At 42.8% G+C, this 128,614-nt stretch overlaps 4 protein-coding genes across 5 annotated transcripts; all 4 read right to left on the bottom strand.

The window, feature by feature from the left end:
- Positions 1 to 7,117: 7,117 nt before the first annotated feature.
- On the bottom strand, positions 7,118 to 12,118 carry Kgd4 (alpha-ketoglutarate dehydrogenase subunit 4). Of its 2 annotated transcripts, none has more exons than XM_070031282.1 (4): positions 11,915 to 12,118; positions 9,238 to 9,301; positions 8,018 to 8,202; positions 7,118 to 7,371 (listed from the first exon to the last, which is right to left on the bottom strand). In XM_070031282.1, the coding sequence occupies exons 1-4, from the start codon at positions 11,954 to 11,956 to the stop codon at positions 7,354 to 7,356; spliced, it is 309 nt and encodes a 102-aa protein (XP_069887383.1). In that variant the 5' UTR covers positions 11,957 to 12,118; the 3' UTR covers positions 7,118 to 7,353. The 2 variants fall into 2 exon arrangements, with proteins under 2 accessions (XP_069887383.1, XP_069887384.1); XM_070031283.1 differs by lacking the exon at positions 11,915 to 12,118 and adding an exon at positions 11,683 to 11,868.
- An 8,186-nt stretch (positions 12,119 to 20,304) lies between these two features.
- Positions 20,305 to 38,298, bottom strand: Cenph (centromere protein H). Its single transcript, XM_070031281.1, has 9 exons — positions 38,075 to 38,298; positions 37,200 to 37,255; positions 34,909 to 34,957; positions 32,956 to 33,030; positions 31,452 to 31,508; positions 29,297 to 29,360; positions 28,671 to 28,722; positions 22,305 to 22,468; positions 20,305 to 20,544 (listed from the first exon to the last, which is right to left on the bottom strand). The coding sequence occupies exons 1-9, from the start codon at positions 38,197 to 38,199 to the stop codon at positions 20,452 to 20,454; spliced, it is 735 nt and encodes a 244-aa protein (XP_069887382.1). The 5' UTR covers positions 38,200 to 38,298; the 3' UTR covers positions 20,305 to 20,451.
- Positions 38,299 to 41,736: 3,438 nt separating this feature from the next.
- Positions 41,737 to 53,159, bottom strand: Ccnb1 (cyclin B1). The gene is made up of 9 exons (XM_070031279.1): positions 53,012 to 53,159; positions 52,462 to 52,632; positions 52,169 to 52,348; positions 50,801 to 50,983; positions 46,792 to 46,950; positions 46,181 to 46,417; positions 45,383 to 45,523; positions 44,638 to 44,748; positions 41,737 to 43,428 (listed from the first exon to the last, which is right to left on the bottom strand). The coding sequence occupies exons 1-9, from the start codon at positions 53,030 to 53,032 to the stop codon at positions 43,321 to 43,323; spliced, it is 1,311 nt and encodes a 436-aa protein (XP_069887380.1). The 5' UTR covers positions 53,033 to 53,159; the 3' UTR covers positions 41,737 to 43,320.
- An 8,641-nt stretch (positions 53,160 to 61,800) lies between these two features.
- Positions 61,801 to 95,165, bottom strand: Slc30a5 (solute carrier family 30 member 5). Its single transcript, XM_070031280.1, has 16 exons — positions 94,859 to 95,165; positions 91,736 to 91,858; positions 89,399 to 89,465; positions 87,269 to 87,354; positions 83,599 to 83,686; positions 80,712 to 80,799; positions 77,708 to 77,784; positions 75,789 to 75,959; positions 72,925 to 73,213; positions 72,530 to 72,738; positions 70,950 to 71,107; positions 69,585 to 69,714; positions 67,397 to 67,595; positions 65,906 to 66,132; positions 64,118 to 64,246; positions 61,801 to 62,593 (listed from the first exon to the last, which is right to left on the bottom strand). Exons 1-16 carry the CDS (start codon positions 94,945 to 94,947, stop codon positions 62,423 to 62,425), a joined length of 2,301 nt encoding a protein of 766 aa, XP_069887381.1. The 5' UTR covers positions 94,948 to 95,165; the 3' UTR covers positions 61,801 to 62,422.
- Positions 95,166 to 128,614: the final 33,449 nt, after the last annotated feature.

The raw sequence follows: 128,614 nt of genomic DNA, 5'->3' as shown, positions 1-128,614 counted from the left end.
CTTTAATGAAGAAACATTGTCCCAGGAAACGGGATCCACCGCCGCTCAACGGTGTCGGGCGTGACATAAGCTGTTCTGTAAAATGGGAACACATTGCAACGTGTGTGTGTGTGTGTGCTCGCGCGTGTGTAGCGGGGTGGGCATGGGGGCGGGGCGGGCCCTGGGGCCCTGGGCTTGAAATTGCTGTCCCTGATCATTTTCTCCTTAAGGCTAGAGACCTATACCATTTGAGCCACAGCTCCACGCCAGCTTTTTTGATGGTGAAGAGGCTCACAGACTTTCCTGCCAAGCTGGCTTTGAACCACGATCCTCAAACCTCAGCCTCCCAGGATTACAGGTCGAGCCACTGCAATTTAGTTTAGTCTTTAGGAGGATTAAATGAAACGTACTATGTTTAGACGTAGTAACTACTGCATTAAATATTGGCTGTGCAATTACTAGTCATGCTTTTAAATATTCCAACCAGTTAACTGGCCCAGCAATGGCTTCGGCTTGCAAGCCGTGATTTTTTTCTTTTTTCTTTTTTTTTTGATCCGGTCGTGGGGCCTGAACTCTGGGCCTGGGCGCTGTCCCTCAGCTCTTCAGCTCAAGGCTAGCACTCTTACCACTTTGAGCCACAGCGCCACTTCCGGCTTTTGTTTTTCTGCTTATGTGGTGCTGAGGAATCAAACCCAGGGTCTCATGCATGCAAAGCAAGCGCTCTACCACTGAGCCACCTTCCCAGCCCTCTCCCCAGTTTTGAGGGGAGAGAGGTAATGGCTTTGCCCTGAGACCCCAGTTCCCCAGCGGGTTTAAGGAATGTCCAGATTCTATACCTTTGTGGGATTTTTTGTTGTTTTATTTTTGGGGTCCAGTCGTGGGGCCTGAACTCTGGGCCTGGGTGCTGTCCCTCAGCTCTTCAGCTCAAGAATAGTGCTCTACCACTTGAGCCACAGCACCACTTCTGGCTTTTTTTTGCTTATGTGGTGCTGAGGAATCGAACCCAGGGTCTCATGCATGCAAGGCAAGCGCTCTACCACTGAGCCACTGAGCCACCTTCCCAGCCCCTTCCATTGTGTTTTCTTTTTTTGTTTTTCCTCATGGAGAAACCAGAGATGACGCCCAAATACTTTAGTTATCTGAATGGAACTAGAAGTTTTATCACCTATGTTAAATCTGTAGAAGGTTTAGACTGAGCTCCACCACTGTTTATTCAACAGACTAAACCAAAATGGAGCCATTCTTACTGAAGTTGCACATCAAGCAGAAAATTGTTTACCTGACATTCCAAAAAGTCAGAGAGAAAGGCAGGCAATAGCGAAATCCCCACAGAGGCTAGGTCTAGCTGACATTATAAAGGTCCTCTCTGCTTTAACTATTACAAATAATAATAATAATAATAATAATAATAACCTGAGTCAAGGGATCCTATAGATATATGTAATAATAATAAATTATATATATATATATATTTGGTCATTATCTCCATCTTTAAATCCCTTTGTTTGGTCAGGAGCTTGTGGCTCACACCTGTAATCCTAGCTACTCAGAAGGCTGAGGTCTGAGGGTCATGGTTCAAAGCCAGCCTGGGCAGGAAAGTCTGTGAAACTCTTATCTCCAATAAACTACTAGAAAACCTGGAATGGTGGCTGTGGCTCAAATGGTAGAGCGCTTACCTTGAGCTGAAGAGCTGAGGGACAGCGTCCAGGCTCCAGAGTTCAAGCCCCAGGACCAAAAAATAAAAAAATAATCCCATGGTTCTTTAGGACACAGTGACAAACACCTGAAATCCCTGCACTCAAAAGGCTGAGGAAGTGGGCTGGGAAGGTGCTCAGTGGTAGAGAGCTTGCCTTGCCTGCCAGAGGCCCTGGGTTCGATTCCTCAGTACCACATAAGCAAAAAGAAAAAAGCCAGAAGTGGCACTGTGGCTCAAGTGGTAGAGCGCTAGCCTTGAGCTGAAGAGCTGAGGGACAGCGCCCAGGCCCAGAGTTTAGGCCCCATGACTGGACCCAAAAAAAAACAAAAAAACAAACAAAAGGCTGAGGAAGGAGGTCAACCAGGGCTATGCAGTGAGACCCTATCACAAAACAAACATTGTTCTGCTATTTTGCAGAATGCTATTAAACTGAATCACAAAAGTCAGTCTGCTAGCACAGCGCCAATGGCTCACTCTGGTAATTCCAGCTACTCAGGAGGCTTAGACCTAAAAGAATAAGGTTGGAAGCCAACATGGACAGAAAAGTCTTTGAGATGCCATCTGCAAAATAATCAGCAAAGAACTGGACTGGAGGCATGGATGAAGTGGTAGATGACCTGTCTTGGTAAACTTTCACACACTGCAGAAAACATAGCTGCTTTACTCAGCATCTTCCTTGTGGCAAACCAGGCTTAGTGATGCAGGGTGTCACAGATGAATGTACCTTCTGAAAGACTTCACTGTAGCAGCTTGTAGAAACAAGCTGGCAAGCTAGTGTGATGATATATCTGTGAGGCTTGTGGTTTCTAAGTATAGGATATAAGCTGCTGTTTACAACATTGTATAATGCTGCTGACAAGTGTACCTATTGGAGGCCATTTTTATTTAGTGTACAGAGAGTGTGTGTGTGTGTGTGTGTGTGTGTGTGTGTGTGTGTGTGTGTGTGTGTGTGCTTGTGTGCTAGGGATAAAAACAAGGCCTTGGGGCTGGGAAGATGGCTCGGGGGTAGTGATTGCTTTGCATGCACAAGGCATTGGGTTCAATTCCTCAGCACCACATAAGCAGAAAAGCCAGAAGTGGTGCTGTGGCTCAAGTGGGAGAGTGCTAGCCTTAAGCTGAAGAGCTGAAAGACAGTGCCCAGGCCCGAGTTCAGGCCCCACGACCAACAAAAAAAAACAAACCAAAACTGAGGCCTTCTGCAGGATAACCATGGACTGCACTAAGCTACTTCCTTAACCCAGAACATTTAAAATAAGGTAATAAAAGTTATGTTTAGATATTCTTAGGCAAAGAGGTCATTCCGTGAAAGGTATTACATATCTGCATAGCATTTATAGTTTATAAAGCACTTATCTGTATTAACCAGCTTTCAAAGGCTGTAACAATCTCTGCTTTCTGGTCTTAATGCACTGGGTAGACATTCACACAAGTGAACAGGTCATTTTGTGTAATGGCAGAAACTGCTGGAGCAATGTTGTAAACTTGTATCCCCAGCACTCAAAAATCTGAGGCAGAAGGAGCAGGAATTCAAGGCTAGCCTTAAAGAAAAAGAAGGCTGGGATATAGCTCAGTGGCAAAGTGCTTGCCTATCAAGTGCATCATGTTGGGTTCAATCCTCAATACCAAAAAAGAAAAGACAAAAAAATACACTTAAAGAAAAAAAAGAAAATTATACATGATTCGACCTATGGGCCTGAACTCTGGGCCTGGGTGCTGTCCCTCAGCTTCAGCTCAAGGCTAGTGCTCTACCACTTAAGCCACAGTGCCACTTCCAGCTTTTTCTCCTTATGTGGCGCTGAGGAATTGAACCCAGGGCCTTATGCATGCAAGGCAAGCGCTCTAACACTGAGCCACCTTCCCAGCCCCTACCATAGTTTTGTCTTTTTTAAACGTCTTTTTCAGAAGTTGCCCTCTGTAATTCAAGCTGGCCTCAAAGTATTGATCCTCCTGCCTTAACCTCCTGAGTGCAGGAATACAAATGTACACTACCATGCTCAGCCATGATGTGTGATTTCTGAGTAGTAGATCATAAAAGACATTCTACACTTGACTTATGTGTTCTTCTCACATACATGCATATTAGCTCTGGGGAAAATTCCATGTCATTAATTTACTTTGGAGTCCCTGTGGAGAGGCCTGCAGGAGAGGAGGTAGGCCTCCTCCTGACAGCCAGCCTGTGAGTGAGGAGCCCTAAAGATGATCATGCAAGTCCCAACCAAGCTCTCCAATGACCAGCACCAGCTGACCCCAATTACAGGCATGAGACGCCAGTGCCAAGCTACATGTACTTTAATAAGTGAAACAAAGCCCAAAATAAAAACACAGGGGCTGGGAAGGTAGCTCAGTGGTAGAGTGCTTGCCTTGCATGCATGAGGCCCTGGGTTCAATTTCTCAGCACCACATAAAGCAGAAAAAGCCGGAAGTGGTGCTGTGGCTCAAGTGGTAGAGCACTAGCACTGAGCTGAAGAACTGAGGAACAGCGCCCAGGCCGAGTTCAGGCCCAACGACTGCCCCCACCCCACCCAAAAAGAAAGAAAGAAAAAAAAAAGACAGGCAATTTGCCAGGCACCTCTGGCTCATGCCTGTAATTTAGCCACTCAGGAGGCTGAGATCTGAGGATTGCAGTTCGAAGCCATCCCAGGCAGGAAGGTCCATGAGACTCTTATCTTCCATTAACCACCAAAAAGCCAGGGAAATAAGGTCGTGGCTGTGGCTCAAGTATAGACTGTGGTAGAGCGTGCTACATTTGAGATTATACACACATCTAGTTACACGACTGTTTTTTTTCTTTTCCTTTCTTCCTTCTCTTTTTTTCTTCTCTTCTTCCCTTTCCCTTTCCTTCTTTTTCTTTATTTCTATAGTACTAGAGTTGAATTCAGGGCCTTGTGCTTGCTAGTTAAGCACTCTACAACTTGAGTTACACCATTAGCCTCACACTTCCTTTTACTATAATGAAAAGACTAAGAGGAGGGGGATCTTTTTTTCTTTTTTTCTTTTTTTTTGCCAATTATGGGACTTGAACTCAGGGCTTGGGCACTGTCCCTGAGCTTCTTTTGCTCAAGGTTAGTACTCTGCCACTTGAGAGTCACAGTGCCACTTCTGGCTTTTTCTGTTTATGTGGTACTGAGGAATCAAACCAGGGTTTCATGCATGCTAGGCAAACACTCTACAACTAAGCCACATTCCCAGCCCACAAAAATCATTTTTTAAATAAAAGATTCCTGGAAAGTATCTTTTTTTTTTTTTGTGCCTCACACCTAGCTACTCAGAGGTCTCAGCCTGGGCAAAAAAAAAAAAATCCCTTCAAATGCCATCTCCAAATTAAGCAGCAAAATGCCAAACTGGAGATGTGACTCAAGTGGTAGATTCCAGTGGTGAGCAGGAAGGCTCAGAGTGCCAGGCCAAGTCCAAACCTGAGTTCAGGCCCTGAGAGCACCAGTCCCTAGTTAAATAAGATGCACCATTTATTTTTTATTAGTTACCAGAATAGCTTATTGCTAATATCAACCCCCTACTGCCTGTTTTTGTGGGGAAACATACTAGTATACAGCATAGAATTGACACAAAAAGTATGTAAAGGTTTAATGCAAAGTTAATTGGGCAAAAATAAAAACTCCACAGTCCTGATATTAATAGCTATGCTTAAATACTTCTTTACAGCATGTTCTAGAAATTACAGGTATGAAAGAATTTAGTTTTGTCAGGATTTACTCTCCCAATATGCATACAATCTTGGCATGAGAAGACGCTGTTATATTTTAATGGGTTGCCTTAGAAGACTTAGAAATTAAGGTAGATAGCTGGGCATGGTGGCTCATGCCTATAATCCTAGCTACTCAGGAGGCTAAGATCTAAGGATCACCATTCAAAGCCAGCCCAGGCAGGAAAGGCTGCAAGACTCTTATCTCCAATAAACCACTCAGCAAACCAGAAGTGGCACTGTGGCCCAAGTGGTAGAGCACTAGCCTTGAGCTGAAGAGCTGAGGGACAGCGCCCAGGCCGAGGGTTCAAGCCCTAGGAGTAAAAAAAAAAAAAAGTAAAAAAAAAAAAAAAAATTAAGGTGGAAAGTTAACGGTTGCCAGGATTTTCAAATATAATAGCTATCAAAACATTAAATCAAACCAAAAAACAAGATTTTCTTTCTCTTTTTTTTTTTTGGTCAGTTGTGGTGCTTGAACTCTGGGCCTGGGCGCTGTCCCTCAGCTCTTCTGCTCAAGGTGAGCACTCTACCGCTTGAGCCACAACACTACTTCTGGTTTTCTAGTGGTTTATTGGAAATAAGAGTCTCACAGACTTTCCTGCTTGGGCTGGCTTTGAACCTTGATCCTCAGATCTCAGCCTCCTGAGTAGCTAGGATTACAGGCATGAGCCACCGGCGCCGGGCTCTTTTGTTGTTGTTGTTGGTCTTGGGGCCTGAACTCTGGACCTGGGCACTGTCCCTCAGCTCTTCAGCTCAAAGTTAGTACTCTACCACTTGAGACACAGCACTACTTCTGGCTTTTTCTGCTTATGTGCTAAGGAATTGAACCCAGGGCCTTGTACATGCAAGGCGAGCACTCTACCACTGATCCACCTTCCCAGCCCCTCAAGATTTTCTTTTTTGTTGGGTCTGGTCATGGGGCCTGAACTCTGGGCCTGAGCGCTGTCTCTCAAGGCTAGCGCTCTACCACTTGAGCCACAGTGCCACTTCCGGCTTCTTTTTGCTTATGTGGTGCTGAGGAATTGAACCCAGGGCCTCAAGCATGCAAGGCAAGTGCTCTACCACTGAGCCACCTTCCCAGCCCTTAAGATTTTTTTTTTTTTTTTTTGCCAGTCATGGGGCCTGAACTCTGGGCCTGGGCGCTGTCCCTCAACTCTTCAGCTCAAGGCTAGCGCTCTACCACTTGAGCCACAGCGCCACTTCTGGCTTTTTAGGTTTATGTGGTGCTGAGGAATCGAACCCAGGGCCTCATGCTTGCAAGGCATGTGCTCTACCACTGAGCTACTTTCCCAGCCCCTCAAGATTTTCTTAATATCACCTCTTGACTACATTTTTTTGGTCAGTCCTGGGGCTTGAACTCAAGGCCTGAGCACTGTCCCTGAGCTTCTTTTGCTCAAGGCTAGCACTCTATCACTTGAGCCACAGTGCCACTTCTGGATTTTTCTGTTTATGTGGTACTGAAGAAACAAACCCAAGGCTTCATGAATTCTAGGTAAGCACTCCTACCACTAAGCCACATTCCCAGCCCTCTTGACTACGTTTTTATAATTTAAAATTGAATATGCTTTATCAAACCAGTTATGTTCCAATAACTGTGTGATATTTCACTAGACCTAATTTCAGTGAAATTACTTCCATAAAGCAGTTCTTCCCATGTATAACACAAAGAAAAGTGAAATTATAGATGCCTGTGATAGTTTACGAGATATATGTGCTTGATAATCAAGAGCAAATTAATAAGCTAACATTTAAAAATGTATACTTTAATAAGTATAAAATACATAAACAACTTGGTAAGCTTGTGGAGAAGCTGACCAAGATACATAAATTAGGAGATACAAGTATTCATCTATATTTTCTATATTTCATTTTCTCAGGATATTTATTAAGGTTGTTTAATATACAATTTTGTACTTGTCATTTTGGAAGTCCTTTATTATTAAGATAATTCTTTGATGATAAACAGCAGCCTCAGTGATTATTCTGGACCTCCACGCTGAAAAGAAAAACAAAGCAATGAGATTAGATGATAAAATGACGCAGGATAAATGACTCAGGCCAGGAGAACAGTACAGATTACATAAGTGAGGAAGCAGAATTATGGCTCAAGTGGTAGAGCGCCAGCCTTGAGTGAAAAAGCTAAAGGGATAGCACCTAGGCCCTGAGTTCAAGCCTAAGTACGAGCACCAAAAAAAAAAAAAGGAAAAAAAATCAAATTAAAACCAAAGCTGTACAAGTAAAAACTTGTCTCTTTTTACAATTTTGGTAGATGGTCTCTGGTTTGCTGGAAACAATTTCAGGTTTTTCAGTTTTGGTGCAGTCATATTTATGGCCATAAACATCACTGAGCTGTATCAGCAGTCAAGTTTCTTTGTCTTGGAAGCCCTCTACATTCTAAAAAACTGAGAATACCCGGGAGCTGTTTATCATGTGGCTTTATTTGTTCACACAAAGTGGTATTTTACTGAGGGCTCTGATGAGGGATTGTTTTTCACAGTGCTGGCCTTCTTTATCTCTCTCTCTCAACTCTGACTATACTTGACCAGACAGTGGGAAGAGCATGAATAGCAACAAAAATGTACACCAAATCCAAAATGTTAATGGTACACCACACAATCCTGTAATAAAGAACAATCACATACTTGGATAAATTCCATTTCTTCTTGAGATATAAGTTTCCTTCTGTACTTCTGAGGTAATGTTTTTAATATTGCTGCAGTGTCTGGTGGACCCTGATGCATCACGTCTGGTGATTTACTTCCTTTAGCATGCTGGGAGACCAAAGAAGAGTGAGGTGGGAGCCCTGCAGACCTCAAAGCTTCTGATGCTGGAATTGAAAAAAAAAAAAAAGCTAAATTAGGGGAATCACTCAGGTGTCTTAAAAATGTTATTTTGAGCTGGGCACTGGTGGCTCACGCCTGTCCTAGCTACTCAGGAGGTTGATATTTGAGGATCACAGTTTGAAGGCAGCGGAAGCAGGAAAGTCTCTGAGATTCTTATCTCCAGTAAAAAAAAAAAAGCCAGAATGGTGCTATGGCTCAAGTGGTGAAGCTCTAGCCTTGAGCAAAAAGAAGCTCAGGGATGACATCCAGGTCCTGAGTTCAAGTCCTTGGACCCTCCCCCCCCCAAAAAAGAAAGTTATTTCAGTTTATCTAATACTGACTCAATTCATTCTTGAAATCAGATCAACTCATTCATAAAATACTCTCTTTGTGTATATGTGTCAGTACTGGGGTTTGAACTGGGTCTGGGCACTGTTCTTGAGCTTTTTTGCTCAAGGATGGTCCTGTACCACTTGAACCAGAGTTTTACTTCTGGCTTTTGGTAATTGGAGGTAACTCTCATGGACTTTTCCTGCCCGGGCTTGAACTACATTCCTCAGATCTATTTTTGTTTTGTTTTATTATATGGAAGTCCTGGGCTTGACACTGTCCCAGAGCTTTTGGGTTCAAGACTAGCATTCTACCACTTGAGGCACAGCTTCACTTCCAGCTTTTTGGTGGTTAACTGGAGATGAGTATCACAGACTTTCCTCCCCATGCTGGCTTCAAACCACAGACTTCAGATCTCAGCCTCCTGAGAGCTAGGATTATAGCCATGGGCCACTGGTACCCAGCCTGCATGTTTAACAAAATTACTTTTAGGGCTGGGAAGGTGGCTCAGTGGTAGTGCTTGCCTTGCATGCATGAGACTCTGGGTTCGATTCCTCAGTAAGCTGAAAAAGATGGAAGTGGCGATGTGGCTCTAATGGTAAGAGTGTTAGCCTTGAAGAGATGAGGGATAGCACCCAGGCCCAGAGTTCAGGCCCCACGACCAACCAAAAAAGAGAAAAAAATATTTTTTTAAATAAATGACAACTTACCACTGAGTTTAGGATTGTCTCTTCTGTTAGGGAATCTTATTAATGGAGTATGTGGCTTGACTACCTAAAGGAAAATAAAATGTGTGAAAAAAAAAAACCCAAAAACCTTAATACGCAACTGCAAAAGCAATGGTCTACTAATACTCAAAATATACCTTTAGCTATAAAGGAATGTAATACCTAAAGGTGACAACAAGTTTAAATTGTAATCTCCCCAACAAGGGAAGCTGATCTATGCTATGTTTTTTTTTCTTTTTTTTTTTTTTTGCCTGTCATGGGGCTTAAACTCAGTGCCTTGGCATTGTCTCTTAGCATCTTTTGCTCATGGCTAGTGCCCTACCACTTGAACCACAGTGCCACTTCAGGCTTTTTTTCTGATAATGTGGTATTGAGGAATCGTAACTGGGGCTTCTTGCATACTAGGCAAGCACTCTACCTACACTAAGTCACATTCCCAGCCCTGCATTGTAAACTTACCTGTTACTTATTCATAACTTTGGACTGTATACATCGTTTTACTGAGTCATCAACATATGTCAAAGCAACCCAATAAAAAGGATGACTTGGATTCTGTGTTGCATGAATAACACATTAATAAGAAAAGAACAGGAAAGCTGGGCACTGGTGGTTCACGCCTGTAATCTTAGCTACTCAGGAGGCTGAGATATCAGGAGCATGGTTCAAAGCCAGCCCACGCAAGAAAGGCCATGAGGCTCTTATCTCCAATAAAGCACTCAGAAAACTGGAAGTGGTGCTGTGGCTCAAATGGTAGAGTGTTATCCTTGAGCTGGGTTGAGAAGGTGGCTCAGAGATACTGTGCTTGCCTTGCATGCATGAGGCCCTGGGTTCAATTCCTCAGCACCACATAAGCAGAAAAAGCTGGAAGTGACACTGTGGCTCAAGTGGTAGAGCGCTAGCCTTGCATGCTCGAGGCCCTGGGTTCGATTCCTCAGCACCACATAAGAAAAAAGCCGGAAGTGGCAGACAAATCAGACTCATCTCCAATTAACCACAAAAGGACTGTGCATAGCTGGGATAGCATGTACAAAAAGTCAGCAACAACAAAAAAATAAATTTTAGTCATTTTGGTGGATATGTAGTACCTTCTGGTTTTAACTATTTTTCTAGCAAGTAAGGACTGTTGAACTTGCGTATCTTTCTATACTGCATCAATGACACATTTTAAGATTATATATGATTTGGTGATCCATCGTATCAATTGATATTGGTACATATGGTTATATATATTACAGACACCAGGCCTTTATCAGTTGTTTTCTGTCCCTACAGAATTTTCAATAAGGACTTTTAAGAAATGTAGCCCGGGGCTGGGAAGGTGGCTCAGTGGTAGAGCACTTGCCTTGCATGCTCGAGGCCCTGGGTTCGATTCCTCAGCACCACATAAGAAAAAAGAAAAAAAGCCGGAAGTGGTGCTGTGGCTTAAGTGGTAGAGCGCTAACCTTGAGCTGAATTGCTGAGGGACAGCGCCCAGGCCCAGAGTTCAGGCCCACGACCGGACCCCAAAAAAAAAAAAAAAAAAACAACGAAATGTAGCCTGGCCAGGTAGGTGCTGGTGGCTCAAGCCTGTAATCCTAGCTATTCAGAAGGCCGAGATCTGAGGATCATGGTTCAAAGCCAGCCCAGGCAGGAAAGTCCGTGAGACTATTATCTCCATTAAAAATCACCAGAAAACCTGAAGTGGCGCTGTGGCTCAAGTGGTAGAGTGCTTGACTTGAGCTGAAAAGGTGAGGGACAGTGCCCAGGCCCAGAGTTCAAGCCCCACGACCGACAAAAACAAACAAACAAAAAACCCCAAACAAAAAAAAAATGTGCTAGTGAAGAGGAAAATGCACTTCTGGTATGGCAGGGAAAAACGAACCGGTAACTAAAATGCTTGCAAAATTGCAAAAGACGACATAAACCAGTTGCAAAAGGTTGTGTCCATGTACCTATCAACTTTACTACTCCTTTTTCATCTGGCTACCATAACTGGAGAAGCAAAAAAAACTAAAAAGCGAAAAACTGTCAGGAGTCACCCGGGGACGTGTGAATTAACAATATTACCCTACTTGCCCATCAAGCAGGGGGATGAGGCTTGCGAGACCAGCACTGAAAAATATGCAACCAAATAATCAAGTCTCATGGTATCTTTTTCTTCCCACCATTCGGCCCGCGGCCCGAGTGCGGAGGCTGAGTCGACGACCCGGCCTCCGGCGAGCACGCAGCCCGGGAACCAGTTATCCCGCCATTCCTGAGACCTTGAAGGGACACCGGGTCAGACCCAAGGTTTGCTTCCTTTCACGTCTTCCTCCGGATTGGCCGACGGGGGACGTGGCCGGCGAAAGTAGACGCCGATTGGCCGCGCCAGGAGGGGGCTGCAGAGCCCGCGGACTGCAGAAGCTGGGGTCCCGACGCAGGGGGCCCGGGGGCCTCGAACCTACCTACCTGCCCAGTGGGATGCCGCATCGCCCCTGCAGGGCTCGGACCCTCCGCTGCGGACTGCCTCACTCCCGGCGCAACAAACTCAAGGTCCCAATGTCAGACACACAACCCGACGGCCCCGCTCAGGGCCGCGCTCACCGCGCATCCTCGGCCCCGCGTCTCCTCTCCAGCGCCGCGGCCACACCTGCACCAGCCCCACCGCCCCAGGTGCGGAAGAGCAGCTGAATGCCTTTACCTGAACGACCCTGCTGGCAGACGCCATCTTGCTGCCCATCATGACCCCAGGAAGGGGCAGCTTCCGGGGCGCGAGCGAGCCGAGCCGCACTGCTGCTCCACAGAGTGGTCCGTGGAGGCGGGGCCTGATTGTGATGTCACGGGGCGGGGCGGGGCTCCGCCTCGGCGGGGTGGCCCCGCCCCTTCCCTCCTGGGCACTCAACCTAGAGTTGTCTATTGTTTGGTTTATGCCCCGAAGTTTAGATTGTTTGCTTCATCAGCCTTTTATTTATGCAGGGTTACTGCTTTCCCAGGTAGCCTGTTACTCATTTCAGTGGACTTTGAACTTTGATCTGGAGCCCCATAAAATAATACAGGCTCGAATGCCAGGGTTGTTCGTGGTGTTGTGTTTTCATTTTCTGCTTCTTGGGGAGCGCAAAAAGGGAAGGAGAGAGGAAGGGTGAACAAAGTATTCAGTATATACTGTGTGGAAAATGAACTATGTAACTTGTGGGCAGGGACGGAAGGAGGAAACTGGGAGAAACAAAGGGTGACATCGTCCAAAAGAGAAATGTTCACATTACCTGAATGTGAAATGGTAACCCCTCTGTACAGCACCTTAATAATATTAACTACAATAAAAGCTCTGCGGCTTCCTACAATGGAAAAACTTTATTTAAACCATCAATTCTGGTTTAATGAGTGCTGGTTGGCTTTGATTTCTACTTGTTTAATCTTCAACTTTGAGAGAACTAAAAAATTCAGATGTTTTAGAGTTTTGGACTCAGAGCTTTATGCTTAGCAAGCACTCTACCACTTAACACCAGACCCACCCTACCCCCTCCCCCATCCATTCTGCTAGTTTATTTTTCAAATAGGGTCTTTTTGTTGGAACTGACCTTGTGATCCATGCAGCCACATAGCTAAGGTTTACTTTTTTAATATAATTTTATTGTTCTTAAGGTGTTGTACAGAGGGGTTACCATTTCCTAAGTCAGATAATTGTATTTTGGGGGGGGGATGTCAACTCTTCCTTTGCTTCCTTCCAGTTTCCCCCGCCCATCCCTGCCCATAAGTTATGTAAGTCATTTTCCACATGGTGTATACTGAATAGCATAATTGCATCTGTTCACCCTCCTTTCTCCCTCCCTTTCTTTATCCATCCTGTACCCTTCCTAAAAGCGAACGAGAGCAAAAACAAGCCACTACCACTACCACCACCACCAACAACAACAAAAAGATGGACGCTGGTGGCTCCTGCTTGTAATCCTAGCTACTCAGGAGGCTGAGATCTGAGAATGGCAGTTTTAAACCAGCTGGGGCAGGAAAGGCTGGGCAAGACTATTTCCAATTAACCACTAGAAAACTGGAAGTGGAGCTGTGGCTCAAAGCAGAAAGTGGTAGAGCCATAGCTGCTAGCAAAAGAGCTCAGAGAGAATGCCCAGACCCTGAGTTCGAGCCCCACAACTGACAAAAAAAAATGTTTCCATTTCCTGAAGTTTGTTTGGATAAATTTTTTTTTTTGGGGGGGTCCGGTCATGGGGCCTGAACTCTGGGCCTGGGCGCTGTCCCTCAGCTCTTCAGCTCAAGGCTAGCGCTCTACCACTTGAGCCACAGCGCCACTTCCGGCTTTTTTCTTTTTGCTTATGTGGTGCTGAGGAATCAAACCCAGGGCCTCATGCATGCAAGGCAAGCGCTCTACCACTGAGCCACCTTCCCAGCCCTAATGGAATATTTTTAATGCTTAAGACCGTGTTAGAAGGATTATAAGCTCAAGATTATGTGGGCAATTTAGAAGAACAGTATGTTGTGGGGATTGTAACTCAATGGTAATTCCTTGTATAACAAGTACATGGCCCCTGGTTCAATTCCCAGTAAGCACACAAATAAAATCATAACTTTTTAAAAAAAGTTTTTTGGTCAGTCCTGGGGCTTGAACTCTGGGCTTAGGCGCTCTCCCTAAGGAGAGTGCTCAAGGAGAGTGCTCTACCGCTTGAGCCACAGCACCACTTCTGGTTTTCTAGTGGTTTTTATTAAAGATAAGAGTCTCACGGACTTTCCTGCCTGGGCTGGCTTTGAACCTCGGTCCTCAGATCTCAGCCTCCTGAGTAGCTAGGATTACAGGCATGAGCCACCGGCACCTGGCTTAAAAAAAGTTTTAGCAAAATTTTATTTTTACTATATCAGGATAAAAAATGAAAAAAAGAAAAGTGGAGAAACATTACCTACTTCCCACACAAGAAATGTAAATGAAGAGTCTCACTAATGTAATTTTTAATATGCTTGTTATGGAATTTAACATAGTTTCGTAGATGATTATAGCCTTAAGCTATAGTAACTAGATTGACCAGTTTGGTTTGCTGATAAAACAATGATACTCAGCTTCAGCAGCCCATAAACTATAATTGAAGAATACAGGGAAGGGGAGAGATTGACAAGGATACTAACTATACAAGGACACACAGAAATTCATAAAGTGTCTTTGTCTTTATTAATTTTTGCCAGCCCTGGGGCTTGAACTCAGGGCCTGGGCATTGTCACTTACTTGCTTTTGCTCAAGGCTCTACCACTTGAGCAACAACACCACTTCTAGCTTTTTCTGCTTATGTGATGCTGAGGAATTGAACCCAGGGCCTCATGCATACAAGGCAAACACTCTACCACTGAGCCACCTTCCCAGCCCGAGACTACCAAGTTTTTTCCTTTTTTTTTTTTGTTGGTCATAGGCCTTAAACTCTGGGCCTGAGCGCTGTCTCTCAGCTCTTCAGCTCAAGGCTGGTGCTCTACCACTTGAGCTATAGGGCCACTTCCGGTTTTCTGGTGATTTATTGGAGATAAGAATTTCACGGACTTTCCTGCCCAGGCTGGCTTTGAACCTCCTCAGTCCTCAGCTCTCAGCTTCTTGAGTAGCTAGGATTACAGGTGTGAGCCACTGGTGTCCGGCCCAAGGGCTACCAATTTTGAAGCAGATGAAAGATATCTAGAAGAGGGCTGACAGTAAGCAATGAAGACTGAGTTAGAAGATTAATTGACTAAAATGATGTGTCTTGGGTTTGGGGGCTTTTAACTCAGGGCCTGGGCACTGTCTCCAAGCTTCTTTTGCTCAAAGCTAGTGCTCAGCTCTACCACTTGAGCCACTGCGCCACTTCCAGCTTTTTTTTTGTTTATGTGGTATTGAAGAATCAAACCCAGGGCTTCATGCATGTTAGGCAAGTACTCTACCATGGAGCCACATTCCCAGCCCGTGTCTTGGGTTTTTTAAAGAAAAAAGGCTAGAATTCAACAGACCTCCTTTAAGCAGGAGACTTTGGAGAGGTGTTAACAATTAGGTCTAAAGGTATTTTGTAAGTTACATAAGAGGGCAAAAACTTTGTTTTTAAAGCAGAGCTAAGCCTGGGATTGATACACTGAAAGACACTCAACCTTGGGCCCAGACTTGGACTTTGGCCCAAGCCTGTTAGAAAAACTGTTTCTCAAAGTCATAAAGATTTGATACTGTGTGGCCACTTCTTCCATCTCTCATCTTTCCTCCTTCCTCAAAGCTTTCATTCACAACAGCTGGCACTGTATTACTTGAGCCAGGCCTCTACCTCTCAGGGGCAGAACAGCTGTTAAGTTTATAATCTCTGTGGTTGGTGGGTGCAACTATGAGGAGGGCAAACAAACAGGCAGTTATGACTTTGGCACTTTGGATCTAGATTTGCTGGTTTTTGTTTTGTTTTGTTGCCAGTCCTGGGGCTTGAATTCAGGCCCTGGGCACCATCCCTAAGCTTTTATGCTCATGGCTAGTGCTCTACCACTTGAGCCACAGCCCTAATTTTGGCTTTTGGTGATTAAGGAGATAAGAGTTTTGTGTACGGCTGGGACTGGCTTCAAATCGGGATCCTCAGATCTCAGCCTCCTGAGTAATTACGATTATAGGTATGAGCCACCAGCACCCAGCTGCATTTTTATTTATAGTATGACACCAACTGTTTATGAAAGAAAATGTTTTAATTCATCCATTTAGTTGATACCTGGAGTTGAAGGGCTACCTTTTTACTGGTACCAGAATGATTTGCAGAACTTGTTAAAGCTCCAAAATTCCTCACCTCCAAAGTCCTGAGAAGCTGAGGGTGCACAGTCATGTTGAGATAAAATGGGAATGGGAAGAACTGATAGATTTAGAGCTCAAAAGAAGTTGGTGGGTGTCCATGGGCATATATATGAAAGACATAAAATAATAAAGCTGGGTGGAGTGGTATATGACTACAATTCCAGTTACTTGGGAGGCTGAGGCAGGATTGTGAGTTCAACACCAGTCTAACCATGATGAAGTTCTGCAAAAAATAAATATATATGCATACACACATGTATATGTGTACACACATGTACACACATATGGAATGACAGGGAAATGGTGAATTTCTGCAAAAAATAAAAAACATATATATGCACATGTGTATATACACACATACACACACGTAGAATGACAGATGGAAGGAATACAAGATAGAGCCATAATAAGCATGACTGTTAGATTGGGCAGAATCCAAAAACAGTATGGGGCTGGGAATGTGGCTTAATGGTAAAGTGCTTGCCTAGCATGCATGAAGCCCTGGGTTCCATTCTTCAGTACCACATAAACAGAAAAAGCTGAAAGTGGAGCTGTGGCTCAAGTGGTAGAGCACTAGCTTTAAGTAAAAGAAGCTCAGGGACAGCATCCAGGCCTGAGTCAATCCCCAGGACTGGCAAAGAACAAAAAGCAAAACAAAAACAAGCAAGCAAAAAAAAGTATGTTATCACAAAACTATTAACCTAGGCTCTATAGAGTCTCTGATTCTAGAATATCAAATTATTTTGACAAAATTATCAAAAAAATTCAAGAATTACAAGCTGGAAAAACAGGCCAAGATACAAGAAAGGGAGGTAGGCCAAAGATAGTGCTGTAATAATCTTGTGTAGCAGCTCTGAGTTTCTCAAGCTAACAGACTAGTCTGGTACCCTTTAAACTGGTGTTGGAAGTGGCGCTGTAGCTCAAGTGGTAGAGCGCTCGCCTTGAGCTGAAGAGCTGAGGGACAGCACCCAGGCTCAGAGTTCAAGCCCCATGACCGACAAAAAAAAAAAAAAAAAAAAAAAAAAAAAAAAAAAAAAGACTAAACTGGTGTTGAGCTATCTGGGCCAAAGTCTTCCTAATTTAATGAATCCAACTTGGAGAGTGACTTCAAGCTGGTTGGTGTCAGTTCTGGCCTTCTGTAAAGGTTACTCCCATTGGCAAATAGAGGCTCTTTTGCTTGTATACATTCCCACATGGAGAAGCTTAACATTGTGCAACATTGGCTGAAAAAAACCTAAAGGGCTTGAAGATTGCTCTAGAAGAAGTGATCCATGTGGTCTTCTTCACTTCCTCAATCACTCTTCCTAGGTGATTATCCAGACACAGGTTAACAGATGTGACATGTCTGTAGCCTGGTGATTGACTGACAGATGGCTTAGAGCACCACTACTGCTTTCACCTGATTCCTCATAGTTTGAGTTGCCTGTGATAAGAGAAGAATTCTGATGTCTCAAGTTAAAGGCTAAAGCCGGGTGCTGATGGCTCACACCTATAATCCTAGCTACTCAGGAGGCTGAGATCTGAGGATCATGGTTCAAAGCCTGGCCCGGCAGGAAAATCTGTAAGACTCTTATTTCCAATAAACCACCAGAAAACCCAAAGTGGCCCTGTGGCTCAAGTGGTAGAGCACTCTCCTTGAGCTGAAGAGCGCCAGGGACAGTGCCTAATCCCTAAGTTCAAGCCCCACGACTGACTAAAACAATTAAGAAATTAAAGGCTAAAGATTAGAGACTGCATTAAGGAAAGGAATGTGGAATTTTTTTTTCCTCCTTTGTTGATTTAGCTTGAAACTATGAGCTAAAATAAGTCTTCTGTTCTAAGGGTTTTGTCATTTTAAAATCGAACTCATGGAAAATGTCTCTAACATACCAATAGTGACCCGAACAATGTTTTTGAGATCCTGGAAAATTGATTACCTACAGAGCAGACAAAATTAAACTTAAAAAAAAAAAAAGGATGCCAAGGTAAGCTCAGGGACTGCCTTCATGTGAATCTCTTACTTGCTTAAAATTGGCTAATAGGGGGCTGGGAAGGTGGCTCCGTGGTAGAGCACTTGCCTTGCATGCATGAGACCCTGGGTTCAATTCCCCAGCACCACATAAACAAAAAGGAAAAAAGCCAGAAGTGGCGCTGTGGCTCAAGTGGTAGAGCGCTAGCCTTGAGCTGAAGAGCTGAGGGACAGCGCCCAGGCCCAGAGTTTAGGCCCATGACTGGACCCCCCCCAAAAAAAAAAAAAATTGGCTAATAGGGATTTTAGTACACTAATTCTCAGCCTGTCACTTCCTCTTTCTCCCAATCAGTAATTTCATACAGGGAACCTCAATCTGGCAATGAGGAAAAATTTCCAGTTCAGGAAGAATTAAGGATATAAACATGGAGCCCCTACTAGGGAGCTACCCCTCCAGGAAGTTTTGAATCAGTAACTCCCATTTCCTGCACGGGGAACAGGAAATGTTTCTCCTTTCTCCTTTTCTTCCTACTTAACTCCTGGAACTAGAAGTCCTAAAATATTGTACTTAAACACATTGTAGCATGCTAATATTCTACACTGTAGCAAACTAGCAGACCTATTTCCCTAAGCCTTTTAATTTCTTCTTCCACTACCTGCTACAATGGAGTTAGCTCATTTTGGGATACTTTTTTCTAGACTTGTGGAAGCCACAAGTGAGTCTGCATCATTTCTTAAGAGGCTTTGGCAAAAGGTCAAATCTTGAATTACAAGGTAGAAACTCATACCAATCTCCACTTTTGACCAATCTTTTAATGGCACCTTAAAAATAATCCTTAAAATCTAGTCCTATAAGCACCTTCTGGCTCTTGCCTATTGCTGCGTCTCCTTTTCTCCCTCGTCTGGTCTGTGAAGTAGCTAAAGCCTTTTTATCAGACTGGCGGCAGGGAGGGGAGGAAGCAGGGCAGTTCTTGAAGGCCCAGCCCTATTACCTTACTGGGGAAGCCTAACAAGTGGCCTCTAGTAGGCTGTCTTCTAGTTAAATATTCTAAGAGTAGGGACAAGGAGAATACATTGGCTTTTTTTTCCTTTTTCTTCTGTACATTGGCTTTTAAAGAGGAAGGCTACTTCTGCAGGCAATGAGGGTTCAGCAGTGAAAATCTTCAGAGGTATCCACTCACATGTCCTAGCTCATGTCCATGTATCAAGACTCAGGTTTTCCCAATCAGAGCCCTGACTTTGGCGTGACAGATCTCATCAGAGCATTCTGCAACTTTGTGTGTGTGTGTGTGTGTGTGTGTGTGTGTGTGTTTGTCCATCGTGGAGCCTGAACTCTGGGTCTGGGTGCTGTCTGTCCATGAGCTCTTCAGCTCAAGGCTAGTGCTCTACCTCTTGAGCCACAGCACCACTTCCGGCTTTTTCTGCTTATGTAGTGCTGAGGAATCGAACCCAGGGCCTCATACATGCAAGGCAAGCACTCTACCACTGAGCCACCTTCCCAGCCCCGATTCTACAACTTTCTTGGGTCCTGCCAAGTGTACTCAATCCTGAGTGCAGTCCTCAGTGTTTTCTACTCTGCTGCTGCAGGACATAAGGCCTTTCAGTAAACTCTTTTTTTTGTTTTTTTTTGTCGGTCATGGGGCTTGAACTCTGGGCCTGGGTGCTGTCACTCAGCTCTTCAGCTCAAGGTGAGTGCTCTACCACTTGAGCTACAGCGCCACTTCCGGTTTTCTGGTGGTTTATTGGAGATAGGAGTCTCAGGGTCTCTCCTGCCCAGGCTGGCTTTGAACCTCGATCCTCAGATCTCAGCCTCCTGAGTAGCTAGGATTACAGGCGTGAGCCACCAGCACCCGGCTCAGTAAACTCTTGATAGAGGCCCTCTGACCTTCCTTCTTAGTTTTCCGTTATTCTTCCATAACCTCAGCTTTGGGGCTGGGAAGGTGGATCCGTGGTAGAGTGCTTGCCTTGCATGCATGAGGCCCTGGGTTCAATTCCTCAGAAAAAGCCAGAAGTGGTGCTATGGCTCAAGTGGTAGAGCGCTAGCCTTGAGCTGAAGAGTTCAGGGACAGCGCCCAGGCCTAGAGTTCAGGCCCCATGACCGACAACAAAACAAAACAAAACATAACCTCAGCTTTTTAATTTTCCTTCCATTGGTATCAGTGCCACTTAGTCACAGATGAGCCAATTCCACTGCTGTGACATCCACGCTTTCTTTTTCACATTCCTCAGTCACATTGGCTGGATATCATTCTCCACTACAATGTTCTCTGAAGTTACTATTAGTGAAAGTTTAACAGCATACTAACTTGTGCCAATGATTATCTGTACTCAATAAATAGGGAAGGGGTAGAATCTGAAACCAGATAGATTAATGCCAGTCACTTTTATTGCTATACTAAAACAACAGATTACACTCTATTACACTAAGTATTATGCTAAAAATACAACATACATTTCACTTGAAATTTGCTAAATGATATACAAAGACAAAAAAATACCAAAAATAGAATTCTTATTACATCATGGTAAGATTCTTCTCAAACTGCAGAATGAGTTTCCTGAGGTTAGAATCCTTGGCCCAGTTGGCTTTACTCCCCACAATGAGGCTCTGTAATTAAGACAAAAATTTTGTCATATTTAAAAAAAAATCAACAATTTAAAATAATTATTTCACTAATCTTTTCTAATATATATTGACCTAGTATTTACTAGTAGGTAGCTCTGTAACAGAACACATACACATTTCACACACCTACCTTCACCCCCCACAATGCTGGGGGATTGAGCCCAGGACCTTATGCACGCTAGCCAAGTGCTCTAGCACTGAGCCACATCCTCAGTCCAAAGAAATATTTTCTAGTATTAGTTGATGCTCGTGGGAAAGGAACTATAATCCAAAAAAGGAACTATAATCCAAAATCTTGGGAAATACTACATAATGACTTTCAATCACTATTTCCCTTGTAAACTAGATGGCCAACAGTTAATTTTCTAGCTAAGTGCTAGGGCTCATGCCTGTAATCCTAGCTACTCAGGAAGCTGTGATGAGACCTGAGGATTGAGGTTTTTGAATCCAGCCAGGAAAGAAAAGTCTTATCTCCAATTAAGCAGAAAAAATCCAGAAGTGGAAGTGTAGCTCAAGTGGCAGATCAACAGCTTTGGGCAAAAAGCCAAGTCAGAGCTTGAGGCACTGGAGTTCAAACTCCAGTAGCAGAATATGCATGTATGAATATACACACAACACAGACACAGACACACAGACACATACACAGACACACACACACAAATGACATAAAACAAGTGTGAATGAATATGGCTGATGTAGTTCATTTGCATGTATGAAAAAAATGTAATCCTGGGAAGGGATGTGAAGGGTAAACAAAGGAGGAGGCTGCAATGCTTGATAAGAAATGTACTCATTATCTTGCCCATGTAATTATAACCCCTCTGTACAGTATGTTCACAATTAAAAAAAAAAAGAAAAAGAAAAAAATGTAATCTCTGGAAAAAAATTTTTTTTGGCCCCAGTCTTGGGTCTTGAATTCAAGGCCTGGGCATTGTCCCTGAGCATTTGTGTTCTACCATGTGAACCACAGCTCTACTTCTTTTCGTTGGTTAATTAGTGATAACAATCGCGTGGACTTTTCTGCTAAGGCTGGCTTCTTTCTGTTCCCACAGGGTAAGAGAGCAAAGTGGCACAGAAGTGGAGGGAGAAAGGATAAAAAAATGCAGCAGGGCTGGGAAGGTGGCTCAGTGGTAGAGTGCTTGCCTTGCATGCATGAGGCCCTGGGTTCGATTCCTCAGCACCACATAAGCAAAAAAGAAAAAAAAAAGCAGGAAGTGGTGCTGTGGCTCAAGTGGTAGAGTGCTAGCCTTGAGCTGAAGAGCTGAAGGACAGCGCCCAGGCCCAGAGTTCAGGCCCCACAACCGGACCAAAAAAAAAAAAAAAAATGCAGCAGTGGTATTTACTAGACATTATATTGAAAATGAACTATACAACTTGTGGGTGAGTATAGGAGGGAAAAACTGGGAGAGCAAGGGAAGGGGTGACACTGTCTAAAAAGAAATGTATTCTTTACCTGACTTACGTAACTGTAATCCCTTTGTATATCCCCTTTACAATAAAAAAATAAATAAAAGCCAAGCACAAACGCAAGGCCAGCCTAGTGTTGGTACTAAATCACTATTTTTTTAAAAATTTTTATTGTTATTATAAAAGTGATGTACAGGATAGTTACACTTCAGGGTTTGAACTCAAGGTATTATGGTTGCCAGGCTCTACTACTTGAACCACACACCTCCGAACCACACACCTCTAGCCCTTGTTTTTTAAATTCTTTACCTCTCCCTTCTAAAGTTATATATTACCTGAAATACATTTTGAATAACAGTGGTAATCTCTATCTCTTTGGTTAAAGTTTGTTGCATAGTCATTATCTTCTCCAACTTCTCCATACTGTCCAAATCCTTTTGCTGTTTGTCATGTTCAGTCTGTATTTCTAAAAGCTTCTTTTCTGAAGCTTGTTTCAGTTCTGTTAGGGTAAAAACAAAACATATAGGAAATCTCTATAAACAAGCACCATGAAAAACAAAACAGAGTATTTCTTTGCTATCTTAGCAAAAATTTTAAGCTGGGACCAGTGGCTCACACCAATAACCTGAGCTACTTAGGAGGCTGAGATCTGAGAATCAGGATTCCAAACTAGTCTGAGCAGGAAAATCTGTGAGATTTTTTTTCCCCTCCCTTTTGCTGGTTCTAGGGCTTGAACTTAGGGCCTGGGCACTCTTCCAGAGCTTTTGTGCTCAAGGCTCAAGCATATCACTTGAGTCACAGTTCTACTTTCAGATTTTTGGTGGTTAACTGAAAATAAGAGTCTCAAGCCAGGTGCCGGTGGCTCATGCCTATAATCCTAGCTACTCAGGAGGCTCAGATCTGAGGATCACGGTTCAAAGCCAGCCTGGGCAGGAAAGTCCGTGAGACTCTTACCTCCAATAAACCGCTAGAAAACCAGAAGTCTCATACTTTTTTTTTTTGTTGGTCGTGGGGCTTGAACTCAGTGACTTGACACTGTCCCTGAGCTTTTTCGCTCAAGGCTAGTGCTCTATCATATTTTTATTTATTTATTGCCAGTCCTGGGCCTTGAACTCAGGGCTTGGTCACTGTCCCTAAGCTTCTTTTGCTCAAGGCTAGCATCTACCATGTGAGCCATAGTGCTACTTCTGGCCTTTTCTGCTTATGTTATACTGAGGGGTTTGAGGGCTTTATGCATACTAGGCAAGCACTCTACCACTAAGCCACTGCTCTACCATTTTGAGCTACAGTGCCACTTCCAGTTTTCTGGTGGTTATTTGGAGATAAGAGTCTTATGGACTTTCTTGCCCAGTCTGGCTTTGAACCATGATCTTCAGATCTCAGCCTCCTGAGAAGCTAAGATTATAAGCTTAAGCCACTGTCACCTGGCATCAGTGAGATATTTTTTTTCCTGGTTCTGGAGCTTGTCCTTAGGGCCTAGGCACTGTCCTTGAGCCTCTCTGTGCTCAAGGCTAGTGCTCTACCACTTGAGCCACTGTGCCATTTTGGGCTTTTTTGTTTATGTGGTACTGAGGAGTCAAACCCAGGACTTCATGCATGCTAGGTAAGTACTCTACTGCTTAGCCACATTCCCAGCCCAGTGAGATTCTTATTTCCAACTAACCATCAAAACCCTGGAAGTGGAACTGTGTATTAAATATCAGTAATCATTTTTCCTATTTCCAAAAATGTTCTGGGAATTAAACCACAACTTTGAATGTACAGATGGGCATGTCACAAGGGCTTGTTTCTGATATTAACATATTAACAGGATGGAATTCGGTAGAAAATAATGTAACCTCAAAAGAACAATCAGAGGGCTCGGAAGGTAGCTCAGTGGTAGTGTGCTTCCCTTGCATGCCTGAGGCCCTGGGTTCGATTCCTCAGCACCGCATAAGCAAAATGAAAAAAGCCGGAACTGGCGCTGTGGCTCAAGTGGTAGAGCGCTAGCCTTGAGCTGAAGAGCTGAGGGACAGCGCCCAGGCCCAGAGTTCAGGCCCCACGACCGGACCCAAAAAAAAAAAAAAAAAAGAACAATCAGAATAGATAGCCAAGGCTTGGTGTATACCTGTAATCCTAGCACTTAAGAGAGTGGAGCAGGACTATCTTCAGCTGGAGACCAGCCTGGGCTATATATAAAGACTCTTTGTCTTTGCTGGGCAACAGTGGCTCATGCCTATAATCCAAGCTATTCAGGAGGCTGAGGATTGGCAGCTCAAAGCCAGCCTAGGCAAGAAAGACTCATCTCCAATTAACTACTAAAAATCGCTGGAAATAGAGCTGTGGCTCATGTAGTAGAGCACTTGTCTTGAGTAAAAATGCTCAGGGACAGCGCCAAGAGCCTAACATCAGCACCAAAAAAAAAAAAAAAAGATTGTCTCAAAAACTAACACTAGGGGCTGGAAAGATGGCTCAGTGGTAGACTGCTTGTCTTGCATGCATGAGGCCCCGGGTTTGATTCCTCAGTAACACATAAACATAAAAAGCTGAAGTGGCACTATGGCTCAAGTGGTAGAGTGTTAGCCTTGAGCTGAATAGCTGAGAGACAGCACACAGGCCCAGAGTTCAGGCTCCATGACTGACAAAAAAACAAAAACAAAAACAAAAAAAACCCCAAACCAGTAATCTGTGTAACTAATATAAGCTAATAGCTTAATGAATAGATGGATGACAACAACAACAACAAAAAACCAAAAAGCAATTGCAACAAAACTAACTAAAACTATTTATACAATGTTTAAAAATAACAAATTAAGGGCTAGGAAGTTGGTTCAGTGGTAGAGTGCTTGTCTTGCATGCATGAGACCCTGGGTTCGATTCCCTGAGCACCACATAAGCAGAAAAAAGCTGGAAGTCGCACTGTGGCTCAAGTGGTAGGGTGCTAGTCTTGAGCTGAAGAGCTGAGGGGCAGTGCCCAGGTTCAGAGTTCAGCCCCCACGACTGACCCCGCCCCCCCAAAAAAAGCCGGGCGCCAGTGGCTCATGCCTGTAATCCTAACTACTCAGGTGGCTGAGATCTGAGGGTCGCGGTTCAAAGCCAGCCCAGGCAGGAAAGTCTGTGAGACTCTTATCTCCAATAAAGCACTAGAAAACCAGAAGTGGCGCTGTGGCTCAAGTGGTAGAGCGCTAGCCTTGAGCTGAAGAGCTGAGCGACAGCGCCCAGGCCCAGAGTTCAGGCCCCACGAATGCCCCCCCCCCAAAAAAAGAATTACACATTAGGCAACAGTGGTTTACACCTGTAATCCTAGATACACAGGAAGGTGAGATCTGAGGATGGAGGTTTGAAGCCAATCTTTGCAGAAAAGTCCTTAGGGGTTCCTCTCTAATTAATCAACAAAAATGCTGGAAGCATGGCTCAAGTGGTACAGTACCAGTTGAGAGTGAAAAAGCTCAGCAAGAGTACAAGGCCCTGAGTTCCAAGTCCTACTATGGGCAAAAAAAAAAAAAAAAGAACTATGTAACCTGAGAGTAAGGATAGAAGAGGGAAAATGAAGAAGTAAAACTAACCAAGAAGCATTATATTAGTAACCTGACTTAGAGAACTATAATACCTTTGTACAACTACTTAATAATAATAATAATAATAAAGTAAAAAAGAACTACACACTAATGATTTGGTTTGGTTACCTTTTTTTTTTTTTTGCTGATCCTGGGGCTTGAACTCTGGGCCTGGGTACTGTCCCTGAGCTTCTCCTGGTCAAGGTGAGCATTCTAAGACTTGAGCAACAGTGCCACTCCTGGCTTTTTTGAGTAGTTTATTGGAGACAAGAGTCTCATGGAGTTTCCTTCTGGGGCTGGCTTCGAATCATGATCCTCAGGGCTCAGCCTCCTAAGTAACTAGGATTACAGGTGTGAGCCACTGGCATCCAGCACATTACTTCTTGATAAAATTAAAAATTAGCCGGGCGCCAGTGGCTCAGGCCTGTAATCCTAGCTACTCAGGAGGCTGAGATCTGAGGATCATGGTTCAAAGCCAGCCCTGGCAGGAAACTCCATGAGACTCATCTCCAATAAACCACTAGAAAACCGGAAGTGGCCCTGTGGCTCAAGTGGTAGAGCGCTGGCCTTGAGCTGAAGAGTGCAGGGACAGTGCCTAAGCCCAGAGTTCAAGCCCCATGACCGACAAAAAAATAAAAAAAAATTAAAAATTACATTTTCTTACGTATAGTTTTCTGTTTCTAAAATTTCTACAGAGAATGTGTATTACTTTTGATGGCTTTTTTTTTTTTTTTTGAGTCCGTTGGTGGGGCCTGAACTCTGGGCCTGGGCACTGTCCCTTAGCTCTTCAGCTCAAGGCTAGCGCTCTACCACTTGAGCCACAGTGCCACTTCCGGCTTTTTTTTTTCTTCTGCTTATGTGGTTCTGAGGAATCAAACCCAGGGCCTCATGCATGCAAAGCAAGCGCTCTACCACTGAGCCACCTTCCCAGTCCCTGTATTACTTTTGAAAATAACATTGATAGGTTCAGTCAAAAAGTCATCTCAGGAGCCGGGCGCTGGTGGCTCACGCCTGTAATCCTAGCTACTCAGGAGGCTGAGATCTGAGGATCGCGGTTCAAAGCCAGCCCGGGCAGGAAAGACCGTGAGACTCCTATCTCCAATAAAACCACCAGAAAACTGGAAGTGGCGCTGTAGCTCAAGTGGTAGAGCGCTCGCCTTGAGCTGAAGAGCTGAGGGACAGCGCCCAGGCCCAGAGTTCAAGCCCCACGACCGACAAAAAGAAAAAAAAAAAAAAAAAAGTCATCTTAGGGCTGGGAAGGTGGCTCTGTGCTAGAGTGCTTACCTTGCATGAGGCCCTGGGTTCAATTCCTCAGCACCGCATAAACAGAAAAAGCTGTTAGTGGTGCTGTGACTCAACTGGTAGAGCGCTTGCTTTGAGCTAAAGAGCTGAGGGACGGTGCCCAGGCCCAGAGTTCAAACCCTAAAACTGACCAAAAAACAAATAAAAAGTTGTCTCATCTCATGTAATGATGAAGAAACTGAATAAGCAGCTACCAACTGGTAATTTAGAAATTACGTATATAGAGCTGGGTGCCTATTGCTCAACTGTAATTGCAGCTACTATGGAAACACACACACACATATACTATTATTTCTGTTAATTAAACCATATTCTGAAAAAAAAAATTTACCCTCTTTAATCCAGAGCCAGTTGTGAACAGATTGTAAACCAAGCTCAGCCAATAAGAGCACAGGGGTAGGGGCAGAGGCTACATTGGGATAAATAAGGAGTAGCCCACCTGCTCTCTGTGCTTGCTTGCCAGGATTTTGGCTAATGATGCACCTTCTGTGAAGAAGTAATTTCTGTGCAGAAGTAAATTTGTCTTACTGAGACTATTCTTTGTTTTTGTATCTTCAGTTGTGACTCTGGTGTTTCTTGGCGAACATTTTTATAATAGCTATTCAGGAGGCTGAGATCTGAGGATCTCGTTTGGAAACCAGCCCTAGCAGAAAAGTAAGACTCTGTGACTCTTATTTTCAATTAACCAGCAAAAAATAAAAGTGGAAGCTCAAGTGGTAGAGCACAAGCACTGGGGAAAAAAAAAAACTAAGGGAGAGCACCCAGGCCTTGAGTTCAAGCCCCAGTACCTGCAGATAAACAAAAAAGATTATATACATACAAATGTAATCATAAATATGTGTACATATATATACATATATATATGAGGTGAAGAAAAGGAAACATGGTTTGTGCAATACAGTTTTCTGTACCATTAAATTACTTCCCCAAACTTGGAATTAATTTGTGACTTAAAAGTTCTAAACAACATCTGAGCATGGGTAGCTTATGCCTATAATCAATCCTAGCTACTCAGGAGGCTGAAATCCCAGGATCATGGTTCAAAGCCAACTCAGGAAGGAAAGTCTGTGAGACTCCAATTAATCACACAAACAAAAAAGCCAAAAGTGAAGTTTTGGCTCAAGTGGTAGAGTGCTAGCCTTGAGTACAAAAGCCTAAGGACTGTCACACACATAAACAAAAGTTCTGAACAACAAAAATGAAAGCAAAATGTATTTTATCCTTTTTTTTTTTTTGTCGGCCGTGGGGCTTGAACTCTGGGCCTGGGCGCTGTCCCTCAGCTCTTCAGCTCAAGGTGAGCGCTCTACCACTTGAGCTACAGCGCCACTTCCGGTTTTCTGGTGGTTTATTGGAGATAGGAGTCTCATGGTCTCTCCTGCCCGGGCTGGCTTTGAACCGCGATCCTCAGATCTCAGCCTCCTGAGTAGCTAGGATTACAGGTGTGAGCCACCAGCGCCAGGCGTATTTTATCCTTTTTAAATTTACAAGTTTGAAATTTTGAAAATTAAATTTTCTTAATGGCTGAGGGAGCTGGTGCTATCAATCTGGATGAAAATGTGTTCTACCAAAAGAATAAGGACTTTTTTTTCCCATTGTCAGTAGGGGGGCTTGAACTCAGGGTCTGGGGATATCCCTGAGCTTCTTTTGCTCAAGGCTAGCTTTAGCTAGCCTTAACTTAAGCCTCAGCTCCACTTCCACCTTTTTCTGTTTATGTAGTACTGAGGAATTGAACCTAGGTCTTCATGCATGATAGGCAAGCACTCTACCACTAAGCCACATTCCCAGCCCAAGGACTTTCTTGTACTATCAGTATATGCTAATAAAGCAAAAGGAATTATAAGGAAGAAATGTATATTTACATACGTAATCTCTTCTTTCTAATTCCAATCAGTTTTGCCTCTAATTCCCAAGATTCCTGTTTTTAAAAGAAAAAGGTTAAAGCATGTTAATTAACACATCTACAATACTTAAATCGCTGAATTCCATGGATTAGTTTTCTAACCTCCCAATTTCCTTTCCGTTATTTTCACAAAACAAAATGGATATGACAATAACTTAAATGACAGGCAGATAATCTGAAACATTAAAAATAAGAGTTATGGAGCCGGGCACCGGTGGCTCATGCCTGTAATCCTAGCTACTCAGGAGGCTGAGATCTGAGGATGGCAGTTCAAAGCCAAAGCCAGCCTGGGAAGGAAACTCTGTGAGACTCATATCTCCAATAAACCACTCAGAAAACCCAAGTGGCACTGTGGTTCAAGCAGTAGAGAGTGCTTGCCTGGAGCTGAAGAGCTGAGGGACATTGCCCAAGCCCAGAGTTCAAGTCCCACGACTGATTCCCACCCCCCTACCCCCCACAAAAAAAGAACTCAAGAAGAGTGATTTCCAGTCACACCAATCCCTGGAGGCAATCTTATTTAATCAAATGCAATACAGTTAGGAGTTTTGGCAATCAAAAGAATGCATAAGTAGCCAATATGCAAGCTTACCTGTTGTGATTTCATTATTAATTTGCTTAGCTTTAATATGTGCTTCATGTCATCTGTGAACACACTAAAAAGGAAACAAAACCCAGTTAAAAAAAAAATCTGGGCTGGGAAGGTGGCTTAGTGGTAGAGTGCTTGCCTTGCATGCATGAGGCCCTGGGTTCGATTCCTCAGCACCACATAAGCAGAAAAAGCCGGAAGTGGGGCTGAGGCTCAAGTGGTAGAGCTCTAGTCTACAGCTGGAGAGCTGAGGGACAACGCCCAAGCCCAGAGTTCAGGCTCCATGACTGACAAGACAAAATAAATAAATGAATAAATCTGTCAGGCACTAGTTGCTCATACCTATAATCTCAGCTACTCAGAAGGCTAGAATCTGAAGATTGAGCTTTAAAGCTAGCCTGGGCAGGAAATTCTGTGATACTCTTACCTCCAATTAACCACCAATAATCTAGAACTGTGGTTCAAAGTGGTAGAGTGCTGGTGCCTTTAGCTCAAAAGCTTAGGGACAGTACCCAAGTCCTGAGTTCAAAAGCCCCAGGACTGGCACAAAATAAAAAAATATATATATAGACAGGGAGCTGGTGAATTATGCCTGTAATCCTCAGGAGGCTGAGATTTGAGAACTGCTTATCAAAATCAGCCTGGGCTTAGAAAAGTCTTACAGACTCTCCAATGAATCAGCAAAAGGCCAGAACTGGAGATGTGTCTCAGGCAGTAGAGCACCAACCACGAGTGAAAAAGATGAGAACATAAAATCCTGAGCTTAAGTCCCATTTCTGGCCTACATGCATGTACCCATACATGTTTCGAATTTGTTTATATTTGAGTAGATAAATTCATGAGTTAGGATGTATCAGACTATACGGAAAATCCCTAAAGGTTGGAGGTTTCTGATTGGCTAAGAGATATTTTAGCTCATATGAAGCTTTGGTATGTTTATACATCTAAGGTGCTAGAGTTCCAGAGGCTGGAGACATCCAAGCTATTGGATGTCTCACTGGTGGCTCAAACATGGAATCCTAGCTACTCAGGAGGCTAAGATCTAAGGATTGTGGTATAAAGCCAGCCAGAAAAGTCTGTGAGACTCTTTTTCTCTAATTAACCACCAGAAAATCAGAAGTGGCTCTGTGGCTCAAAGTGGTAGAGTGCTAGCCTTGAGCAAAATAGTTCAGGGAAGCTCCTAGGTCCTGAGTTCAAGCCCCATGACCAAAAAAAAAGTTGTCACAGTTGTAAACTTTAAATATGGGCAAGACAATGTCTGTACTATTTGACCTTTCTGTTGTCTGGGTATCTACATGATGAATGAGTCCTGCATCCCACTCCTTCAGCTCAAGAAGGTCTTATTTCCTTCTGTGGGGAAACTAGTCCAGAGAGCCCAAACTGAGATTCATAAGCTGAACCTTATGATTTGTGAGCTGACAGTTGTATCATTGGGAGGATACACATCAGACTGGGCTAAGGCCCCCCAGATAGAAGAAGTGGTAGAACCAAGGTCTTTGGTACCAATGAGTTTATTTTATCACAAGATTTTTAGAGCTTTGGCATGTCTGATTGCAGGTAAGGCCTGAGGCTAGATTCTTAGGAGTGAGTTATAGAAGATATTGATTCCCAGAGTTTTTATCTTTCTTTTATATTTTTCTTTTCTTTTCTTTTTTTGTCAGTCGTGGGGCTTGAACTCTGGGCCTGGGCACTGTCCCTCAGCTCTTCAGCTCAAGGTGAGCGCTCAACCACTTGAGCTACAATGCCACTTCCGGTTTTCTGGTAGTTTATTGGAGATAAGTTTCACAAACTTTCTTGCCCAGGCTGGCTTTGAACCATGATCCTCAGATCTCAACCTCCTGAGCAGCTAGGATTACAGGCATGAGCCACCAGCGCCCGGCTCTTTTATATTTCTTATTTAGAACAAGCTCATTCCTACCAAAGGGAAAAAAAAAAAAACTGTGTTGCTCATGGCATAAGCCATTAGCTATTAGAATTCAGTAGTACATGGTGAATTGGAGCCAAAACTGACATTGCCTGTGGATTGTTATCCAACAAATACTGACAATATAGAAAGCAAACCTATACAAAACAAAAAACAAAACGAAATGAAACAAAAACCCTCAAGTCAGTCAGGGGTTTCCCTCTTCTTTCCAAATCCAGGGTGCTGAGATCGTACCTATCCTTGGTGTCCTCTTTTTCCAGGTTTTTTTTAAGTGCATTTGAAAGTTGCATCCTATGGGAAGAAAAAGAAGAAAAAGGCTTGCATTATACATCACATGTTCATAGCATGCTAACTTTTTTTTTTTTTTGCCAATCCTGGGGCTTGAACTCAGGGCCTGGGCATGTCCCTTAGCTTCTCTGTGCTCAAGGCTAGCACTCTACCACTTGAACTGTAGTACCACTTCTGGCCTTTTCTGTTTATGTGGTACTGAGGAATAAACCCAGGGCTTCATGCATGCCAGGCAAGCGCTCTACCTGCTAAGCTACATTCCCAGCCCCATTAAGCTTTTTTTTTTCTCTAAATATGATAAGTTAAAGACCTATTTCCCTTAACATATTACAAAACCTAAGTAGTTTTTGTTGTTGCATTTCTTTCCTGGCTTTCTTTGGGCCAGAGTACTAATAAATAGCCCAGGCTGCCCTCAACATGTAATCCTTCTAGCTCCACCTCCCAAGTACTGGGAATATAGGAGTAGGGTTTTCTTTTCTCTTTTCTTTTCTGCCTGTCATGGAGCTTGACTTCTGGGTCTGAGCACTGTCCCTGAACTGCCACACACCACTTCTGGCTTCTGAGTAGTTTGCTGGAAATAAGAGTCTCAGGGAGGGGCTGGGAAGATGGTTCAGTGGTAGAGCACTTGCCTTGCATGCATGAGGCCCTGGGTTCGATTCCTCAGCACCACATAAGCAGGAAAAAAAAAAAGCCAGAAGTGGCACTGTGGCTCAAGTGGTAGAGTGCTAGCCTTGAGCTGAAGAGCTGAGGGACAGCACCCAGTCCCAGAGTTCAGGCCCACGACCGGACCCCAAAAAAAAAAAATGTCTAAAAAGAGTCTCAGGGATTTTCCTGCGGGGACTGGATACAAACTCCTTCCCTCAGATCTCAGATTCTTGAGTAGCTAAGATTATAGGTGTTGAGCCACCAGAAGTAGGATTTTGTTGCTGTTGTTGCTTTTTTTGTATCAAGGTTTGAACTCAGGGCCTTGTGCTTGTTTGGCTTTTTTGCTCGGCTAGTATTCTAACAATTGAGCTTTGTAGTCTTGTTTTGAAGTACTAGGAGGATTGAACTCAGGACTTGCCTCCTAGTTAGCTTTTTTGTTCAAGGCTGGCACCATTGAGCCACACCTCTTCCAGCTTCTAGCAAGTGAACAATAATCTCTAGAGACAATAATCTCCTCAATTGTCTAGCCTCAATTAGAGATAAGAGTCACTCGGCAGGTGGGATTGTTGCTTAGAGCTAGAGTGCTTGCCTAGCATGCATAAAGCCCTGGGTTCAATTCCTTACCCCATACACAGAAAAAGCCAGAAGTGGTGCTGTGGCTCAAGTGGTATAGTGCTAGCCTTGCACACAGAGAGGCTCAGGGATAGTACCCAGGCCCTGAGTTTAAGCCCCAGGACTGACAAAACAAAGAAACAAACAAAAAACTCCACTCCCCACAAAAAAAAACTACAAAATAAACAATTACCTGCCCAAGGTAAGACATTTTATTTCAAAAGCAACTTTTGCTTCTTGAATTTCATTTTCCAGCTCTTCGATTTTACTATTAAAGAAAAATGAACAAAAGACTTCCATCAGTGTCAGAAAAGTTATAACTAAAATAATAAATGTATATAGTAAGCATTCAAAAAATGAAACAACTCTAATTGAATTCTAGAAGTTCTATGGGAAGGGTGGTGGGAATTGAGGAGACTGATAACAATACATTGTAATCATGGAAACGTAACAATGAAATCTCCCCTTCCAATTAATATAAGCTTAAAAAAGGAAGAATTCTACAGTCATTTTTTTTTTTTTTTGGGTCCAGTTGTGGGGCCTGAACTCTGGGCCTGGGTGCTGTCCCTCAGCTCTTCAGCTCAAGGCCCTACAGGGTCATCATACTGGTATCATTTTACAGATTTGTCAACTTAGGCTTCCTGAGTAACTTAGCTGAGTATCATAAGAAATATCTCAACTATCTACTTGTAAGTCTCCATTGCAAATCGACAACTTCCCAATACATGGCACAGAAAAGTCCATGAGACTCTAACCTCCAATTAACCACCAGAAAGTAGCACTGTGGCTCAAGTTGTAGAGCACTAGCCTTGAACCAAAGAGCTTAGAGACAGCACTCAGGCCCAGAGTTCAAGCCCCATAACAGACAAAAACCAAAACCAAAAAACAGATTGTTGAAGACAAAGGGGACATGTTTTTCTTTCACACTCGGAAGCTAAATCTAAAATACAAATGTGCGCGATAGCATATGTAGAGTTCAATGCATTTATACACAAACTGACTAAGAGAGGAAGTGTCCAAAGATGTAATTCCTCTGAATAACTAATTTCTTATCAAAATAAATACCCAAATGGAGGGACAAAGGGTGAACAAATGTAGCAGTGGTATTTACTAGACACTATGTTGAAAATGAACTATACCACTTGTAGGTAGAAATAGGAGAGAAAAGAAGGGCTGGGAAGGTGACTTAGTGGTGGAGTGCTTGCCTTGCATGCATGAGGCCCTGAGTTCAATTCCTCAGCACCACATAAGCAGAAAAAAGCTGGAAGTGGCAATGTAGCTCAAGTGGCAATGCACTAGCCTTGAGCTGAAGAGCTGAGGGACAGCACCCACCCCACGACCACCACCACCAACAAAAAAAGAGCAGAAGAGAGCAAAGGAAGGGGTGACATTGTAAAAATGAAATGTATTCACTACCTGACTTGTCAACCCTCACCCCCTGTACGTCACTTTTAATAAAACAATAAATAAATAAATAAATGAGTGTCAGGAAGTAGAAACATATTTTGGTGGGGGAGGACAAAGAGAGAGGGCACAGAAAGGGAGGGAGGAAGTATGAACAAATGAAGTCATTATATTCAATGTACATTATACAAAAAATAAACTATGTAACTTGAGGGTAGGGATGAGAGGGGTAAAATGGGGGAGAATGAACTAAGATGTGACTGATTAAAATGCATTGTGAAGCTGTGCTCCAGTGGCTCACATCTGCAATCCTAGCTATTCAAGAGGCTGAGATCTGAAGACTGAAGTTCAAAGACAACCTGGGCAAGAAAGTCCATGAGACATTTATCCCCAATTAATTACTTAAAAGACTCAAGTGGAGCTGGGACTAAAGTGGTAGAGCACTAGCCTTGAGTTCAGGCCCCATAACCTGTACAATTACTTAATAATAAAAATGTTAAAAAAAAGTAGATGGTTTATAACTATGAAAATAAGGAAACCTGTTGAAATTGTTTTGAGAAGGGTAAAGGCAGAGGGGTGAAATTGGCTGGAATATATTGAATATGCATGTAAATGTAACAATGAAACGCCCCTATAATTAATGTAGCCTAACTAAAATGCTAAAAATAAGTAACAGAGAGAGTATGGTAACACTGTATGATTAAACCTTAGTAGGAATAATATATAAAAATTTATGACAAACCGTTCTATTTCCTTTTCTTGTATGACTTGTTCAGGGGTTTTTTCTTCATCTACAAGTAAACAATTTTTTGAAATAACATTTTAGATCAGTACTGTCTAATACAAATATGTCAGCCACAAATGCAAAGATATAATTTTAAATGTCGACTTCCACATTATAAAAATACAAAAGCAAGTGAAATTAATCTACTTACTTACTTAGCGCCCATCATGGAGCTTGAGCTCAAGAGCCTTGCCTTGGTCCTGTCCCTAAGCTTCTTTTGCTCAAACCCATCACTACCATTTGAGACACAGCTCCACTTCTAGCTTATTTTTTTGTAGTTTAGTAGAGATAAGAACCTCACAGACTTCTGCCAGGACTGGCTTTGAATCCTGATCCTCAAGTCTCTGCCTCCTGAACAGCTAGGATTACAGGTGTGAGCCACTGGTGCTCAATTGTAATTTTAGATAATATATCAGTATTCCCCCCCCCCCCCATACGAGGACTTAAACTGCACTCCCAATTGGCTTATTTACTCATGCCTGAGCTCTACAACTCGAGACATCCCTGCAACCATAAAAATTGCTTTCTTTGGTCTGGATTAAATATGCCCCTCTTTTAGATGTATAAATTCTTAACCAATCCAATTTTTGTTGTTGTTTTGGTGCCATTTCTGGGGATTGAACTTATGGCCTGTGAGTTGTCCCTGAACTTTTATGCTCAAGGCTAGCACTCTACCACTTTGAACTATAACTCCATTCCATTTTTAGCTTTTTAGTGGTTAATTGGAGATACCAATCTCAGAGTTTGGCACTAGTAGCTCACATCTGTAATCTTAGCTACTCAGGAGGCTGAGATCTGAGGATGATGATTCAAAGCCAGTCCAGGCAGGAAAATCCATGAGACTCTGCAATAAACTATTCAGAAAAAGCAAAAGTGGTGCTGTAACTCAAGTGGTAGAGCACTAGCCTTGAGCATAAGGAGGCTCAGGGACAGTGTCCAGGCCTTAAGTTCAAGCCTCAGAACCAGAAAAGAAAAAAAAAAATCTCACAGATTTTCCTGCCCCCACAGGCTTTAAACTGTGATTCTCAGATCTCACCCTCCTGAGTAGTTAGGATTACAGGCATAAGTCACTGGCCCCTGGCTCTAATCCAATTTTTCAGATATCGTAATACCTTAAAAAAAAACAAGCTGGGCATGGGTAGCTCATGCCTGCAATCCTAGCTACTCAGGAGGCTGAGATCTGAGGATCACAGTTCAAAGCCCAGGCAGGAAAGTCCAGGAGACTCTTACCTCCAATTAACCACCAGAAAAATTGGAAGTGGTGCTGTGGTAAAGAACTCCCTTTGAACTGAAGGACTCAAGGACAGTGCCCAGGCCCAGAGTTCAAGCCTCACGACCACCCCCCCCCCCCCCCCCCCCCCCGCAAAAAAAACCCAAACAAACCCAAAACAAAAAACAATCCAACAACTGTTATGCTGGGAGCAGGGCTCAGGTACAGTGTTTGGTAGAAAGTGGAAGGCTCAAGTTTGGGATAATGGCAGAATAACAACAGGGAAACACCCTAGCTGTCTGACCAAACTGAGACTTAGGGTCCCAGAATGCAGTTCACCTCGAGAGTCATATCAATCAAACTATAGTGCAAGACTCTAAGACCAAATCTCAGTAAAACTTATGTGTGTATGTACACGTGTGTGCATTGATACCTGGTTATTTGCTTATTTTGCTATATTTAGTTATACAAAAATTGTTTACAAAAATTGTTTACAATTTTTTTGTTGTTGTTGGTCGTGTGGCCTTAACTCTGGGCCTGGGCACTGTCCCTCAGCTCTTCAGCTCAAGGATAGTGCTCCACCACTTGTGCCACAGCGCCATTTCCAGCTTTTTTTTTTTTTTTTTTGTCGGTCGTGGGGCTTGAACTCTGGGCCTGGGTGCTATCCCTCAGCTCTTCAGCTCAAGGCGAGCGCTCTACCACTTGAGCTACAGCGCCACTTCCGGTTTTCTGGTTGTTTATTGGAGATAGGAGTCTCACGGTCTCTCCTGCCCGGGCTGGCTTTGAACCGCGATCCTCAGATCTCAGCCTCCTGAGTAGCTAGGATTACAGGCGTGAGCCACCAGTGCCCGGCATCCAGCTTTTTCTGCTTATGTAGTGCTAAGGAATTGAACCCAGGGCTTCATGCATGCAAGGCCAGCACTCTAGCACTGAGCCACCTTCCCAGCCCCTGTTTACAATTTTTTGTAAAATTGATTTTCTCTAGAATACTTTTCATCATTAAATTTGCAAAATCTTATTTAAAAATGAAACTACTTACTTGCATCAAGCATGGACTTATACTCTAAAAGTTGTTGTTTTGTCTGTGCTCTCAGCCTGAAAACAGATAAAAGAGAACAGAAAGTTATAGGTTTATGGGCAGGTTTTACTATTAAATTGCTGTTTTCTTTTGTGATTTTTCTTCCCTAAAATAAAATGCTTTTGACCCTAGCCTTTCAACACTTACAAAGCAGTCAAAATGGTTTGGGAATAGAATCAGGATGTGGCCACAGCTATGGTGTAGTGGGAAGACTGTGTGGCAATGGTGGGAGCCGTTGAATAACTGTGCTTTCAATATGTTGTCCTATTACATCCCCAGAGCCACCTGACAGCTTTAGATATGTACAGCCTGAGGATGTGAGAGGTTTGGGGCTTTACACCATATGGAATACCAAACATCAATCTGTGTTTGATAAGTTCATATGATTAAAAATAAAAACAAAGGGGCTGGGAAGGTGGCTCAGTGGTAGAGCGCTTGCCTTGCATGCATGAGGCCCTGGGTTCGATTCCTCAGCACCACATAAGCAAAAAGAAAAAAAGCCTGAAGGGGCGCTGTGGCTCAAGCGGTAGTGCACTAGCCTTGAGCTGAAGAGCGGAGGGACAGCGCCCGGGCCCGGAGTTCAGGCCCCGTGGCCAGGCAGGGCCTCTGCTCCCGGCAGCACGGCCACAGCGGGGACGGGGCCCGCGGGCCGGCACCGCGCTTACTAACCACCCCGGCGGCTCACCTAACCCCCGGGCAGCTCCGCCGCAGGCGACGCGGTTACCCATGAAGCGACCGAGGCTGCCTTTGCACCCGGGGCCGGAGGGAATAGGCAGGAGCCATTATCCCGCGGGCCGCGGGGTCAGGGTCGCGGCGGCGGCGGAGGAGAGGCCGACCTGAGCAGCAGGGAAATGCGGTTCTCGCCGCCGGCTTCCTGGGGACCGGGGATCTGGGTCGCCTCCCCGAGGTCCGCGGGCTTGACGGCGGCCACGGCCGGCTCCTCGAGCGGCTGCTGCTCCATCGCCGGCCGGCGGGAACAGACGACCGCACGCCAAGACAGTTTCTGAAGACCGAAGGAGCCGTTACCCCGCCGGCAGATATAACGGCCCAAAAAACACCCGTTGGCCACGCCCCTCCCCGCCCCTTCCTGCCGAGGCCACACCCCTTCCGCGCTCCCGCGTCCTCTCCAGCCCCTCCCCCTGCCTCCGGTTGCCATAGTGACGGCTCTGCCTCCTTTCCTGCTTAAGCTGGAAAGCCCCGTTTTGCACTTCCAGTGAAAAAAGTTCAGAGAGTTAAGGTGTTGCTCAGGGGTAGAGCACCTGCTTCACATGGCCAGCGTCCCTGGCTGGATCCCCAGACCCTGCGCACGCTTGAAGAACTTCAGTTTAACTCCAGCTGTATCCTGGGACAAGAAGACAAATGACTGGCCTGAACCGCGCCATTCGGCCTCGGTGCTTGGCCCTGGGAGCACGGGACGGCGGTTACTGACCCACCTGGGTACTCCATGGCCACGAAAGGTGGGTATGCCCGACGAAGTGCAAAGGACACACATTGCAGTGTTGTGTACAAGACTTGTATTCATGCAGTGTGGGGGAATCGAACCCAGGGACTTGGGCGTGCAGGCAAGAGTTTTGCCACTGAACTGCAGCCCCAATCACTCGGATATTTTTGTTTGGAGCCCACGAGGGCAGTACTCCTCTTTTAGTGGAGAAAACAGTGTGTCAGATTTAGGGCTACTTGAGGTTTGCAGTCGTGAGGCCTTTGAGGCAACCTTGAATCCTACCTCCGCTTCCTTTGAATTCCTTGCATTGGTACTTTGCACAGCTCTACTCTGAGAATCGGTGTTCCCTAGTGTCTGCTTTGTGACTCTGCAGGTTATAATTGAAACTTGAGGTAGGATTTGGGGGTAGACCTGGTCATAACAATGCTAGATTTTGGTTTTTCTCATTGCAGGCAGACATAGTAAGGGAAACAGCCCTTGCCCTAGCAGCTTGGAACTGAACAAGGTAGCTGAAAATTCCTTTCCTCCAGTTAGATAGGCAGTTTGTATCAAAGCAATATAGATCCTATTAAAAAGTTAAAATTTGGGGGCTGGGAAGGTGGCTCAGTGGTAGAGCGCTTGCCTTGCATGCCTGAGGCCCTGGGTTCAATTCCTCAGCACCACATAAGCAAAAAGAAAAAAGCCGGAAGTGACGCTGTGGCTCAAGAGGTAGAGCATTAGCCTTGAGCTGAAGAGCTGAGGGACAGTGCCCAGGCCCAGAGTTCAGGCCCCATGACCGGACCCCCCCCCCCAAAAAAAAAAAAAGTTAAAATTTGTCTGGAGCTGGTGGCTCACATCTGCGGTTCAAAGCCAGCCCAGTAAGGAAAATCTGTGAGACTCTTAACTACCAAAGAGCCATAAATGGTACTGTGGCTCAAAGGGGTAGAGGGCTAGCCTTGGGCACAAAAGCTAAAGGACAGCACTTAGGCCCTGAGATCAAGCCCACGATTAGCAGCCCCAGGACTAGAGTGTGTGCGCGCACGTGTGCACACGTCACACACACACGTAAAAATCCAAAAAGAATGGATAAAATGTTAAGTTCACCACATGGAACTTTTTTTTCTTTTTTTTTTTTTTTGTCGGTCATAGGGCTTGAACTCTGGGCCTGGGCGCTGTCACTCAGCTCTTCAGCTCAAGGTGAGCGCTCTACCACTTGAGCTACAGCGCCACTTCCGGTTTTCTGGTGGTTTATTGGAGATAGGAGTCTCACGGTCTTTCTTGCCCGGGCTGGCTTTGAACCGCGATCCTCAGATCTCAGCCTCCTGAGTAGCTAGGATTACAGGCGTGAGCCACCAGCGCCCGGCTAGAACTTTTTTTTCTTAATCCCCATTAGTTTCATTTTTATAAATAAGAAATCCTATTAGTAGAGCCACTAGAGCTCCAGACAGGTCTTCAAAAGGGAGGTCTCAGCCAAGGATCCTACTCCACGCAATCTGAGGATTTCAGTTCAAAGCCAGCCTGGGCAAGAAAGTCTGTGAGACTTATCTCCAATTAACCACCAGAAAACTATAAGTGGTGCTATGGCTCAAGTGGTAGAGCACTAGTCTTGATCTGAAGAGCTGTGGGACAGCGCCCAGGCTCAGAGTTCAAGACCCACCACCAACAAAAACAAAACAAAAGCACGAGGCCCTGAGTTCAAGGCCAAGTTCCACCAAAAAAATTTTTTTTGACATATAGACTATGTATCACTTAAATGTTTAGGTTATCTATAATGTCTACAATGATGTTTTCTAAGTAGTTGTTATAGTATCTTGTTTAGCGAATACTGACAAAAAGCATATGTACTTAGTTCCTAAGTACTCCTCTTTTATATTTTCAGTCAGAAGTTAAGTTGGTTGCATCCATGAATGTTGAATCTAGGGATGGGGAACTAGTGGATACAAAGGGCAAATTTAATTTGCACTTGGAAAATAAGCATTGTAGTTGGAAATGGTAGTGCATTCCTGAAAGTCTAGCTATTCAAGAGACAGAGGCAAGCCAGAACTGGTGGCTCATGCCTGTAATCCTACGTACTTAGGAGGCTGAGATCTGAGGATTGTGGTTCAAAGCCAGCATGGACAGGAAAAGTCATGCCAGACTCTTAACTCCAATTAACCACCAGAAAACTGAAAGTGGCACTGTGCATCAAAGTGGTAAAACTCAGGGGACAGTGTCTAGGTCCTGAGTTCAAGCTCCATTATGGAAAGCAGAGATGGATCAGCCCAGGGAAAAGTCAGACTCTATTTCAAAAACAGAATTCAAATGTAAGGGCTGGGGTGTGATTCAAGTAGCAGAGAACTTGATTTACCTAGGAAAAAATGCAAACAATTTCTGGGCATTGGTGGCTCACACCTGTAATACTAGCTATACAGAAGCCTGAGATCTGAGGATTGTAGTTCAAAGCCAGCCTGGGCAGGAAAGTCCTTTTTTTTTGGTCGTGGGGCTTGGCACTGGACCTGGGCACTGTCTGCTGTCCCTCATCTCTTTAGCTAAAGGCTAGCGCTCTACCAACCAACCACTTGAGCCACAGCTTCACTTCTGGTTTTCTGGTGGTTTATTGGAGATAGGAGTTTCACGGCTGGGAATGTGGCTTAGTGGTAGAGTGCTTGCCTAGTATGCATGAAGCCCTGGGTTCCATTCCTCAGTACTACATACACAAAAAAGCCAGAAGTTGGTGCTGTGGCTCAAGTGGTAGAGTTCTAGCCTTGAGCAAAAGAAGCTCAAGGACAGTGCCCAGGCCCTGGGTTTAAACCCCAGGACTGGCAAAAGAAAAAAGGGGGAAAAAAAAAAAAGAGGAGTTTCATGGACTTTCCTGCCAGGATTGCAATCCTCAGATCTCAGGCACCTAAGTAGCTAGGATTACAGGTATGAGCCATCAGCACTGGCCTCCAAGAGACTATTAACCTCAAACCACCAGAAAATCCACCCCCAGGCTGAGTTCTAGGCCCAAGAATGACGAAAAAAAAAAAGGCAACCAACCATAAAGACGAAAGTGGGAAATAATTCTATTCACATTTGACAGAAAGCATAATTCTGTCAATCAGTACAAGATTGTGAGGCAGTGTAATGAACCCTAATGTATTCATGCAATGAGTCTAGTCAGAAAAAATATTTCTAGGTGAAGTTATACTTTACCTCAAGCTACTACATAATATACAGGCTAAATCTAGAACTTAATAGTTAGGCACTTTCAAATTGGATTAAAGAGGGTTTCAATCATTAGTCTTATAATACCACATACCACACCCCAATATAGTTGACTGAAGTACAAAAAATTAAGATAGAAATTTAAAAAATGTTTACAATTTTAGAATAGGTTCTTAAGGTTGAGAAGCAACAACAGAAAATAGCAGATTTAGTAATGGGTAAACTTAACTTTCTTCAAAGCAAAACACCAGCTTGAACTAGGCAGGCTCAGAAGTCTGGGGGGGGGGGGGAGCGGGCAAGAAAGAATAGTCAATGGACCAAATGACAAACTGGGAAATCCTTTCACATTGATAAGACCAGCCATTTATTTAACTTGGGTGAGAGTATAAATTAAAACAACAAACGAGATAGAATAGTTGTTGCTAGTTACATTCACAAAGTTTTAAGACAGATTTAACAAAGAGGCAGAGAAAAGCACTTGTGTACACTACTTTCAACACTGAGAAAGTCATGTGACTGAATGAACATAAACACTTTGGGAGATCTATCACATCAAGAAAACAATTGTATAAAGTGATTTTTAACCAACATTGTTTAGGCAATGAAAAATGTATTCTGAATGTCAACAGGGCAATAGTTATGTACATTACATACAGTATATCCATAGTATGTAATGTATAAATAAACACAGAAAGGCCTACACATTGGAAGCAATATTGCTGTGTAATGAATGGACCCACTGAAAACTCTCCAGGGCAACTCATGTATATGGATGTTTAGAGAGGGTAGGGGAGCTAGATGCATCTAATCTGTCAATATCCTTTAAACAGATGAGGTTCAGAAAGGTTGGGCAAATTAACTTTTTTGTTTTGAACATCTTGTTTTATTTTCCTAACCAATAAACAAAAACAAATACATAAAATGAAAACTGGATTTTTAAAATGAAAAAGAAAAAGATAAAGTTGATAGCTCAAGAAAGTGGTAAAAACAGACCAGCAAGCACCTGAAGAAACAACACAAGGGAACTAGGGATGAGATGGTATAAGCTTGGACTGAGAAACAGAACTAGGTAAGAAGTTCTCTAAAATGACTTCGCTCACATGCAGTTATGTCCTATGAAACCATCTGTCTTATGTATCTTTACCATATCAAAAGGAAAATCCAGGTACATTAAAACAGTTAAGTATATAAACATGTAAGTGACAATTATATACATCAGTTGGAGTCCCTGGTAAACTTAAAGCAGCTTAAAACAAAAAAGATTAAAAAAAAACTCTCAAAAAACTTTTTTAATATGACTTACAGGTTACCCCAGAATAGGAAGTAATGACATTTAGGTGAATTAAGCTATTAAAAGCAAAAATGGCCACAACCTTCATTAAAAACCAAGTAAATGTAGTATACTATGTACAAGTGGCACATGGTGCCAATTTTATTTGCAGCTATTATTATAGTACTCCATCTCAAATGTACAAGTTACACCTTTGTCACAGCCTTGGCTAAGTCTTGAACTAGTGCAGAATTCAGCTGTGGTAGAATGCTGATGTTAGCATGCCTAGATGTAGCATACTTGTTCTTGATAGTCTGAAAGAGAAAAGGCACAATAAATAAAAACACAGGATCAGTCACAAGATCCCATGATGTACCAGAACATGGGAGCAGATGCCTGTGATCTCAGCAACTCAGGAGTCTGAAGCAGGAGGATTCAAAGTTTGAGGCCAGCCTGAGCTACAGGGTGAAGCCATGTCTCAAAAACATTTATAGAAAAAAAAAAAAAGAAAAAAAAAACATTTATAGGGGCTGGTGGCTCAGTGGTAAAGTGCTTGCCTTGCATGCATGAAGCCCTGGGTTCGATTCTTCAGTACCACAGAAGCAGAAAAAGCTGGAAGTGGTGCTGTGTCTCAAGTGGTAGAGCACTAGCTGGAGCTGAAGAGCTCAGGGACAGTGCCCAGGCCCAGACCGGCAAAAAAAAAAATATTTACAAAGCCAGGTGCCGCTGGCTCACACCTGTAATTCTAGCTAAGGAGGCTGCGATCTGAGGATCATGGTTCAAAGTCACCCTGGGCAAGGAAGTCCATGATACTCTTATCTCCATTAAACCACTCAGAAAGCCAGGAAATGGAGCTGTGGCTCAAGTGGTACAGTGCTCACCTTGAGCTGAAGAGCTGAAGGACAGTGCCCAGGCCCAGAGTTCAAGCCCCACGACCGACAAAAAAACAACCAAAAAAAAATTTCCAAGGTGGGTGCTGATAGCTTGCACCTGTAAGCACCTCCTAGCTACTCAGGAAGCTGAGATCTGAGAATCGTGGTTCCAACCAGGAAAATCCACGAGGCTCTTCTCTCCAATTAACCACCAGAAAATTGGTAGTGGTGTTGTAATGCTCAGGGACAATGCCCAGACCCTAAGTTCAAGCCCCACAACTGATGACATCCCCCTCCCCCTCCAATTTTTTTTCCAAATCCCCAAAGATTCAATAGTATATTCATAACTCCTTGGGCTGAAGGTGTAGCTCAGAGATAAGGAAGTCCTGAGTCCAATCACCAGCCCCAAATTACCTTTCCCCCTACCTGTTCTTCTTATCCTTTAAAAAAAAAACCAAAAAACCATCAAAACTAGCTCAGGTGGCATGTGCCTGTAGTCTCAGCTAACTCAGGAGGCCAGATCATTAGGATTGAGTTCTGGAATGCTGGGTTATCTGAGCTATAAAAGCAAAACCCCACTGTTACAAATAAACTGCAGTTGCAGACATTAAGTCTGATACAACATTTTACAATGTCAATAACTGGACTCACCATGTGCTTTGTAAGCCCCCGATTCACCATGACTACATTCTTAGCCAGGTGCTGCATAACAGGAAGAAGAGATTCCTCAGTGTAAGACAGGTAATGCTGTAGAGTTGGTGTCTAAGAAAAAGAAAAAAAAAAGACTTATTATAATTGAAATTTAAGACAAGCTTAAAAACTTCCATATCCTTTCATTGCTTCTGTAGGAACCTGTGCTCAAACCATACTGTTACTACCACAGGCTTGTCCATCTCAGACTTCCTAAGGGAACTTTTTCTCACTCTCATTCATAGTTGTCCTCTATGAATAGCTAGACCATGGCACATGGGACATAAATATTTGCTCTATCAATGACTATGAATGAACTTTTTAGGTTATTTGACATGGAGTTTTTGCAGCAGTGAAAAAAATAGTTGCTCTGTCTTTCTCAAAGGGTGCTGGTGGCTCACGCCTGTAATCCTAGCTACTCAGGTGGCTAAGATCTGAGGAACATGGTTCAGGAAAGTCTCTTATCTTCAATTAACTACCAGAAAACTGGAAATGGCACTGTGGCTCAAGTGGTAGAGCTCTTGCTTTGAGCTGAAGAGCTCAGGGACAGTGCCCAGGCCAAGAGTTCAAGGCCCCTGACAAAAAAAAAAAAAAGCTTAGGGACCGGGACCGTACTCAGGCCCTGAGTTCAAGCCCTAGGACTGGCAAAAGAAAAGAAAAGCAAGCAAGCTAGCTTGGTAAATTAAATTCTATGAGATAAGCTTACCCATTCACCATTATCAAGAATTTTCAGTGCTAAGCAAAAAGCTCCTGCTGCAATTTGAGAAGGAGGAATGTGCACCATTTCATAGTCCAACATAGTCAGTTCCATCAGGTATTTGGCCAACGTATGCTGTTCAACATCAACCTGGAAAAAAAACCTGGATGTCACTGAGTTTCTTTCAGAGAATTTACAGTGGCAATTACCTGCATGCATCTTTAACTACAAATGTATCTGCCTATGGAATGTTTTGATAGCCACATTGCAATGCAGCCCAAATGGGAATAACATCTCCATCCTTCTTTATGTGGCTAGGTAGTTAATGTAGTTAAGCAGCAATATTCCCTAAAATGCCATATCAAAGGTTTCTTTCTTTTTTTTTTTTTGCTGGTTGTGAGGCCAGAATTCAGAGTCTGGGGGTGCTGTCCCTCAGCTCTTCAGCTCAAGGCTAGTGCTATATCACTTGAGCCACAGCACCATTTCTGGCTTTTTCTGCTGAGGAATCAAACCCAGGGGGTCATGAATGCAAGGCAAACATTCTACCATTGAGCCACCTTCCCAGCCCCAAAGTTTTTATATTTTTGGGTCCGGTTGTGGGGCCTGAACTCAGGGCCTGGGCGCTGTCCCTCAGCTCTTCAGCTCAAGGCTAGTGCTCTACCACTTGAGCCACAGCACCACTTCCGGCTTTTTTCTTTTTGCTTATGTGGTGCTGAGGAATCGAACCCAGGGCCTCATGCATGCAAGGCAAGTGCTCTACCACTGAGCCACCTTCCCAGCCCCCAAAGTTTCTTAAGACAGCCGTACCTCTCCAATTTTTGATGCTCTACGAAGAAAGTGCAGGGGTAGAGGGCGGCCCAGACCAAAATTCAAAGCTCTTAGAATCTTCATTTCCGTCTGTCTGATTTGGTGCTTAGTGTAAGTGTTGTTAGTTACAAAAGCAAAGTCACCAATTTCTGGAGGATACATTTCTTCATATTTACTTGCAATAAACATGGCAGTGACACCAACCAGCTGCAGCATTTTCTTGGGCACACTATTATTCTGTAACAGGAGTTTCAGTTGGATGAATAATATGTACTTGGAAAGGAGACACAGGACTACAAAGGAGACATAGGTGAAATAGTTGCACAGCAGAATCTCAAATCAATGACATCTAATTTCCTTACACAAGTGTATCTTTTCTTTTGTCAGTCACAGGGTCTGAACTCTGGGCCTGGGCGCTGTCCCTCAGCTCAAGGCGAGTGCTCTACCACTTGAGCCATACCGCCACTTCTGCTTAAGTGGTGCTGAGCAATTGAACCTAGGGCCTCATGCATGCAAAGCAAGCACTCTACCACTGAGTCACCTTCCCAGCCCCCACAAGTGTATCTTGACTCATCTAGGATCCAGGAATGAATCACCAAATTATATCTTACCTGCATGAACCTATCAATAACGGAAACGGTCATATACATAGTCTCTTGCAGCAACCGGAATTTCATTTGAACCTGCACTAGCCAGTCAATTAAGATGGCTCTCATGTTTGCAGTGACTTCCCGACCTAGCAGGTATTTTGGTCTGACAGACTGTTCTTCCTGAAAAAGAAAATGCCAACTGTCTTTAGAAACATGACCCAGTGTCCAGAAAGGGCATTTTTACTTAAAAAATTTTTTTGTTGGTTGTGAGGATTGAACTCAGAGCCTGGGCATTGTTTCTAAACCTCTTTTTGCTCGAGGGTAGCACTCTACCATTTGAGCCATAGTGCCACTTCCAGTTTTTGAGTGGGTAATTGCAGAGTCTCATGGGGACTTTTCTGACCAGGCTGGCCTTGAACTGCAATCCTCAGCTTCCTAAGTAATGAGGATTACAGGCAGGAGCTACAGGTTCCTGGCTTAAAAAGGAAATTTTTATAGAATAGTTCTGGGTATTAAGAGTTTGAAATAAAGGCTGGGAAGGTGGCTCAGTGGTAGAGCGCTTGCCTTGCATGCATGAGGCCCTGGGTTTGATTCCTCAGCACCACATAAGCAAAAAAAGAAAAAAGCTGGAAGTGGCGCTGTGGCTCAAGTGGTAGAGCGCTAGCCTTGAGCTGAAGAGCTGAAGGATAGCGCCCAGGCCCAGAGTTCAGGCCCCACGACCGGAATCAAAAAAAAAGAAAAAAAAAAGAATAAATCATGAAGGACAAGCACATTCCTCTACAAAATCCAACTTTCTGAAAAGATCACAAACTTTCATAAACATTAAAAACAAGGTAGGAGAAATTCAGAGCAGATGGTGGTCCTGATGAAGAATTCTTGAAAATCTTGTAAAAAAAAAGATGTCCAAAAGGACCCAGCAAGAGAATAGAGGTGTCAGTGACTACTGGAGAAGATAATACATTAAAACAATTGGGTAAATCTGGGAATTTGTAATTTCTCCTAGAATGTCTATTAGGGATGTTTATAGAGAGCAAAGAGCAAATAGTGTTAAGGTCTTGGATATCCAAGGACTTTAATTTTAAAGTATGCTCCTTTTGGACACAAATAATTTCCCTGATTATCAGATGCACTACAGGTACACTGACACAAAATATCTTGTACTGGGAACAACTAAAGTCGTCTTTTTTCTTTGGTCGGTGGTAGAGCCTGAACTCTGGGCCTGGGTGCTCTCTCTCAGCTCTTCAGCTCAAGGCTAGCGCTCTACCACTTGAGCCACAGTGCCACTTCCAGCTTTTTTCTTTTTGCTTATGTGGTGCTGAGGAATCGAACCCAGGGCCTCATGCATGTAAGGCAAGCGCTCTACCACTGAGCCACCTTCCCTGCCCCAGCTATAGTCTTCATCATCATCTTCATTCCTATTTCCTGTCTCACTTTTTTATTTTTAATCTAGGGAGTTTGGGAAATTACCTATTCCCAGCTAAGCTATGTGTCTACATTCAAGCTGTGGACTTCCTTTTTAAAAAGGTCATAGTGCTTATTTACTCAATCTTGTACTTCCTTCTTCAAAATGGCAAGCAGTCTTCATTGGTTTGTTTAATGACTTTGGGTAATCAATTGTTTTAAAATGCTACTGATGTCTTGCTTGAATTATTGTAAAATGTTGATAAAAATACCTTTAATAAGCTAAGTATGGTAAAACACACCGAAGGCTGAAACTGGAGGATTACAAGTTCCAGGCAAGCATGCATTACATAAAAACAAAAACAAAAACAAAATCCTGACTTGCAGGGCGTTGGTGGCTCACGCCTGTAATCTTAGCTACTCAGGAGGCTGAGATCTGAGGATTATAGTTCAAAGTCAACTTGGGCAGGAAAGTCCACAAGACTCTTATCTCTAATGAACCACCAGAAAATGGGAAGTGGACCTGTGGCTCAAAATGGTAGAGCTTTAGCCTTGAGCAAAAGACTGTAGGGACAGCACCTGAGTTCAAGCCCCATGACACACACACACACACACACCCTCTCTCTCTCTCTCTCAAACAAATACACACACACACACACACACACACACACACACACACACACACACACACACACACACACACACACACACACACACACACACACACACACACACACACACACACACACACACACACACACACACACACACACACACACACCCTCTCTCTCTCTCTCTCTCTCTCTCTCTCAAACAAATCCAAATTTGCCAGTCCTGGGCTTGAATTCAGTGCCTGGGCACTGTCCCTGAGCTTCTTTTGCTCAAGGCTAGCACTCACACACACACCCTCTCTCTCTCAAACAAATCCAAATTTGCCAGTCCTGGGCTTGAATTCAGTGCCTGGGCACTGTCCCTGAGCTTCTTTTGCTCAAGGCTAGCACTCACCACTTAAACCACAGTGCCACTTCTGGCTTTTTCTGTGTATGTGGTACTGAGGAATCAAACCCAGGGCTTCATGCATGCTAAGGCAAGCACTCTACCACTTAGCCACATTCCCAGCCCATGTCCCCAGACTTTTAAAAACATCTTTTTTTCTTCTGGACCCAGGACTTGAACTCAATGTCTGGCACTTAGGCAAGCACTCAGAAACCTGAAACATGATTCTAGGCCCCAATTTTTTTTTGGGGGGGAGGGGGGGTCTGGTCGTGGGGCCTGAACTCTGGGCCTGGGCGCTGTCTCTCAGCTCTTCAGCTCAAGGCTAGCGCTCTACCACTTGAGCCACAGTGCCACTTTTGGCTTTTTTCTTTTTTCTTATGTGGTACTGAGGAATCGAACCCAGGGCCTCAGGCATGCAAGGCAAGTGCTCTACCACTGAGCCACTTTCCCAGCCCAGCCCCAATTTTTTTTTTTAATTGTATTTTATTTTATTTGGGAACATACTGTACAGAGGGGCCACAATTACATGGGCAGGATAACGCACACACTTCTCACCAAGCATTGCAGCCTCCTCCCCGGCCTACCCTTCACTTCCCTTCCCCGCCTCCCCCCTCCCCCCACCCAATTTTACCCCCCTCCCCCCACCCAATTATACCCCCCTCCCCCCCCCCACACCGACATTGTAAAGCTGGTTTTGACATGACATTTTGTACTTCTCATTGTTGCAACAGGTCCACCTGAATCCCCAAACGACTTGTTTGTCCCCCCAATTTTTTTTTTTAAGAGACCAGGTCTAGCTCTATTTTTTCATGGCTGGTGTAAAACTTGAGATCTCCATGCTTCTGTTTCCTGAGTAATTGGGATTATATACATGGGGACCACTGGGTCTGGCCTTCTATTTATTTTTAATTTTTTGTCATTTGTGGGACTTGAACTCTTTTCAGCTCAAGACAAGTACTCTACCACTTGAGCCACAGCTCCACTTCTGGTTTTCTGGGAGAAGACTTTCTTGCCAGGGCTAGCTTTGAACTGTGATCCTCAAATCTCAGCCTCCTGAGTAGCTAGGATTATAGGTGTGAACAACCGGCGCACGGTCACTTCCAGTTTTTGAGTGGTAACTCATGAAGACTTTTTCTGCTTGGGCTGGCTTTGAACCACAACCCTCAGATCTCAGCCTAAGTAGCTAGGATTACAGGCATTAGCCACCGGTGCCAGGCCTAGCCTTTTATTTTCTGGTTCCAATATTGGGGCTTGAAATCAGGGACTGGGAACCTTTAGCTTTTTTGCTCAAGGCTAGCACTTTATCATTTGAGCCATAGCCCTATTTCTGGCTTTTTGTTGGATAGATGGAGATAGTCTCATGGACTTTCATGCCCAGAGTTGGCTTCAAACAATAATCCTCAGCGCTCAGCCTTCTGACTAGCTCGAATTACAAGGGTGAGCTACTGGCAGCCTGTTTTTTTTTTTGTCTGGTGATTGAATTCAGGACCAAATAAGCACTCTACCACTTGAGCTACACTCTCAGCTCGAGAGTATATTTCAATATAGCCTAGGCTATATTGAAAACACTCAAATAATATACCTTCAACAGAGCTAGTTACAATTTAGAATAGGTTTTAATGATAATACTGACCTCAAGTTGTCTCAGATAAGCATAAATATCTTTCACATATTCACTACAAAGATTTGGATCAGCTCCATCTTCTGCATCCACATCATTCACTGCAAGTATTACATCAGAGAAAGCCTGACACAAATATTCTTCAGCAGGGGCACATCCAGATGTTTCCATTGGGCTTGGAGAGGGAGTATCCACCTTAAAACAGCAGCAAGAGAACAACTTACAGTTTGGCAATGGAGGTCAGATATTGGTAACACAAACACAAACTATTATGCTAAATAATGTAATTTACTTCTTTAAAGCAAATATTCTATTTCTTTTTCAAAAATAAAATGCCCTTACAGTAAGCCAGTTTCAAGTTGGCAGAACCAAAATGCTTAACAAGGCAAAGATAGAGGCAAGTAAATTCATATTGTAGACTTGCCTTCCAGAAAAAACTGGTTAAGTAATGGAGCTGTTTATCAGGTGAAGCTGATCCAAATGAATGACACGTCCAAGTTCAGCTTCATCTCAAAAAACGATTGGCTTCTCATTTACTACTAAACAGAATACAAGTTCTAGCTTAAGGACAAACTTACCTTATATAAGACTATTTCCTTCAAGTTCCCTTTACCCTATTGCTCAAACACTATTGAGTACTATCTTCAAGTCAAATTTTGTGCAGGTGCTGACTTTGAGGCATTTTCAAGACGTTTTGAATTGAGTAGACAAAACAAACTAAGATAGATTCTAGGAGTAGGAGTTTGGTGGGGAAGTCAGAGAAGGCCTCAGGAGTTGTTTGTAGAGCTGTTAAAAGGTTATAAAGGTGGTTTGCTAAATGAGAGGGTGGGGAAGGCATTCCCTACTAAGTAGGAAAGCAAAGGCAAGAATTAGTATAGTTTTCAACGAAGTAGTAGGGAAGGGGAAAAGCTAGTCAGGTCAGTAGAAGCCTGCAATCTCAGCACTCAGGAGTTTACCAGCCTGGGTTACATTGAAAGCAAAACAAGGGATGAAGATGTAGCCTAGTGATAGTTCGCCATGTAAGGCCTGAGTTCAATATCCAGCCCAGGTGGTTGTGTAGGAAGAACCAAGGTTCAGAATGTAGGTCATAAATATATTTAAGATCTTACACATCTTAACATGATTTACCTGGGCTTGAGTCTCTTTATCAGTTACTTTGCTGTGACCCTCACTTAAGAGTTCTCTTAGCCTCTAAAAGGTAGAGATAATAAGACCTACTCCAGAGTGTATTTGTACAGATTATGTGAGTTAATGCACCTCGGTATTTAGAAGGGCCTGTCTTATGCTAAGCACTCAATAAATAGTACTGTTATTACTACTTATTAAAACAGAGTGAAATGAGGGAAAGTAACAGACTTAAAACGGTAAGAGTAAGTTTACCAAAATAGGTTCAGGCGAAAGTTTTTCTTCCTTTACAGGCTCAGGCTCAGGTTCAGGTTCTGGCTCAGGCTCAGGCTCTGTCTCAGACTCCTGCTCTATCTCTCGCACACTCACAGGGGCCTTTACCAGTGGTTTTGGTAGCTTTTTAGTAACTTTTCCAGTAGCTGAAGCTTTTACTTCCTGTAGATAAAAAGTAATGAACAGACTGTCCATCCAGGGTCCCAGGTGGAAGCTGGGGGGAGGGGGGGCGGGGGCAGGCTCTTCCAAGGAAGTTGAGTCAGGAAGTTAGTTACCTTTTTCCGAGGCACTCTGGCCTGCAGCTGTTCACTGTTTTTATTACCAATATCTCCAAGAGCAGTTCTTGGTCTCAGCCCGGGTTTACAAGCTGCCGCAGTGGGCACAGGCACACGCTTTGCGCCTGCCATGGTGACCTTGGCCTTATTTTCAGCATTAATTTTCGTGTTCTGAAAGAAGCAAGACCCCTGTGAGAGCTGGTCCAGTGGGATCAAGGTGGGGCACAGTGGAGAATTCAGGAGAGCGGTCTGTGAGCCGTCCCAAGGCGAGACCAGCTTCCCCCAGCCAGCCTACAACAGCGGGCAGGGATCTTCCAAGAGGCCTCCGATCTCAGGCGCCTCTCTGGAAGCTGGCGATGCGGTGGGGCTCGCTCGGGAGCTCTAGTCCACCTAAGGCCATCACCTCCCGCCAAGGTCGCCCCCCAAGATGCGCCCAGCCCTCCCCACCTCCCGCGGGAGCCCCCTCGGGCGCTCTGGGCGACCCTGCCCCCCACCCCGCACGGCTGCCGCGGTCCTCTCCCACCGCGTTCTGCGATCCTCGGCGTCTCACCCTGGTGACCCGGAGCGCCATGGTTCCTCTTCACCTGGGAGCTGCTCTGCGGGCAGAAGCAGAACCCGGAGCCTCACAGACCAACAGCCGTTCCTTACCAGCACGCCAGAGGAGTCGACTCGACTCTGGTTTAAACCCCGCACCGCTCCCTCCTCATTGGTCCGTTCGTGGCACTCGCTTCCTTCCCATTGGCGTTTGCCGGTTCCCGTAGAATGCGTTTCCAGGGCGACCCCGGTAGGAGGCTCCGCGGGGGCGGAGCCAGGCCAGGGGGCGGGGCCAGGCCAGGCCAGCCCCTCGGCTGGGCTCCCGCGGGGTTGGTCAGGCTGTCTGGTTCTGCGCCTGCGCACTCGCATGACTTACGTAGGCCCTGGCATCTGCTGGGTCCAGGAGAGTTGTCCTGGCTAGCCCGTCTGCCCGCGTTGGAAGCCTACATAGGGGTTTGGTCTAGTCCAATTTATGATAACACGCTCTCCCCTAGCTGTAGCAGTAATATCTTGAGTTCCCCGAGGCTAGTTCTTGCTGCATCCTTGCGTTTGATCATTCCATCAGCTCTTCTAAGGTGGACATTTGACACGATATTATAGTGAAGTAGATTAATAACACCGCTCATATTCTCTCTCATGTAACAAAAATGTACACTGAACTTTTTGCTCATTCCTGCTTTACTCCTAAAGCTGCTCTAAAAAAGAAAATCGTGTAAGCTGCTGATTTAACAGAAAACAGGCTTGTTAACTTTTTTTTTTTTTTTTTTTTTGGTCGGTCATGGGGCTTGAACTCTGGGCCTGGGCACTGTCTCTCAGCTCTTCAGCTCAAGGCTAGCGCTGTACCATTTGAGCCACAGCGCCACTTCCGGTTTTCTAGTGGTTTATTGGAGATAAGAGTCTCATGGACTTTCCTGCCTGGGCTGGCTTTGAACCGTGATCCTCAGATCTCAGCCTCCTCAGTAGCTAGGATTACAGCCACCGGCGCCAGGCAGGCTTGTTACTTCTCTACACTTTTCTTTCACATGAAATCAGTCTTAGTGGGGCTGGGAAGGTGGCTCAGTGTTAGAGCGCTTGCCTTGCATACATGAGGCCCTGGGTTTGATTCCTCAGCACCACATAAGCAAAAAGAAAAAAGCTGGAAATGGCGCTGTGGCTCAAGTAGTAGAGCACTAGCCTTGAGCTGAAGAACTGAGGAACAGCACCCAGGCCTAGAATTCAGGCCTCATGACTGGACCCTCCACCCCCCCCCCCCAAAAAAAAAATCAGTCTTAGTAATAGATTGCCATACAAAATTATATATTTAGTAATCAAATACTATGTGCCAGTAATTTTTATTTTACTTTCTTCTTTTCTTTCTTTCTTTTTTTTTTTTTGGTTGGTCATGGGGCTTGAATTCTGGGCCTGGGCACTGTCCCTCAGCTCTTCAGCTCAAGGCTGGTGCTCTACCACTTGAGCCACAGTGCCACTTCCGGTTTTCTGGTGGTTAATAGGAGATGAGTCTCACGGATTTTCCTGCTGGGGCTGGCTTTGAACTGTGATCCTCAGATTTCAGCCTTCTGAGTAGCTAGAATTACAAGCCTGAGCCATCGGCACATGGCTTTAAGAGTACTTTCAAACTTAAAGCAGAATTGAGGCAGGGAATGTGGCTTAGTGGTAGAGTGCTTGCCTCCCATGCATGAAGCCCTGGGTTCCATTCCTTAGTACCATATAAACAGAAAAAGCTGGAAGTGGTGCTGTGGCTCAAGTGGTAGAGTGCTAGCCTTGAGCAAAAGAAGCTCAAGGACAGTGCATAGCCCTTGAGTTCAAGCCCCAGGACTGCCCCCACCCCCAAAACAAAAGCAGAATTGAGAAGAAAGTAGACAGCTTACAGGCACAACTCCCTACTACCAACATAGTACACCAGAATGGACTTTTGTAATATGGATGCACCATCCCCTGAAGCCCATAGTTCACATATAGGCATCCCATATTTATTACTTCTGTTTTATGAAACAGGGTTTTGTTATACACAAAGCCCAGGCTGGCCTAGAACTCTCCTACTGCATCTGACACTGGAGTACTGAGGTTACAGGCTTTAAGTTTACTATTCATGTTGTATGTTCTATGGATTTTGACAAATATAAAATGACATATATCTACCATTTACAGGATTGGCACACAGAGGCACACAAAAAACCAAGCAAAGCCAGGTGCCTATGGCTCATTCCTGTAATCCTAGTGACTCAGGAGGCTGAGATATAAGGACTGGGATTCAAAGCCAGCTTGGGCAGCAAGGCCCATGAGACTTTTTTTTTTTTTTGTCGGTCGTGGGGCTTGAACTCTGGGCCTGGGCGCTGTCCCTCAGCTCTTCAGCTCAAGGCGAGCGCTCTACCACTTGAGCTACTTCCCATTTTCTGGTGGTTTATTGGAGATAGGAGTCTCACGGTCTCACTTGCCCAAGCTGGCTTTGAACCGCGATCCTCAGATCTCAGCCTCCTGAGTAGCTAGGATTTACAGGCGTGAGCCACCAGCGCCCGGCTGCCCATGAGACTTTTATCTCTAATAAACTCAGAAAGGGGCTGGGAAGGTGGCTCAGTGCTAGAGTGCTTGCCTTTCATGCATGAAGCCCTGGGTTCAATTCCTCAGCACCACATAAGCAGAAAAAGCCAGAAATGGTGCTGTGGTTCAAGTGATAGAGCACTAGCCTTGAGCTGAAGAGCTGAGGGACAGTGCCCAGGCCCAGAGTTCAGGCCCCACGACTGACAAAACAAACAAACAAAAAACTCAGAAAAAAGCAGAAGCAGCACTGTAGATCAAATGGTAGAGTACTAGCTTTGAACATAAAGAGCCTCAAAGACAGTGCCAAGGCCCTGAGTTTAAGCCTCAGGATGAGCACAAAAAGAAAAAAACAAACCCCAAACAATGAAATATCATACAACACATATTCACTTCTCCTTCTAAATTTTTTGCGACCACTGATTTTTTTTTTCCCAGAATGGCTGAGAGTTAGAACAAACAGTAGTGTGTTTATTTATTTATTTTCAAATTCTTTATTGCGATGGATTACATTATTTCACACATTTCACAGTATTGTGGGATAGTGATGCTTAGTTAAAGTCACAAACACATTCTAACTTTCATGGGGCAAATGGTCTATCGTGGTCTATCAAGTTTTATGTGTTCTATGAGCTTTGACAATACAGTTATTTCTTCCACATAGGATGATATGTACATTCCTTTCCTTTTGCATAGTGTCAGCTATTCCCTCTTTCCCATTTGTTCCCTCCCTCCCACCGCCATTGAGTTGTTTAGTTCGTTTTGATCAATGTCCAGTGCAGCTGATGGTCCTGCTGTTGTATGTTTTTCCCTGATTCCCTCTAGTTCTGTGTCGTCCTCCTGGTTTCCCTCTGGTGTGTGCATACATACCATATATGTGACCAGCAGCATGAGGTTATTTAGTAGTGATTGGACCAGATGAGTGGAAGTCCTTTGTTTCTCAAGTCTTGTTAACTTTGTTGTATCATCTTACATTTTGGATTTAACATCCACTTATCAGGGAGACCATGTGCCATTTGTCTCTCTGCTCTTGGCTTTCCTCACTCAGCATAATTTCTTCTAATTCCATCCATTTTCCTGCAAATGCCATTGTTTTGTCCTTTCCAATGGCTGCATAATATTGCATTGTGAATAGACACCACAATGTTTTGATCCATTTATCTGTGGTGGGCATATGGGTTGTTTCCGTATCCTGGCTATTGTGAACAGTGCTGCAATAATGGAGGTGCATGTATCCTTGTATACTGGTTCCTGTTGTTGAGGATGGATGCTAGGAGTGGTATGGCTGGGTCACAGGGGAGATCAATAGTTAGCTTTCTTTTTTTTTTGTCAGTCGTGGGCCTGAACTCTGGGCCTGGGTGCTGTCCCTCAGCTCTTCAGCTCAAGGCTAGTGCGCTACCAGTTGAGCCACAGAGCCACTCCTGGCTTTTTCTGCTTATGTGGTGCTGAGGAATTGAACCCAGGGCCTCATGCATGCAAGGCAAGTACTCTACGACTGAGCCACCTTCCCAGACCCAATAGTTAGCTTTCCGAGGACCCACATTCCCACCAGCAGTGTAATAGGGTTCCTCTTTCTCTGCATCCCCTCCAGCGTTTGTCGTTGGCTGATTTTAGGATGTGGGCTATTCTGACTGGGGTAAGGTGGTATCTCAGGGTTGTCTCACAGTAGTGCTTTTAAACTAACTTCTTTCACTTAAATATTTAAGGTTCTTCCAGGTCCGTTCTTAGCCTTATAGTTCACTTATATGTTAGCGCTGAATAATATTTCATTGTCTGGATATACACATTTTATCACGTTACCTATTGAAGGACATCTTCTTTGCTGCCCAGTTTTGGCAGTTATGAATAAAGCTGTTATTAACACTTGTGAACAATGATCCCCAGATCTCAGCCTCTTCAGCTAGGTTACAGATATGAGCCTCTAGTACCCGATAGAAATTGTTTCTTTCTAAATAAAAAAAAAATTTTTTTTTTTTTTGTTGGTCATGGAGCCTGAATTCTGGGCCTTGGCACTATCCTTGCATCTTAAGCTCAAAGCGAGTACTCTACCACTTGAGCCACAGCGCCACTTCCAGTTTTCTGGTAGTTAATTGGAGATAAGAGGCTCACAGAGACTTTTCAGACTGGGCTGGCTTTGAACTGTGATCCTCAGATCTCAGTCTCATGAGTAGCTAGGATTACAGGCATGAGTGCCAGGCTTTGCAGGCTTGTCATTAACATATCTATGTAGTTTTTTTTTTTTGTGGACACAGGTTTTAAATTCATTTGAGTAAATACCAGAGAGGGTACTGAATTATATGATAAACATGAACTTGGTTTGGTGAGAAACTGCCAACTGTCTTCTAAAGTAGCTTTGCCATTTTTAAAATTCCCATTAGCAATGAATTAAGTATCTGTTGTTCCACATCCTTGGCAGTGTTTTGATATTGCTAGGTTTTATTTTTAGTTTAGGTTTTAGCCATGGGATTGACAGTGATAAATCGTTTTTATTGTTTTGTGGTGCTAGAGATGGAATCCACAGCCTCTAGCCTACATCTCTAGCCTGAGTTATCCTCTAATGACATATGTGGTTGAGCATCTTTTAATATGCTTTAAAAAAAATCATCTCTTCATCTCTGATTTCTGTTCAGGCTGGGAAGGTGGTTCAGTGGTAGAGTGTTTACCTCACATTCATGAGGCCTTGGGTTTGATTCCTCAGCACCACATAAGCAGAAAAAGCTGGAAGTGGTTCTGTGGCTCAAGTGGTAGAGCGCTAGCCTTGAGCTGAAGAGCTGAGGAACAGCACCCAGGCACAGACTTCAGGTCCCATGACGACAAAATAAATAAATAAATATATAAATAAATAGATTTCTGTTCAGGAGTTTTGCCTCTCCCCCCCTTTTTTGAATGAAGTATTGTTGCCGAGGCTGACTCTGAGTGCTTGATCCTTTAGTTTCAGCTTCCCAAGTAGCTGGGAGTTTAGGTGTGTACCACTGTATCCAGCTCTTTTGTCCAGATGTTTGTGCCTTATTATGAGTTTTGAGTTATTTCTATGATCAAATCACAAGTCTTATGTCAAATGTGTTTTTAAAAAATATTTTTTGATGGGCGCTGGTGGCTCACGCCTGTAATCCTAGCTACTCAAGGAGGCTGAGATCTGAGGATTGCTGTTCAAAGCTAGCCTGGGAAGGAAAGTCCCTGAGACTCTAATCTCCAATAAAGCACCAGAAAGCTGGAAGTGGTGCTGTGGCTCAAGTGGTATAGTGCTAGCCTTGAGCTGAAGAGCTGAGGGACAGCACCAAGGCTGAGTTCAAACTCCACAACAACAAAAATATTCTTTTTCTAATCCATTGCTTGTTTTCTCATTCTCTTGATCAAGCTTCTTTGTTGTCCTATTCCTCCTTCGGCTCTCCACCCCAACATCATGCTGGAACTGGGGCTTGAACTCAGGGCTTTGTGCTCTTGCTTATCATTTTTCTGCTCAAGGATGGTACTCTACTACTTCAGCCACACCACCACTTCTAGCTTTTTAGTGGTTAATTGAAGGTAGTACTTTCCCAGATCTGTCTGCCCAGGCTGGCTTTAAAGCAGAATCCTGATTTCAACCTCCTGAGCAGCTAGGATTACAGACATGAATCACAGGTATTGGGCTTGTTTACTTATATAATACAAACAAAAAACTAGGCTCTATCTATCTAGATGTATCTATATATCTGGCTATAGGTGTGAGCCACCGGTGCCTTGCTTGATTTATCTTTTTCACATTTCTTTCCCAAGGATCATTTATGAAAAGTGGAATTAAGAAATGATTCAGGGGTTTGGGAAGGAGGCTCACTGGTAGAGTGCTTGCTTTGCATGCATGAGGCCCTGGATTTGATTCCTCAGCACCACATAAGCTGGAAGTGGCTCAAGTGGTAGAGTGCTAGCCTTGAGCTGAAGAGCTGAGGGACAGCACCTAGGCCGAGTTCAGTCCCCACAACTCACGCACACAAAATTAATGAAAGCTACCTTTAAAGTCAAACTTAATGATTTCTCAAGTTTAGTTCCTTTCAACTTAATGATTTTTCACATACATTATCCTTTTTGTTCCTAATGACTATTGATTTGAGACTTTTGTCGGTTATGGGAAACTCTGGGCCTGGGCGCTGTCCCTCAGCTCTTCAGCTCAAGGCTAGCGCTCTGCCACTTGAGCCACAGCGCCACTTCTGGTTTTCAGGTGGTTTATTGGAGCTACGAGTCATGGACTTTCCTGTCTAGGCTGGCTTGGAACGGCAATCCTCAGATCTCAGCCTCCTGAGTAGCTAGGATTACAAGCATGAGCCACTGGTGCCTGGCTCAATTTGAGATTTTATTGACTTTATGAATTAGGGATAAAGTACCACAAGAGGGCTTATTTCCTTATAGTAATAGAGGCCTGGCACTTTCCATTTGGGGCTTTCCTACTTTTTACCTGCACCTTTTGCCTTCTTCTGGTCTGCCTTTGTTCACCCTCTTTTATTTATTTATTTTTTGCTGGTCCTGGGGCTTGACCTCAGGGGCTGGGCACTGTCCCTGAGCTTCTTCTGCTCAAGACTAGCCCTCTAGTATTTGAGCCACAGTGCTACTTCTGGCTTTTTCTGTTTATGTGGTACTGAGGAATTGAACTCAGGGCTTCATGCATGCTAGGCAAGTACTCTACCTTTAAGCCACATTCTCAGCCCACTTGAGATTCTTTTGTTCAAGGACAGTGTTCTACCACTTGAGCCACAGCCCCACTTCCAGCCTTTTCTTTTCTTGGTCCTGATCTCTGGCCCTGGGCACTGTCCCTGAGCCTCTTTGTGCTCCAGGCTAGCATTCTACCTCTTAAGCCATGGCACCACTTCCAGTTTTCTGGTGGTTAATTGGAGTTAAGAGTCTCATAGACTTTCCTGCCTGGCCAGGCTTTTAACTACAACCCGCAGATATCAGCCTCCTGAGTAACTAGGTTTACAGGTGTGAGCCACCAGTGCCCGGCACTTCCAGCTTTTTCTGAGTAGTTTACTGGAGATAAGAGTCTCATGGATTTTTATATCTGGGCGGCTTCAAAGTGCAATCTTCAGATCTCAGACTCCTGAGTAGCTAGGATTACAGGTGTGAGTCACCAGTGTGTGGCCCTGATAATTATCACTCTCAATCACATTATTTCTTTGCCTTCTAGGGGAAATCATGATTTAAAAATTGGTATAATATTTACTTTAATTATATCTGCTTTTTGAAAAAAATTTGTTTCCAGAGCCTCTTGGTTGCTAGGCAAACATTCTACCACTTTAGCCATGGTCCCCAGCTAAAAGACCTGTTACTTTTATTGGGGAGTTCTCGGGAATAAACCCAGGGACTTACAGAGGCTAAATTAAAGGCTCAAATATTCAAGCTACATTTCTGGCTCCCTTTTTAAGGTATAAAAACATCAATATACAATTATTTTCCCACCACTCAAAAATTTTAATATGTCCAAAGATTATGGACCAGAAAATGTGCAAAGTAACAACAAATTTCTAACCCCCCTTACATAATTGGTAAGCAAAAATATGATTTACAATACATATATGGCATTATAGTAAAGAAAATAGTATCCATACTAAATTCATCCTATTTATCAAAATTCCTAGTAGAAGAATTAAAGTATTTAGATACTCTAAATACTTGAAAGCTCCTTTAGGACAACATTCTTTGGTATTTTTAAAACGGAATATAGTCTTTTCAGACTACACAAAATTAGAAGTATAAATTAGGAATCACTATAGGGGGTAATTTTTGTTCCATGGTATCTAAATGCTTAATATTGATATGTTTTTTTTTGGGGGGATAAGAGTGGGCCTTGAATACAGGGACTTAAAAGTTTTGCTAAGCTTTTTCACTGGCACTCTATCACTTGAAACACAGCTCCATTTCCAGCTTTTTGATGGGTCTCAGCCCTCAATCCTCAGATCTCAGCCTCCTGAGTAGTTAGGATTATAGACATGAGTCACTGGCAGCTGATTTGATGTTTCTTATATATCTACATTTTCTAGAAACTAGTTTTACCTACAGGTATAGAATTCATCTCCAAGTTGGCTATTATTTGATTCTCTCAACTGGCTGTTCCACATAGGGAGGTAAAGGAACAGATGAAGAGCCTGCTTGCTGGGATACCAGCTTGGTGAGCAGCTGGAAGACCAAATGCTTGGTAAGAAATAAAATATTGTACTTTGGAGGAAGATGGCAAGTGAGTAATGTGGACACAACTTAGTGTAAGCTCTCAACCGTCATAAATTAATTATTCATTTGCAAATGTTAACAAAAGTAAAAAAAATTTATTTAACAGAGTGGTTGGTCTTGTAATACATCAAAAACTGTTATGATTCTCTATTGTTTCTTTCAAAGGGATGGTTTTAAGTGTCTCCAAATAACTTAGTTTACATTTCAAGTGGCAATACAGACTTTACTTAGTGGATTTAAGTTATAATTAAGAAATCAGTTTTATATACAGAAAAATCCATAAATATAGAGATTTTATTCCTATTTTATCCTTGGGTTATGCAAAAAATGGCTTAAAAATTTTTCATTTAGTCTTTGTAATATACATGTAAATACATATTTATAGTGGAGATGCTTTCCAATACAAAGTAAATGCACAAAAAGAAGTTTTGGTCTTCACTAGAATCCATCATTATGTGTCCATCTTGGAAGATGATGGGTCAAACTTTTCTTTCATACACATAATTTAAATAGTGATTTTTCTTGTACAATAAATGCTTCATTCTGGGTCTAAATTTTTAGAGACTCCTTGATCCAATAGTAGGGAGTTTTAAGTTTTTGTACTATTATATGCAATTTTCATTCTTTTGACAATATTACCAACACTACATCACTGAATTTTCATTGTTCACACCATAGGAGCAATTCCTGAGTTATCTCACATGATGTAAGTATCATCTTTGCAGTATTTCATGGACTCCATTTGTTTTGTCATAGCCAGCACGTCATGAAATCCAGTACTTAGGCCAGACATATGTTGGAAGTATGCCTCTTTTTCCACTTGAATTGTTAAATTGTTTATTCCAGCATCTTTAAGTATTCCTGTAACCTGTTATAAAAATTCAGACATTTATTCAGAGTAATGCATTTAGGACACACCTTTAATTAATATCACAAATGTGTAGTTGTTGATAGTCTAAGATAAGTCATCCCAATAGTTATGATTCAGAGCTGGGCATCAGTGGCTCATGCCTGTAATCCTAGCAACTCAGGAGGCTAAGGTCGGATGATTGTGGTTCAAAGCTAGACTAGGCAGTAATATCTGTGAGACTTTTTTTTTGCTGGTCCTAGGGCTTGAACTTAGGCCTGGGCACTATCCTTGAACCTCTTTGTGCTCAAGGCTAATGCTCTATCACTAGAACCACAGTACTACTTCCAGCTTTTTCTCAGTGGTTTATTAGAGATAGGAGTCTAATGTACTTTTCTGCTCGGGCTGGCTTTGGATCACAATCCTTAGGATCTCAGCCTCTTGAGTCGCTAGGATTACAGGTGTGAGGCACTGACGCTGGCTTGTGAGACTCTTATCTCCAATAAACTACCAATAAACCAGAAGTAAAGCTCAGGTGGCTCAGGTGGTAAAGTGCTAGACTTGAGCAAAAGAAAGTTCAGGGACAGTTCCCAGGTCCTGAGTTCAAGCCTCAGGACTGGGAGAAAAAGAAAAGAATATGACTCAGCTAAAATGTTAGATAGAATCTGTAGGATCATTAAATTATTGAAGACATTTAAAAACAAAAGGCTTTCAGCCAAGTGCCAGTGGCTCATGCCTGTAATCCTAGCTACTCAGGAGGCTGAGATCTGAGGATCATGGTTCAAAGTCCATGAAACTCTTAATCTCCAATAAACTACCAGGAAACCGAAGTAGCGCTGTGGCTCAAGTGGTAGAGCACTAGCCTGGAGTTGAAGAGCTGAGGGACAGCGCCCAGGCCCAGAGTTCAAGTCCCATGGCCAACAATAACAACAACAACAAAAAAGGCTTTCAATCTGTTATGTCTAGCAGAGATGGTTTCGATCCCTGTCTCCAAATATAGCATATACCATGCCAACATAAATATCATTATCATTAATTTAGGGTTATATTATCTACTAGGACAACCCAGAGAGATGATAAAGAATTTTAGATTAATTTAAGCCTATCCTTTCAATGTTAAAACTTCACTTTAATAGTTTTTAATATAAAACATTTAGATGTAAAAATAAGTTGTTATATGTAAGTGATATACAATATATATTGTTCTTCACTGATAAAAAACTGAGATACACATATATTTTTTGGTGCTGTTCCTGTAGCTTGAATTCAGGGTATGGGCGCTGTCCTGAGCTTTTGTGCTCAAGGTGAGTGCTCTACAACTTGAGCCAAAGCTCCACTTCTGTTTTTTGGTACTTAATTGGAGATAAGTCTCATGGACTTTCCTGCCTAGGCTGGTTTTTTGAAGCACAATCATCAGATCTCAGCCTCCTGAGTAACTAGGTTTGTAGGAATGAACCACAGCACTTGGCCAAGATTGGTATTTAATGAATACTAAGTCATGTGATGGTGTGTGCAATTTTATGATTTACAATGAACTATTATTACCTGGTGTACTATTCTTTGTTCTAGCATATCAGATGTCACCTGTATATGAATTGTTCCTGCTACGATACTGGCTGAATGACGCCAAAAATGAGGGTCTCGGTATGATATTAATCCTTCAATTTTCTGTATCTGTCATATAAAAGGAGAGATAATATTAATGACTTTAAAGACTAATTTACTCAACTCAATGGGAAATTTCTGCTAGGAAGTAAACACATATTTCTCATTCTATAAGAAGCATTATTAAGCCGAATTTAAAAAAAAAAAAAAAAAGCTGGGTGCCAGTGGTTCATGCCTATAATCCTAGCTACCCATGAGACTGAGATCTGAGGATCGCTGTTCAAAGCCAGCCCAGGCAGGAAAGTTTGTTATGTCAAATTAACCACCAGAAAACCGGAAGTGGTGTTGTGGCTCAAGTGTCAGAGCACTAGCCTTGAGCTGAAGAGCTGAGGGACAGCACCCAGGGCCAGAGTTCAAGCCCCACAACTGACCAAAAAAACCCACAAAAAACCAACAACCAAAAAAATGTCTTGTGAATGGGAATGTATGTATAATTTTATTTATATTAAGGACTTTAGACAGCTCTATTTGAAGATTTATAACTTGCTTCAGTGTGAATCTGATAATAGGTTTGGGGCTAGTTAAGGAAGTACTTTTTCATAATTTGGAACTCAGGGCTTCAAACTTGCTAGGTAGGCACTCTACCACTTGAGCCATACTCTCAGCCTGAGAACTGCTTAAAATATATGGTCATAGCCAGATGCTGGTGGCTCATGCCTGTAATCCTAGCTATTTGGGAGGATGAGATCTGAGGGTCACAGTTCAAAGCCAGCCCGGGCAGGAAAGTCCAAGAGACTCTTATCTCCAATTAATCATCAGAAAACTGATGTGGCGAAGTGGTTCAAGTGGTAGAGGGCTCGTCTTGAGCTGAAAAGCTTAGGGACAGTCCCCAAGCCCAGAGTTCAAGCCCTACCACTGACCAAAAAAAAAGATTAGGAAATCAACATCTTCATAATATAGTCTTCCTATTTAAGATAATGTATCGTGGTTGGCTCAGTGGTAGAGCGCTTACCTTACATGCCTGAGGCCCTGGGTTCGATTCCTCAGTACCACATAAGCAAAAAGAAAAAAGCCAGAAGTGGCACTGTGGCTCAAGTGGTAGAGTGCTAGCCTTGAGCTGAAGAGCTGAGGCACAGTGCCCAGGCCCAGAGTTCAGGCCCCATGACCGGACCCCACCCAAAAAAAAAAGCCGGAAGTGGCGCTGTGGCTCTGCTCAAGTGGTAGAGCGCTAGCCTTGAGCTGAAGAGCTGAGGGACAGCGCCCAGGCCCAGAGTTCAGGCCCCATGACCGGACCCCCAAAAAAAAAAAAAAAAAAAAAAGATGTTTCTTTATTTATTCAGTTCCTGTTTTTATGTTCCTTAAGTAAAACTGTATTTTTTTCATTACTACTGTGCATATTTTTTTTATTTTTGGGGTAGTGGTGGTACCTGAATTGGGGCTTGAGCATAGGAGCAGGGCTGTCTCTTAGCATTCCACTAACATCTCCACTGCTGGCTTTTGGAGGTAAGGGTCTCATGGACTTTCCTGCCACAGCTGGCTTTAACCCATGATCCTCAGATCTTGGCCTCCTGAGTGGCTAAGATTACAGGTGTGAGCTACCAGCAAGCAACCTGGCCTGCACATTTCTTGTTAGAGCTACTTTTTCAATCTTTTTTTTTTTTTTTTTACTTTTTCAATCTTAAATGCTATTTTTAAAGGGAAAAATAGTGAAGTAATTATTTATATTACCTTTTCTAAAGCTGTATGTAGTTCTTTTTCATGTTCTTGTGGTAGTCTCAGAAGTAAAACTTGGCAGGCATCTTTAATCAGTGGGATAACACTAAGGAATATTAATACAGCAATAAAAAGAGAACAGAGGGGATCAGCAATGAACCATCCAAACTGCTCTATAAGAACTGTGGATACTATCACACCAATACTTCCAAGTGTGTCGGCCAAAACATGTAGAAATACGCCTATAAGTAAAATGAGAACATTAAAAATTAAGATGCATTTAATTTAGTATTTTCTAATCTATTTTACAATATTGCTGGGTACCCTCTAGGCACCACACACCAAATTAGTGTCTGGTACTACAAAATGACTAAAACAGGGTTGTTTTCTTAGGGAGTGTATTCAAGTGCAGTAAAAATGTTCTTAAAGGAGGTGGGCAACTAAGACACAATGTAGTAAGTCTTAGGACAGTGTGATCTGTTTAGGAAGGCTTCCTAAACATGTTCTGAACCAAGTTATTTTATTTTCTGGTGTAATTATAATTAAAATTGACATTTATAAACAAATGCATTTTTCTTTTTGCCAGTCCTGGGGCTTAAACTCAGGGCGTGGGCACTGTCCCTGAGCTTTTTGCTCAGAGCTAGCAGTCTACCACTTGAGCCACAGCACCACTTCTGGCCTTTTCTGTTTATGTGGTACTGAGGAATCGAACCCAGGGCTTAATATATGGAAGGCACTCTACCACTAAGCCACATTTCCAGTCCTGCATTTTTCGTGGTGCTGGTATAATAATCCAGGTCATTATACATGTTAGGCCAGTGCTATACACCACTGAGATACATCTTTGGCTCTTCACTCTCTTTTTTTTGGGTCAGTCATGGGGCTTTAACTTGGGTCCTGGCCATGTCCCCAAGCTCTTTTTGCTCAAGGCTAGTACTCTACTACTTTGATATGTCATTTCAGTTTTCTGGTGGTTAATTGGAGATAAGTCTCACGGATCTCCCTGCTCCCTGCTCCGGCTGGCTGTGAACCTCGATCCTCAGATTTCAGCCTCATGAGTAGCTAGGATTATAGGCATGAGCCACCAGTGCCCAGTCACATTTTACTTACATAAATAAATTTTTTTTTTTTTTGGTTCCTGACAAATTTTTTAATAGCATATGACTTCAAATCTTTTCTTTTTTTCTTTTTTTTTTTGGGTCCAGTCGTGGGGCCTCAACTCTGGGCCTGAGCGCTGTCCCTTAGCTCTTCAGCTCAAGGCTAGCACTCTACCACTTGAGCCACAGCACCACTTCCGGCTTTTTTCTTTTTGCTTATGTGGTGCTGAGGAATCGAACCCAGGGCCTCATGCATGCAAGGCAAGCGGTCTACCACTGAACTACCTTCCCAGCCCCTTCAAATCTTTTCTTATTCATATACTGTTTTTTAAAAATAAAGCTGCCAGAAAGCCAAACAAGGTATCAGTTCAGAACACAGTTGAAGGAACAGTAGCTCACAAGGACTCACCCCTCATGTTGGCATTCATGCCTCCACTCGAGAGCCCATGGCTGTGACCATGCCCATGGTCACTGTGTCCGTGCATATGATAAGAATGGCTGTGCTCAGAGTGACAGCTTCCTTGAGAAGCTCCGTGGCTGTGGCTGTGAGCATGACTAAAGGCACAGATACCAATAAGGTTTACTATCAGCCCTCCAACTGAGACTGGCTAGCAAAAAAGGAGAAAAGAAAACCTTTAAGTTTGTCATTTTAAAAATAGACTTGTTATTTAAGTTATTATACAATTATATATGTTTTTGTTCATAGTTTTGGGAACATTTATAGTAAAATCTAAGCAGCACAGGATTTGGAATTACTTTAAGCAATAAAGAACGATGTGTCCTTGGCTAATGTCTTATTTACAAATACTTAATGTAAAGTTTTTTTTTTGTCCTTAGCTTTTTTGCTCATGGCTAGTGTTTCACCACTTGAGACACAACTGTACTTCTGGCTTTTTCATTAACCAAAACAGGAGTAACAGACTTTCCTGCCTGCACTGACTTTGAACCGTGATCCTTAGAACTCAAACTCAGCCTCCTGAATAGCCTACGATTACAGGAATGAGTCATTAATACCCAGCTAAAGACTTTGAAAGTACTGCTCACTGCAGCAAATGTATCTGTCTTCAAAGTCTTGTTTGTATTGCTAGGTAAATTTAAGTTATGATGATAATCTATTACCTCATTCCAGAAAGAATCTTATTATGCCTTCAAAGTAAAAATTTCCAAAGTAAAAAGGTACAATGAAAAAGCAAATATATAATAGCAATTTCTCAAGTTTTTCCTTTCAACCAAGTAATGAAATTATCTTGATCTAGTGGTGTTAAAAAAATCTCCTAAGGAGGCTGTATGTGGAGTTACATGCCTATAATCACAGCATTTGGGAAAAGGATTATGCATTTGTGGCTTGCTTGGGCTACACAGTAATTTCCAGGCTAACCATACTACATATTTAGACTCCATCTCAGAAAACAGAAAAAAAAAAAATCAGAAGGGGTGTGGCTTAAATGGTAGAGTATTTGCCTACCAAGCTCAAGGCCCCGAGTTTAATACCTAATCCAAACAAATCTTCAAAGGATAAATAACCTTGATTATCCTCCTCTCTCACAAAATAATTTTGATTTTCCTTCTCTCTCACAAAATAATTTGAAAAGCAACTCAGGTAGTTATTTACTTATCCAGTTTTTCCTATTGCAAAATCTATTTGTTATATTAAAAAATAAAACACTGAAATAGGGAGATGATAATTATAACTACTTTTCTCAGGAGTAAGAAGGGAGGTTTACTTTAGAAAATGTATGGAGCTTAGTTATGCCTTCCTGTGACTCAAATCATTTGTTTGCCAGCTTTTAAAATTTAGTTAGCTTTATAGAACTCATAAATGTTATAGACCGTGATAGACAATTTGCTCCAGGAAAGTTAGAATGTGTTTGTGACTTTAACTAAGTATCACTATCCCACAATACTGTGAAACTTGGGAAATTATGTAACCACTTAATCACAATAAAAAATTTGAAAAAAAATTTAGTTAGCTTTAAATAAGTTTGTAGGTGATTAAAGAGCTTGAATGAAACCATATACTGCTTATAAAAATCCTCCTCGTCTTCCTCCGTAGCTCATGCTTGTAATCCTAGCTACTCATCAGGCTGAGATCTGAGGATTGTGGTTCTAAGCAGGAAAATCCATGAAACTCCTTACCTTCTTTTTTTTTGGGTCCAGTCATGGTGCCTGAACTCTGAGCCTGGGCACTGTCCCTCAGCTCTTCAGCTCAAGGCTAGTGCTCTACCACTTGAGCCACAGCGCCACTTCTGGCTTTTTTCTTTTTGCTTAGGTGGTGCTGAGGAATCGAACCCAGGGCCTCAGGCATGCAAGGCAAGCGCTCTACCACTGAGCCACCGAGCCACCAGACCCATTCCATGAAACTCTTATCTCCAACTAACCGTGGACCCCCCACCCCCCTCTGTAAACCAAAAGTGTAGCTGTGGCTTTTGGTAGAGTGCTAGCCTTGATCAAAAAAGCTCAGGGACAGTGTCCAGACCTAGACTTCAAAATGGTACAGGGAAAAAAAGAAAAGAAAACTTCCTAGATCAGTAAACCATAAACAACCCCAACATTGAAAATCTGAGTAAAAATTCAAATAGGAATAGAAAATGACTTACTGTTAACATGTTTGTGTCTAATTCCGGAGGATCAATTAATCTAGCCACTGATTCCATAAAGACAAAAAAAGCTATTACTATTAGAAAAAGTCCATTAATAAATCCAGAGAGAATTTCTATTCGACCATACCTAAAAACATAAAAACAATTTATAAGTGATGAAACAAGTCTAGATTTTTTTTTTTTTTTGTTGGTCGTGGGGCTTGAACTCTGGGCCTGGGCGTTGTCCCTCAGCTCTTCAGCTCAAGGCGAGCGCTCTACCACTTGAGCTACAGCGCCACTTCCAGTTTTCTGGTGGTTTATTGGAGATAGGAGTCTCACGGTCTTTCTTGCCCGGGCTGGCTTTGAACCGCGATCCTCAGATCTCAGCTTCCTGAGTAGTTAGGATTACAGGCGTGAGCCACCAGCGCCCGGCACAAGTCTAGATTTCTGAAGTACAAAATAACGGAAAATTCCTAAGATTTAAAATATTATATGAATGCTGGGAAATATTATGTGAATGCTGGGAAACAAATACATGTATTTGTTGAAATTTTTTATATGCTTATATATCCCAAAGACCTTCCTTAGCGTCAGTCTTATGAAAAAAACTTTCTTAATTTTTAGCAAAAAGTTATTTGTCCTTTAAACCATTGTTATCAATACTCTGTTACGTTTGTTGGGATAGGTTTTGCTTTTTACCACAATTATTTCTATATTTCATTCATGTATCTTTCAAAATATAATAGTTGGGAATGAATTGAATTTGCTTATTTAGAATAGGTCTAAATTAGTAAGGCACAAGTAGGTTATGCCTTAATCCTAGTTACTCAGGAGGTTGCAATCTGAGTATCAGGTTTGAAGCCAGACTGGATGGAAAAAGTATGTGAAATTTAATCCTCAATTAATCTACAGAAAGCCAGAAATGGAGCTGTGGCTCAAGTGGTAGAGTGCTAGGCTAGCATTCATCACAAAATCTTAGGGACAGTACAATGGTCCTAAATTCAAGCCCCAGGAATGGCACCAAAAAAAAAAAAAAAAGTAGTGTGCTTTTTTTTTTTTTAAGGAGTAAGGGATACTGGGAATTGATGCAGGGCCTCACATTTGCTTGGCTTGTTTGCTCGGCTGGTGCTCTCTACGTGAGCTATTACCTCTAGCCCTGTTTTTTGCTGGTTATTTTGGAGATGGTATCTCATGGATTTTTCTTCTTAGGCTAGTACCAAACTGAAATCCTCCAGATATCAGCCTCCTGAGTAGCAAGGATTATAGATAAGAGCCACTAGTGCCTAGCAAAAGTGGTGTATTATCTTAAAAATGGCATTTTATTGTAACATATAGAATCTGTACTTAAGATTTTTTTCATGGTTACTGTAATAGTATACCTACCCATAAGAGAAAATCCGAGTTGCTTTCCATCGACTCATTAAAGCAGCAAAAAGTCCCATAACCAAAGCAGAGCAGTCGAAGAGCATGTGAAATCCATCTGAGATCAGACCTAGACTATTGGTCAACACGCCATAGAATAATTCCACAAAGGTAAAAAGCTAAAAATGTTAAAAATATATATGGAAGGAATATGTTGGGAAATGTTTCAACAGATTTATCAGAACTTTATCATGAGGTTTAACTTTTAATTACCCAAGTTTTCTTTGCCTCTTTAGTGAATTAACACTTATACCAGAAACTTGATTTCATATAAACTGTAAAAGACTAAATCAAATATATACATTTTATAAATTATTTAAAGATATTACTTATATGTCTGGAAATCGATAATGAAGATTCTAAAACATTAGTGGTGACCTACATCCTTTAAGGAGAGAAAACTTCATAAAAACTATTATATTGGGGCTGGGGGTTTAGCCCAGCGGAAGGGCGCCCACCTGGCGCGCACAAGGCCCTGGGTTCGTTTAATTTATGAAACTGTTTTCCTCAGTGCAGTTTTGTTTTGTGTGTCCATTGGATTACAAACTTTATTAAAAAATATAAAACACCAAAAAAAAAGACATATAAAGCTACAAAAAAAATTATTATATTATCTGGTTGCTAGTGTCTCACGCCTGTAATCCTAGCTGATCAAGAGGCTGAGAACTGAGGATCTTAGTTTTTTTGTTGTTGTTGTTGTTGTTGTCCATTGTGGGGCCTGAACTCTGGGCCTGGGCACTGTCCCTCAGTGTTTCAGCTCAAGGCTAGTACTATACCACTAGAGCCACAGCACCACTTCTGGCTTTTTCTGCTTATGTGGTACTGAGGAATCAAACCTAGGGCCTCACGCATGCAAAGCAAGTACTCTACCACTGAGCCACCTTCCCAGCCCTGAGGATCTTAGTTTGAAGCCAGCCAGGACAGGAAAGTCCATGGGACTCTTAGTGCCAATTAACAACAAAAAGCTGGAAGCAGAGCTGTAGTTCAAGTGGTAGAATGCTAGCCTTAAGCACAAAAGCTTAGGGACAGTGCCACAGCCCAGAGATTCAAGCCCCAGGACTGGCCAAAAAAAAAAGAAAAAAAAAGAAAAAAGCAAAGAAAAATAAACTTATAATTTTATCAATTGATACAACACAATTTAATAACCTTCAAATGCCTCAAAATTATTTAGACTATTATCCTGCTATCTTTCTACTATTTAAAGAAAATGTAAATTACAGCCTACGTCTATCAGAAAGTGGGGAATATTAAGAATATACCAGCCGGGCATTGATGGCTCATGCCTGTAATCCTAGCTACTCAGGAGGCTGAGATCTGAGGACTGCGGTTCAAAGCCAGCCCGGGCAGGATAAACTACTAGAAAACCGGAAGTGCCGATGTGGCTCAAGTGGTAGAGTGCTCGCCTTGAGATGAAGAGCTGAGGGACAGTGCCCAGGCCCAGAGTTCAAGCCCCATGACTGACCAAAAAAAAAGAATATACCATTCTGTCAAAACTAAAATATTGAGCTTTAAGATATACCATTAATATTTAAAAATCTTACCAGATTCAAGCACAAGAAGTAAAAGATCTGTCTAGAGTCACTTTCCTCAAGAATTTGTTTTAGTGATTCCTTAATAAATCTCGGAATGGACTGAGAGCTATGCTGAAAAGCATCACCCATGAAGTTATAAAGAGGTGTTCCTTCAGGTGAATATCCAATAAGGGTACCTTTCTGTCCTCTCTTAGAGGGAGATGATAAGATGTTGGCAGCTACACAGAGAGAAAAAAGGAACATTACACATTTTTAAAAGTGGAAGCTACCAAAAATCAACAGGGTAACTGAACAAGCACTGGAATCCAAGCTCTGAAGATATTTTAAAAAGTGAGTAACTAATTTGGAAATCTGAGTCCATAAAGATAAACTGATGGAAATAAAAACAAGAGGAAACTACTTACACAAAATGAAGAACACAGCACTCACAACCACTCCTCCAGACAGAACGTGTTCAGTGCTCTCCTCGTGTGCTGGTTTGTTTATAGCCCGAAGCTGATCTGTTATTGGATGTGTCCAGAAATTCCCAAAAAGGAGAGCACTAATAAAAATGGGAAAGGATCCATAGCAGGCATATTTGGAAACTTCTATTTTGACCAAACAGATGGAATCCACATAGAAGTCCAGGATCATGACAAAAAAGATAACCGTTATAAAAGGCATAATGAGAGAAAACCAAGACTCAACTTTACTCTGGAAATTAAAAGAAAAAAAAGAGAAGTGTCAATATTACATGAATATAGTGTTTGTATTTCATAAATATTTTTGTAATCCTTTCATATTTAAGTAATTATTCTCACGCTTTAATATGCTTCACAGGCTGGGAATGTGGCCTAGTGGTAGAGTGCTTGCCTAGCACACACAAAGTACTGGGTTCCAGTCCTCAGTACCACACACATAATACAGAAAAAGCCAGAAGTGGTGCTGTGGCTCAAGGCTTTTGCCTTGAGCAAAAGCAGTTCAGAGAGAGGCCCCAGGCCCTGAGTTCAAGCTCCAGGACTGGCAAAAAAAAAAAAAAAAAAAAATTAGTACTGGGGCTTAAATGTAGGGCCTCTAAATTGCTAGGCAGGTACTATACCACTTGAGCCACCACCTCCAGCTCCTTTGTGCATTGGTGAGTTTCAAGGTAGGTTCTTCTTTTAGGTCTTACTTAAACTTCTTCCCCTTGTTGCTGGCATCTAAGTGTGTGTCATATGTCTAGCCATTGTGCTTTCCTCGAGCTGCAGTGACCAGCCTGTGAGTGAGATGGTCTCTAAAAAAGACTGGGTTCTGTTGGCTCTTATTCTGTATGTCTTGTTTACTTGACTGCTACATTTTATGGGGACTGATAAAATAATGCAGACCAGTAGGGCGCTGGTGGCTCATATCTGTAATTCTAGCTGCTTGGGAAACTAAGATCTAGGATCTGAATTCAAAGTCAGCCCAAGAAGACAAATCAAGAGTTTTAGTTCCAATTAAGCAACAAAAAGCCTGAAGTGGAGGTATGATTAAAGTAGTAGTGGCAGTGGTGAGCAAAAAAAGCTGAGTGAGAATATGAATCCCAGAGTTTATACCTGGGTACTAATATGAGAAACAAAACAAATTTTTTTTGGGGGGGTCTGTTTGTGGGGCCTGAACTCTGGGCGCTGTCCCTCAGCTTTTCAGCTCCAGGCTAGTGCTCTACCACTTGAGCCACAGTGCCACTTCTGGCTTTTTTCTTTTTGCTTATGTGGTGCTGAGGAATCGAACCCAGGGCCTCAGGCATGCAAGGCAAGTGCTCTACCACTGAGCCACCTTCCCAGCCCCAAAACAAAATCTTATACAAAGAAAAAATTGAGCCAGGTGCCAATGGCTCACGCCTGTAACCCTAACTACTCAGGAGGCTGAGATCTGAGGATCACGGTTCAAAGCCAGCCTGGGCAGGAAAGTCCATAAAACTCTTATTTCCAATAAAACACCAGAAAACCAAAGTGGTGCTCAAGTGGTAGAGCGCTAGCCTTGAGTTGAAGAGCTGAGGGACAGCACTCAGACCCAGAGTTCAAGCACCACGACCGACAAAAAACAAAAACAAAACAAAAAAGAAAGAAAAAGAAAAAATCAAGTATAGGGCTGGGAAGGTGGCTCAGTGGTAGAGTGCTTGCCTTGTTAATGCATGAGGCCCTGGGTTCGATTCCTCAGCACCACATAGGAAAAAAGCCAGAAGTGGCGCTGTGGCTCAAGTGGTAGAGTGCTAGCCTTAAGCTGAAGAGCTGAGGGACAGCGCCCAGGCCCAGAGTTCAGGCCCCACAACCGGACCCCAAAAAAAAAAAAAAAAAATTAAGTATAATTTAGCCACTTTCTGGCCTCAAATTAAAAGAAAATACAATGTACTATTTTTTTTCTTTTTTTACCTTTGCATGTTTTTTTTTGGCTAGTCCTGGGGCTTGAACTCAAGGCCTAGGCACTGTCCCTGAACCTCTCTGTGCTCAAGGCAAGCGCTCTACTACTTGAGCTATATTATATATAGCACCACTGCCAGCTTTTTCTGTTTATGTGGTACTGAGGAATTGAACCCAGGGCTTCATTCATGTTAGGAAAGCACTCTATCACTAAGCCACATTCCCAATCCCCTTTGTATGTTTTTAAACAGTGTATATTTATTGTACAAGTGAGATTTTACTGTGATATTTTCACACATGTAAATAATGTATTCTGATCATCTTCCTCCTCTATTTTTTTTTTTTTCCCGGTCCTGAGGCTGTTCAGGGACACTGTCCCCGAGTTTCTTTTGCCTCAAAGCTAGCATTCTATTACTTTGAGCCACAGCTCCACTTCCAGCTTTTTTCTGGTACTGAGGAATCAAACCCAGGGCTTCATGAATGTTAGCCGAACATTGTACCACTAGGCCATATTCCCAGCCCCTCCTCTATTTTCTTTGTTGTTGATGGTCGTGGGGCTTGAACTTAGGGGTTGGGTACTGTCTCTGAGCTTTTTAGCTCAAGGCTAATGCTCTACCACTTTGAGCCACAATGCCACTTCCTGTTTTCTAGGGGTTAACTGGAGATAAGAGTACCACAGACTTTCTTGCCCAGGATGTCTTTGAACCACAACCCTAAGGTCTCAGCCTCCTGAGAAGTTAGGATTATAGGCATGAGCCACTACCTTCTTCTTGTCCCCTCTTCTTCTTTTCTATACATGCAAAGCAACTTCTTTGACCATATTCACTCATTAACTCTCTTCCTTAGTCCTCCCGATGGTGTGAACTAAAATTTCTGAGCAACATTAATTACCAATAAATTCCTCCTCTTACCTCAGTTGTCACAGAAAGAACAATGACCCACGGGCACAAGAGAAGCACAGAAACAAGCTGGGATAAGGCCTGAAGACGTTTGGCTCCACCCACATCTATGGAGAGTTTTCTAGAAGCTGTATGAAAACCAACTTTACAACATAAAGCCAGTACTAGCAACAGTACTCCACCCTAGAAGTAAAATCAGAAAAGGCTCATCAGAAATCCATTCAAACCCTATTCAATTATCTTTCTCTCTCTCTCTCTCTCTCTCTCTCTATCTATCTATATATACATCTATGTAAGAAAAAACTAGTTTTGGGAGGGAAGAGATGGTAGGGGAAAAACAAACGAAGGGGTAACAGTGCTCGATAGGAAATGTACTCATTACCTTACTCATGTGACTGTTACCCCTTTGTATAGTATCTTTACAATTAAAAAAAATATATATTAAAAAAACTAGTTTTCCCCACTATATCTTCAATTACTTTACTATTCAAATAGTAGGCAATATTGTAAATTACTGATAAACTAAATCTTCAGTACTGAGGATTTAGCCCAGGGCTTTGTGCATGCTAGATAAGCACTTCATGTATTTTTTGAGACAGGATCTCACTATGTATCCTAGAGTAGCCTCAAAGAAGTGCTGGAATTACAGGCATGTATCATGACTTCTAGTTTAAATGTTCTTTCCTGTTTGTGTATGTTATTAGAGTTTAAACTCAGGGCCTTGAACTTATAAGCAGGCACTCTATTGCTTGAGCTAAGTCCGAGTACTAAATACACCATTAGTTACAGTTTTAGTATCTTTTCAGTCTTTTCTCCTAAGACTTAAATTGGCCTGTGTGTGTGTGTCTGTGTAGGCATGTGTGCTGACAGTGAATGCTGGGCCTCAAGGTCTATACTAGGTTTTGCATTGTTGATTGTGGGGCCTGGGCACTGTCCCTCGGCTCTTTAGCTCAAGGTTAGCCACAGTACCACTTCCAGCCTTTTCTGCTAATGTGGGACTGAGGAATCGAACCCAGGGCCTCAGGCATGCAAGGCAAGCGCTCTACCACTGAGCCACCTTCCCAGCCCCTGGTTTGTTTTTCAATGGTAAACTCTAGGTATCAGCCTTCTAAGTAGCCAGGACTACAGGAATGAGCCCCAAGGGCCAGTGTTTTTGTTTGAAGCACTCTACTTGTGCCTACAAATTAAAGGGAAGATAAAAACTAGGCACCTCAGCCTCTACTTCGCATTTGTGTCTTTGATCTGGGCTAGTCTCTCCTGCAGTTACTTGCAGTCACTTTGCGTTCTAGAGACTTGTTTTTTTTGGGTCCCGTCATGAGGCTTGAACTCTGGGCCTGGGCGCTGTCCCTCAGCTCTTCAGCTCAAGGCTAGCACTCTACCACTTGAGCCACAGCGCCACTTCTGGCTTTTTTCTTTTTGCTTATGTGGTGCTGAGGAATCGAACCCAGAGCCTCAGGCATGCAAGCCAAGTGCTCTACCACTGAGCCACCTTCCCAGCCTCATAGAAACTTGTTGATATCATGTTTACAAAGGTTGGAGCAAACTGCCTCAAAGGAAGGACAGCCAAAAAACTCCTAAAGACTACACTTGATTTTCATTCCCTCTTACACTTCTAAGAAACAGAACTGAGGTTCTGACCAAGGAGGCCACAACTCTGACTGTTTAGATAACATACTTCTCTTGCCCTCTCTGAGTTCAACCCACAGATCATGTGTAGCCATAAATGAGATGGTAAAAAATGTACTGATATGCTCTCTCCCCATGGCATGCATGTGCCACATAATAATCTGTCTCTGTCCTTTACCATGTATATTCAGTGCATAGGACTGAGTGGGAGTTTGGGCCTAGAGTCTAAAACTCCAATTTTGTTTTGATCACATTCATAACAAAGAAATGTTTTGATCTTATTCATAACAAAGAAACGAACATACCTTGTGATCTGCCACACCTAAGAAGGCAATAGCTGTGTACAGCATGTGAGTCAGAGCACTGTCATGATGTCCTTCAGCTAAGGGAGTTGGAATTAAGGAAAAATTGCAAATATCAACTCTCTACATAATCTCAAGTCCTCATAAAAGTTTAGATACAAGCCGGGCACTGGTGGCTCATGCCTACAATCCTAGCTACTAAGGAGACTGAGATCTGAGGATCACAGTTCAAAGCCAGTCCAGACAGGAAAGTCTGTAAGACTGTTATCTCCAATCAGCCACCAGAAAACCAGAAGTGATGCTGTGGCTCAAGTGGTAGAGCACTAGCCTTGAGCTGAAGAGCTCAGGGACAGTGCTCAGGCCCAGAGTTCAAGCCCCATGACTGGCCCCCCCATCCCCCCCCCAAAAAAATAGCTTAGATACCTTATTGTGGTTTAATTATAGACTAGACTGTGTGCCCCAAACTTGACTACTGTCAGTAATACATTTCTCTTTTTTTTGTGCTGGTCCTGGGGTTTGAACTTAGCACTGTCCCTGAGCTTTTTAGCTCAAGGCTAGCATTCTACCACTTGAGCCACAGTGCCACTTCTGGTTTTCAGGGGTTAATTGGAGATAAGAGTTTTCTGTAGTTTCCTTCCAGGAAACTACCCTGCTCCTCAGACCTCAGCCTCCTGAGTAGCTAGGATTACAGGCGTGAGCCATCAGCACCCAACAATATATTTCTCTTACAACAACCTGAATTTCAATTTTGTTCTAGGAAGTCATTTATACCTACATACATAGTTATGTGTATTTTTGGTTTTGCAACAGTGTATCTCTATGTAGCTATGTTAGCCTCAAACTTGATCATCTGGGGCTGGGAAGGTGGCTCAGTGGTAGAGCGCTTGCCTTGCATGCCTGAGGCAATGGGTTCGATTCCCCAGCATCACATAAGCAAAAACAAAAAAAAGCCGGAAGTGGTGCTGTGGCTCAAGTGGTAGAGCGTTAGCCTTGAGCTGAAGAGCTGAGGGACAGTACCCAGTCCCAGAGTTCAGGCCCTATGACTGGACCCCCAAAAAAACAAAAACAAAAAACAAAACCCCAAAACTTGATCCTCTTACCTCAGCTTAATGCATTCTTAATGTGTTCTAGTACATTCAACTCCCTACCCAGTTTTTGTGTCTCATTTGTGGTCTTCAAAAAGTTTCTAGTAATGCTTAATATACAATGGCTAAATTCTGTACTTGATCTCCAAAAGACATGTCTTATGTGTGACAGAGACAAGAGCAATCTTGCCGGGCGCTGATGGCTCACGCCTGTAATCCTAGTTACTCAGGAGGCTGAGATCTGAGGATCGCGGTTCAAAGCCAGCCCGGGCAGGAGAAACCGTGAGACTCCTATCTCCAATAAACCACCAGAAAACCGGAAGTGGCGCTGTAGCTCAAGTGGTAGAGTGCTCGCTTTGAGCTGAAGAGCTGAGGGACAGCGCTCAGGCCCAGAGTTCAAGCCCCACGACCGACAAAAAAAAAAAAAAAAAAAAAAAGAGCAATCTTTTTGGTTGCACATTTTTTTGTTTTTGTTTTTTAATTTTGCCAATCCTGGGGCTTGAACTCAGGGCCTGGGCATTGTCCCTGAGCTTCTTTTGCTCAAGGCTAGCGCTCTATCACTTGAGCCACAGCACCATTTCCAGCATTTTTTGTTTATGTGATATTGAGGAATTGAACCCAGGGCTTCATGCATGCTAGGCAAGCACTCTACCACTAAGTCACATTCCCAGCCCATAGTTGCACTTTTAAACTGACATGTCAAATTAGTCTTGAATCTGTCGTCTATAAATTACTGACAATGCAGGCCCCAGCAAAATAAATAGTAAGCAAAAGGGTATGTGGGCAATAGACACTGTTGTAGCAAACAGAGTAAGTTATTGTTTACTGACAGTTGTTAGGGTAATAAAGATCAATAGACAGAAGAACCAGAGTTGGTACTTTTGAGTATTGCTAAATGGCAAGTCTGTATAATAAAATGAGTAATCAATGACTGGTAAGTTTGGCATATATAAGAGAGGGTGCCGGGCGCTGGTGGCTCACGCCTGTAATCCTACTCAGGAGGCTGAGATCTGAGGATCACGGTTCAAAGCCAGCTGGGGCAAGAAAGTCTGTGAGACTATCATCTCCTATAAACCACTAGAAAACCGGAAGTGGTGCAGTAGCTCAAGCGGTAGAGTGCTCGCCTTGAGCTGAAGAGCTGAGGGACAGCACTCAAGCCCAGAGTTCAAGCCCCACAACCGACCAAAAAAAAAAAGAGAGAGAGCTGGCAAGAATAGCAAAGTGAAAGCAGGAAAAGGAAATTTTAGTGTTCTTTGCTAAGCACACTAGCATACTCTAAAATACTTGTGTGTGTGTGCACGTGCGAGTGTTGTGAATCTTGAACTCTGGACCTGGGTGCTATCCCTGAGCTCTTCAGTTCAAGGACAGTGTGCCATTCCCAGCCTTTTCTGTTTATGTGGTACCGAGGAAGGGAACCCAAGGCCTCATGCATGCAAGGTAAGCACTCTACCACTGAGCCACCTTCCCAGCCTCCAACAATGTCCACAAATTTTGAAAATGTAGAGCACTAAATTTTTTTTTTTGTTGTTGTAGTCATAGGGCTTGAACTCAGGGCCTGGGCAGTGTCCCTGAGCACTTCTGCTCAAGGCTAATGCTCTACCACTTTGAGCTCCACTACTAGTTTTCTGGTGGTTAATTGAAGAAAGGAGAGTCTCATGGACTTTCTTACCCAGGCTGGCTTTGAACCTCAATCCTCAAGATCTCAGCCTCCTGAGTAGCTAAAATTATAGGTATGAGCTAACAATGTTCAGCTTAGAGCACTAAATTTAGATACTATAGAATATTTAGGGTGAATTTGTTCATTATTTGAATACTGATTTAGGCTGTCTATATTAACCTGAGAATTCATTTACGATCAATGGTTACTTTTTCCCCATTCTATTTTTGTTAAGATTTTTAATAATTCTATTGTAAAAGGATACGATGTTCAGCCATTTTAGCCATGAGATCATCATTGTCAAAAAGTAATAAACAGATCACAGCAATAATGAAAAAAGCAGCCCCCCTTGTCTGAAAATGAAGGGAAAAAAAAAAGATGGCTTCTGTAAGGGTAATTTTTATTTTGGTTTAAGTACACAAATGCTAAAGTAAACCATAAAAAATAAACAGTTAAAAAATAACATCTGACATTAAAGTTTGACATAAGCTTTTGTAGTAACAGTACACTATAAAAGTGATTCAATAAATTCTGCAAATATTTTAAGGGCATTTAAGACATACAGTATCGACAACTTTAATCACTTTCTTGCTAACTTAACATGTTATTAGGAATTGTTAATGTTTCCAGAACTAATACATTTTGGTAGAACTGGGTTTGAACTTACAAGGTTTAAGACTGAGGTGCACAATGAAAAGAAATCGTTTTGCCAATGTGTCTATTTTTTTTTTTTTTGGTCAGTTATGAGGCTTGATTTCAGGGCCTGTACACTGTCTCTGAGCTTTTCATTCAAGGCTAGTGCTCTACCACTTTGACCTACTGCCATTTCTGATTTTCTGGTGATTAACTAGAGATAAGAGTCTCAAGGAAGCAGGTGCTGGTGGCTTATGCCTGTAATCCTAGCTACTCAGGAGGCTGAGATCTGAGGATCTCCGTTCAAAGCCAGCCCAGGCAGCAAAGTCTGTGAGACTCTTATCTCCAATTAACCACCAGATAAACAGAAATGGGCTGTGGCTCAGGTGGTAGAATGCTAGCCTTGAAGAGCTTAGGGGCAGAGCCCAGACCCAGAGTTCAAGCCCCATGATTGACCAAAAGGAAAAAGAAAACAACCAAAAAACTCTCAAGGAACTTTTCCTTCCTGGGCTGGCTTTGAGCCTCAGATCTCAGCCTCCAGAATAGCAAGGATTATAGGTGTGAGCCACTGGTGCCCAGCTTGTCTTCATCTTAGTTCTGATGGTAGTTACAAAAATCTACACATACATATATATGTAAAACTGATAAAATCTTAGATGTAAGAATTATACCAATGTTAACCTCCTGTTTCATGTTTTGTTTTGCTAGCAGTGGACTTGCTCAGCTTGCTTGCTCAACTTGCACTCCATTACTCGAGCCATACTTCCAGCCTGGCTTTTTGTTGGTAATTTGCTTTCAGTCCTGGGGATTGAATCTAGGGCCTTGGGAATACCAAGTAAATGTTCTAGAATTGAGCTACATTCCTAGTCCTTTTTGCTGATTATTTTATTTTTTGGTTGTGGGGCCTGAATTCTAGGCCTGGGTGCTGCCCTCAGCTCTTCAGCTCAAGGCTAGCACTCTACCACTTGAGCCACAGTGTCACTTCCGGCCTTTTCTGCTTATGTTGTGCTGAGGAATTGAACCCAGGTCCTCATATATGCAAGGCAAGCAATCCTACCACTGAGCCACCTTCCCAGCCTTCATTATTTAAAAAAAAAATTATCTTTAAGTAGTTGTACAAAGGAGTTTCAATTCAACGTATTAGTTTATGAGTACAATGCATCTTGATCAATGTCACCTCTTCCATCATTCTCCCTCATATCCGACTTGCTGGATATTTTGAAAATGGAGTCTCAAGGACTTCCTTCCTAGGTTGGCCTTGAACTTTGATTCTCTGGATTCTCAGCCTCCTGAGTAAGTAAAATTACAGGTTTGAAGTAATGATGCCCAGCTTAATCTCCTGGTAGCATGTTCTTACTGGGTAAGAAGTTGTCTTTGGAAGAAATGGAATGAAAGGTACATTTCTGTACTATTTTTGTAATTTCCTATGATTCTATAATCATTTGAAATTGAAAAGTAAAGGCCTACTGGTCCAACTCGTGGAAGCAGATATTATAACTGCATTAAAAAAATTTAAGACTAGCCAGATAATAGTGGCTCATGCCGTAATCCTAAAATGGTAATCCCAGGAGGATTACCATCATGGTTTAAAGCCAGTCCAGGCAAAGAAAAGTCTATGAAACTTTTATCTCCAAGTAACAAAAACTGAAGTGGAGCTGTGGTTCAAGGGATAGAGGGCTAGCCTTGAGCAACAAAGGCTCAGGGATGGCATCCAGGTCCTGAGTTCAAGCTCCAGAAGTAGCACACATACACTTAAAAATCAGGGCCTGGGGTGCTGCCCCTGACTTCTTTTTGAGTCACATCCCACTTTTGGCTTCCATGGTAGTTTAGTGGAGATAAAGTCTTATTGACTTTCCTGCCTGGGATGGCTTCAACTCAGATTCTCAGATCTCAGACTCTTGATTAGCTAGGATTACAAGAGTGAGACACCAATGCCAAGACTACTCACTGTATTCTTACAAATGGTAAAAGATACATTTTATGCATGGAACTGGTGACTCAAGCCTATAATACTGGCTCCTCAAAAGGCTGGTATTTGAGGATTACAGTTCAAACCTGGCCTGGGCAGAAATGTCCATGAGACTCTTATCTCCAAATAATCAGCAAAAGCTAGCCGTGAAACTGTGGCTCAAGTGCTAGTATCAGCCTTGACCAAAAAGCTAAGCAAGAGCATGAGGCTCCGAGTTCTAGACTCCGTACTGTTGCATATACACAAGCATGTACACATATATGCACACACACAAAATATGTATTTTTTTGATTTGGATAGCATCTTACTTTCAATTTATAAAAAACTGAGAATGTGGCTTAGTGGTAAAGTGCTTGCCTAACATGCATGATTCCCTGGATTCCATTCCTCAGTACCACATAAACAGAGAAAGCTGGAAGTGGCACTGTGGTTGAAGTGACAGACTGCTAGCCTTGAGCAAAAGAAGCTCAGGGACAGTGCCCAAGCCCTGAGTTCAAGCCTCGGGACTGTCAAACAAAACAAACCCCCCCCTTGAGAATGTAAATTCTACCTTTGCTGGTCCTCCTCCAGAACTAGTGAACAAAACACTGAGTAGTGAGATGACAACGATATCACTGTGCTCAAATAGCAGCAAAGTCCTATAAAAATAAAATGTCACTCTTTAGTTATATCTAATTTTAATCAGGAAGCATGAATTCAACTAGAATAAGAAAAAAAGACATTTCATTTCATAAAACAGTATGAAAAAACAATACAATTGATTTAGTAAATACTTCAGTATTATACAAATATCCATTACCACTCTGAGTATTTATATAATAGATTCCGAAGGTTGCTATTGTTTGCATTGCTTGTAGTAGGCCAAAACTGGAAACAATATACAAATTCACTAATAAAGAAAACAAATAATATACATTTCTAGTCAATGGATTTTTATACAGCAGCGAGAATAAAATTTTATGAATATATGAAAAATATTGAAGTGGATTCTTTTTTTTTTGTTGTTGTTGGTCATGGGGCTTGAACTCTGGGCTTGGGCACTATCCCTGTGCTCTTCAGCTCAAGGCGAGTGCTCTACCGCTTGAGCCACAGCACCACTTCCGGTTTTCTGGTGGTTAATAGGAGATAAGAGTCTCACGGACTTTTCTGCCCGGGCTGGCTTTGAACCAGGATCCTCAGATCTCAGCCTCCTGAGTAGCTAGGATTACAGGTGTGAGCCACCAGCGCTTGGCTTGAAGTGGAGTCTTAAAAAATTACATGTTGAGACAAAAGGTCTCATTATTTTGTCCAGGATGGCCTCAAACTTCGGGGTTCAAGGAATCCTCTTGCCTCAGTTTCCCAAATAAGTGTGCACCACCACTCCTAGATTTCAAGTGGAATTTTAAAGGTGAATTTTAAGGCATGTTAATTTTATTTTTATAAAGCTATAAAAGTGAATAACTATTACATCAAATACGTAAATTTCAAACATAAATGAACAAAAAAGGTTACAGAAAAATACATATAATTTAATTCTAATTCTAAAGTAAAATGTTATGAATTAATACCAAAGGAAAAAAAGAGCTAGGCAGTGGCTCAGGTCTCCTGTTACTTTGGAAGGTCAAAGTTTGAGTCTAGATGGGGCAAAAAATTCTTGAGATTATTTGAACAGAAAAAGCTAGGTGTGGTGGTGTGCATCTGTCATCCTGTCCCTCAGCTCTTCAGCTCAAGGCTAGTGCTCTACCACTTGAGCCACAGCGCCACTTCCGGCTTTTTACTTTTTGCTTATGTGGTGCTGAGGAATTCAACCCAGGGCCTCATGCATGCAAGGCAAGCGCTCTACCACAGAGCCACCTTCTCAGCCCCTCCATGAGACTTTTATCTCCAGTTAACCACCAGAAAACCGGAAGTGGCGCTGTGGCTCAAGTGGCAGAACACTAGCCTTGAGCTGAAGAGCTGAAGGACAGTGCCCAGACTTGCTCAGAGTTCAAGACCCAGGACTGACAAAATAAATAAATAAATAAATAAAATAATAAAAAGGTTATTACTACCTAAAATGACTTATGGAATATAGAACAGATTTTTATCTCTTGTTTAACAAATTTTCATGTTTCCTCTTTACCCAAAAATTTGTACTAAGCCAGGTGCCAGTGGCTCATGCCTGTAATCCTAGCTATTCAGGAGGCTGAGATCTGAGGATTACTGTTCAAAGCCAGCCCAAGCAGGAAAGTCTGAGACTCGGAAGTGGTGCCGTGGCTCAAGTGGCAGAGCACTAGCCTTGAAGATCTGAGGGACAGCTCCCAGGCCCAGAGTTCAAGTCCCATGACCGGAAAAAAAAAAAAAAAAGATGTATAATAAAGAGCACTGAGGATAACTTTAGTTCTACTAATATTTGGAAGATTACAATTTATGAAAAAAAATCAGTATAGTAATACTAATATAAAATGAGATGATGAAATACAAAGACTCTTTGTAATAGAGAAATGGTTTTAGTAAAAGCATGAGGGACCATGTTGCTGATGAGAGGGACAATGATTTACTAACATGACCTAAAACTAATATGGCAGTTTAGCGATATGATCACTCTATTATATTCATGCATAAATTGAAAAAGCTCCCTTCAAGCTGAAAAACCAGAACCAGGTTTTCCATCCCTCCAGGATGCTGCAACTTTGGATAGATTTGACAGTTGGGCTGGGTGCCAGTGGCTCATGCCTGTAATCCTGAGACCTGAGGATCACTGTTCAAAGCCAGCCAGGCAAGGAAAGTCCGTGAGACTCTAATCTCCAATAAACCACTCAGAAAAACAGAAGTAGTGCTGAAGCTCAAGTGGTAGAGTACGAGCCTTGAACCTTGAGCTGAGAGACAGCACCCAGGCCCAGAGTTCAAGCCCTACAACCGACACAGATACACACATACACAAAAAGATGTGACAGTTGAATTTATGCATAATCTGCATATGACAAAGCACAGGACCAAGAAGTTAGCTCAGAAGTTATTTTACTGGCCAAGTGAGAAAGGACTTGTCACAAAGCATTTCTCAATAACCATTTTCTACTCTATTCTTTAAAATACCCTTCATTTTACTCCTCATCTTTCATGTTCATATACTCCCAACACCAATGGCAAGAAACTTTTTCTTCTATTTATCCACTAGGTAAACCCTTTAGAGATAGAAAACTAGAAAAAAAATTGCTTATGCAGTTGCACATATCTCAACTTCATTAAGCAGCCTTTAAGCACCTTTTCCCTGAACTGGACCATATGGACAAAAAGATTATACAGATCAGGGAGAATAAAAATGAAGAGTAAGGCTGGGAAGGTGGCTCAGTGGTAGAGCACTTGCCTTGCATGCATGAGACCCTGGGTTCGATTCCTTGGCACCACATAAGCAGAAAAAAAAAAAAAAGCCGGAATTAGCGCTGTGGCTCAAGCACTAGCCTTGATCTGAAGAGCTGAGGGACAGCACCCAGGCCCAGAGTTCAGGCCTACAACCGGACCCCCGCCTTACCCCCCCCCCCAAAAGAAGAGTAATCTACTTAACTCACTACATCTTTAGTATGAGGACTGACATACTAACATACTATTACCTAATATTTGTTTACTAGGGGATTTGCAGAGTTGGGGAAAAATATGATTTAAAGTCTTTGGCTTCCTCCTTCTAGGTTTTTTTTTTTGTTGTTGTTATTGGTTGTGGGGTTTGAACCCTGGGCCTGGCTGCTGTCCCTGAACTCTTCAGCTCAAGCTAGAGCCATACCACTTTGAGGCACAGCACCACTTTGGGTTTTCTGGTGGTTAATTGGAGATAAGTCTCCAAAGTAACTAGGATTATAGGTGTGAGCCACCAGTGCCCAAGTATAGGTTGAATTCTTTACATAGCATTTCAGACTTTTTGGCTTTGGAACCATTTGCTTAAAAGGGAGATTTTTTTTTAAAAAAACCTGTTAAAAATTGTTAACTTTTTTGAGTTTTAAGGAGTAAAATGTAATACATCATTAACAAGTACATTAATGGTGTTCACTAAAGAAACAGTCCATAAATTTAACAGGTTCTTCTCTCCCTTCCACCTCCCCCTCCACTATGTTCCTTCCTCCATGCTCCCTGTCCATCTCAGCTGAAATCTACCCAATGTTATAGACATGATAGAAACATTTATATAAATACTTGACATAAAATATCAGATTGAAATAAATCACCAAAATAAAGAAATATAACCATTCAATACATGTATTTTTATTTACCTTAGTGGTCCACAAAGAGTAAGGCCAAAAAACCACAAGAGTGAAATGATACAACCAGCAACAGCATGTTTAAATATTTTGATCCACTGTAAGTAGAAACAAAAAGTGAGAAATTTCAGTCATGCTTTGCTATAATGAACTAAACATATATACAAATATACATATACATATACATATATATATATATTTGTGGGGCTTGAACTCAGGGCCTAGGTGCTGTCCCTGAGCTTTCTCAAGATTAGCACTCTACCAGTTTGAGCCATAGCTCTACTTCCAGTTTTCTGGTGTTAATTTTTCCTGTGTGGGCTAGTTTTGAACTGTAATCCCCAGATCTTAACCTCTTGAGTAGCTAGGATTACAGGTATGGCTACCAGGACTAGGCAAATTTATTTTTTAAAAGATAAAATGCTAAGACCTCTTGACTAACTCGATATTTGTTAGGCAGTAATTGATCTTATATCTCCTAAATATACTTTACAAGTATAAGTCTAAGAGACTAAGACACCAACGATGAGGGTGGTAAGCTGTTCCCTGGGGTACTGCATGCTCACTATATACCTACCAGATACTATTCTGGTAACTTTACATGTATAAATTAATCTATTTCCCACAGCTCTACCTGGAAAGTTATTTCCATTTTATAGGTGAGCAAATTAACAGAAATAAGTAACTTGTAAGAATTTTTAAGTAGGATGCATAGAACATGAATGCCTGATTCTACTAGCCTCACTTCCAAACCCTATGCTTTGCCAACCTGCCAGTGATGTTCTAGATTCTTGGGCATGCCTCAGGTCTTATTGGTATACCTTTCTGAATAAGGACACTTTATTACAGTACATGCTTTAAATTTTATTTTTTACTTCTGGGTCCAGTTGTGGGGCCTGAACTCTGGGCCTGGGTGCTGTCCCTCAGCTCTTCAGCTCAAGGCTAGCGCTCTACCACTTGAGCCACAGCGCCACTTCCAGCTTTTTTCTTTTTGCTTATGTGGTGCTGAGGAATTGAACCCAGGGCCTCATGCATGCAAGGCAAGCGCTCTACCACTGAGCCACCTTCCCAGCCCAATGCTTTAAAATTTTTCTATTCAGTTGAAATCCCTTTGTACTGGTAAACTGAAATATATAAAAATTATTAAGTCTATATATATATATATATATATATATAAACAGGTTAATTTTTTTTTTTTTTTTTTGCTGGTCCCAGGGCTTGAACTCAGGGCTTGGACAGTCCTTGAGCTCCATTTGAGGCACAGCACCACTTCCAGCTTTTTCTGACTAGTTTATTGGAGGTCAAGTCTCACAGACTTTCTTGCCTGGGCTTTTTTTTTTTTTTTTTTGGTTGTGGGGCTTGAACTCTGGGCCTGGGCGCTGCCCTCAGCTCTTCAGCTCAAGGCTAGCACTTTTAAACTTGAGCCACAGCACCACTTCCAGTTTTCTGGTGGTTTATTGTAGATCAGTCTCACAGACTTTCCGGCCTGGGCTGGCTTTGAACCATAATCCTCAGATCTCAGCCTCCAGAGTAGCTAGGATTATAGGTGTGAGCCACCAGTGCCCTGCTAAAATTTTCTCTTTTTTTTTGGGTCCGGTCGTGGGGCCTGAACTCTGGGCCTGGGCGCTGTCCCTCAGCTCTTCAGCTCAAGGCTAGTGCTCTACCACTTGAGCCACAGTGCCACTTCCGGCTTTTTTTTTTCTGCTTATGTGGTACTGAGGAATCGAACCCAGGGCCTCATGCATGTAAGGCAAGCGCTCTACCACTGAGCCACCTTCCCAGCCCCCTGGCTAAAATTTTCTATTCTTGTTTGCAAGTTTTTTTTGTGTGTGTGCCAGTCCTGGGGCTTAAACTTTTTTTTGTTGTTGTTTTAGCAACTGAACCTAGAGCAATGTACTTGGCTAGGCAGCCCTTTACCACTGAGCTACATCCTAGCCCCCTCTTCTGCAGATTCAGACATTTCATTATCTTGGGATTTTTACAGCTTATTGTTGAAGTCTCAATTCTGGAAAGATAAGTCAAAAGCAAGTTAACTGAAAATTTTCTACTGTGCATTTAAATGATCTGTTAAGTAACTCTGATGGAAAAATGGGTGCTGTATTCTGGCCCAATGAATGGGAATAAATAATTCTGTAAATACTTCACCTGGTCTTTAGTAATGGTTTTCCCAGAAGAAAATGGTTTTTGAAACAAAACCATAAAAAAGGCAGTCCTGAAATATTGAAACAGTAGTATATTAATATTAATCAACATTACACACATGATATAGCTTTAGGTAAGGACATTTATTATAAATGAACTACTGGAGAGAAGCCAGAAGTAAGTGGCTTATGTCTATAATTCTACCTACTTAGGAGGCTGAGATCTGGAGGATCATGGTTTAAAGCAAGCACACAGAAGTCAAGTCCTCAAAACTGTCTGAACACACAAAAAAGCAGACAGAGCTGGAGGTACTTCCCAAATGGTAGAGCACCAGCTGAGCAAGCAAGCTGAGTGCTAGGCCAAGTTCAAATTCCAGTATAAAAATGAAATGCTAAAGAATGACACTTTAAGAGGCTTGTATGGCAATGTTTTATTAAGTTTACTTTTCAAATTGTGTTCAGAACTAGTTCACAAGCCACAATTGTAAAGGAATCTTTCTTTTTTGTTGGTTGCGGGGTTTGAACTCTGGGCCTGGGTGTTGTCCCTCAGCTTTTCAACTAAAGGCTAGCGCTCTACCACTTGAGCCACAGCACCACTTCGGGCCTTTTCTGCTTATGGAGTCCTGAGGAATTGAGTCCAGGGCCTCATGCACATGAGGTAAGCACTCTACCAATGAGTCACCTTCCCAGCCCTATTTTATTTATTCTTATTATAGCAAGGTCTGGTTATATAAACCAGATAAACCCCAAGCTCCTGATCCTCCTGACTCAGTTTTCCTAGTGCTGGGATTACAGTTGTATGCCAATTTCCCTGACTCTCAGTATTTTTAAATACCTTCAAACACCAAAGAAAACAATCATTTTCTCTAAAATTCAGTAACTGAAACAACATAAAAGTGAAATACTAGTCATGTGTCCCTATGTTTGTTGCTGAAAGTTACATAAAAACAGGTAAAACTGGTACTTAAAATTTCCTAGTTTCTAAATCTCTTTCCAATATTACTAAAATTATATTCCCAAGAATCCTTGTAATTTTTTTTCTCATCAGCAAAGTGTGTGATCATTACCAATCTTTCTCTCTCTTTTTGGTCAGTAGTGAGACTTGAACTCTGGACTTGGATGCTGTCCCTCAGCTATTCAGCTCAAGGTGAGTACTCTACCACTTGAGCCACAGCCCCACTTCTGGGTTTTCTGGTGCTTTATTGGAGATAAGAGTCTCATGGACTTTCCTGCCTGGGCTGGTTTTGAACCACAATCCTCAGATCTCAGCCTCCTGAGCAGCTGGAATTACAGGTGTGAGGGTAGCTACCGCTTTTGCCTCTAACCCCAAAGGCCTGGTTTTCTTTCTTTAAGGGCATTATCAATCTTAAGGTCCAGAAATGTATTTAGGAAGAATTTTTTTGCTATATATAGTTTACATGGTATAAGTACTCTATACTATGAAGGGATCATGCAGGAAAACTCAGCCTGGGATGATGGATCCAAAAAATAAGGAATGTATGTGCTCAGACACTATGCTTGACTGAAGACTGGGCTGTATTACTGGGAGAGTCTGAGAATGTTAGGGTCTCTTCAAGATTTTTTTGCAAAGTCAAAATTATTTTTATAAGTGATTACCTATCCTTTTATCTCATTCTCTGCCATATTATCTTGCTCCCTCAGAAGTGTACAGTGGTGTTTTTGAAATGAGGTTATTTCCTATTATAGGTGATGCAACAGACTGAATGCTGAAGCAGACATGATAATCCAGCTGTCTCCTTGTCAACACAAATCTAGTCTATGTTTTAACAAGCCATTAGACTACAATACTATTGTTTTTTCAGACAGAGACTTCTATGTAGCTCAGGTTTGTGTTGAATGTACAATCCTCATAGGATTACGGAAATAAGATTTTACAAGTAGGTCCCATTGTGCCTGGCTATAACAATCCCCTTTTTTATCTGTCTCTTTGTAGCTCTACCCTTAGGTATACTTCTATTTTATTTATTTTTTTGGGTCGGTTGTGGGGCCTGAACTCTGGGCTTGGGTGCTGTCCCTAAGCTCTTTAGTTCAAGGCTAGCGCCCTACCACTTAAACCACAGCACCACTTCCAGCTTTTTCTGCTTATGTGGAGCTGAGGAATTAAACCCAGGGCCTCATGCATGCAAGGCAAGCACTCTATCACTGAGCTACCTTCCCAGCCCTGGTATACTTCTATTAAAAATACAAAATTCCAAAAACAAACTCTAAAAACTTGTAAGGAAAAATTATACAAAATATTCTATATAAAGTTTTCTAAAGATACGGAGTTAAAACAGAATTGTCAAAGAAAATTTTAAAAAGACCTCACCCTGAAACTTACCCAAGTTTTAATATAAAAATGAACTGAACAATGTGAACAACTTTGAGGAGATCATAGGATTCAAAGAGTCCCACAGCTTTCAAGATCTTAGTGAAACATAGTAATACAATATATTTTGTTAATCTGAAAAATAAGAACAGAAACAACATTTAGTATCATTGAAATGACAAGGAACTCGGTAACCTTTGCTTTTTTTTGGCCAGGACTAGGGTTCAATTCAGGGCCTACGTGCTGTCCTTTCACATTTTCACTCAAGGCTCTTGGGTTTGTTTGCAAACTTGAGGATGGCTTTGAAAACTGAATTGTAAGACTCTCACTTAAAATTAACCAACAAAAAGCCAGAAATGTAGTTGTGGTTCAAGTAATAGGGTGCCAGCCTACTACATGGAGAAAGCTAAGGGACAGTGGCTAGACACTGAGTTCAGTCCTCAAGTGGTAAATGTTTCCCAAAACCATTTCTAATTCTCTCTTCACAGGTAACTGATGTGGTATAGACTTTCAGATCTTTACCTATGTATGTATACGTACATTATACTTATTCACATATTTGAAACTCTACACTTTTGATATTATGCAACTTTCCACATAATGTATTTGTTATCACTAATAAATTAGGAAAATTATTTCAATATTTTAGATAAAAGCTGGATTCTATGATGTTTAATGTTTTGTTATTATGTGATGTACAGAGGGGTTACAGTTACTTAAGTCAAGTAAAGAGTACATTTCTTTTTAGACAATGTCATCTCTTTGATCCTTTGATTTTTAATGAAGTCTTCTGGATGCATTCCTAGTTCATGTTAAGGAAGTTATCAGCAGTTTTACTGACTGAAGATGCAACATGAGGGGCTGGAAGGTGGCTCAGCGGTAGTGCTTGCCTTGCATGCATGAGGCCCTGGGTTCAATTCTTCAGCACCACATAAGCAGAAAAATCCGGAAGGCTCAAGTGGTATAGTGCTAGTCGACAGCTGAAGAGCTAAGGGACAGCGCCCAGCTCAGAGTTCAGGCCCCACGACCGGGAAAAAAAAAAAAAGATGCAACATGACTAGCTCCGGCGCTTTTTATATTATAAGCATGCATTCCTAGCTCATGTTAAGGAGGCTATCAGCAGTTTCACTCACTTAGAGTGAAGACGGGAGCAAGGGCAATGAGGAAACGGAGACTATTAAATGAGGCCAGTAAGCCCTTCAGCCATGTAGGTACCCTCTTCCCAACTCTTTTTTTTGTTGGTTGTGGGGCTTGAACTCTGGGGCCTAGGCACTGTCCCTCAGCTCTTCAGCTCAAGGCTAGCACTCTACCACTTGAACCACAACACAACTTCCAGTTTTCTGAGTGGTTTATTGAAGAGTCTCATGGACTTTCCTGCCTGGGCTGGCTTTGAACCATGATCCTCAGATCTCAGCCTCTTGAATAGCTAGGATTACAGGCATGTGCCACCAGCACCTGGTTTCCCTAACTCTGTGTGAAGAGAAAATTGTTTTGTGCTCTAAATCTAGAATTATGGAAACTTCCCTTCCTCCTTCTCCCTTCCGCCCTCCCCTACTTTGTGACAAAACTTAGACTTGAAGGGTCTGGGTTTTTGTTAGTTAATTGGAAAAAAGTGTCTCAAGAACTTTCCTTCACAGGATGTTTTTGAACTGCAACCCTCACATTTTAGGCTCCTGTATAGCTAGGATTATAACTACTTGAGCTGTGCTCAATTGTGAGCTTCAGCTCACAGTTCTCTGTATATATAGTAATTTAAAAACATCATCATCATCATCATGGGCTGGGAAGGTGGCTCAATGGTAGAGCTCTTGTCTTGCATGCCTGAGGCCCTGGGTTCGATTCCTCAGCACCACATAAGCAAAAAGAAAAAAGCCAGAAGTGGAGCTGTGGCTCAAGTGGTAGAGCACTAGCCTTGAGCTGAAGAGCTGAGGGACAGCACCCAGACCCAGAGTTCAGGGCCCACGACTGGACGCCCCAAAAAATAACATAAAAACAACATCATCAAAAAGCTAGGCTCTGGTGCCTCATGCCTGCAATCATAGCTACTAAGGTAGCTGAGATCTGAGAATCATGGTTTGAAGCCAGCCCAGGCAGGAAGATCTATGAGACTCTCATCTTTAAGCAGCAAAAAGCTGGAAATGGAGAGATGTGGTTCAAATGGTAGAATGCTAGCCTTGAGAACAAAAGCTCAGGGGCAGTGCAAGGAAGGTGTGTAAATTCATTTAATAAGTGTCTAGAAAACTAAGAAGGTACTATACATGGATTCTGAAATAATTGATTCCTAACTTACTTATGAGTTGAATTTGATTGTGCACGTAACTGCTAAGCAAATAATGCAAACAAGTCAGTAAAGGATTATCACTTACCTTCCTAAGACTGTAAGCTCTTGATTAAACACACTTTTACATTAGTTACATAAAAATATCAAGTTTACAGGAAGTTGCAAGAATTAGCATAATCTTTACCTCCATGCTCCAATTTTTAACACACCTTACCTCCTGCTTTATTATACTCTCTAAAATCAAACACAGGCTCCTCCCCCGCACCAGGACTAATTGACACTGAGTGAAATGTTATTTTACTTGTACATACTGGTATTTCCTAAGAATCTAGACATTCAGCTACAAACCCAGCAGCGTTATCAATAGGCAATTGAAGACTGAGCTGAAACTTTAATCTGTTGTCCACAGTCCATTTTGTCAATTGCCTCGTCATGTCCCCTACCATCAAATCTAGGCTAGAATCTCCTATTGCATTTAGCTGTCATGGGTCAATAATTAACATGACATGCTGTTCTTCATTAAATGCATCGCCCAAAATAGATTACAAAACTAAATTTATGCAAAACTTCAGCACATCTGATGTTCTTTGCGCGCGCGCTCTCTGTCTCTCTAGAAAATCCGTTAGGAAACGCGATGGCGAGCCTGGATCCCCGGTATCCCTGGTTCAGGTCTGACTTCCCCCAGTTCCCGCGGCAGTCACAAGCTTTAGTTCTAGGAGCCGCAGCCGGGAGGCGGCGGCGGCGGGCGGGCGGGCGGGCGGGCGGGCAGCGCGGAAGCCCCGGGCCCGGGGCGGGGGCGGGGGAGGGAAGCGCGCGCGCGAGGCCGGGGAAGGGGCCTCAGGCCGGTCCCTTACCGGGCGCTGGGCACGTCCACCGGCCCGAGGCCGCCGCCGCCGCCGCCCCCGGGCCCGGGCAGCGCGTCCCCGCCGTATTTCTCCTCCATCCCGGGGCTCAGGAGCCTCCGCCGCCGCTGCCCCCGCCGCAGGGTCTCCTCATGTCTGGTCGCTGCCGGGGAACCGCGGGTCAGGCACGTCACTCACTCCCCCATGGCCGCTGCCCTGCCGGGTCCCCGCAGCCCAGGCCGCCGCCTCCGCTGTCCCGGCTCCGGCTCGAGAGCGCGCTCCGGTCCCGACTAGGCCGCGGACCTTTCCGGCGCCGCGGCGCGCAGCGAGGGCGCACCGGCGAGGACGTTGCCGGGCCACGTCATTAGGTTTAGCAGCCCTCACTTCCGGGGAGGGGCCAAAGCTGTACCTGCGCACTGCAGAATACGTGCCTTCCCCCGCCACATTTAGGCTCCTCCCACCTCCGGTCACTCACGGTTCGAATCCCCGCCCCCTAACCAGCTGTCCACGCGGCTGGTGCACGAACCTTTCCCTGCAGTGCCACCTATGGGCCACTTGGGGTACCTCAGGTTCTATAGCGCGTGGGGGCGGGCACAGATTCACTATGGTAAATACTAGTCTTCAGCATTAGGGAGTGTGTGTGTGTGTGTGTGTGTGTGTGTGTGTGTGTGTGTGTGTGTGTGTGTGTGTCTGCGTCTGCTCTCGCGCAGTGTGTGTGTGTGTGTGTGTGTGTCTGCGTCTGCTCTCGCGCCAGTACTAGTGTTTGAACTCAGAGCTTCATGCTCTCACTTGGCGTTTTTCTTTCTAGGCTGGCACTTTATTACTTGAGCCTCACCTTCACGTCCTTAACCTAGATTCTTCAACATACCCCTTGCCCTGAAGTTGTACCATACGGATCAACATTTATTTGAAGGGAAGGCTCTGAGTCTTTAAAAGTGTGTGTGACCCCTCCTTCCTCAAGAGATAACTATTTTTGAATCTGTGCAGATTCTGTCACCAATTGTGGAAGGCCAGGACTATCTATCTTAACAAAAGAACCGGGACAGAGGTGATTGCTTTGAGGGTGTTTATTTGATTAGGACAGGACTGGTAGGAACGGCTGAGCTGAGTCCATAGAGGTGAAGTGAGGACAGAACACACTAAGGGAAGCATGTTTTTAAGTATTTCAGTAAATTTTTACATTTCCTTTTTGAAAAATACAGATTTTCAGTTATGAAACTGCTGTTAATCCAGGCACATCTGTATAAAGGTGTATAGGAATATGGGTACCTGTGTCATCTTGGTTTGAGTCCTACTGACTAATTGTTCATCAGTTTTCTTATCTGGAATATTACTATTTATATCATAAGGTTGTTGAGAGGATTATATGTATGAGTGTCAAAAGTAGCTAGTGAATTATGTTAATAAATGTTAATTGTTACCCATAGGGAAGTTTGGGGAGAAGGACTTGGACATGTAAATAGGGGTTTAAGCAGGATCAATGATAGTGTTCTACTTAATTTCAATATATACAAGTACCCTAGGAACATATAAGAGATCTCATGGTCTCTGCTTGTTAAGATTGTATAACTTACTATAGAAAATTGCATGCTAAACACACAAATGTTAAAGTTTCTCAAATAAGGGGTGGTAACAGGAAAAGACACATAGGGGGCTGGGAATGGGGCTTAGTGGTAGAGTGCTTGCCTAGCATGCATGAAGACATGGGTTCCATTCCTCAGTACCACATAAACAGAAAAAGCTGAATGTGGTGCTGTGGCTTAAGTGGTAGATTGCTAGTCTTGAGCAAAAGAAGCTCAAAGACGGACAGTGCCCAGGTCCTGAGTTCAAGCCCTGGGAATGGTAAAACAAAAAAAGACACATAGGTAGATATTCACATATAAAACTTCAATAAGGTGTTTTTTTTTTTGGTTGGTCATGGGACTTGAACTCTGGGCCTGGGCGCTGTCCCTGAGGTCTTCAGCTCAAGGCAAGGGCTCTTCAGCTTAAGGCAATGCTCTACCGCTTGAGCCAAAGTGCCAATTCTGGTTTTCTAGTGGTTTATTGGAGATAAGAGTTTCACTGAGTTTCCTGCCTAGGCTGCTTTTGAACCTCGTTCCTCAGATCTCAGCCTCCTGAGTAGCTAGGATTACAAGTGTGAGCCACCGGCACCTGGTTTATTAATCTTTCTTTTCCACTTTTAATTAATAACTAATTAATTAATTAATTAATTTTGTTGATCATGGAGCTTAAACTTGGGGCCTTAGTGCTGTCCCTGAGCTCTTTTGCTCAAGGGTAGCAGCACTCTATCACTTTGAGCTACAGCTCCACTTCCAGTGTTCTGGTGGCTAATTGGAGATAACAGTCTCACAGACTTTCCTGCTGGGGCTGGCTTTGAACAGTAATCCTTAGATCTCAGTTTCCTGAGTAGGTAGGATTACAGGCTCATTACAGGCATGAGCCACCAGATACTCAGGACCTGAGCCAGAAGATACTTTTGGATTGCAATGTAAAATAAAATAAAAAGACCAAAATTCTGGTCAATTTTATAGACATAAACATTACAAATTATTGTGATCTTAGTTAAAATATTAACCATTGAGTTTGAACATTGACTTTTAAATTGTTTTAATTTTTTTGATTTTCCCCCTTGGTTGGGATGATTAATTTTAATTACCAACTTGATTGAGTTCAGAAGTGCTCAGGAGATTAATGGAGGATATCTCTAGGTGTTTCTGGGAGGATATGTCCAGAGAAGATCAACCTAAGGAGGAAGACCTATCCCTGACTGCAGTGCCACCATCTGATAGGCTGGAGTCCAGGCAGAATCAATAGGGAAAGAGAAGGGAGCCATCAGTGCATGTCTTCTTGCTCTTCTTCTGTCCACATTAGGGACATCAGAGCCTCCATCACATGCACCAGGGGACATGATGTTCTGTCTCATCTGCGAAAGATGGACACCTCCAAAACTGTGAGTCCAAAGGAAGTCCTTCCCTTAACTTGTTTGTCTGGAATTCTGTCACTGTGGTGAAAAGTCTTCCTCCTTTTTTTTTTTTTGGCCAGTCCTGGTGCTTGAACTTGGCCTAGTCATTGTCCCTGAGCTTCTTTTTGCTCAAGGCTAGCGCTCTACCATTTGAGCCATATAACACCACTTCTGGCTTTTTTTGTTTATGTGGTATTGAGAAATTAAACCGAGAGTCTCATGCATGCTAGGCAAGCACTCTACCACTGAGCCATCTTCCCAGCCCCTATAGATGATTTTTTGTATGAGTGTGTGTATTTAGGTATGTATATATGTAGGTATTGCAGGTCTTGGAGCTTGAATTCAGGGTTTAGATGCTGTCCCTGAGCTTCTTTTGCTCAAGGCTAGTGTTCTACCACTTGAGCCACAGTACCACTTCTGGCATTTTGGTGCTTAATTGCAGATAAGAGTCAAAGGGACTTTCTAGTTTCATGGCTTTGAACCATAATCCTCAGATCTTAACCTCCTGAGTAGTTGGGATTATAGGCATGAGCCACTGGTACCTGGTACATGATTTACATTTTTTGTTTGTTGGTTGTGGGGCTTGAACTCTGGGCCTAGGTGCTGTTCTTCAGCTCTTCAGCTCAAGGCTAGCACTCTACCACTTGAGCCACAGTGCCACTTCTGGTTTTCTGAGTGGTTTATTGGAGCTAAGAGTCTCATGGCCTTTCCTGCCTGTCAGGCTTTGAACCATGATCCTCAGATTTCAGCCTCCTGAGTAACTAGGATTACAAGCATGAGCCACCGGCACCTGGCTATGATTTACATTTTTTGTTTCAACTTCTAAACATCTTAATTTTTCTGAATATTATTTTTTTTTTTTTTTTTTTTTTTTTTTTGTCGGTCGTGGGGCTTGAACTCTGGGCCTGGACGCTGTCCCTCAGCTCTTCAGCTCAAGGCGAGCGCTCTACCACTTGAGCTACAGCGCCACTTCCGGTTTTCTGGTGGTTTATTGGAGATAGGAGTCTCATGGTCTCTCCTGCCCGGGCTGGCTTTGAACCGCGATCCTCAGATCTCAGCCTCCTGAGTAGCTAGGATTACAGGCGTGAGCCACCAGCGCCCGGCTTTTCTGAATATTATTTAATTAAACATTATTATTTTTTGTCAATCTTAGGATCACTTCCTTAGCTTAGTTGCTTGGCTCTACAACTTGAATCATGTTTCCAGCCCATCTTTTTGCTGGTTATTATTATTATTATTTTTGGTCCGGTCGAGGGGCCTGAACTCTGGGCCTGGGCGCTGTCCCTCAGCTCTTCAGCTCAAGGCTAGCGCTCTACCACTTGAGCCACAGCACCACTTCCGGGTTTTTCTGCTTATGTGGTGCTGAGGAATCGAACCCAGGGCCTCAGGCATGCAAGGCAAGTGCTCTACCACTGAGCCACCTTCCCAGCCCTGGTTATTTTGAAGATAGAGCCTCAGTGGCTTTTCTCCTGAGCTGGCTTTGAACAATGGTTCTCCAGACAGTGGCTTTTCTCCTGAGCTGGCTTTGAACAATGGTTCTCCAGATATTAGCCTCCTAAATAGGATTACAGGCACGTGGCACAGGCAGCTAAAATATTATCACTTTTATAATTTGAAAACTTTTATAATTTGAAAAGTGTTAAACTGGGGAGTGGCTCATACCTTTAATTCTAGCTATTCAGGATGCTGAAATCTGGGGATTGCAGTTCAAAGCCATCCCAGGTAGGAAAGTCCCTAGACTCTTTATGTCCAATTAACCATCAGAAAACAGGAAGTGGCAACTGCGGCTCAAAGCGATAGAGTTGTTAGCCTCGAGCAAAAAAGCTCAGGGACAGTGTGCAGGCCTTGAATTCAAACCCCATGCCTGACAAACCAACAAACCAACAAACCAAACTTTTATAAGTGAACTAGAGGAAAAGCTATAAACCACCTTTATAAAAAAAAACCAGGGGCTGGGAAGGTGGCTCAGTGGTAGAGCGCTTGCCTTGCATGCATGAGGCCCTGGGTTCGATTCCTCAGCACCACATAAGCAAAAAGAAAAAAGCCGGAAGTGGTGCTGTGGCTCAAGTGGTAGAGCACTAGCCTTGAGCTGAAGAGCTGAGGGACAGTGCCCAGGCCAGAGTTCAGGCCCCATGACTGGACCAAAAAAAAAAAAAAACCAAAAAAAAAAAAAAACCAAACAAGCAACTGTGGAGCTGCAGCATAATAGAGTTCCTGTAATCTTAGTACTGAGTTTATATAGAAGAGTGAGGACAGCTACTTAGGATCACACAGAGAGGAGCCAACTGATCTGCGATGAGGTTTGGAGCCCCAGGGAGGGACAGTGAAATTAATATTGGCATCTCAATATTGATGTACAACCATGCAGTGTCTTTAGAAGAATAAAAATAGTGGCTCATGTCTGAAATCCCAGCCACTCGAGAGGCTAAAAACTAAGGATTGGAGTTTGAAGCCAGCTTGAACTTGAGCCAGAAGTGGAGGTGTGACTGAAGTGGTAGAATGCTAGCATTGGGTGAAAAAGTGTCATGAGAGAGTGAAGCCTTGAGTTCAGACCTCAGTGTGTACACACACACACACACACACACACACACACACACACACACACACACACACGCACGCACGCTCGCACACACACACACACACACACACACACATGCATGCATGCACACGCACGGCAGATTGATGATAGCCTAAATTATCTGAGCTGCAGTCCCTGAGATACCCATTCTCCTAGAGAAGCTGAGGTCCACTCTATCATCTAGTCTTGGTCATCAAGTAGGACCTAGGAACCTATCATCCATCCAGTGCATTTATAGGCATGTGTTAGGTTTCTAGTGTTTGTGCCGGCCTAGGAGAAGGGAGAGGAAAAAAATGTTGAAACCACTAGAGGACGGCATAATACAACACAATGCAGCATGAGTTCACAGTGCACACCCTGCCACGCTTCTGAGGAAAGCACTGGCCTGCAGCATGTAGTGACTGGGGACAGAAGGTGGTTTGCAGCTGCTTCTGAGCTTCTACCACCTGATGGTAAGGGAAAAGAGCACATTTTAGGTTTGACTTGTTTGTTGGTGCTAGCACTGGGGCTTGAACTCAGGGGCTGGGCACTGTCCCTTACATTTTTTTTGTTCAAGAGTGTGCTCTACCACTTGTGTCATAGCTCGACTTCTGGCTTTTGGTAGTAATTGGAGATAAGAGTCTCATAGGCCTTCCTGCCTAGGCTGGCTTTAAACCTTGATCCTCATATCTCAGCCTTCTGAGTAGCTAGGATACAGGCATGAGCCACTGATCGGTCCATGATTCATACCTTCTTGAGCACTTCTGTCATCAAGGGAGAAGCTTATTCCTCAACCTGGTGTGAGGTAGGCCACATGCATGTAACAAGTGTATGAATTACATTAGAGACACTGAGTCACTCCTCCTCAAGGTCATCCAACCCACAGTTGTACCCCAGACTGATGTACTTGGCTTGCTAGGAATGTAGGAATGCTGGAAGTAACTTTCTTTCTCTCTCTCTTTCATTCATTCATTCTTTCTTTCTTTCGCTTGCCTGCCTGCCTGCTTGCTTTCTCTCTTTCTTTTTTCCTCACTCTCTTGTTTTCATGTTCTCTTGCTTTCTCTCTTTTCTTTCTCTCTCTCTTCCCTCTCCCTCCCTGCCTCCCTCCCTGCCTCCCTCCCTCCCTGCCTCTCTCCCTGCCTCCCTTCCTGCCTCCCTCCCTTCCTTCCTTCCTTCCTTCCTTCCTCCTCCTGTTCCCTTTCCCCTTCCCTTTTCTTTCCCTTTCCTTCCTCTCTCCTTCTTCCCCTCCTTTCCCCTCCTCTATCTTTCTTTCTGTGATATTGGGGTTTGAAATAAAGATTTTACCCCTTGAGTCATACCTCAGCTCCCTCCTCCTTTATTATTTTTAAAATAAAAATTTAACTTGTTTTTAGGTAAGGTCTCACACTTCTTCCCAGACTGGCTTTGGACTGGAATCTTCTTATCTTTGCTTCCTGTGTAGGATTAAGTTGTGAATCACCACACCTGGCTTATTTTTTTGAGATAGGTTCTCTCTCTTTGCCAGGGGAGGCCTTGAACCATGAGCCTCCTGATCTCTACCTCCAGAGTAGCTGGAGTTTCAGGCATCAGCCATCAAGACACCAAGTAGTCTCTGGTTAGTTCTTGAAGATAGACTCCTAGATTGAATAGAGGGAATGGGGCATGAAGATTCAAATATCATATTGCTAAATTGTCTGCGAGCTGGTTGGTACCTTCTACATGTGCGCAGGGAAATGTTAGAGCATCAGTTTTGAGTGTAAAAGCTAAGAGAGAGTGCAAGACTCTGAGTTCAAGTGCTGGTAGCAGCGCACACACACACACACACACACACACACACACACACACACACTCTCTCTCTCTCTCTCTCTCTCTCTCTCTCTCTCTCTCTCTCTCTCTCTCTCTCTCTCTCTCTCCAGACATCCTAGTTGCTGTGTGTTAGATGAATTCAGTGTAGTTCAGAGGACTCAGGTAGAAGTTGCAGTTTTCCAGCTCATCTTGTACCACAGTGCCACCAATGGGATCCTCAGGGGAATTACATTCAAAACTTCAGGATTTGAGACAGTAGTGGGACTTTCAAAGTCAGCAGGGTCAAAGCTTGAGTTATTTTTTATTTTTTCTCAGTTGTGGGGCTTGAATTCTTGGCCTAGGCGCTGTCCCTCAGCTCTTCAGCTCAAGGCTAGCGCTCCACCACTTGATCCACAGCACCACTTCCAGTTTTCTGGTAGTTTATTGGAGATAAAAATAAAGTCTTATGGATTTATCTGCCCAGGGTGGATTTGAACTGTGATCCTCAGATCTTAGCCTACTGTGTAGCCAGGATTACAGGCATGAACCACTGGCACCCGGCTTTGAATTATTTATTTATTTATTTTGTTACATATTTGCTTAGTGGTTCTTTAATTCTGTTTGAACTCATCCTCTCTCTCTCTCTCTCTCTCTCTCTCTCTCTCTCTCTCTCTCTCTCTCTCTCTCTCTCTCTCTCTCTCTCTCTCTCTCGTCCTGAGGCTTGAACTTGGCCTGCGCACTGTCCTTGAGTTTCTTTTTCTTTTTTTTTTTTTTGGGTCCGGTCGTGGAGCCTGAACTCTGGGCCTGGGCCCTGTCCCTCAGCTCGTCAGCTCAAGGCTAGCACTCTACCACTTGAGCCACAGCTCCACTTCCAGCTTTTTTTTTTTTTTCTGCTTATGTGGTGCTAAGGAATTGAACCAGGGCCTCATGCATGCAAGGCAAGCACTCTACCACTGAGCCACCTTCCCAGCCCTGTCCCTGAGTTTCTTTTGCTCAAGGCTAGCACTCTATCACTTAAGCCACAGTGCCACTTCCAGCGTTTTCTGTGTATGTGGTACTGAGGAATTGAACCCAGAGTTTCATCCATGTTAGGCAAGCAGTTTACCACTAAGCCACATTCCCAGCTCTATCATTTTCTCTTGAACACCTTATAAATACTAGGGCAGAATGTCATTTGGTGTGGTCAGGAGGTTTTCCCGATAAGCTGAACTCAGCACTTTTCTTTCTCTCTCTCTCTCTCTCTCTCTCTCTCTCTCTCTCTCTCTCTCTCTCTCTCTCTCTCTCTCTCTCTCTCTCTCTCTCTCTCTTTTCTTTCTTTCGTTGGTCGTGGGGCTTGAACTCTGGGCCTGGGCACTGTCCCTCAGCTCTTCAGCTCAAGGCTAGCACTCTACAACTTGAGACACAGTGCCATTTCCTGCCTTTTCTGCTTATGTGGCGCTGAGGAACCCAGGGCCTCATGCATGCAAGGCAAGCACTCTACCACAGAGCCATCTTCCCAGCCCCAGCACTTTTTATAATTGAGTTTGCATTGTTAAGTGTCTTATCTGAGGGCTGGGAATGTGGCTCCGTGGTAGAGCGCTTACCTTGCATGCATGAGGCCCTGGGTTTGATTCCCCAGCACCACATAAGCAAAAAGAAAAAAGCCGGAAGTGGTGCTGTGGCTCAAGTGGTAGAGCCCTAGCCTTGAGCTGAATTGCTGAGGGCAGTGCCCAGGCCCAGAGTTCAGGCCCCATGACCGGACCCCCCCTCCCCACCCCCCCAAAAAAAGTGTCTTATCTGAGTGCTGCTCTACTGTTTTTTATCCAGTGATCTTTCCTCTTGGCAGAGACAAAAGACAGCAAATAGGAGGGGAAGTGCTCTGGGGACTGTAGGTCTGCTGCTCTGATCAGCCTTTCACTCTCCTTGTTCTCTTTAGTCTTGTATAATTTCAAAAAGCCCTCAGAGTCACCCTTAACATTAAAAAGTTTATAGTAGAGCCCTGGGGTTTACAAGGAATTGTGAGTTATCCAACTGTCCTGATCTTTATTAACTGGCTTTTCATTGGGTTGGGGTATTGTAGTCTATGCTTTGGAGAGTAGAGGTCTTGGCTTAGCAACTTTTGATTTAAAATTATGTTCAGGAAGAAAGAAATGTCATATAGTTCTTTATAGCTTTGTTAAATTATCTGCTTTCCCTAAATGTGGGTAGAACCTTGGCTAGCTAGGGTGTTGGATGGGTTCAGTCCTCCCCACCCCTATCTGTTCTCCATCTTTTTCTATACCAGTGTCTGCCCTGGAAGACGGTCCTCCATGGCGACATCCAGGGCACCTGTGCGCTCTGCAGGCTGTGTGGGAAGGAGAGGGAGCTTGGGGGCCAGGGAATCTATTCCCTGAAGCCTTCTCATGGGGTTTCTGTAGAGCACTGTGTCCCCAGCAGAATGTCACTGCCCTTGCTTAGGTCCAATCTATGTGACTGTCTTTCCAGGTTCCAGCAAGATCTCTTCTCCCTTCCACACGGCATCTGTCTCTTACGGCACCCCTAAATTTATGTGTCCCCTTGTAACTAGTCTCTCTGTAAAGAAAGCTTCCTACTTTGTGTGTATCATCTGTTATTGTTCTTTGTGTTTGGGAGAGAGGACCATGGCTGTCAGAGAATGTTTAACACCCTTCCAGAAAGATCTTCTGTTTCAAGTTTGAATGGATCATAGGAGACAATATTCTTGGACAATTTGGGGGTTGAATAGAATATTCTTGGGGCACACTACAGGGGAAAAAAATCAAAGATATAAATTAACCAGTTTAAAATTTTTAGATATTTGGGAGGGCTAGGCATAGTGGTGCCTGTCTGTAATTCCAGCTACCTAGAAGGCAAATCTGAAGGATTCCAGTTTGATTCCCAGCCTGGGAAAAATATAAGCAAGATCCTATTGTAATCAACAAATCAAATGGTGGTGGTGGTGTACATTTATAATTCCCACTACATGGGCTGGGAAGGTGGCTCAGTGGTAGAGCGCTTGCCTTGCATGCTCAAGGCCCTGGGTTCGATTCCTCAGCACCACATAAGCAAAAAGAAAAAAGCTGGAAGTGGCGCTGTGACTCAAGTGGTAGAGCACTAGCCTTGAGCTGAAGAGCTGAGGGACAGCGCCCAGGCCCAGAGTTCAGGCCCCACAACTAGACCCCCCCCAAAATAATTCCCACTACACTGGAATACTGTGTAAGAGGATCATGGTCTCAGGAAGGCCTTGGCTGAAAACATAAGTCCCTAACTGAAAAATAATTTAAGCAGAGAGGGATAGGGATTTGGCTTAGATAGCAGAGTGCTGGCTTAGCAAGCTCGAGGCCCTGAGTTCAAACACCAGTATTGCCTTTTAAATTAATTATTTATTTTTGGTGCTGGGGATCAGACTCAGCCCTTTGCACACGCTAAGCAGGTGTTCTAAAACTGAGCTAGGTGTTTCCAGCCGGGATCTTTTTTTTTTTTTTTTTTTTTAGATCAGAAAATCAAGTAAGAACTTTTCTCTCAAAAGTACCTTTGAGAGAATGTTATACTCCAGAAAACATTACTGAAAATTTTGGTTTCCAAACTGTTGGGAAAAAATTCTGTTCACATGTATCAAACAAATGAGTAATTTCTGGACTATGTAAAGGACTCCTACAAATTGATAAAAAGCAGACTCCCTCCCCCGAAAAAGAGGGCAGAAAAATGGGGTAGAAATCAATAAGGCACAGATGGCAAATCTATATGAAAAGGTGCTCAACTTAGTAATGTGCAACATACAAAGCACTTCATATATGGTCATTAGATGGGCGAAAAAAAGTCATGCCATAGTCTGGGGAGAGGGTATGAGTGAGAGCTGGCATGACCACACTAGAAACTAGTTCAGCAATATTTTGTTGAGTTGAACATAGATATACGAATTATAGGTATCCACTGGTCTAGGGAAACTCTTGGCATGTATACTCCAGGAGCCACATACAGGGATGTATATCGAAGCATTGCTTGCAAACTAGAACTGTAAATATGCTAATTGTTCATCAAAATGGAGTGCTTGAATGACCAGGATGTGTTCACATGATGGACTGTTATGAATTAAACTAGTGCAATATAAAAGAAAAAAGTTAAAGCAAGTTGTATCTTGATGCTGGTGGTTCATGTCTATAATCCTAGCTACTCAAGAGGATGAGTTCTAAGGATCTCAGTTTGCAGCTGGCCTAGCTAGACAAATCTTAGAGACTCTTTTTTTTTTTTTTTTTGTCAGTCACGGAGCTTGAACACTGGGCCCGGGGGCTGTCCCTCAGCTCTTCAGCTCAAGGTTAGTGTTCTACCACAGCGCCACTTTCCGTTTTCTGTTAGTTTATTGGAGATAAGAGTCTCATGGATTTTCCTGCCTGGGCTGGCTTAGAACCACTGTCCTCAGATCTCAGCCTCCTGAGTAGCGAGGATTACAGGCGTGAGCCACCGGCGCTCAGAGCTGAGAGACTCTAATCTCCAGTGAACCAGCAAACTGCTAGAAGTGGAAGTGTGGCTCAAGTAATAAAGCACCAGCCTTGAATGAAAAAGATAATAATCTAAAGCCCTGAATCCATGCTCCAGTACAGACAGAGGAACAACAGACAGACAGACATACATACACATTGTAGAAAGATGAATACTGGATGTTATTTTTTCTAATAATGAATAAAAAACACAAACAAGACTGTTGTTGGGCTGGGATGTAGCTCAGTGGCCAAGCACTTGCCTAGCAAGTACAATGTCTTGGATTCAACCCCAGTACCAAAAAAGACAAAAAAAAAAAAAAAGGTCAAAAAATACAGTTAAACAAAACAAAAGAAAAGAATATCTATTGTTTATATATTTTTACCCATGGAACAAAACACAGACTGGAAGACAAAGCTTAATTTATGATAGTAGCTCTCTGCCAGGCCCCAGGAGAGGCTGAGATTGGCCAGGTAGAAGAGAACTGTCCCGTTGGGTCCCTTCTTTAGCTTCAGGGTGTAGGTCCTTCTGCACTGTCTCAGGCTCTGCCCCAACAGGGCTGGCTGCTTCTCTTCCACAAGTGCCTCACCAGGAGCCTTCTGGGTCCACAGCTAGTCCTTCTCATGACAAATCACTCTTTCCCTTTCCTTTTCTCTTCTCTGTCTCCCATTACCTTCCAAAATTGTTATCAAAGCTTCAGGATTTGCACATGTATTAGGATAGTACTGGGCTTTAAACTCATGCTATATAGCCCTTATTTATTTATTTTTGGTTAGGGTCTTGCTTTTTCTTTTTTCCCTCCTTGGGTTTGGCCTCAGATTGAGTTCCATACCACCAAGTCCTGCTTATTGATTGAGATGGGGGTCTCACTAAGTTGTTTATTAGTATTAGTGTTATTATTATTATTTTGTTTAGAATTGTGATCCTCCTAGTTTCTACCTCATGAATATCTGGGATAACAGGCATAGGCTATTATTTCTGGCCAACATCTTGTATTTTGTGGTTAATAAATACCTCCAAAGGCTGGGAACAAGACTCAAGTGGTAGAATGCTAACCTAGAAAGCACAAGGATTGGCTGAGAATGTGGCTTAGTGATAGAGTAGTGCTTGAAGCCCTGGGTTCAATTCCTTAGTCCCACATAAACAGAAAAGGCCAGAAGTAGCACGGTAGCTCAAGTGGTAGAGTGCTAGCCTTGAGCAAAAGAAGCTCGGGGACAGTGCCTAGGTCCTGAGTTCAAGCTCCAGGACTGGCAAAAAAAAAAAAAATGCACAAGGCTTTGAGTTAATTCCAGTACCACCACTAGGCATCCCCTCTATACCCCCACCTCCCCTACCCCCCACCCCCTGCCAAAAGAAATCTCTGATCTATCAAAGAGAAGGTGTAATTCTTTAACTCACATTTGAAATCCCATTTCTTCTTTTCCTGCTGACTCAGCAGGTCACATTCTTGTCCGCTGTACCATCCCATCATTTTTGGGGGTGTATCCTTGCTTATTATTGCCTGGGAGAACCTGTGGTTTGATAAAATAACTTAGAGTAGACTGGCTGACGTGGGTCTAAAACTGAGGAGGCAAAAATGGCTTATGTAGGAGTAAAACATTCTTGAAAGAATGAAGAATCTTTTCAAAACTCTTCAGATTGCTAGGAAAACTGCTTCCAAGCGAATGGATGTGAGGAAGAAGAGGAAAGCATCTCTCACCAACAGTCAGGATGTTCTGCCTCTTCTTTTTCTTGGGCAGTCTTGAATTCAGGGCCTGGGTACTATCCTTATGCTTTTTTGCTCAAGGCTAACACTCTATCACTTGAGCCACAGTTGTACTTCTGGCTTTTTGGTGGTTAAATGAAGATAAGGTTCTCATGGACTTTCCTGCCTGGGCTAGCTTTGAATCATGATCTTCAGATCTCAGCCTCTGGAGCAATTAGGATGACAGACAGGTGCTTGGTGTTCTGCTTTTTAACATGCAGGCCTACTCTCATCCAGCTGGCCTTTTTCACAATGGATTTCACATTTTCCATTGGAGAACTCACCACGTTGATTACTTCCTGTCAGTTTAACTCTTCCACGCTTTTGTTCAACAGTAACCTGATCTCAATTCTCAAAGGAAGGAGGGTAATGCTGCACCTCTATTATTCATCAGTAATTACTGAAACAATACACATGATGCTTCTGGTATAGAGATTGGGGTTTCTAAGTGACTCCTTGAACCCTACCCTCCCATTTCTTTGTCCTTCCAGCTCTGGAGTCTGTTATTTGATTTTCCTAGTATAACTTCCTTTGAGTGACATTTCCTAATTACTTTCCCTTACAAGGTGTAATTTTTGGTAGTAAAAAAAAATTGGCTAGTTGGCTATCTGAGTAAAGGCAAGAAGAGCTGGTGTTGTTGAAGTTCGTTGATCTCTTTCCTACCCCCAGGTGGCACTGGATCTCTAAGTATCTCTCCTCTCTTCTTTAAAAATTTTTATTGTTATTATAAAGGTGATGTACAGAGTCTCTTTTATTTTCCTTTTTGGACTTGGAGGTCACTCTCTTGAAGAAGCACAACCAGATTCTTATTTACTGGAAAAGATGATGATTCTGAGTTACTGTAAATGACAGTTGTGTTTATTAAGAGAAGAATTCCTGGGCACCTGTGGCTCATAGAGCTAATCCTAGTTACTTGGTTGATAAGGGGAGGATGGCAAAACTCTCTCAATGGGAAAAGCTGAGCATTGTGGTGTGTGCCTGTCATCTTAGCTATAATGCGAAAATAGGTGGATTACAGTAAACCTAGGAAGCAAGACTCTATTGTAAAACTAACCATCATGAAAAAGAGCATGAGTTGTGGCTACTACCTGCTAGCAAGCACAAGACTCTGAGTTCAAATTCTAGTATTGCCAAAAAAAAACCCAAAATGCCCCAAGCCAGGTGCTGGTGGCTCATACCTTCAAGTCCTAGCTGTTACTCAGGAGGCTGAGCTGGCTGAAACCAGCTTGGCAAGAAAGTTGGTAAGACTCTTACCTCCAATTAATCACCCCCTCTCAAAACAAAACAAAACAAAAACTGAAAGTGGAGCTGCAGCTCAAGTGGTAAAGCACTAGCCTCGAGCACAAAAACTCAGGAACAGCCCAGCAGTGGCACAAAAACAACATGAAACACCCTAGAACTATTCTATTCACCTTTAAGTTGAAAGGCCAATTTTTTTTTTCTAACTTTATGATTTTTGAAGATCAAGAGAGGCTTGGCAGCAATAAGTGCTTTGCCAGAGCTGGGCGCCGGTAGCTCACGCCTGTAATCCTAGCTACTCAGGAGGCTGAGATCTGAGGATAGAGGTTCAAAGCCAGCCTGGGCTCTTTATCTCCAATAACCACTAGAAACTGGAAATGGCGCTGTGGCTCAAGCGGTAGAGCACTCGCCTTGAGCTGAAGAGCACAGGGACAGCGCCCAAGCCCAGAGTTCAAGCACCACGACTGACAAAAAAAAAAAAAAAAAAAAAAAAGAGATTTGCCAGTAGCAGCCATATTATGCTATAGTTCATAGCTCAAAAATCCTATTGCTTTTATTTTACAGATGAGGAAAGGGAAGATCAGAGATGAGTTAGCTGCCCTAGGACAGCAATTTGGGGCCAGAGCCTAGTCCTTGCAGCCAGTACTCCTGATTCCCATCCTGATGTTCCTCAGCTCCTGGCCATGAGAGGGGATTTTGGAAATAGTTGAGCACCTGAGCCCCACTTTATTTTTCCACTATCCTTGGTGCTCTAAAACACTACTGCAAGAGCATATACATTAAAAAATTAAGTTGTCTTTATTTATGATGTACTGCTAAAGCACATGGCATACAGTTCAGTGAATACAAAAGGTCAGCCAGTAGAAGAAAAGCAAGTAATCTCTTGCTTGTGTTCCACTTTCCCTCCTCAGTCTCAGACAGAGGCATGCAAACAGAAGCCAGTATGTACATGTGCACACAGTGTGGTTCTAATTAAAAATAGAGGCAGAGTTACCATTTTTTTTTGGCATGTCATGCTTTTTAACCTATCAAAAAGAAAGTGTTTTAGTTATCATTCCTTATCAGTGTACACAGAACTGCCTCTTTCTTTTTAGTGGCTATGGATATTCCATTGAATGGAGGTACCATTGTTTAGTGTTCTAGATCTCTTTTTTTTAACTGTATTTTTTTTTGTCTTTTCTTTTTTTTGGTACTGGGGATCGAACCCAGGACGTTGCACTTGCTAGGCAAGCACTTTGCCACTGAGCTACATCGCAGCCCTGTTCTAGATCTCTTGTAATGAAGTCAAGGCAGGTGTGTATGTGTGTGTGTGTGTGTGTGTGTGTGTGTGTGTGTGTGTGTGTGTGTGTGTGTGTGTGTGTGTGTGTTGGGTGGGTCGTAGGGCTTGAACTCTGGGCCTAAGTGCTATTCCTTAGCTCTTCAGCTCAAGGCTATTGCTTTACCTTTGAGCCACAGTGCCACTTCTGGTTTTCTGGTGGTTAATTGGAGATAAGAGTCTCACAGATTTTTCTGCCCGGGCTGGCTTTGAACCTTGATCCTCAGATCTCAGCCTTCTGAGTAGCTAGGATTACAGTCGTGAAGGACTGATACCTGGTGATGATTGTGTTCTTATATGGCTGTGATAAAGGCAGGTTATGGTACCTAGTAGGGGCTGGTCAGCTACAGCCTGCAGACCACTTTGTACTTGCTATTTTTTTTCTAAATTATATTTTATTGAACACAGATGTGCCATGTGGAGGATATGATAAGGCCAAATGATCTGAGGTCCAAGTTAACATTCACAGGCTTTTGCCTCCAGTTCTTAATGGCAATTGATCATAGACCCGATGTTCTAAGGCTGGGATTGTAAAGATGGGAATGCAGCAGATTCTGTGTAGCTTGTCACATCTAAGGAGAAATTGCTTTGAGAACAGATCTGTGTTCCAAAAGATTGAAGGGATTAAAGCTTTGTAACTCCTGAGATTGAAGAAAGTCTCCCTGGCAACTAACTAGATACTTAAAATGTGGTAAGGCAGTTATTGCATTTAAATGTGTAAAAATTAGATTTTTAAGTTTCTAGAGAGGAACTATTAGAAATGACTGTGCTGGAAATGGGCTACATTAGTTATGGTAAAGCCATTTAATTGAAGTGTATGTGGCTTTTAAATGAATATAACTGATCCATACATACAAATAAGGAACCCTTTCCCAGAAATCAATACATGAGAACATCTAGGTAAGGGATGGCCAAGTACTTATCTTAGGGTACATCTCTGAAGTCAAAGATGGAGACAGAATTCTTTTTAATTTATTTTATTCTTTTAAATTATCTTTTTTTTTTTCAGGGTAATACCCAAACTTAAATTACCTTTTTTTTCTTTTCCTTCCTTCCTTCCTTCCTTCCTTCCTACCTTCCTTCCTTCCTTCCTTCCTTCCTTCCTTCCTTCCTTCCTTCCTTCCTTCCTTCCTTCCTTCCTTCTTTCCTTTCCTTTCCTTTCCTTTTCTTTTCTTTTTTGTCAGTCATAGGGCTTGAACTCTGGGCCTGGGCACTGTCCCTGAGCTCTTTCGCTCAAGACTAGTGCTCTACCACTTGAACCACAATGCCACTTCTGGTTTTCTGGTGGCTTATTGGCAATAAGAGTCTGATGGACTTTCCTGCCTGGGCTGCTTTTGAGTCCTGATTCTCAGATCTCAGCCTCCTAAGTAGCTAGGATTATAGGTGTAAGCCACTGGTACCTGGCTTAAATTATCTTTTAAGTAGTTGTACGAAGGGATTTTAATTCAATGTGCCAGTTTAAGGGTACAGTGGATTTTGGTCAATGTCTCTGCTTCCAGCATTCTCCCCCATCCCTCCCAACCCCACCCATTCCCTTAAGTTACCTGGTTCGATTTTCATATAGGTACACTGAATAGTATGACTGAATTTACCTACCTTTCCTCTCTCCATTCATATGTTTGCCCCACCCTCTTCTCTTGACCTCTCCTTACTCTGCCAAAACATGTTCTGGCTTTCTGGTATTCATTTTGTTAAACTGTAAATTAGTTGTTCAAAGGAATTATACCATTGGAATTATCCCCTGTATATACCATAATTCAGTCAGCTTAAAAAAAAAGCATGTAGGCCTATAGTCCTGTTTATGTTGTCACATATTTTTATAATTTAGACCCAACTTCTTTTTTTTTAAATTTAATTTTATTTTATTTGTGAACATACTGTACAGAGGGGTTACAATTACATGGGCAGGATAATGCGTACATTTCTTACCAAGCATTGCAGCCTCCTCCTTTTGTTTACCCTTCACGTCCCTTCCCAGCCTCCCCCCTCCCCCCAATCCCAATCCTTCTCCTTCCCCCCCATACCCCCCCCCCCTCCCCGCACCGACGTTGTAAAGCTCATTTTGGACATGACAACTTGTACTTCTCATTGTTGCAACAGGTCCACCTGTATCCTTAAACAACTGGTTTTTCCCCATCTCCTCCTCAAGTTATACTGACATCAAATATAGTGAAAGCAGGGGTTATACTGTGGGGGAGGGACATACAAAGCAACAAAGAGATCATCTTATAAATGCATTAGAAACACATGCATGAAAGAAAAAAAACATTAAAATACATATCTAAGGGTTCATTTTCCTGACATCACATTATCTGACCTTTTCCGCTTGACTCATGCATATACTAGATATTGCAAATAAGGGAAACCATGGAACCTATGTTTCTTTGGGCCTGGCTTACTTCATTTAATATAATTTTTTCCAAGTTTTTCCAGTTCCTAACAAATGGGGCAATGTCATTCTTTCTGATGGAGGCATAGAATTCCATTGTGTATATATATCACATTTTCTTGATCCATTCATCTACTGAGGGGCATCTGGGTTGGTTCCATATCTTAGCTATGGTAAATAATGCTGCAATAAACATAGTTGTGCTGGTAGCTTTAGTGTGGTCTTGTTTGTAAACATTTGGGTAAATGCCCAAAAGTGGGATTGCTGGGTCATAGGGGAGTTCTATGTGAAGTCTTTTGAGGAACCTCCATACTGCTTTCCAAAGTGGTTGAACAAGTTTACATTCCCACCAACAATGAAGTAAGGTTCCTTTCTGTCCACATCCCCTCCAGCATCTGTTGTTAGAGTTCTTGATTTTTGCTGTTCTAACTGGAGTGAGGTGATATCTCAATGTTGTTTTGATTTGCATTTCTTTTATGGCTAGGGATGTTGAACATTTCTTCATGTGTCTATTGGCCATCCTTCTTTCTTCTTCAGAGAAGTTTCTCTTTAAGTCTTTTGCCCACTTATTTATTGGGCAGTTGTTTCTTTGAGGATTTGTTGTTGGGTGGTTTAATTTTTTGAGTTCCAAGTATATTTCAGATATGAGACCCTTGTCCGTTGTATGGCTAGTAAAGATCTTCTCCCAATCGGTGGGCTTTCTATTGATCTTGCTAGCTATGTCATTTGCCCTGCAGAAGCTCTGCAACTTTATGCAATCCCATTTTAGACCCAACTTCTACATGAGATAAAAACCTTTTCTTCCACATGCCCTTTATTTTTCTGAGCTTTACATATGACACTTGATAGAAGTTTTTCTAGGTCTATCTATTTTGAGACTGGGATTCTTGTGTCATGAGAGGGGTTGTTCCCAGGAGAGAGGAGGGGAATAAGGAAAAGCCAAGCAAGGAAGTGCTCTCACTGGATATCCTTGCAACCCTGATTCCTTTTTTTCTTTTTCTTTTTCCTGTTGGTCACGGGGCTTGAACTTTGGGCTTGGGCTCTGTCCCTCAGCACTTCAGCTCAAGGCGAGCTTTCTGCTGCTTGAGACACAGCGCCATTTCTGGTTTCTAGTAGTTTATTGGAGATAAGAGTCTCACGGAGTTTCCTGCCCAGGCTGGCTTTGAACCTCGATCCTCAGATCTCAGCCTCCTGAATAGCTAGGATTACAGGCGTGAGCCACTGGCACCTGGCTTTGCAACCCTGATTCTATGGGGAGGCCTGGAGTGTGAATTGCACCACAGAATAACTGTTCCTTTGGTGTGGGCTCCAGAGTGCCACAGGATGAAGAATGTTCTCATTCTTCATAGCAAAGGGCAAGTGTGAGCCATAAGGAGCCATTAGACATACTCAGAGCAGCTGAGAGAGTGGGGCACTAGCTCCTGGGTCTGGATGGAGCTATAGCAGCACCTGTTATGGAAGGCATGTTGCCGCTTGTGGAAGAGGATGTAAGTGTACATGTGTGTGGTTGCACAGAATAGAGCCCTTCAGTCCTTACCCTGAAGGCACAGATCTCTTATGGGCTTCATGGATAAAACTGTATCCCAATATAACTGATTTCTTTTGCAATCTTTTGCATTTTAGTGGACATATTTTCAGACCTTGTCAGAGAGACGTGGGGACCCATTGGCCTCACCAGACAGTTAAGCATCCATGGTACAGATATCAGAAAGATGAGGAGGACAAAGTAGCAATGTGCTTGCCTTGGGAGTAGGGCTGGGGAGAAGTGGCTTCTAGGTGGCTGTACCAGGACTTGAACTTAGGGTCTTTTTTTTTTTTTGGGTCCGGTCATGGGGCCTGAACTCTGGGTCTGGGCACTGCCCCTCAGCTCTTCAGCTCAAGGCTAGCGCTCTACCACTTGAGCCACAGTGCCACTTCCAGCTTTTTTCTTTTTGCTTATGTGGTGCTGAGGAATCGAACCCAGGGCCTCAGGCATGCAAGGCAAGCGCTCTACCACTGAGCCACCTTCCCAGCCCTGAACTTAGGGTCTTACACTCCTGCTTAGCTTTTTTGCCCGAGGCTGGTACTTTGCCACTTGAGCCATGCCAACACTGTAGCATTTTTGCTGTTTTATTGGAGATAATCTCTGGGACTTTTCTGCCTAGGTTGGTTTCTCTTCAGTGTTTGGATTTTCTTTTATATCATTTCCCTGATTGCTAATAGCCCTTTTTTGTTTCTCCAATGTCTGCATTTAATTTTGAAGCTGCTTTAGCATACTTGGGGTAGAACTTCATAATGATCTTATACTAATTTTTGCCCAATTCCTTATCAGAGATCATGAAAGGTAAAATCATTCCTTAGCGTATAGACATATATTTGCAAAACAGACTACTTTAATTTGCATAACGTTTTTGTGAGTTAAAAGCATGCCTTTAAATGAAGACGCTATTTTCATAATGAGAATAAAATTTGAGGGGCTGTTTCTCACTCAAATTCTTTAGGGTTTTTAATCAGAATACACCTCCGGGCAGCATTTGATGGCTCCTTTATTTATAATCCATTTATAAAAAGTCAGGATTTACTGAATACCGTCTCTTGGGATTTTAAAATGGATGTGCCACTCTCCTGTACTTTTGTTGCCAAGGGAGCTCACATCTGCCCTGAAAAACCTTCCTGTGGAGCGATGTCAGCAGCGATAAATGAATGAGAGTGCACACGGTTCTGGAATAATAGAGCAATTTGGCTACAGGGATGACATCATCTTTCTGCTGTTGCATCTGCCATCCTAAGTAGTGTGAAGTCCACCGGAGCTAGAGCATGAATTACAAGGACAGCACACTGGCAAGTTGGGATGAAACGAAAAAAGAAAAAAGATGGGAGCTTTGAATCGATTCAGTTCATAGTCTATTTTTTTTCCTATGGAAGGTCTTGATCTAATTTCCCATATCAAAATTTTGGATTGGGAGGAAAGGGGCAAAGCTTTTTTTCCTAACGGCTTATTTGCTGTAGATTCATGTGCATACCACCAGAGTCTAATTAAAGATATCATAATTGATTTTGGTCTTGAAGGGTGCATTTCAATGCCAGCAAGCACAATGCTTTTATCAGGTAGATCTGCTCTCTGGATCCCACAGGCCTCCCTGGTGACACCAGAAGAGGGTTTGCTGGGTTGTATGTGTTTACCAAGTGGAGGAACCCTGAAAAATGAGGTGTCTGGAGAGGAGTGGTTTGTGTAACTCTTTGTTCTGGAGATGAGGAGTCAGGATTAACTGATTGCATTTTCCTTTTGTTTGTCTACAGACTGGCTCTGTAGCTTCAGCTGGCCTGAAACTTTATCTACCTGCTTTAACCTTCTGAGCCTGGGTTACAAGTGTGTGAAACCATGCCTGACTTGCTTCTTCTTTTTAAATAATAGCCTTATTGAGTTAAAATTTACATACCTAACAATTGCTTTGGTGCTACCTTTGTGTGTGTGTGTGTGTGTGTGTGTGTGTGTGTGTGTGTGTCTTGGGGCTTCAACACTAGGTGCTGTCCTTGAGCTTTTTTGCAGAAGACTAGTAATCTACCATTTAAGCCACAGCTCCATTTCCAGCTTTTTGGTGAATTATTGGAGATAAGAGTCTAGTGGACTTTTCCTTTCTTGGGCTGTATTTTAACTACAATCCTCAGATCTCAGCTTCCTGTGTAGCTAAGATCCTAAGTATGGGCCACCAGTGCCAGGGTCTGATGCCAACTTTTAACATTGTTATTAGTTTTTTTCTTTTTGGGTCCGGTTGTGGGGCCTGAACTCTGGGCCTGGGCGCTGTCCCTCAGCTCTTCAGCTCAAGGCTAGTGCTCTACCACTTGAGCCACAGCGCCACTTCCGGCTTTTTTCTTTTTGCTTATGTGGTGCTGAGGAATCGAACCCAGGGCCTCAGGTATGCAAGGCAAGCGCTCTACCACTGAGCCAACTTCCCAGCCCCTGTTATTAGTTTTTTGAGACAAGGTCTTGCTATGTAGTTTAGGCTGGCCTGGAACTTGTGATCCTCCTGCTGGCTCTGTATGCAACCCCTAAGCCCATTTCTTTGCTTTTTATTATTCACAGGCAACAGATGAATTCCTGTAAAAGCATTGATAATGACTGAGAGGAATAAATATTGCAATAGATTTAATCAAAGAATGAAATTTCAAATCTGGATTACAGAGTCTTGTAAGGAAGGGAGAAACAGAAATAGAGGTAAAAGAGAACTATGGAAATAAAATGAGCAGTTGATTATTGAAAAGAAAATCTGCTGTTTGAATAAAGATCAAAGAGCTTTCAGTGTTAGTTCCCTGCAAAGTCCCAAGATCAAGAAGCCAGGAAGAATGAAATTTCAATTAGTGGTAATGAGAATTAAAACAACCACAGCAACAACAACAACAAAAAGGCATCAACAACAAAGTTACAAGGCAATTTAATTTCCAAAGCATGTTTGTGTATATCACAGGTAACATGTTTTCACAAATACTGGTTTTAACATAGGATTTATTTGCAGAAGCTATTTTTGTGGCCGAGGGAACAAATGGTTCATCGAAACAGAAGTTTGCTTATTTGGTTTCGAAGAATTCTATTTTATAAAAATGCTGTAAAACAGATGGGATCAGAAGTTCCTGAATGCAGAATAGAAATATCAGGTAATGGAAATATTCATTTGGTATATTATGTTTTATGCTTTAAAAGTGTGTGTATGTGTATGTGTGTGTGTGTCCATGTATATGCTGGTACTAGGGCTTTAAACACATCTTTTTTTTGCTCATGACTGGTGCCCAACTACTTGAACCACAACTCCAGTTCTGGCTTTTGGTGATTAATTTTTGACTTTCTTCCCAGGCTGGCTTTGAACTTTGATCCTCAGATCTCAGCCTCTTGAGTAGCTATAAATTTTGCTTTAACATTAGTGTGGAGTGAACCTCAGCAGGAACTGAAAAAAGTAAGCGGCAACAATACTTCTGTATACTTTCCAGAGTTGACCCCACTGAAACCTGGAATGAAGTATTAGTCTCATTCTACTGGTGAACAACACATTTCCAAGAAGGATGTGTTATGAGTGCAGAAATTCAAACTGGCTTAGGCAATGTTATATTTGTACCTCTCTGTCTCCGCCTCTCTGTTTTGGTTTATAGAACTGAAACATCCAGGACTAGCGTTGGCTATTGCTCTGCCTTGAAAGTGATGTTCTCCCAAAAGAAATGTCCTATGGATACAGTTAGGGTTCAGGTTTTTTCCCAACACCTCTCAGGTGTTTTCCTAGTATGTCATTTATTCTGATTAGCCTGGTTAGAGATAATGACATCTCAGCAGAGTGCCTAGAGGGTGCAGGTGAAGAGAGAGGCATTTTATCAGAGTATGGGGACTGGCAATTGGACAGGTGTAGAAACAGATGGACAGCAAGAAGGTAACAGGTTGATACAATTAAAGAGATTTAAGTCAATGCTAGAACCAAGTCCTCTGAATCTTGGCCAGGAAATAAAACTGGGAAACAAGTCAAAGGATGTCCCAGGAGTTGCTGCTTCAATTGTAGCCTTGTTAAGGAGAGACAGATAAGAAAATAGTTAGCAGAGGTTGGTGGATTTAGAAAGGAGGCTCTCCTTTGAACAAGACTTGCTGAAGGTATTCTCAGTAGATAGACTTGATCCATCTTCTTTGTTGTCAAACAAATATCTTAAACATCAGAAACATGTGAGGGCAGCTGTGTATAAATGGGTTCCTGGGGACATCTTGGCTGCTGGCTGCTGATCTTACCCTGTCCTAACTCCAATTGAATACCTCCAGTTTTAGGTGAATATGCCTAATTTTAGCATCTCCTGGTGCCCTGTTTGTTTGCCAGACTACAGGTAGAGAGCGCCTGATGTTACTCCTTCTGTGTTGCTGTATTGCCTTGCTACTGTTCTTCCTTGTCCAGAGTTCTCTCATTCTCGTGTGTGTGTGTGTGTGTGTGTGTGTGTGTGTGTGTGTGTGTGCCCCTCCCCTCTTCCTCCCCCCCTCCCCCCCCCTCCCCTGCCCCGCGCGCCAGTCCTGAGGCTTGAACTAGGGCCTGGGCACAGTCCCTGAGCTTCTTTTCCTCAAGTCTAGCCTTCTACTACTTGAGCCACACCTCCACTTCTGGCTTTTTGCTGGTTAATTGGAGATAAAGAGTCTCATGGACTTTTCTGCTTGGTCTGGTTTTGAACTGCGATCCTTAGATCTCAGCCTCCTGAGTAGCTAGGATTATAGGCGTGAGCTTCCAGCACTGGCAAAATAGCCTTGTTCTTCTCTCAGCTTTTTTTTTTTTTGCTTTTAGGGCCTAACTAGTAATTTCTAATCTTTGTTTATACAGTCTTTAAGAATTGCGTTTTCTTCTACTGATTTCATGGAAAGCTTCTGTCTACCATAGCAACTACCAGCTTTGGCTGTGTTGAGCTACTTGTCTCTCCAATAAGCTCTTTGTTGCTTTTCCTGTAACATTAGCATTTTTCTGCTCTGGGTGGCCCCAGCAGGTTCTTTTTCCCAATCTCTTCCCTTTCCCCTGCCTTCCCTCTCACAAGTTGTTTTATGATAGGAGTTCTTCCTGGTTGAAGTTCTAAACAGTTGGGTTTTAACTGAAGCTGCCATTGAAACAACTTTATCATGGGCGGAGATGTGAATGCCAGGATATTTTTTGGCAAGAATATTCCAATGTCCTGTTTATCTCCATATCACCAGGCAGTGACTTTGGATCTGACTATTTTAGCCTTTGTGCAAGGCTTTTCAAAGCATCTTACATATTGTTCTGTGGTAAATTAAATTTGGAAGATGCTGATTAAAGTCATGTGAGTCATTTTGATGGCCATTTTTCCAGAATCTTAACTGGAATATTAATAAGTCATTTAAATTTCCAAGCGGACACTAGTGTTCTGTCAACATGTTGGAAAATGTTTCTGTTACCTGTCTCTGTTTAGCCATTCTCAATACATATTTTAACCTGAATGAAAATGGGCCACCTGTAGGCCAGTCTCTGCATTCTGTCACACACAAAAGAGAGCCAAGTCTGCTTTAAAAAAAACAAAGCAAAATAAAAACCATCTCCTCTGGAAAGTACTATAAACTGGTCAAAACAGATGTCTCTTTAAGAGAGAAGGTTTGAAGTCAGCCTGGGAGGACAAATCTGAGAGGCCTTTATTTCCAATGAACACTTTTTTTTTTTTTAAAAATCCAGAAGTAGCTGGGTGCTGGTTGTTCACACGTTTAATCCTATCTACTTAGGAGGCTGAGATCTGGGGATTGTGATTTGAAGCTAGCCTGGGCAGGAAAGTCTGTGAGATTCCTATCTCCAACAAATTACCAAAAAAGCCAAGAAAGTGGTGCAAGGCTCAAGTGGTGGAACATTAGCCTTGAGTGAAAAAAGCTCATGGACAGCACCCAGGCCCAGAGTTCAAGCCCCAGGACTGGCAAAAAAAAAAAAAAAAAAGCAAGAAAAAGAATCCAACAGTGAAGGTGTGGCTCAGGTAGAATACCATCTGAGCAAAAAAGCTGAGTGAGAGCATGAAGCTCTGAGTTCACCCCCCCCCCCCATTGATACATGACATTTGCACAAAATATGATCCATGATTGAATTTTGCTTTATCTTGGACCAATGGATATGTAGACTTTTTTTTCTGTTATTTTCGGTGGTTTCGGGGTTGGATCTCAAGGCCTCTCTCTAGCTTGGCGTGCTCACTCAGCTTGCTTTGCTCCGCTGGTCATCTATACTTCAGCCACACTGGTAGACCTTTTTTTTTTTCTGGTTATTTTGGAGATAGAGTTCTGTAGAGTTTTCTACCTGGGCTAACTTCACACCAAGATTTCTTAGATCTTCACCTCCTGAGTAGGTGGAATTGTAAGTGTGAGCCACAACCACCCAGCTAGACTTGTTCTTTCTTTATTGAAACCTTAAATTAAAGAATTTCTCCTACTTTGAATTTTCTGCTACCCAACAATATATTTACTGATAACAGTTTGTATCAGTCTACGTTAGCCTGCTGTCTGCAGGACTTGAATAATGGCATATATTTAATGTTTTAATTAACATGTTTTCCTAAGGTATGTTCTTTTGACCTGCACCAGCATGATATGTGTGTGTATGTGTGTGTGTGTGTGTGTGTGTGTGTGTGTGCCAGAAACTCAGGACCTGAGTGCTGTTTCTTAGTTATTTGTTCAAGGCTAGTGCTCTATCACTTGAGCCAAATTTCCACTTCCAATTTTTTTGGAGTTAAGAGTCTTACTAACCTTCCTGCCTGGGATAACTTTGAACTAAAACACTCAGATCTCAACCTCCTGAGTAGCTAGGATTTTAGGCGTGAGGCACTGGCATCTAGACTGGTGAAAAATTAAATTTGTACACTGTTGGGGAGTAGCTAAATGCTGAATCCATCATGGTGAGGGAATTAGGGGAAGATGGAGAATCCATTTTCTCCAGCTGATTCTCTTCAGAGCATTTAAAAAGTGTGCTCTAAAATTTTGGCATATGGCTTTGAGGAAGCAGTTTCACCGACATAAAATTCTTCAGTGTATCATAGCCAAAGTGAATGACATCATAATCTGGGCTTAGTGGAAATCTCTGTATAATGGAATATAATTATAAAAACAAGCTGGGTGCCAGGAGCTGGTGGTTTACCCCTGTAATCCTAGCTACTCAGGAGGCTGAGATCTGAGGATTGTGGTTTGAAGCCAGCCCAGGCAGGAAAGTCTGTGAGACTTGTATCTCCACTTAAGTACCAAAGAGCCAGAAGTGGAGCTGTGGCTCAAGTGGCAGAGTATTAGCCTTGAGGAGAAAACTCAGGGGTAGTACCTACGTCCTTAATTCAAGCCCTGGGACTGGCACACACTCAGAAAAAAGAGGCAACATAAAAGGAGAGTCATCAAGGAAAATGAAACTGGTCAGGGGAAATGAAAAAGGGGAAGAGGAGAGAGAGTAATAATTGGTGAATATGATAAAAATATGTTAGACATGTGTATGTCACAATGAAATTATTAATTTGTTCAATTAACAAATGCTAAGAAAATGATTTAAAATTTTAGTAGTTGTCAAATTTAAAATGAACGCACAATGGTCAAGCTGGCATGATTTGGATCCATATATGCAACAGTGCCTTCAAATTAAAGATGGCAGATAATTAAAGTGCCTGCCTAGCAAGCATGAGGCCCTGTGTTCAAATCCCAGTACTGCAAAAAAACAACAAAGGATGGCAGGCATTTTTGTTAGCTAGTTAAAGCGACACCTTCGAAGATAATAGCAAAAATAGTCTTTAGCCTCCTGTCTTGCCTGCCTTGAAATTTTACAAGTTTCGCAAGTCTTGTGTGTGTGTGTGTGTGTGTGTGTGTGTGTGTGTGTGTGTGTGTGTGTGTGTGTGCCATTTTTGGGATTTGAACTCAGGGTCTTTGTGCTGTTCCTGAGCTTTTTTTTTTTTTTTTTTTTTTTTTTGCTACAGGCTAGCACTCTACCACAGCTTTAGCCACAGCTCTACTTTTGGCTTTTTTGGGTAGTTAATTGGAAATAAGAATCTTACTTCCCTGCCCAGGCTGGCTTCTAACCATGATCCTCAGATCTCGGACTCCTGAGTAGCTAGGGTTACAAGTAGGAGGTACCTGGTGAGTTTGACAAGTTTTACGTAAGGAGAGTCATATTGATTTAAAATTTGCTCTGAAAATGGGAATGTTATTATTCTTATTTTGGGTGTTACATTATTTGGAAAAGTCTCATCTCACAAGATGTAAATGTACTGTGTTTCAGAGATGGTGGGGTGGTTCTTGCCAGTCTGTCCCTCCCTGGGGGCTCCCTACCCCCATGTTACTGAGATTTGAGAATCTGAGCATTTAGCATGTGCATCCCAGATGGCTCAAGGGCCCTTTGTATCTGCTTCTATTCAATTTGTAAGGAGTTTGTGTTCCATGAATTTGCATTAAGTTTCAAGTTAGACTCAATAAACCTAAATACCGAGTGAAACTCTGTCTGATCCATTCAGCCTCTGGAGCTGGTCAGAAACCCCAACATTAGCTTGGATTTTTCTTCCAGGATTTATGAATCTGGGCTGAACTTGAGGTTCATAAAGTGATCCAGCCAGAGTCGCTTAGTCTGGGATTTCAAAAGAAGTGTTTTGCACATTTCTTTCTACACATCGAGCAAGTTATCATCATCTCCTGGATTTATGTCCTGCTCTCCCTAAATGACCTCACCACTCAGTGGACACACAGATCTTCATTGATGTTATAGGGGGAATTGTATGCCCTCCCCAATACATAGAGGGAGGCCTTTTCTTTTACATTTTTAAAATCAGCACGAACATAATTGTATTGTACCATTACTATTCAAGGAAATTTCATTTTGCATGTCCATATATGTGTACAGTTTTTATAGAGTGAATTCTTTAACATGCAGTACTCAGCCTGGATTCTGATTTGGCGATAGGGTTTTTATATAGAGATTATCAAGTTAAAATGAGTAAGTGACTTGTGTTCTCATAACAAAGGGAATGCACCCAGGGAAACACTATGTGACTATTAAGGCAGAGACTGGTATAATTTATCTAGTGGCCAAGGAATGTTGGCAAACCACTAGGAGAGAAAGGCATGGAATGGTTTCTTCCTCACAGTCCTCAGAAGGCAGCAACCTTGCTAAGCCTTTGGATTTCTTTTCTCCAGAACTAGTTATTTGTTCCAGTGTTGAAGCTCTTTGTTGTGGTTCTTTGCTATGCAGTCCTAGCAAGCTGATACTATGGTAAATTAAGAAGATAGATAAATGACATTTATTTTGGACATTGATTGTTTTTTGTTTTTTCTTACATGAAATTCGAGTTGATTTTCAATAAAACCCAGAAAGGTAGGCATAAACTTCATTTTCCATATGAGGAAATGGAGGCCAAGAGACTAGAACAAGCCACGCAGTTCCTTTGTTTCATTGGAACAGTAAGGAAGGTCTTTCGATTTCTGCATCAGTCCTCATGTACATTCCTTCTAGGAGGAAGCCCAACTACCAAGCTGGAGAAAAAGTGAGCCTGACTCTCTAGGTTACTCGCAGTTTTATTTTTCTGTGCCTTGGTGCTTGGTGAAAAAATATCAGTAATGTTTGCTAAGCACTGTTGTAGCTATTATTGCTGTATAACATATCACTCTTGTAAAACAGCAACCACTCCTCAAGATCATGGAATTCAGAAAGGGTACATTCAGCATAGTGGGTACATCATATCACTGCTCCATGATGTCTGGAAGATTTGAAGATTGGGGGCACTCTCATTCCTGTATCTATAGCTTGGTGCTCACTCTTGGCTGTCACCCTAGCTGGGAAATGTCAACTGGTTCATTTAGACCTAGCATCCCAAGAGAACAAGACAGAGCTTGGGACCTTTTGTTATCTGGTCTTAGAACTGCATAATGTCACTTTCACCAGAAGTCAAAAGCCGTCCCTATTCCAGCATATCTGGGTATGAGCAGATTTAAAATCACATTGGGAATATGGAGGATAAGAGGTATGCTTTTGTGGCTAGTTTTGAAAAATAAAACCCATCCCAAGTTCCTTGAGCTGGAGCTCTCGATGTTTTTGTGATTGCTCTCAACTTGCTTTTGTAACTGTTGTGGATTGATATACTCACAAAAGTATATCTAGCTGGGCACTGTAATCCTAGCTACTCAGGAGGCTAAGATCTGAGGATCACGGTTCAAAGTCAGCCCAGGTAGGAAAGTCTGTGAGACTCATCTACAATAAAGCACTAGAAAACCAGAAGTGGGACTGTGGCTGAAGTGGTAGAGTGCTCACTTTGAGCTGAAGAGCTGAGGGACAGCACCCAGGTTGAGAGTTCAAGCACCATGACTGACAAAACAACAACAACAACAACAACAAACCCAAAAGATGGTCTGGGAAGGTGGCTCAGTGGTAGAGCGCTTGCCTTGCATGCATGAGGCCCTGGGTTTGATTCCTCAGCACCACATAAGCAAACAGAAAAAAGCTGGAAGTGGCGCTGTAGCTCAAGTGGTAGAGCGCTAGCCTTGAGCTGAAGAGTTGAGGGGCAGCACCCAGGCCCAGAGTTCAGGCCCCACGACTGGACCCAAAAAACAAAAAAACCCCCAAAATCTAACATAATGGTATCTCTCTTTTCTTTAATCTAGATTAAAAATGGTGGCTAGGAACTGGAAGCATGGCTTAGTTGGTAGAGCACTGGCTTGCGTAAATAGAATAATGGCTTATTTGCTAATTTTATACTTGAATGTATGGTTGCTGACCTGCTTTTGAGTTCACTAGCCTTATGACCTTGGATAAATGACTTCTCTTGACTTCAGTTCCCTCCTGTCTAAAGCATCTGCTTTTCTTAACTGCTGTGAAAGTGAAGGACGTTAAGGACATTGTTTTAAAAGTTCAAATAACCTTTCATTTTCCCATGTATGCTGGCACTTAGGCTTGAATTTGGGGCCTTGTGCTCTTCTTGCTCGGCTTTTTCATTCAAGGCTGGCACTGTACTGCTTGAACCATTCTGCCACTTCCAGCTTTTTTCTTGTTAATTGGAGATAAGAGTTTCTTGGATTTGTCTGCTCTGGATGCCTTCAAACTGTAATCCTCAGATCTCAGCCCCTTGATTAGCTAGGTCTGAACCACCAGTGCATGGCAAAAGTTCAAATAACCTTAAAGGGGGCGGGTATAATTGGGTGGGGGGAAGGGGGAGGCTGGGAAGGGAGGTGAAGGGTAAACAAAGGAGGAGGCTGCAATGCTTGGTAAGAAATGTATGCATTATCCTGCCCACGTAATTGTAGCCCCTCTGTACAGTATGTTCTCAAATAAAATAAAATAAAATTAAACAAAAAAACAAATAACCTTAAAGGAAGATGTGAGGTAATAAAAATTTGATTAACAAAGTGACAGAATGAGTTGAACTGGAATAATATGCAGAAATCCAATAAGTCTAAAATGAAGAGGGACTTTTTTTTTTTTGGTTGGTCGTGGGGCTTGAACTCTGGGCTTGGGCGCTGTCCCTGTGCTCTTCAGCTCAAGGCGAGCACTCTACCACTTGAGCCACAGCTCCACTTCTGGTTTTCAAGTAGTTTATTGGAGATAAGAGTCTCACAGACTTTCCTGCCTGGGCTGGCTTTGAACCATGATCCTCAGATCTCAGCCTCCTGAGTAGCTAGGATTACAGGCGTGAGCCACCGGCACCCGGCTGAAGAGGGACTTTTGAGGGGTTAGTTTTATGTTCAAATCCTGAATGGTGTTGCTGGGACTTTGGTTTACATCTTTGCACCACCTATTTTACTTCGTTCTTTTTTTAAAAAATAATTTTTTATTGAGATTAAGTGATTACGTAAATTTCAAAAATTTCACAGTATTGGGGGATAGTGATACTTAAAATCACAAACACATTTAACCTTCTCAAGGCAACTTGTCATTATCATGGTCTATAATGTTTGTGAATTCTATGAGCTTTGACAATACAACTATTTCTTTCACATCAGGTGATGTGTACATTTCTTTCCTTTTGCTTAGTGTCAGCTGTTCCCTCTTTCCCTCTCATTCCCTCCCTCCCATCACTGCCCTTGAGTTGCTTAGTTCATTTTCATCAATGTCCAGTGCAGCTGATGGACTCCCCTGTTGTATATTTTCCCGTTTCCCTCTGATTCTGTGTCCTCCTCCTAGCTTCCCTCAGATATGAATATATACATACCATATATGTGTTCAAGAACATGGAGTCATTTAGAAATGATAACGACAAATTGAGTGGAGGTCCTTTGCTTCTCAACTCCTGTTTACTTTATCATATCTCCTTGCATTTTGGATTTAACATCCACATATCAGGGAGACCATTGCACCACCTATTTTTCCCACTTTCCTGGACACTTGCAAATTCAGCTCAGCCCCACACTGCCCTTCTTGCAGTACTCAGCAGGGCCCTGCTTTTGTAGAGCTGACCTCACTAGTCTTCACTCACTTATGTTTCCAAAGCCATCTATATTTTATCTTTTACATCCTTGAAGCAAAACACTGCCCTTCCTACCTGTTACAAGAAAATGAATTTCACAGAGTACATTCATCATAGTTTTTATAGGTCAATTCAGGATGGGCTGTGTGTGTGTGTGTGTGTGTGTGTGTGTGTGTGTGTGTGTGTGTGTGTGTGTGTGTGTGTGTGTGTGTGTGTGTGTGTGTGTGTGTGTGTGTGTGTGTGTGAGAGCAGGTTCACTTAGAGCATTTAACAGCCTGCTTTTATTCTCTCTACCAAAACTCTGTATATACCTCCTGAAAGTCAGATAGATAGAAGACTCTTCCAGACCTGAGAAAATATGGTCCAATATGCTAGCTAGAGAGAAGAGTAAGTATAGGAGATCATTGAAATGAAGAATTCACGAGAATGAAAACAAACTCTTCACACAGAGGATATTTAATACTGGTTTTATTTTGGACATGCAGTCTGACTGAAGTATGCTGAAAATGGTCACATTTCAGCCTGAAAAGAAAACTGAAGTGGCTACTAGTAATGTACCCCCGTTTTACAGATGAGAGGTCTGAGCCAAAAAAGTAGTCAGTTTTTTGAAGCTGCGATGTCTAATTACACAATCTACACCCTTTACACTGTGGTCACATTATCTGGTCACTCTGGCTAGTCTTTCTTGATATTGGGCTAAGAATATTTTAGACTTTTTTTTTTTTTTTTTGGTCAGTCTTGGGGCCTGGGCTTGGGCGCTGTCCTTGAGCTTTTCAGCTCAAGATAAGCACTCTACCACTTGAGCCACAGCACCACTTTGAGTTTTCTGGTGGTTAATTGGAGATAAGAGTCTCATGGATTTTCCTGCCTAGACTGGCTTTGAACCATGATCCTCAGATCTCAGACTCCTGAGTAGCTAAGATTACAGGCATGAGCCACCCGCACCTGGCTAGACTCTTAAAAAAATATTGTAAAGGTGATATACAGATGGGTTACAGTTACATAAGTTAGGTATTGAGTACATTTATTTTTTTGCCAGTCCTGGGGCTTGAACTCAGGGCATGGACACTGTCCCTGAGCTTCTTTTGCTCAAGGCTAGCACTCTACCACTTGAGCCACAGTGCCACTTCTGGCTTTTTCTGTTTATGTGCTACTGAGGAATAGAACCCAGGGCTTCTTGCTTGCTAGGCAAGCACACTACCACTAAGCCACATTCCCAGTCCAGTACATTTCTTTTTGAACAGTGCCACCCCCTCCCTCATTTTCTCCCAGTTTTTTCCCCTCCCTCCTCCCTCCCCACCAAGTTCAACATACTATTTAGTGAGTTTTACCACTAATTTGGTTCACCCTTTGTCCCACCATTTCTGTGCTTTTCCCCCTCCCCAAATCAGATAAACTTACATACAAAAGGTACAGAAATAAAAAACAGCAACAAAAGGGGGAAAATCGA

Source organism: Dipodomys merriami, unplaced genomic scaffold (genome assembly GCF_024711535.1).
Source record: "Dipodomys merriami isolate MVZ:Mamm:240054 unplaced genomic scaffold, mDipMer1.0.p SCAF_20, whole genome shotgun sequence".
NCBI classification, from domain to species: Eukaryota; Metazoa; Chordata; class Mammalia; order Rodentia; family Heteromyidae; genus Dipodomys; species Dipodomys merriami.
This window is presented reverse-complemented; position numbering and strand designations above follow the sequence as displayed.

What these genes read in the sequence shown, in the direction of transcription:
- Kgd4 (XM_070031282.1), bottom strand. Translation starts at nt 11,956, where the DNA reads ATGATGGGCAGCAAGATGGCGTCTGCCAGCAGGGTCGTTCAG. An exon ending in CTGCCAGCAGGGTCGTTCAG is followed by an intron (nt 9,302 to 11,914) that starts GTAAAGGCATTC and finishes ATTTTCCTTTAG; the next exon opens with GTAGTCAAGCCACATACTCC. An exon ending in AGACAATCCTAAACTCAGTG is followed by an intron (nt 8,203 to 9,237) that starts GTAAGTTGTCAT and finishes TTTCAATTCCAG; the next exon opens with CATCAGAAGCTTTGAGGTCT.
- Ccnb1 (XM_070031279.1), bottom strand. Translation starts at nt 53,032, where the DNA reads ATGGCGCTCCGGGTCACCAGG. An exon ending in TGGCGCTCCGGGTCACCAGG is followed by an intron (nt 52,633 to 53,011) that starts GTGAGACGCCGA and finishes TGCTTCTTTCAG; the next exon opens with AACACGAAAATTAATGCTGA. An exon ending in GGGGGCTTACAAAGCACATG is followed by an intron (nt 43,429 to 44,637) that starts GTGAGTCCAGTT and finishes TTTCTCTTTCAG; the next exon opens with ACTATCAAGAACAAGTATGC.
- Cenph (XM_070031281.1), bottom strand. Translation starts at nt 38,199, where the DNA reads ATGGAGCAGCAGCCGCTCGAGGAGCCGGCCGTGGCCGCCGTCAAGCCC. An exon ending in CGCATTTCCCTGCTGCTCAG is followed by an intron (nt 37,256 to 38,074) that starts GTCGGCCTCTCC and finishes ATCTGTTTTCAG; the next exon opens with GCTGAGAGCACAGACAAAAC. An exon ending in TAAGTCCATGCTTGATGCAA is followed by an intron (nt 34,958 to 37,199) that starts GTAAGTAGTTTC and finishes GTTTACTTGTAG; the next exon opens with ATGAAGAAAAAACCCCTGAA.
- Slc30a5 (XM_070031280.1), bottom strand. Translation starts at nt 94,947, where the DNA reads ATGGAGGAGAAATACGGCGGGGACGCGCTGCCCGGGCCCGGGGGCGGC. An exon ending in GTGGACGTGCCCAGCGCCCG is followed by an intron (nt 91,859 to 94,858) that starts GTAAGGGACCGG and finishes CTTATTTTTCAG; the next exon opens with ATTAACAAAATATATTGTAT. An exon ending in TAGACACAAACATGTTAACA is followed by an intron (nt 67,596 to 69,584) that starts GTAAGTCATTTT and finishes CTTTTTTGCTAG; the next exon opens with CCAGTCTCAGTTGGAGGGCT.